Raw genomic sequence first — 144,179 nt, forward strand, 5'->3', positions numbered from 1 at the left:
AATAGACTTGTAGACCAATGATACAGAATATAGGACACAGAGACAAACCCACAGAAATACAGTTATCTCATACTAGACGAAGGTGCTAAAAACATACATTGGAGAAAAAATTAGCCTCTTCAACAAATGGTGCTGGAAAAACTGGAAATCCATACACAGCAAAATGAAATTAAGCCCCTGTCTCTCATCATGCATAAAACTCAACTCAAAGTGGATTCAGGACCTAGGAATTAGACCAGAGACCCTACACCTAATAGAAGAAAAAGTAGAGTCAAATCTTTATCATGTCAGATTAGGCTCCAACTTCCTTAACAAGACTCCTAAAGCGTAAGAAATAAAACCAAGGATCAATAAATGGGAAGGATTCAAACTGAAAAGCTTCTTCTCAGCAAAAGAAACAATCAGTGAGTTGAATAGAGAGCCTACAGAATGGGAACAAATTCTTACCACACACGTATCAGAACACTAATAGCCAGGATATATAAAGAACTTAAAAAACTTAACACCAAAAAACTAAATAACCCAATCAATAAATGGGCTAAGGAACTGAACAGACACTTCTGTGACATTTTGGTGGCTGAAGTCAGACTGCAGTTCACTGAAAAATAATATGGCCTCTGGAGTATTGAGTACAGGTTATACCTATATGCAGCTTGAAAGAGAAGGGAAGATGATATTGAATTTTATTGAGAAGAAGATATGAAATTTTAAAAAGGGGTTTGGGGTATAGTTAAATAGTAGAGTGCTTGCCTATAGCACATGAGGCCCTGAGTTCCTGGGTTCTCTTTCTAGTACTGTTCAAAAACAGCCAAGATCAAAGATGTCTGTATGTTTCATGTGTATGATAATTTTAGGAAATTGAACAAGTTTATAGCCTAAAAGAGAATCCAAAGAGACAGGAAAGAGTAATTCAAAGAGGAGTTCTTGAAAAGGTAGGAAGAAGAAAATTGAGGGGAATTATCTTAGAATAGAATCAGCTCTTTCTCTGAAACAGCAGAGATGGGGGACAGTTATGTTGCTAGAGAGGAGTTGAGAAAATTGACTTGATGGTTTCTAGTTTGATTGGGCAGGAAGAGGGGAGGTGGTATCCCAGGATCATCTACTGAGTGGAACTGCATGTGTGCAAGTGTCTTAGGGCTGGGTATGTGTATGTCTGTGCTTAATTAAAAAAAAAAAAAAAAAAAAAAAGGTGTTCCACAATGGAATCTTACTCAGCATTAAAAGAGAATAAAATTATGGCATTTTCAGGTAAATGGATGGAGTTGGATAATATCATGCTAAGTGAAGTAAGCTAATCCCAAAAAATCAAAGGCCGAATGTTCTCTCTGATAAGTGGATGCTGATCCATAATGTGGTGGGGGGGGCATGGGAAAATAGATAAACTGCGACTGGGCAAAGGGGAGAAAGGGAAGGGGAGAGGGTATGGGGGCAGGAAAGATGGTGGAATGAGATGGACATCTTTACCTTACTAGGTAAAATGTATGACTTGCACATATGGTGTGATGCTACATCGTGTACAACCAGGGAAATAAAAAGTTGTGCTGCAATTGTTACAGTGAATCAAAATGCATTCTGCTGTCATACATACCTAACCAGAATAAATAAATAAGTAAAATTTTTTAAAATTAAAGGAAAAAAAGAAGAGTGTTCCAGGGCTGTAGCTCAGTGATATAGCACTTACTAGCATGCGTGAGGCAGCACACACAAAAATAAATAAATAAAATAAAGGTAAAAAGAGAGGGCAGTTTCGGGTAATGTGTTGGTAAGAAGGGGAGTAGGGGTTTCCTGAGGTAAATTAAAATGATTGGTAGAAGCCTGGAGCGGAGCCGCATGCCTGTAATCCCAGTGGCTCAGGAGACTGAGGCAGGAGGATTGTGAGTTCACAGCCAGCCTCAGCAAAAGTGAGGTGCTAAGCAATACAGTGAAACCTTGTCTCTAAATAAAGTACAAAATAAGTCTGGGGATGTGGCTCAGTGGTCAGGTGCCTCTGAGTTCAATCCCTGGCGGCGGGGGGGAATTGGTAGTAAGCATCCAGAACCAAAAAAAAAAAATTGGGAAGCCCAAATTTATGACTGTCTCAATCTGATAATTGTGAGCCTATCTTCATCATTGGATTTTCAGTCCAGATGTGGAAATGGTGAAGTCTGATTATAAGACTATATTAACAGTATAGGCAAACACGCTAGCAAACAACTGACATTAATGGTAAATTTTGTCATTTGGATCCTACCAGACATATTCTTTAAAGAATCTTATTCATCTGAAACAACCATAGTAGTGTTCGAAGGAGCTCTCCATCAGCATTTTATATTTTACATATTCTAAGCCTATTATGATCTTATATCATAGATGTTATATTTTTAAAGTCCTATAGAGCTTTTCCAAGCCAACCATGATCTTCAGGATAAAGCACTGGTGCTGAGTCTGTGTTAGATGAAGAGACTCTTTTAGAAATCCAGTTAGTGGGCTGGGGCTGTGGCTCAGTGGCAGAGGGCTTGCCTAGCATGTGTGAGGCCCTGGGTCCGATTCTCAGCACCACGTATCAGTAAATAAAATAAAGGTCCATTGACAACTAAAAAAAAAAGAAAAGGAAAGAAAAAGAAACCCAGCTCGTCTAAATCAATGTTTTTCCAACTACACTTTAGTTTTTTTCTTCTGAATCTTCTTAGTGTGCGTTCTTTCTAGAGATCAAATCTCCAATTACTTTACATTTAAAAGCATAATTTATTGTCAACAGTTTTTTTTTTCTTTTTAAGGTACAGCATTTCCTGTGGAAATGAAAAGACAGATAGAAAGACATTTTTCCTAGATAAAAAAAAAATTTTGGTTTCTCTGAAATTGCATTAATAATCATATTGAATTTATTTATGAGAAAACTTATTTACTAAATAGTTAAATTCAAGTTCAGATTTCAATCAGTGTCAATACTGGCTCACTCTTCCTGAACTTTTTGATGTGTTCCCTTATATGTTAAATTTTAAATTTAAAAATCCCAGTAGAATGAAAATATAACTGAACTAAATAGATGTAATAAGTCAGGTCTACAAAGTCTTTAGGTTATACAAATATGCTTCATAATAAGTAAAATAAATAAGATTTTTTAATTTATTTTTTTAAATGTATCTTTTTTTTAGTTGTAGTTGGACACAATACCTTTATTTTATTTATTTTTATGTGGTGCTGAGAACTGAACCCAGTGCCTCACACGTGCGAGATGAGTGCTCTACCACTGAGCCACAACCCCAGCCCATAAAATTTTATTTTTATCTAAGATATACTTATTTACTTTTAAGTTCTCATTAAGCCTTTTAAAACCATATTTTATTTAATCAATTGAAAGAAGAAACAGTTTAATAAAATTATCTGAGGGAAAAAATAAGTTCTAAATTTTTACTATAGTTAGGATCTTTCCAGTTTGTCATTTCTCCTCTGTTGATTTCAGAAATGATGTTTATCTTAAATTTTGATATTATATTATTTCAAACAAGTGGTCTACTTAAGACTCACAAATTCTTGCCAGATCAAACACAAATGGAATGAAATTAACCTGTACTTCATAAGAAAGGACATGGAGTCTAAAAATAAAATTTATATATGCCTCTAGGTACAAAAATAATTTAATATTTACATGAATACATAAAGAGTAATCATGTTTTACCCACAATACTGTGGTATATATTGTCTTCAGATTTTTTGAAACATGCTGAATTCCTTGATTTAAGAATAATTATTTTGAAAATAATAGATACTAGCAAACAAACTGTTTATATAACTAAGGGCTTTTTTTTCTTTTTTAGAAAAGTAGCTATATTTTGAGAAGTTAATAAAATGCAAGGATTTTTGTTTTTATGGAGGGATATTTTTGGAACAAAACAGTACAGATATATAAGACAGCTACTAATGAACATTTTAAGAGATATGTATTTGTTCTTATTTTAGTATTTTATCCTTATTTTAGTATTTTATCCTTAGTATCCTCACATTTGGGGGATATAGCAAGTATTAGTTGGCATCAGTAAGTCATAGTTGTTATGATAATCATAGCTGCCAAAATGACTTCATGGTCATGCTCATTTCCAAAGTGAAAACATTCTTACATAGCACATATTGTATCTCTGTTAAATGAAAGAGTTAATGTATATAATACTTAATTCCTACTATCACAACACAACCAAAATCCATGATGTGTAGAGTATGGCAAACTCCCTGATGCACCATAGTTAAAAAAAGGAAGATATACATGTGATAAAAGTAGCAATACCCAGAGTACTTACCCTCAGAGAATGCTAAATTGAAATTTATATTAAAAAATAAATATGATAGGCAATAAAATTTCTGTGATTGACTGATAGGCATTTCTCAGGAGTTATATGAATAAATTTGAACTCGAGTCAAAGCAGTATTTTAGGACTGACTGATTTCCTATGATAAAATAGCTTTCCTGAGATTTAACTTGAGAATAAATGAAATTTCTAGCAGCTTCATTATAGCAATAAGACAACTTTAAGACAGTGCTTCTTGAAATTATAATCATGTTTGTGAATTTCGAGCAAAGCTCAAGTTCAAAATGCCTCAAGGTCCTGATTATATCTTTTCTTTAAAGTAATTGTAAAGAAAGTTTGTGACTTGAATGTTGTTTTGTGGCCGTAATATATACTTAAAAATAGAATGCCCTGGGTAAAAAAAAATAGTGCCGAATAGGACAAGTACAAAGATTTAAATATTTATAAATCAGATCATTAATACTATCAACCCAGCATGAAGTAGAAGCGGTCAATAGCTGGACGAAATCTACAGTTACTGGCCTTCTACTACTGGCTGGAAAAGTAGAGGGTAACTAATGACATGAAATGCTTATTAGATACAGATTTGATAGTTATACTGCCATATATTAAGAACTGGCACTAAAATGATAAACTGAACCATAGAAAAGAGATTTTGAAGCAATTACTAATCAGGAAAAGATTCTAATAAATCAATCAGCATTAAGGTTGCTCTTCATCAGCTAGATTCATGGTATTGCAAATTATTTACATTTTTAAATGGCTCACCTGGCTTCGCAATGATATTCAAATAATTTCCATAACGTTGCCTGACAAGGACATCTTAGAAAATTGCTTATTTAACTCTGAGATTTTAATGGAACAAGGAGTGTGTGGAGAGAGAAAAAAAAAAAGGGGTGGGGTGGATAGGGAGACTTGCTAAGCCAAATAGAGGAAATTATGAAGAAAAAATGTTAAATAAAAATAGAAATTTAAAAAGTATCTACAAATATTCAGTTCATCAACATAGAGTATATGTAGACATAGGACTATATATTTTCTCTATAATAGTATATCTGTAATTTATATCATTATAGTATAATCAATGATATTCTAAGCCCTTTTTTCATACACGTGGTGAAAATCATACAGATCCCAAGCATGGGTATGTCCTGGCCTTTCTGATTAGCATATCTTCAAACTCCAAAGCAGAACAATAGAAGTTACATCATCAACATCACTTTGGAGGCAGGGAGGGAGAGAGAGAGAGGCTTTTCTATGTTCTTGAAAATTCTCTAAGGTGAAAAGAAACTGTCTAGAGTTCTAAAGTAAGTTCCACAGAGCATTCAGATTCTTTCCCTGTAGTAGAATTTCATTACATTATGCACCTTGCCAGAAATTACTTTCTAAATTACTCTCTGTGCTGAATTGAACAGAGAGTGTGTGTGAGCAAAGAAAGGAAAGTTCTTTAAATGAAAAAAAAAAAAAAAAAAAAAAAGAGCAAAGAGGAGGGGAGGGGGAAGTTCTTCAGCAAAAATTCTTCCATTGGTGTTTAAAGTATCATCTTCTGCTACTGGGCTTTCCCAGGTCTATAAAATGTGACTCAATCCCATCCTCAAGGAACACATCCACAGTCTACTGGAACAGAGGAGACAGACAGAATGTGAATCAGGCAAAAATACAATCTCAATAGATAATCTTATCCATTCTCACTGTTTAAACAATTATCTATATGATATGGCCAAAACACTCCCCAAGTATTCTCTCCATCTCTTTTCTGTGATTCATATATGCTTTCACAACATGTGACAACAATTTGGGGGTGGGGCAGTAGTGGGGATTTAACTCAGGGGCACTTGACTACTGAGCCACATCCCAGCCCTATTCTGTATTTTATTTAGAGACAGGGTCTCGCTTTTGCTGAGGCTGGCTTTGAACTCACGATGTCTCAGACTAAATTAAATAGAAGTGGTGAGAGAGGGCATCCCTGTCTTGTTCCAGATTTTAGCGGGAATGCCTTCAGTTTTTCTCCATTTAGAATGATGCTAGCCTGAGGCTTAGCATATATAGCTTTTACAATGTTGAGGTAAGTTCCTGTTATCCCCAGTTTTTCTAATGTTTTGAACATAAAAGGATGCTGTACTTTGTCGAATGCTTTTTCTGCATCTATTGAGACGATCATATGGTTCTTATCTTTAAGTCTATTGATGTGGTGAATAATATTTATTAATTTCCATATATTGAACCAACCTTGCATCCCAGGGATGAATCTGAGCCTCTGGGATTACAGGTGTTTGCCACCTCGCCTGGCCTTGACAAATTTTTAACTGATGGTGTAACTCAGTAATCTTCGACAGTCTCATACCATATTATAAAAACTACTTTTTCTATTTTTTTCCTAGCACATTAATAACTTACATCTCTGATCAACTGCTCCTTTTCCTTCACATTCTCTTAGTCCAACCCCTAATCCATCTATGAAATATCCCTCTAATTCTCTCCATTTGTGCTTCCTGAGCTCATAGCAGTATCTTTGTCCTACACTTATCAAGAATTTCTCCAAATGATCTCAATTACTCTGGGATCTCTTTCCTGCAGTGCATCTTCATCTGCTCACAAGAAGCCCTATGTAAATATTCATTCTTTCTATTAGTAGACTAAAATCTTCAGCCTGACAGACACAACCTACCAACTTCTTCAGTTTTGTTTCTTGCTACTCTTCACCTGCCATGTGGAACTCTTCATAAGAGCTAAACAAAATGTTGTCATTATTCTACACCTCTGCACAAATCTTTTACTGTACCTTTTCTTGTCTATTGGTACATGCCTACTTACTCTAGTCAAATACCACTTCCTTTCTGATAGCACTAATTATCCTTCATGTGTACTCGTAGCACAATTATATATATATATATATATATATATACATCTCAATTCTAACCATTGTGATATGGTTGTCTTATGATTGCTTTGCTAGACCCTGTTTGGGGCCATTTTTGCAATTTTTGCTTGAACAAATGTGGCAAGTGCAGTGATACAAAGTTTTTATTAGCAGAGTACAAATCAGTAACCACAAGTCAACCCTAGGGATAAATACAAATCAGCAGGCTAGGAAAGATGTAGGAACATTCTAGGCAGAGAGACAAACATGTGCAAAAAGTTATGTTCAGTAATCTGAGTATTTGCTAGTGATAAAGTTGAAAACCATTTGTGCAGGCTAAGGAAAATGGGAGAAGAAAATAGAATTTGATCCCCCAAATGATTAAAAGATGTTGCTAAGGTCTCAGATGAGTTGAGCTAATCTGCAAGGATGTAAGATATTATTCAACTATACTTAGGAACTCCAGTAAAGAATATAGATTTTGATACTGTTTTGGGTTTGGATTTATTGGACAAGTACAGCATAAGCAGACAGGTACAAGAAAAATTATTTTAGTGGGAGTGCCATTCAGATGACCAGTCCTGGTTCCAGAATTTATAGACAAACCATGTTTTCAGGGACACAAGCTCTTTTTCTAAAACCAGATATACTGGGATTGAGAAATTAAAAAGTGTTATTCATAAATTCAGTAAATATTCACTAAGCATTTACTATTTGCCAAGTAACTGTTTTAGCTACTGGAGATGCAGTGAAAGGGGAGCTGGGGGTGGTGGGAGACAAAAGTCCCAAGATGTTTTTTGAAGTTCAAATTTTCAGAGATAAAGCAGTTCTGGAAAACACAAAGTCCATGCATTGCTATGGGAAAGTGTGACAAGAGTAGTAGAGGTCCCGATCTCTTGAGTTTAAAATAAGAAGCTCTAACGACAGCATAGTCCATAAATACAGAAATCACAACCACAACAAGAACTTAATCAGGACATCAAGACTTATATGATTAGGAAAAAAAGTCAAGTGCAAAAGTCTTTCATGAACATGAAAGAATGAGCAGGAGATTGCGAGATTGATAAGCTGAAAATGGGTAGAGGAAGAAATAATTAGATGTGACTATTTCATTGAAATGGTAGTGTTTTTTTTGTTGTTGTTGTTTTTTTCCGAAGTAGAAGTTCCTGAGAAGCAGCCACTGAGAGAAGAGTATGCACTAATTTCTGGTCTCTCTGCAATGCACGTAAAAGAAGAAGGAGGTTTTAATTAAGATCCCAGGGTGAGAAGGGCATTATCTGGACTCTAGGATATAGAAAACTTTGTATATGGGTAAGGAGTGAGGGTGCCATAGGCCTGGTACAAATATCAGGGCGGGAGTGAGAATGGAAAATTTGATTCAGAAAAAAGCACAGAAAAGTATGGAGGTGACCACAAGGCAAAAGATGATAAATGACTTGAGGAAATGACACTATGAACAGTGATGAATGCACTTAGCCTACACAAGTGCTACCAAGAGCACAGTGCAGCAGACAGAGCACTGACTTCCTATGTCTATCTCTAGAACTTAAGGTAAAATTGTAGCTTTGCCACTTAACAGACTCTGTGACTTTGAAAATTGTATAAAGTACTTCACGTAGAGCTTGCATAGCGGTTTTTAAATATTAGCTATTATTATCCATTAATATTAACTATCAATGCTAAAGCCCAAGGAGAATCAGAGGTCTGATTTGTAGATGCTGAAGCTAGTAGCAAGAATATGTTCTCCATGGAAATGAAGACCAATGTATTAAGAAACTCTGGACTGAGATCTCAGTACATTGAATTCAATACCAACAGTGAGGAATCAGAGGCCTGCTGCATAGGCACAGCTGTTGGGGTAATCAGGGCCCTAGCTTTCAGGCCACTGGGTCTCAAACTTTAGTATCCATCAGAGTCATCTAGAGGGCTTATTAAAACAAACAAACAAAAACAAACAACAAAACACCACAAAATCTAGATGGTTGAGGCTGGAGCTTCCTATTTCTAATTCAGCAGATGATGAGTCTCAAGAATATGCACTTATGTCAAATTCTGAGGTAATGCTAATGCTGGCCCAGGGGCTACAATTGAAAGAACCATCAATTTAGGCACTAAATACAGATGCATCCCTGGCAATTTGAAGTCAATAATAAAAGGCCTATTTTGAATGAACAATCAAGTAAATAGTACAAATGCTTGTGATCTCTAGACATCAGAGAAGGTGACTACCGAGAGGACATTTAATAATGATGCTGAAAAAATATTAGAGCTAGAAGAAGAAAGCTTAGTGGAGACACAAAAATCTAACTCCAAGAAAAAAACTGCATATATGTTAGAAAGCAGTCTGGCTAAAACAGATTATAATTATTTCATATACATACACATCCATTATAGGCACAAGTCAAGGTCAAGATTTTAAATGTGGCTGCCCAACTTTTGTCAATAGCAACTAACCCATGCACACTAGAATAAGTAATCCTAACTTTGCTTATTTGTCTCATCACTTGACTCTGAACCTGGGGAAGGCAGGGCAAAGAGGATAAAAAATAAATGTGTCAAAAGAAAATCATGCATATATAGGGAGATACACAATAATGTGTTATTAAAAGTCTGTGGGCTAGGTTGATACAGTGTATTAGTGTTTAAAACACAGATGAACTCTTCTGAAGTATTATACTTATACTACAAATTTAACAAAGCCAGATCACATCCATGGGCAGATACCATAATTGATTTTGGTTATGTCTTTATCACAGCAATTGAACAGTATAAACTTAGCTTCTTGTGCTGAATCTCAAATTTTCAATAAATCGTCAAACAGCTATTGGATCTTTAGCTTTATTTTTTAAGTCCTCAGGATTTCAGATCCTAATATTATGAAAAGCTGATGAATGAAGTAGAGTGTAGTACAAGCATGAAGAACCATGCTTGTGTTCTTACAGAAACTGTTCCACATTTTGACTTCACTACTCTTATCACCTATCATTATTTCCTATCATTACATTAAATTATATCCTTACACTGTCCAACGCCAATGGAAGACAATAATCTACCTTTGAATATTGAAAACCCTCATGTGCTAGTGTATTAGTACATATACATTGTGTTCAGATTCAGACTTTAGTGGAAATGTGAGATGGCAAATGGAACAAATTTTTGCTATTTATTTTGCATTTATAGGGCTATTTATAAACTAATATGGTCTGGGATTTATGCAATAAATATGGAATAAATAAAATGGGAGTTCTTTGATTTGCTTGGCTTGATCAAACCAAACTAATCACAACTAATTTGTTATCTAGGTAACAATTATTTTGAAATGCCAAAATTAGAATCTTTTGTAATTCCTGAACAGGGATTTGACTTACATCAACTCCATACATCATGTCAGGATTGAATGATTAATAAAACAAAGAAAAAAATACTTCAGAGAGAATGATATTGGTAAGGAATCATAGAGTTCTAGGTTAACTACAGGATTCAGTGACGACAAAAAAGCAAATGCTCACACAAACATTTTTGGAAATTCTATTTATCTGTTATAAAGTTCAATACTTCCATAGACATGTTGTCTATCTGATTTCAAATAATTTTCATTAATCTCAATTACCTATAACTTTTATATACAAAATGGTAAGTTGAGTTAGAGATAGCAAAATGAGAGGCACAGATGGTAAAGCATTTAATTTTCGATAAATGGGTTTTATATGTGAACATGAACTCACAAATACATTGAATATACAATTCTACTTGATTTGATATATTATTGTTAACATGTACTTTTACAAGTAATATTTAAGCTTACTATGAGGCTTCAAACTTTTTAAAATTGTAAAACATTTTTTACAAAGGAATTTTTGCTCACTTTTAAATTCGTTTGACTCAAAAAATTTCAGATTTAAAATTTCTATATTACTTAATGGTTCTCAGAATTCACAAGCCTAAAATAGCTTTCAAAGAGCAGCTTATATAACTTAATTTCATCTTAAATCTTTGGCTGTAATTTGCAATCTCTGCCTTGTAATCTCCTGATATGTTGGTTTGTTTTTAAAACCAAAATATATATTTAAACCATATTTAAAACCAGTGTTTTTTAAATTACCATAAAGACAATCCAAAAACACACATGATTGCTCCATGGCTTTGTCTCATCCTTATCATAGAGAAAAGCATGGTTATGGGATTTAAACTCCTGGGGATGAATAATGCAGCCTTATCAGATAAGCATCTTCCTTTTAATGGGTTTCTACAAGATTCTTTTGGAAGTCTTAATTTTGTGTACCTTAAAAGAGAGTACACAGTTTTGCATGCAGTTCTTAGAATGGTTTACACTTTTTTTTTTTAGTTAGCAAAAAAAAAAAAATCAAAAGGAATACTTCAATGAACATGCTAAATTTACCACTGTTCTCTCTTTAAACTCTGTCCATTTTTCTAAATTCAATTTACCAATAATTATGTTTAAAATCCCTACTGGGTATTTGCTCTTTTAGAATACTAAAAACTTTTCAGCATGACCTATATATAACCTGACTTCTTCCTATGCCTCTATTCATTTCTTGCCTAATAATTTATGACTCAGCCATTCTGAAACTTTGGTTTCTCCAGGATGCTACAGTCTTAATTATATGTGTTTTCTCCCCCATACCAACTACTCTGTCTACAATTTATGTCCCTCACCCTTCCCTTAAGCCCAGGTAATTCTTATATAAATAACTCCCAAGAATCCTTTCCTACCTGCCAATGGACCGGCATACTGTAATAATATCTAGTAGTTTCCTCCACAAAATGTATGAAACTATGTAATTTGTTTACTGAACCAAAAATCCTATCACGGGAAGAAATTGTGTCTTAGTGGCTGTTTTATCCCCCCAGTATCTAAGCTAGAACATAGTGGGTAGTATTTTCTAAATAAAGAAAAGATTCTTAAGAGGTTAAAAATTGAAGTTAGTAAATAAAGTTTAAAATTTATTATAAAACTATGATTTAGGTTTCTAGTTAGGAGAAATCCATTTTTATGGGCTATTTAATTTGAAAACATAATACTGATTGTTTTGCACTGACAAAAAAACTTCAGAACTAAACTCTTCCTCTTCTGATGTTCTCTTGCAGTTAATTTTATAAACATGTAAATTAAGACTCAGTTGCTTTCAACAAAGAAATGTCACAATGACATTAATCACTGCTCATGTACACTATTAATGTGGTACAGAATTCTAGAGCACAATGGGCTTTCAGGCAAAAAAAAAAAAATGTGTCCATTCACTCAGAAAAATGTCATAATCATATCATCTTAAAATTGGTCCCAAAAGTGTCTTTTTACCACTATCGACATTTCCAAACTTTGTTTCTACAGTGATAATTTTACAAAGTGTTTGCACAAACTGTCTTGTTTGAAAGTAAGAATAACCCTAAAAGGACATCAATTACCATCAGCTCCAATTTACAGACAACAATTTGAGCTCAGATAACTTAACGGGCCTTAGGCAAGCTATTATGATTAGCAAATGGTGATAGACCAACTTAAATTCCTGTTTTCTGAGTCCAGTGCTGATTATTTTATCATTTCCTGTCTTAATGTGAACTATAGTAGGAGGTCTTTGAATGTAGAATGTCAGTTTTACTATAACACAAGCATTTCCAAAAATTGCCACACTGTGCAAAATCACATCATTAAGAAAACAGAAATTTTTGGGAAAAAAAATGGTCAGGTTAAGGGCACAAAAATCAAAATCTTTATGACACACAAAAAAGAAAATAATATGCTTTACATGTTATATGGTTAAGGAATATATAATTCTATAAATATGACCCTTCATTTTTAAAAAGACCTGACGTATACCTGAGGGTGACAGGAAGGTTGCTGCTTGAATTACTACAAAGCATTGGAGGGAGGGTTCTCTAAAAGTAGGTGGAAAAGTTGGTAACACTTGAGGCAGATGAATGTCGTCAACACATATACAACTGAAGTTGACAGAACTGAGGTGCACAGGGGTGCACTCTGTATATTTCTACATATTGCAGTTCAGTTGGGTCCAGTTTTGTTTTTATCTACATCTCCTCATTTAGAAACTGAAATGTGGGTAAATATGAAATTTACATCAGGCTTAATTGTTCCGTAATAAGTTGGAAAAAATTCACATTTTTGAAGTGTTATAGAAAACTGTACCATGGTCCTATTTATTTCTGCATTTCCTACCAGGCACACAGCAAATGTCTAATAAATGCCTTGAAGTTGTAAACAAGCCCAATTTAGAGCTAGGAATATAGTTCAGTTGGTAGAGTGTTTGCCTTGCATGCACAAGGCCATGGATTCAATCCCCAGCACCACCAAAAACAGAAAATTATCTAAAAACAAGCCCAATTTAGTTTTTAGGGGGAAAAAAGTATACTTTCATAAATAAAATGCCCCAAATTTCCCCCCAAGTAGGAAAAATATCCTCCATGGAACAGAACTATATACTTCACATATATCTTCATATACAAACATAGAAAGTGGGTATTTCCATCTTGTGAGAAAAGGCTTGTAAAGATCTGATAGCTACTAAGGAGAAAAATAAGGTAGAAGTCCATGTTTAGTCTCATGTCAGTGCTTATGCTTTTTCCAGAAAATGTCACATATTTAGTTGTAACGTTTTACTTTAGAAAATTCCAGACTCTGGGAAGGGTTGAGACAACTATAGCAATGTTAGTATGCTCTCTCTGCAGCTAATTTCTAGGAACTGTGCTTATGTAAATTAAAATCACCTCTTGGGATTCTGCTCATCTTTAAGATCTTTAACTACAACTGTTTGACCAACTTCTTTCCATTAAAATTGAGTATACTAGTAATAAAATTCATGAATGCTTCACATTTCCAGAAAATTCTGAACTGTTACAATCCCAGAGATAAAAATAAAAAAGCAAAAAATGTTAAAAAAAATTTTTTTAAGGTGAACCCGACAAAAATATAGCAAAACACCTGATTATTACATACATATTATGTACTATAATTTGTCAATGCATTAACCAGAAATTAAAAGGAATAATAAAATTGGTTGGTTATGATTACAAAAATTTCATAGGAGCACAAAATTTAATTGCAAAGAGATGATAGAAAAATATGAATAAAAAGCATAAAATGGACAGCTAAAGCAGCAACAAAGTTTAGACATAGCAATGGAGGTGGTGAGCAGGAAACAGCAAGACATAATAGAGAAAATTGCTAGCCCCAAGAATATTTTTAAAGACTGTGCTAAAGGTATTGGGAATGGCTTCTGAAGGCATACTATTGCACAGCTAAATCTGTATTTATTGCAAAATATCTCAGAGAGAGAAGATCAGTCATTACTCTATGAAGCTTAACCATTTCAACTATAAGATGGTGCTATCCAATTGGAGTAGTGTTAAGTGAAAAGAAAAAAAACTTTATTTGCTAAAATGACCCAAGGGCATCTTATTATACCACATAATATAATAAATGAATCAGAGCTTAAGAGTGTTAATTTGTAGTCATTTTAAAAAGTCAATTCACATGGGAATTCCTTTCCTGTTAGGCTGAATTTGATCTTTAAGACAACAAAACAAAAAAAATCTCACACACAGACCCCCAAAATGATTCTGATTATTAACTATTTACCTATCAACTTGTACATAACAGTGGTTTCAATTTATGTGTACTAACAGCAGGCCTCTTACTTATTTTCAACAGTTTAATCCATTGAACACTGGAACCCCAGGGACCTGTGTCACTATAAATATGTTGGTAAATATTCATTTGACCTCTCTAGAACCATTTGCTTAAAATAGATAACACTAAGAAAAAAGGACTCCAGATATCTAGTTAACAATACATATCTTTAAGTAACTTAAGATTACCAGTGAAATATAACAATTTTTGGTGTTGGGGGTGGGGGAACTTACACTGCAAGAAGCAGTGCCAAGTTTGAAAGAAACTTAAGCATCCAAATACACCCCCTGCCAATCTTGTTCTAATGTAGATCAGAGATTGAGTTTCTAATAAGCCCCCAGATGATACTAATTGCTCCTTTTTGAATAGTAAGGTTCTAAGATTTGAAGAACATGTTAGAAAACTAGACTAGTCCATTATTTTATTAGAATAGACTATGGCCAAGAATAAAACATTATGGAGAAAAAAATGCCACAAAATTTCATGATAAATGTCTGGAAGAAATACTACCGAAGACAAGTGAATGGAGGAAATCAGAATGCTGTTGGTAACTAAAGCTGAGTGATAGGGGTAAGTTATATTCTTCTGTTTTTTGGTGTAATCGAAAGCTCTCATAAAAAAAAAATAAATATCTTTGATGCCAAAATCCTACACAACACTAACACCAGGTTAAGGGGATGACAACAGAGATGCAAAATGCTCTTTCTGTCCAATGACATGGGAGAGACAAAGAAAGGAAAGGACTGAAGGCAAAAAGTTGCAAGAAGTTGTGGGGAGTGGGGTGAGGGCACAGGTGAGGGTGATGTAAAGTCAGAAAAGGTATGGTTGTCTGTAAGGAACTTACACGTAACTCCAGCTTTTAAAATACTACCTCCTTATTTACTTCATACATCTTTAAAAGAACCCTGAGACTCAATATTTATTGAAAAGGATTTAAAAACCTCCTTAAAAAAATCAGTTACATCATGAGGTTTGATGAGATTATCAGTTACCTACACATCTTAACTTTAACAAAGTATAAGATAATAAAATACTATACTTAACAGCATAAGTATTAAAGTATTTGCAGTATTTTTGTTAACTAGACAGATGAAAAATTTGGACTATAGAGTATAGGATAAATTTCCCCTTGAAAAGCAACCACTGAACAGTAAAATACTAAATTCAAGGTAATTACCTCCAAGGTAAGAATGAGGTAGGGATCAAGATCAGAAAAAAATGAATATGGAATTTTGATTCAATCTGAAATGTTAGCGTCATATACCTTTAAATATGGAAAATGTTAGGTAGTGAAATAGGTATGAGTTTTTAAAAAATTTTCTACACATGTGAAGACTTCATTTTGTCCTTTGAGTAACTAACTGATACTATTAACTATGAAATTTGTACTAGCAAAATCTTAAACTGAAAATAATAATTTAAGGGGAATGTATTCAGAATAATAAACAACTATAAAGTTAAGATTGTGATGACTAGTGAATATATTCTAAAATTGTTTAAAATTTTCCTGAATTCTTGCCAATAATCTAGAAAATATTTAGCTAAAATTGAAACCTATGTATATTCAATTTCACCAAATATATCTATACTCTCCTTCAACTGAATGAAAGCAACATGTTTTCAGATTTTAGCTTTTTAATATAAAGTAGCCAGAAGTCCTCAGCTACACAAGAAAAAAAAAATTTCTTCCTAAGTCTTTCAAATTTCAGAAATTTTAAAGGCTTAGACATATAAAATTCCATTTTTATCCGGAGTCTATAATTAAATAAAAATCCACATTTTATTATTTAACTAACAAACATTTTAAACAGAAAAATAAGGCTAAATCCAAGGATGCTCTCTTCATTTGGCCTTGGAATGCACTACAAAACTGTACTCCGCATCTTTTTGCTTTACCAGAGTAAAATTTAAATAATTTAAAAACATTTAGTAAATATTTCTTTATAACAAGAAGAGATTTACTAGGATATTTATTGTGGATAACTAGCTTACCTTAGGGCAAATCTGGCAGGCCAGGAACTTTGACATAACCTTTTCATTTAAAACAGCATCCCTGCACTTATCCTATTTGGACCTCACAACAGAGCAGAGTTTATTGTCTCCCTTTTACAAATAAAGAAACTGAGGCTTAGAAAAGTGACTTGTCCTCTCCCTATAAACTACATGACACAACTAGAATTATACCAACAAATTAAGCTAATTACCATAACTTTTATTAACTATAAATTTTTAAGCTAAAATGCCTCAAGTATTAGTATCATTCCTAGGGCAACTTATAGGATGGTTTGGTTCCTGATAAAGCAAGAGTTTTCCATTCTTAGTCAGTTTTCAAATGCTAAAACGGGCTAAATATAAACTATATGACTCTATTCCTTAAGCAGATGCTTTGAAACACTTCTAAAAGCTCTATTAACAAAGCAGCTTGATACTAAGAATACTTCAAAATTAGCTAATTCACATAAGGACTGAGCAGTCATAACAACAAAGCATATACCTAACATTACCTAACATTATATAATTTAGTATATGCCAAGGTTTGGGGTAATATAATTTAATGTACTAAACTGAAAGTATTCTAGAATGTTGAAACTCCCACTTCACTGATGTGGGGCTTTGAAACTAAGATTGGATGTGAGCATAAGAGACTGTAATACCTGATAGGTCCAGAGGTGGGAGAAACTTTGTTTTCCTATCAACCCTTAACAAGGAGACACTGAGAACTCTTCCACAAGGAACTAACTGAACAGGGGATAAAATCTACTTTCAGGTATCATAACCACAACACAATACTGAGAAAAACTCCACTTAAGTTTTAAATATTATTCATTAATTGTATATGGTATTGGTTTTTGATAGACTTCAGACATATTTGATATTGCTAGATTGTATTTTAAGAAAAAAGGAGATCACCTAGCTTCCAAATCACCCACAAATTGTTGACTCTAATATAAAACTATTTTTACTTACTATCTTCTTTGTTGAGGGTTGACTTAAATTTTTGTATTTAGTATATTTGCTCCTTCATTTTTTTATCATTCTAATGTATAAAATTTGCATGATTGAGATATTTTATAAGAATAAACTTAATAAAAATGTATAATTCTAAAATTATTTGACACTGATATACCTGTTTATAAAGTGACCAAAAATGTTTTGAGTAATATAAATAGCACCCTAATTGCAGCTGAATAAAAAGTGAAAGTAGTAACTAACACCTGCACTTGTTCAATGTAAATTACACATTTTTAAATACCTGAATGTATCTTTCTTCTCACATACAGTGAAAGCAGATAACATGCTACTCTTTGTCAAGTACTCTTTGTTAAAAATTACAAGCTATTCTAAGATTAGTTAGAAATCTTTAGCAGACATAGAAGATGAAAGATGAAACTGCAGCGAGAGAGCATGGCAAATCCAAAAGATCTATTTAGTGCATAAATCTACTGGAAAAACAACAACAACAACAACAAAAGAGATAGAAAGAATTAACAAGCTACAATAGAAGTTATGTCTTTAAAGCAGTAGATTATAATCAGGGTGGGAAATGTTTAATATGTGTCCTCCTGAAAAGTATTTACCATCTTTTACATGGAAAAAAAAAAAAAACAGCTGGTATATTTTCACAGCATCTAGATTTATTTATGGTTTAAAGCCATAGAATTGTAGTATTATTACTCCTTTCCCACCCTGGCAGAGAATAAACATGAATTCAGAAGCACAGTGGAGTGAAAACAAAGAAGAAAAGAGAGAAAAGGCAGCAGAGAAAGACAGAAAAGGTGAATACAGAGCTACAGAAGTGTTTATTGAGCATGCTACAGAGGTAAGCAGAGTACACACAAAATGAAATTAAACAACCATCAAACCTCCCAACTTTGTTAGAAAATTAATTTTTAATTGTGCCGCTTTCAAACTATACTGAATTTTACATTTCTAAAGATGTAAAAACTCAACTAATAGAAAATATACATGACCATTCTGTCTACATAGATAACAGAATCTATGAATCTTGAAACTAAGTACATCAATTTCAAAAAGTATTGGTCATTTAACAGAATCAACAATTCAGATTGACAAGAACTGTTCAAATTAATTTGACCTGTAGATTCTGAGCCATGTTTTTATTAAAGTCAGATCTATTCCTAAATACAAAATATTTTGAAGATTTATTAAAACTCAATATTACAATGCAAGGTAAATTAAGACTAAAGGCACATAAACTTTGGTCCCACCTGGTTGTCAGTTTTAAAAAACTGCCACAAAATTAATCTTCCTGCAAATTTTCGCAGTACACTTTCTTTGTCTTTGAAAAATACATGCACCAGTTCCTGAACTAGCTAGACCAGTCTGCACATGCTCAGAAATCCACAACCATATTCCAAATCTTAATTACAAACTAAGGATGGCAATATATATTTAAATGCACGTAAGTCATGTCAACTTCAAAAACATCTACGAAAAATATTCAGCCACAAACAAGACATTACTTAGTGCTGACATTTATATGATACGTCCCACAAGAGTGTGTACAAAAAGGTTAAGATTCCACAATGCTTTCCACATAGGGCTCAAACTTACAGAAATCACTTTGTTGTCTTAAGAAATTAATACTCTGCATCTTGTTAATTTTAACTAATGCCTACATTCATAACTGAATCTAGACCAGAATTGTGATAAAAAAGGCCAATGTTTTTTTAAAAAGCAATAAAGCCTAAAGTAGTAAAAACTAAAAATGCTGCTTTATTCATTCAATATCAAGAATCTTATTTGATTAAATAGAAAGAAATGTGATAAGCCAATAATTCAAAATAAGTTCCAAGCAGGAGAAACAAAAACTTAACCTTTTTACACACCCCTGCCTAAACATATTTTAATTCCCATATAACAATGTGCCCTAGACAACCAATTCCTTTTTTCTAGTAAATGCACAATAGCAACACTAGTTTTCCTTTTTAAGGCACGTATGTCAACTAAGTTGAAAAAAAAAAGCAAAATTAAACTAAAATTTTAAACAGACAATAAAAATGGCTTCCCTATAGAACAGATGAAATACAGCAGTTAATAACTCTGCCTTTACATATGCCATTTCATTTTATAACCAAGGAATGATAACAGCATGAAAAAAAAGAAAAAAGAAAAAATGAAAAAAAAAATCAAACTCTGGTCCCCACTTTTCTGAACAGTCAATAGGTGATGACACTGAACAATGTGATTCACCCCCAATCTTCATCTCCCCTTTAAATTGTTGACTTGGAGAAAGACACTCTCAGATGATGGTTTTCACCAAGGTTATAATTATGAAGATCAATCAAGGCCTGAATAGCTTCTTCCACTGTTGCCATCTGAAGAAGAGCCATTTTGTGATCTCTTCTGAAACGAAATTATGAAATTAGATACCTCATAAAAAGTCAGAATACTTAAATTCTGCCCATTCCAGATAAAAATTTCTAAAAGCAGACTAAAAACTACTTGAAAAAAATTTTTACTTCTATCAAGTCACTAATTTAAAAACAAGGAAGCTTGCTTACTGAAAAAACTTAAATGCCTTCACAGTGCCCCCAGTGTTAGCAAACAGTGTTCGTAGATCCTCTTCTGCTACTGAAGGACTAGAAAAATTAAATGGGGGAAAAAAGTGTTAAAAACATTAATAATACATTCGATGTTTTATTAAAACAATATGTACATCCTTAATAAACGCTGGCTTAAATACTTACGGGATATTAGATAGGTGAAGGGTTGCAGAAGGAGGAAATATATTCTGAAAATTTTTCGATCCAGGTTTCTTAAAACGATGCAATGGGGAATTACCAAAATCTTTTGTTAGCCCTTGATCATCAAGTCCCTCTCGAGGTAGTTGTACAGTCTGATGTTTAGAGAGAGTAACACGAATAATTTTTCCATACATTTTCTGTCCATTAAGATGATTCATGGCTAAAAAAAAAAGTATTCCTATTAAAAAAACAATTTCAAAGTTCAAAATGAAAACAATTCTAAATTTAAAATAATAATTTACAACTATTTTCTTATTGTTTTAAAATAAACATATATTTACCATAGCTACCAGTGATTAAGACAAATTCCGTTTTAATCTCTACTAGACAAGACACTTTGCCAAAAAAAAAAGTTTCTTTCACAGAACAAATATCAAGATTATAAATATTTATCTTCCTCAAGAATCCTGCTGATGCTTGCTAGGAGTAGTGGTGTAGCCTATAATCTCAGAAACTCAGGATGCTTAGGAGGATTATGAGTTCAAGGCTAGTCTTGGCAACTTAGTAAGACTCTACCTCCAAAAAACAAAACAAAACAAAACAAAACAAAAAACAAAAAACAAAACAAAAAAACCCCCCAAACAAACCCCAAAATGCAAAAAATAAAACCACCACCACCAAAGAAACAAACTAACCAAAAGAACTGAGGATATATCACAGTGTCACTGGGTTCAATACCCACTACCCACCAATATCTTGATGATAAATTACATTTTTAGCCTCCCAAGAAAGAAATTTAGTAGCCATTCTTGACTTTTTGTTCCTTCTGCTATCCTAATTACTAAATCCTTTACTAAGGTCTTTCCCCCCACCTCTTTGGTACCAGGGACCACTGAGACAGGGTCTTACTTAGTTTCTTAGAGCCTTGTTAAGTTGCTGAGGCTAGCTCTGAGCTTGCAATCCTCCTGCCTCAGCTGCCTGAGCCACTAAGATTACAGGCATGTGCCACCATGCCTGGCTACTATGATATTCTTTCTCCAATTATCTCTCAAATTCATGTTCTATCCACTTTCTACTTTATACTGCCATTTAAACTTCATCTCCAATTGCTTTCCTGTTGAATATCTCTCTACTTTTCTCCAATTCATTCTATACACAAGGCAGCTAAATGACCTTCACAAATTACAAATGTGATCCCAGCATTATCAGCTTAGGAACAAAATATAAACTCATCCTTTAACATAGCCTGTATCTTTCCCAGTCGGACCCTTATATCTTCTAGCTTCTATGAATAGGTAGTTTTTTAATCTATGCAATTCTAATAACTATAGTGGTACTGGGAATAAAGTAGTAAAAAACCATCACAATCATCATGGAACTTGTGTTATACCTTAATATTACACTCCTTGTACTTTATGCTATAAATACAGAAAACATATATCCTGACACTAAGTGCTAGTTTTTCCTCACCTTTATTCTTGTATACATGCTGTTTTATTTTGTAACAATTTCCTATACTTTTTACTATGCCTCTTAGTCTACTCATTCTTCAAACTCACTTTTCCAAAAAGGGTTTTTCTTCATCCTTCGAAAAGATCCAGAAATTCACTAGATATTCCCCAGGTAGTAGATAGTATCTTGTACCTTTTTTAAAGATCATCATAATTTATAGCAATTACATATATTTTCCTCCTTCAGACTGTAAGGTACACAAAGACAGGACTCTGTCTTACCCTAGCACATAGAAGTATGTGAACACAGAATATTATATTGTTAGGAGTAAGGTAGGTGTGAATGGTGGGAACGTGAGGTTAAAAAGATTAATTTTATAAAATGGGTCCACTGCATTGACCCCCATAAGCTTTATTTTCAAAGAAGAAATTTACTTGCAGCCCTGTCTGCCTTAAGTGGATAGGCTACACCCCATTCCTTAGCAAACTATCTATTATCTGCAGAAGAAATGCAGGCCCGAAATAATGTTGATAAGAGGAACCCACATTACTCTGACAGGGGAGACTTTTGTGACCCTTTTCACAGATTAGATCCAGAAACTCAGGAGATAATTCTTCTTAATCATAAAATCTCTAAGAACTTATGATGAAGATTCTACTTAGAAACTGGTCAGCATGGACCAAGATGACCTAGAGTTGTCATGGCAGTGGGGACCCGAAAAGCTAATGTCATCCTGTTGCCAGTCAGCAGGTGGACCTAAGTGGGACCCTGTAGAAACTTCACTGTGATCCCCAATAAACTGGAAGACAGAAGAAGACCCACTTTCTCCCTTGATAGGGTCCTCCCCTTCCCTTTTCCTATCCCTTCAATAAACTCATGACTATTACTCTGAGCAACAGGTCTAAAATCTTCCTGACTTGATTGCAAGAACTGGGGTTTAAAGGGGGATCATCTTTGTGCTGCCTCAGTTTCCCAGAAGACCTCAACTCTATAACAATATGACTACTTCTTAAGATAGTTGTTGGGTTATTTTTAAAAGAAATGAATTGGTCTGATATTTTTAAAAAGTTATAATTTTTTTAAAATTTAAATTAAAGGTCTGACTATAACCACACTGTATGAATAGCAGAGACAAAGGCAATGAACAAGAGTAGGAAAATGAGATCAGAATCTCTACTCTTTTTGTTTTTAACAATGGGAATCTTATAAAGTCTACTTGCAAAAAATATGGCATAAATAGATAAAGTAACGTGTTTCAGAGAATGGCATTTTTTTTTTCCTCTCTGGTAAGTACCTGGGATTAGGCAGTCAACCACTGAGCCACATCCCCAGCCCCATTTTGTATTTTATTTAGGGACAGGTCTTGAGTTGCTTAGCACGTGGCTAAATTGCTGAGGCTGGCTTTGAACTCACAATCCTCCTCCCTCAGCATCCCGAGCCACTGGGATTACAGGTGTGTGCCACTGCACCTGGCTGAGAATGGCATTATTGACTGAATATAGTTTATTACCTTTCCCTTACAAGTTTGAAGAAGATGTCAGGGAATAATGAAAATTTAAGACAAATTCATAAATAATAGGAGTTTACATAGAGCTTATGAGTTCTCCCTTTATAATTCAAAATAAAATATGTATTGCTGCTCTCATTTTGTTGTTGTTGTTTACAGACACTTGTCTATTTTATTAGTCTTTTCAAAGACAATTTATGGTTTTGCTTTGCTGTCATCTATACTACTAATTTCTAGTCTTTAATTTCTCACTTCCTTGGCACACCCTATTTTTTTGTTTGGAATTTGAGTGTGTTTTATAGGCACTGATGATATAAGCACATATTTTTATTGTCATTTATATCAAGAAAGTAAAATTTATCCTAGCAGCAATGAGAATAAGAAATTATTTATCAATACTTATAGTCCAAAAATTATAAGTCAAAACTTTACTGTCAATATCTGGTAACATTGGGGATAAATGATTTACATATGTAAGTACTAAATGGACTGAAATGTGGCCCCCATTCCCAGTCAATGCATATGTTGAAACCCTAATTTCTAATGACAATCTATACAGGCAGGACCTTTAAGGAAGTTATGAAGGTTAAATGAGGTCATCATGGTGGGGTCCTAATTCAATAGGACTGGTATCCTCACAAGAGAAGGAGAACTCTCATTATGCTTACACAATGAAAAGTCCATGTAAGAACACAGGCAGAGAGCTACAAGCCAAGAGTCTTCAAAATCCAAATCTGCTAGCACCTTGAGATCTGAAACTTCAGTATTTAAAATTCATGAGGAAATAAATTTGTTTAAGCTACAAATCAAATTATTTTGTTCTGTAGCCTAAGCAGACCAATGTAAGTATGATAAAAATTAAAATCTACACATAAAAAAAAAAAAAAAGAGCTGGGGATATAGCTCAGTTGGTAGAGTGCTTGCCTTGCAAGCACAAGGCCCTGGGTTCAATTCCCAGCAGCAGCACCACCACCATCAACAACAACAAATTCAGAAGTTATTTCTTTAAATTTTCCCTCAAATGATTCTCAACCATGATTCGGCATTCTTTATACAAGTGAATTTAATGCCACCCAAACCTCAAACAGTAATTTTAAAAACATGAAATATTTGAGAATGCTATGTTGATTATGAAGCACTGTCAAATGCTACTTTCAAGTGTATATTAAAAAAATGGTAATGACCACCCTCACCAGAATACAGAAGTATACACAAACTGAGGAGGGGGAAACAATATACTAAACACCTATGACATAAATAGCTCTTTTTTATATCTTTCCCTTAAGACAGATATTGTAATTTTAAAACTGGAGAGCCAGATGAATAATTTTATATCTTATATGAAATACCAAAACCACTGCCAAGAAACACTAAGTTCAAACTTAACTGTTTGAAATTCAAACTTTTCTGATTTTAATGACTGAAATTAGTCAAGTGTATCATATTCACCCCCAAGTGTCACACAAATATAACAGCAAAAACACACTATTCCTTACTTCCAAAATAGTAAATTTCAAAAATTAACAATGTGAACACAACCATTCTGAGGCAGCAATGTCCCTGAAACTCAATAAATCCAATTATAAACTAAAAACTTGGTAAAATTTATAGTCAACCAGATTTTGAATATATAGTTGTATTTCGATTTATGTGATTTGTGTGTGAAGTCCAAAAAATGTAATTTAAATTAAAATAAATTATTATCTAAGCAATGATGTACATGTATTTTGACTAAAGTACAATTTAATATTCCCGAAGACACAGGTTTAATATTCCCATTGACAGAGATTTTTCATTTTGTTAAGAACTTGGTAACCCTAAAAGACACATTCCAGGTGACCTTTTCCATTTCTAAGTTTAGCCAAATACAGCTTCTAATACACAGAATAGCCAGAAATAAAAACTACTAAGAAGAATCATCAATATAAAAGTTGCAATTCTTGGGCTGGGGATGTAGCTCAGCGGTAGAATAGTTGTCTACAATGTGCAAGGGTCTGGGTTCAATCCCCAGCTAGCACCACATAAAGAGAGTAGAAGAGTGTTAAATAATTCTTGCAATTTTGGAGCTAAAATATTTTCCCAATAGAACTGCTTGAGAAATGCTAGGAGGAAAACAGAAAAATACAGATATACTCATCATGTACAAATAATCACATTAAAATATGAAAATTAAAATGACATTTTGAGCCGTGGCCATTAAAAAACAAACAAACAACAATAACAACAACAACAATTTCTTACTGATGTAAAGGCATTTAATTTTACTCTGATTCGTAAAATTAAATGTTTTAATTTGTATTTGAAAACATATAAACATGTAGTTTAATCTTACCAAGTTGTGATTGGTTTCCATCAGCCATCTGTATTAGAGCACTGTCTTTCTTATTGTACAAAATCTTCACGCGCTGCACATCTCCATAAACACCTTTTTTGGAGCCACAGAGAGGTAATCCAAAAATGGAATTAATTTTACGTGCAAGGCAGCTAACAACTAATCTTTCTGACATATCAATGAAACATTCAGACATCAACATGATCACTCATTCAATCTCATCATTCTCACAAATGAATAAAGAAGATCAAGATTTTGAACAGTGAATTTTGAAAAGAATAATTTTTGATAAACCCTCAAAGCTATGTGAATGATATTAAATTAAAGACCATGCAAAATAAATCAGCATGCATTAAAACAAATTTTGTGTCTATGGAGAGTTTTAAATAGCAAAGAAAAATAGCAAAAGATTTACTATTCAACTTTAAGCCAAAGTGCTAGCTACAAATAAGAATTAAGGTGAAACAAAAATCAAATCAATAATAAAAGTATAGTGCTAACAATAACATACCGAAGAGGGTAAACAGACTTTGGGGCGTAACCATCTTTAGAAGGAGAGAAGAGCAAGCAGCGTAAGACAAGAAGAGAGAAGAGTCGAGGAAGAGCGGAGATGAACAGATCATCCATAACGAAGGGTGGTTCCCGCAGAATGGTGAGGTGGTCATGGATCATGGTTCAAGGCGGTTAATTGGGGCAAGTTGGTCCGAGGAACATTTGTTCAAGCACAGAAGCATGAACATAGGGAATGGAGACAGGGAATGAAGACAAGGACAAGGAAAATAAAGGATAAGACAGGGAAGGGAATGGGCATTTGGGAAAAGACAAGGAAAGGGAAGGTGAACACACAGGGAAAAGGATGAAATGGGGAAGGGAAACAGCAATGCAGAAGAAAAAAATAAGGAATTGGGGAACAAAAAAAAAATAAAATATAGGTCAGTACATAGGAAATGCAGGAATTTGGTCAGAAAATGGTTGGTTTATGTACTGTACAAGAAAAACTGAGTAAAATGTAGTCATCCAAGACAAATATGGGTAAAGTACATCTATATCAAAGAGTAAATTACAGCATTTCATCTCAACATAGGGAAGGAGAGCATGCATAGGAATTTTAAACTTTGAACTTTAACTGCATAAGCATGGCTGGTTATGAAATGCAGGCAAAGGTCTTAAAATAAAAACAAAGGTACTCTGATTCAAACATTTTAGCATGCAGAACTGTGAATGATAACAGTATTAAATGATAAAATAAGCTTAATGTTCATATTAACAGAGGCCAATTAAAAATGAAAAAGTATTCAAATTAGACATCATAAACTGGTAACACTTAGCTTCCCACATTTCATACCAGCTCTCATAGCAATCAAAATAAAATATACCAGACATAAAATGTACAACTACAGAAAATAACAGCAATTTTATTTAACAAGAAAGGGGTGGGGAATAAAAGTTGAAAATATTTTTAGAAGACAATGACTAATAACTGCAAAGAAAAAATTACTAAGAAAGACTGGAAGAGTGCCTCGTCAAGATCTTTGGAAGAACCTTCAAAGAAAAATGTATTAGAGTAGTTCACATAAAATAAGATTTAAAAAAAATGCAATGACACATAAGCATGAAATGAACAAGCAAATAATTAGAAAAGGCAAAGAGCAAAATTGTTTTACAGTTAAATTTGCAAATTAGATCATATTTGCATTTGAGAACAACAAAAAGATAAAAAGCCAAACTACGGTACTTCACCATATTTTTCTTAGGAAAAATAGGTAGTTAGGTTAAAAATATATACATATATAAAAAGATATGACTGTCTAAGGAAATAAGTATTACCTAAACAAATACATAGATTTTATTCAGAAATAGAAACACAGAAAATATTTTGGCTAATGAATGTACATAAAAAAGAAAGGCAAGTGCAAAATGAAATAAACATGAAAAACTTTCACAAATGAAATGGAGTTAAAGAATAACATTAGAAAATTATTTTACTAACCTCTTCATTTAAATTGCTAACCAACAGGACTGTATTGCCACCAGCTGAGACTCCAGGCATACCCACTCGGCCAGCAGCAGCTGCAGCAGCTGCTGCAGCAGCATTTGGAATAGCCAAAGGACTCAGAGCTCCTGGAACAGCTGCAACAGGAAGCCCTAATTTTAAAATAAAGCATATTTTACGAAACACACACAAGTCGTTTACAAAAACCAATTTAAGCACGATGGCTGCATGGCTTATGGCAGCTGACCGTTCCAAAAGGTTCCTGAAAGTTAATTTTCATGTTTAGCAAAATGGTGTGGTGATATGTAGTAAAGTAACTGATTTCAACATTCTCATTAATTATTAGAACTAGGGTACATACCTGTATTGTTAAAAAAATTAAATATATAACATTCCACCATCCTATGGAAAAGCAAACAAAGTATGAGGAATGTATTTTCAAGTCAGAGACTTGAAAAATTCACTTCCCTGGTTTATAGTGAGAAGTATAAAAAATACCGTTCTCAATATAACACCTATCCTTTTTCTACAAGAGCTACTGCCTTCATAAACTCACACCTGAAATCAGTTTCTGCCTACAACACAAATGTAGTAAGTTCTTTCCTAAAGACAATGTTACCCTAAGCATTTAATTCATCCAAATGACTTAAAAGAAAATCTTAAGCAAACTTGTCTTCATTTCACACTCAAGTAGTTATAATAAATATCAGTTTCTCAAACAAGGCTCTCCCAGTAGAGAGAACAAATTTCATTCTATTATAGACTTTGCTTCCAACCTAATTTCTCTGGTCCTAGTTCCTAATTTCTATGGTCCTAGTTTCTCATCTACTGTCTTTTTTAAAAGTCATCCCTTTTGACTTTTTAAGATTTCCCTTAAGCACCCTTTGAAGAATAGTTTCATCCTTAAATTCTTACATATCAAATTTACAAAAAAAATTATTAATATTATTTTTTACCTCGCCATGATAAAGGGACATTCCAAATGATGTTGACCTCATGACATACCTGGGTGGAACTGGCCCTTAGCACAGTTGTTCCATTAGTTCACCTTTTATTCCTTCTTCTCTTTCCAGACTTCTGTGCATTTCATAAGGATCTGCTGTTACCTTTAGTTCGGAGATCTTATTCAAGTTTTACATCATTTTACAGAAACTAGTACGACCTTTCACTGGCAGTGTGAAGAGTTCTTTGAGATTCACAATTCTTACCTAAGTTTCTGACAAAAATTTTTCCCTCTTGTTATCTCTCAATTCCACCTTTACCCCTCCTAAGTACTCTGTAAGTGGAAAGATTTTTCTCAATTTATACTCTTGCTCTAGATGAGTATATTTTACAGTTTTTGCCCACAGCATTTTTAGAACTCCCTTTCCTTCTTGTTTTCTTCTTTTGACTTTCCTTTCTGTTTTGAAAAATTTCCAACATATATAAGTGAAGAGAGACTAGAATGAATCCCTATGTACCATCTCCCAAGTTTAACAATTTTCATTTCAGGGATGATCTTGTTTCACCTACTCACCTATTTTATTTTTAAAGTAAATCCCAGAGATATGAATCTTATTTTAAAATAGAAAATTCACATTTTTATATTAAAAGTAAAGTCAAGATTTGGATTGTGGGAAAAAATACATAAAAACAGAAAATTCTCATGATTAATATTTACTAATGCACATCAGTCTTCAGTGCTTTTCTGGATCCATGAGTGAGGATCCTTTTAACCAACTACTGTATTATATTACTAAATTCTTCATATTAAATACTATAGTTATTATTAAATTTCACAAGCAGTTTCCACTTAACAATGAATATTTTCATTTTTTGCCAAGATACATATAAAGATACACTTCTAATTCTTAAGTAAACACTCATACTTAGTAATCTTTTTCTTGCATCCTTTTGGAAAGGGACCTCTCCACACTTTTTTTTAAACACTATTTTGGTACTTCAGACAGCTCTGGCCAAATGCACACAGTATTCAACTTAAGTTGACAACACAATTATTTAATAGTAGTGGAAATTCCAGATGTAGTCATTATATTGTCAAATCATTTCTTTGTTTTCCTGCCTTTAATTGGCTCTTAGTAGGAAAAAAAAAGTAACTTAAAATTCAGTTAAATTCTATGGTCTTTATGAGATCCAAAGTTGATAGCAAAAAAAATCAAAAAACAAAACCACCAACTGCAATACATGGCATGCAAAAAAAAAAAAAAAAGTTCAGTATCAAATCTCAAATTCTCTCTGCCTCACATGTGTGAGGCAAGTGCTCTACCTATAACCCCTTTCCTACGATAAAAAAAAAAAAAATCTATTTCATTTTGGACAGACATGACATGATTCACAGGGTCCACTAACCCAGAAAAACTTAACTGAAGAATTAATTAGACAGATGGGTACCCAAATTAAAATAACTTGTAAATTCCTAGAATTTTCTTGACTCTTGACTCATACTATTTCCTATTTATTTAAAATACTCTATCTCCTGTTTATTTACTAGAATTGTTTTGAACTTTGTATCCCACAGTGAAGAAGTTTTGAAACTTTTCTTTGTCAGAAGCCCTTCTACACTTTTAAAAATTACTGAGGATCACAAAGAGCTTTTGTTTATTGGGGTTATATCTAGTGACACCTATCATAATAGAAATTAAAAATTAAAACCAAGAACTTCTTTTTAAAGATCACACATCCTATTGACCTTCAGGGTAATACAGAATATTCCACCATGAGCAAGAAAATAAAAGTGAAAAATGCCAGATACATTTTGTACTATGAAAATAGTTTTGACTTAGTGGACCCTATGAGAAGGCATCAGGGACTTCCAAGGATCTCTAGATAACGTTTTGCAAATATTGGTATACTTGGCATGGTGCTTTGTATAAAAGAATTCCTAAAAAACATACAAACAAATTTTTAAAATGAATTTAACTCACTTCAAAGAAAAGAAAATGCTGTAATACATGACATTTTTTAAAATGTTAAAGTACATACTTAAATTATACATTACTGGCACTTGCAAAATTTATAGTTCTAAGTCACCAATTACTCTTTCTTCCTTGTTGACTTTTCAAAAAAAAATCACAAATACATAAAACATACAAAATTCTATAAAAATTCACCATCTAAACATATAATTTTTGTGAAAAACTGATACATTTCTATCATGTCAATCAAATTAAATAATCTAAGTAGAGATTATTTAATTTACCAATAAATTCAAATATGGTAGAAACTTGTTTAAAAAACACTTAATATTTAAAAAATAATTTCTTAAAATGTGTTTTTGTCTTGCGATATGGGTTGTTATAATGGAGATAACTTGGTGGTATAGTATTATTTAGAATATCAAGTCTTAACATGACAAAATTATTATTGGGATTAAAAGAATTAATAATTAAAATGAATTTAACATGGCAAGTAGGAACCCCTCTTTTTTAGTATGGAAGACATAAAAGATTAAAAAAAACAAAAACATTCTTGCCAAAAGGAAAAAAAATGCAGAAAAGCTGTATTCTAATAAATGATAATGTTCTTTAGCAAAAAGACTGGCAACTATCCAATAAAGAAAAGCTGAGACTCAACAGATGCAATTTACTTCCCTCTAATAAGGAGGTAATAAAAATCTTAACCAAAAAGTGGAATTAAGCTGGGACACTCCCACTGTTGTTACAAACGCTAATTCATAGTCCCCCACTTTTTTCTTTATTACCTTTCTTGCCCACCATGCTACTACGTAAGGTGATCTGTTACATCAAAGGATCTTTCTATATTTCAAACAGCCTGTACTAGAGTGTTCTTAAGAGACAAGGGGCAGTTACCATCTGCTTTTTTCCCCCAGCATCTGCTCTTAATGCCAGGAATATGGTTTTTTTCCTTATTATTTCCTTCTCGGAGTTGGTAACTTAGAAGAAAACACACACTACTTTTATAAAGTTTTAAATCACTAGGGTAGTTTAAAATTTTACTGGACTTTTAAAGCCTCTGAGGATAAGTAATATACTCTTCTCTGAAAAATTACTATTAATCAGATAAATAAAATACATTATACTTAATCTAAATTATGTTTGTTGCAATGAAAATATAAAAACCAACTAGAAGGTAATCCCAGCAACTCAGTCCAAGGCCAACATTGTCAACTTAGTGAGTCCCTGTCTAAATTTTTTTAAAAAGTGCTGGGAATCACTCAGTGGTAGAAGACTCCTGAATTTAATCCCCAGTACTGGGGATGGGGGATATAAAAACCTACAAAATACTTCATGATGTTCTATTCTTATTATAATAAATTCTGCAAAGAATTCCGCACTGTATTTTTCATGTAAATGTGAACGTCTAAGTATAACATAATAATTTTACCATTTTCACTTTGTCAAAGCTGTATAAAACATCATACACGTACACACACAGAGGCTGGCTCCCAATATAGTATTTTTAGTTATAAAAATCATAATTGCAATGATTTGCATTTGTAGCTAAGTATTAATCCATTTTCTGTTACTAATCAAGTACCTAGATACTTACATTTTTTTAGTTCAGTTTTGGAAGTTGAAAGTCACATATCAGGCAAGCTCCATCTGTCTGGCCTCTGGTTATAGCTCCCCTGGCCGTGTTATAACATGGTGAATGGCATTAAGATGAGAGTGCATGCAAGGAGATATCACATGGCAAGATACTAATGAAGCCAAAAGTCAGCAACTGGGAAGTAGCCAGTCCATGGTTCAACTCTTAAGAATCAGAGTACCATAAGAACTACATCAATTCCTTCAGAGGGCAATACCTTCACTGACACAACAACCTCCACTAATCTCTTTCTCTTAAAGGTCACACCACCTGTTAACATTCCCATCACTGGGGACCAAATTTCCAACACACAAACCCTTGGTGGACAAATCATATCCAACCATCACTAAGGCAGAAGGTATGCTGGAAAAAACCCCTATTTACATATATTGATGATGAGAGATCAAAATGCCTGTTTTACTCCCAAGACTGTTATAAGGACAAAATAACATTGAAGAACTTTTTTTGTAAATTGCCACATGCTGAAGAAAAAAGTACCACAGGGATCTTTTCCACATAAAATGATCTTCATTAGCTAGGCCACCTAGATATTCTGAGTGACGTAAAAATTTATAAAGTTTTCATGTTAGTTCTGACATTGTATCATTACTAACCTTTCTTCCACTCAAAACTGATGATAGGGGTTGGTAGAGCAACTCAGTGGTAGAGCAACTGCCTAGTATGTGTAAGGCACTGGGTTCAATTCTCAGCACCTCATGTAAATAAATAAATTAAATAGAGATCCATTGGCAACTAAAAATAAAATTATAAACTGATGATAGCCACACAGTCATACATTGGACAGAAGGGATATAATTTAGCTCTCCCTCTTTCTTTCAAGTCATATTTCACTGAAACACATAAGCATCCTAAGTCTAACATGTTAAGTAAAGAATTAAATGAGTTTTACTAATTTATTTCAAACCATTGACAATTTTTAATTGTGATTTCTAATTAACTTTATTTGAAAGTATTATATTTACAGAAAAATTAAAGACATTATAAAGTTTCTACAGAATTTGAGCACCAAATTTTCCCTTAAAACATCATAGATTGGCATGGAATAGTTGGTACAATTAATCAGCCAATATATATTTACTGAAGTCTACACTTCATTCACATTTCTTTACTTTACACCTAATATTCTTCTAGTTTTTCTAAAATTCCATATCATATTTTGTTGTTTCCTTAAGCAACTCTTAACTAATAAATGTTTACCCTGTGATTTTTAAAGATGAAGAATTTTATTTTTAATCCTTGCACTTGCCATTCTAAAACTTCCATCCAAAGTTAATTACATAATTTCTTTTAATCATTCTTCGCTTCCCTGATCAAGACATCTGGTAGTTAATAATCTTTATTACTTCTGTCCAGAACACGCTGGTGGTGGAACTCCAAAAGCCCCATCTAACTCTTTAAGTATGGAGTCCTGGATATGAAAGGCAATTCTTATGACATTTCATGCATTGGAAGTAAAAATTTGTTTTTTAAAAAATGATAATTTTGATTATTTCCTGAAACAATCCATTCCTCATTTTCCACAACCTTCCCATCAATACCTATTTTGTTCTCTGAAATCCACTCTCTTTTCTATCATTACTAACTATATTTTGCATTACAAGTTTACTTTGTAATTCAAAATACAGTAAAATTTGTCATAATGGAAAAACTTCAATAATGCCTCAAAATCAATTTATCTCCCTAAACCTTTCCCCAAAGGGAAGAAAAAGAATGCTTTATTCATCAACATTACCACCCAATATTACTTTCACAACTGCTATTCTATAATCATCAATAAGATAACTTTGTCTATATAAACATGATAAAAAAAATCCCACTAAGACTCACAATGGTCCTTAAGAGTATCTCTTATTTTCTAATCCTCAAAATTTCTACTGTATTTTTGATCCAATCTAATAAAATAAATTCAAGGACTTAAGTTAGCTTCAGAAACAAATACTGGCTATCATGTTGCAAGCATCATTACAAGCCAAGCACTGTGCAAAATTCTTTGCACATATTAACACATTTAATTCCCACAACAACCGTAGATGACAGGGATTATGATCCTATCTATTATAAATGTGAAAGTTGAGATAATGAAGGCAAACCAGATTATGAACTCTGGAAAGTTGAAACTGAAGCCTATAATTATGCATACTGCCTCGCTAGAAACATTTCCCTTTGGGTAACACTTAATTCCGAAACTACCAACCCATTTCTCCTTCCTTTCTGTGGCATATTTCTTCATACAATACTAGGTACTTTTTAAGAATCATATTTATATCCTTACTTTCTTGCAATTTGATACCCACTCTTGTCGATAATTTTATGATAATTACTGGATTAAATAGTTACTTCTAATTTTAATCATATTTGTTTGAGCCTTCAATATCATACCTGTGGCCTCTGAATTCATAACCTCACAGAACTCTTTTAAGTTCTAGACAAAATTTCATATGGTCTGGTGGAGTTCTCTACATTTCATAAATAATCATATCGAATGCCATATGGTGTTACTTTTATATTTAATGTTGCCCATATTTATAGCAACATTGTTTTCTCATTTCCTATTTCTACTTTAGATTCACAATTATATCTTACTTAGATCAACAATCTCTGATCTAGTAATCCCAGTCTCATTTTCAACTAACAGCCTGGAATCACTGTTGGTGTATTAAAACTGAACTGATCAGTTTTACTTTACTCAACTGCTTAAAAACAGCTGATGATTATTCACAGCAAAAGTTCTTAACCAATTTTTTCATCAGTTACTCCTCTGATCTGGTGAAGACCAAATACCTTAGACTTAGTATATGCTGTCATGAGATGTTCACAGATATGCTGAAGCTCTCATCATTTGATCTTTAAAGACACTAGTAATTCCAGTATAAAATTCACATTCCTTGGATAACATTGTTTCTAAGATCTTGTCCCACATAATTCTTTGTAGCATCACTACTTTTCACATTTTTCCAATTATCCTATGCATCACTCATAACATTTGCCAGTCCTAAAATATGACCTTTACTGTTACATATGATGTGTTTCTGACCCATAAAACCCTCACAATTTCTCCTTTCGATGGAAAAAACACTCATTGTGTTCTAATACCATACTTGTACTATGTATTATTTCAGTTTGCCTCTGCTACACTCATTTAATGCTTTCACTAGAATGCAAATTTTGAAAACAGAAGCATTATTATTATTCTGTGTCCCTGCAGTACCTAGAAGTGTTCAAATAGTGTAATGAATGAATTATCCAGGATGTCAATGAGAAGCAGAATCCTTCTAGAAATATGAAATATACATGGCAATTACTTAAGAAGGGCATGAGAAAATCTGGAAAAGTGGGGAAAACAGGAAGGGTATTCACGGAAAGAGCAGGGAAACAATGCCTCTTCTAAATTAAAAATAAGACCAACAAGTGAAATAAATAAAAAGGATTAGAAATAAAAGGTTAAAAAAATCTCAGGGGGAAAAAAATCAAGAATGTCATCCAAATAAAATGTCCTATCTGTATCTTATAATTTTGTGGAGTATCTTTAGAGTTGATAGCAGAAACAGCAGTAATTTACTTCTTTAGAATTTTTTTCTTTGTTTTAGCCATCCCATATAAAATTATCAACCCTTAAAGACAAATTTCTTCAAAATAAAATCTACAATCTGATTGTATTTAAAACTATCTTCTGTATCCAAGGGCTAAAGTTGATTATCTCAGAATTCAAGGTATTTGACGTTAAAGTACTAAGTGTAGGGTGAATATAAGAGAGGATTTTCAAATATCTGACAAGACTGTCATGGGCAAAGTAAAGGAAGGTAGATACAAGATTAATAGAAGAAATTTCTTAAAACTACAGCTGAGAACAATATAATAAGTAACACAATGACTTAGTTTAAGAAAGATCATTAAGGGCTGGGGTTGTTCAGTGGTAGAGCACCTGCCTAGCACATGTAAAGCACTGGATTTGATTCTTAGCACCACATAAAAATAAATAAAATAAAGGTATTGTGCTCCATCTACAACTAAAAATAAAATTTAAAAAATCTGAGAATCTAAAAAATAAAAAACTAAAAGAAAGAAGATTAAGAACTTCATGAAAAAATTCTACGTGGGATAGTCAAAAGAATGCTTATGAATAACATTTTTGTCATATAGTAATGGCATATTATTCAGAACATGGTCAATAAGTAAGACCGAATTGATGTAATAACTTTAATCTTCTACTGTTTACATTATGGCTGCAGTCCATAATACTTCGTAAGTACTCAACTACCCCACTTCTTAGAAACTGGTATATACGTATCCTCATGACTCTTTTCATTGGGGTTTCCTTTTAGGAAAGTACTTAATTGCCTACATCACATTAGTTAACTGAAAATAGCCTTAACTAAAATTTATGAAAATACCAACCAGTATTTCCATTCTTTCTAAGCTCTGAAGCTACTGAAAGGTTCAGTTAAAAAAAAAATTAGCAACAGAATCATTGATGAATAGTGAAACTCTTGCATAGCCTCAAATTTATTAATATCTAAAAGACAACAATGAACCTTATTTCCTTAAAATATATAAGCTTTACCTATATCCATTTCAAAAGCATATATGGTACTATTACCTAACTGCTACATTCTAGCATTTGTAGTTCTAGCATTTGTCTAGCATTATAGTTCTTCTTCTCATTCTTCCAAAATGAGGAAATATAAAAGCACACATACAACAATGTTCAACAAAAAGGTGTTTTTCTGTACATCTTATAGAATCATATTCAAAATGACTAAATATGCACAGACTACACATATACACCTATATGGGAAAAAAAAAACATCTAAAGGATGTTAACTCTTTTACTGAATAATTCAGTCATAGATGGAGGCTATTTTCTTTTCATAATTAGCTGTTAAGAAATAACCTACTAGTGTTTACTAAGAAAATTTCATACTTTCTGGTTTTTATTTAATGGGAATGAATTTCTTTGAGAAACCTGTCTAAATTTTAATTAACTCTGTTTAGTCCTTTATCCTCTTCCCTTCCATTTATGGGCAGCTGAGGTAGGATAATTACATACAATAATAATAAAATTTTAAAATAATAAATGAAAAAATAAAATTGTTCACTTCTAGGCTAAGATCACCATCTCAACCACTCTAGGGCTACCAGAAACTGGGAACAATGAACAGATTATGAAATTTAAAGCAGACATGGGAAAGAATCAATGCTTTACCCATCATAAACTGTTTTAAATATTTAACCAAAAATAAAAGCTGGACATAATTTGTTCCATTTGAAATTAGCAGGTAAATAGTTATAGCTTATGAAGGAGAGTTCTATTTTATATTTTCAATTAATCTAGAAAGAATACATATAGTAGAGCGAAAAATCTTCACACCTGCTTTTTGGTATAATAAATTAAGGCAGAAACCATTAGTGAACACTAAAAACACCAGCAGAAAAAATAATGAAAGGATCAATGTGGCTAACAGAAACTACAATATTTGTTTTTCTTTGGGGGTGGGGGTGGGAGTGGGTTGAATCCAGGGGCACTTAACCACTAAGCTACATCCCCAGCTCTTTTTACTTATTTTTAAAAATTTTGAGACAGGGTCTAACTAGGTTTCTGAGGCTGGCTTTGAACTTGCAATTCTCTTGCCTGGGCCTCCTGAGTAGCTGAGATTACAAGTGTGTACCTGCCACACCCAGTACCACAACCAATCTTAATGCATCACTAAAATTGCTAAAAGTGGGTAACCAGCTGTTATATGCAACTTACTGAGACAAATATGATGAACCACAAACACCATTTTTGCTAGAATTTTTACCAGAATCTGAATGTAACAGTTTTTGGAGCTAACTCCCAGTTTACCCACTTCAGCAAACAGAGAAACAAATTAACATGATACTACAAAGAAACAGACCAATTTAAACTATGGAACTTCCAGAACAGTAACTAAGTTATTTCATTAAATCAATGGATCTGAGTTGGAAGCAGAAGACTTAAAAACAGAAAATTTTAATATGGCTAGGTATATGGTAATATTAAGAAGTCATCTGTCAATTTTGTTAAGTGTAATGATCATATTATGACTAAAAAAATGAAAAACTTTTTTCTATAGCAGTAATTTGCAACTCTCACTACACAGGAAAAGTCTTGGGATCTTAAAAATACTAATGTCCTGGACCAATGCCTCCCAGTGATTCTCAGTGTGTGGGGCAGGGCCTAGTGATCTTAATATGCAGCAAAAGTTTGATTAACACTAATTAAGGGCTATTTACTTTAATTTAAAAAGGTTTACTTTATCTCTTTACAACTGTCATCAGATCGCCAACAAAAGTTTTCTTTATCTTTAAGACTATATGATAATAATGGCTATTATTTTATTTAAAGTACACAGAAAATGCTAAAGGAAATATTCTTTTGATGTTTTATATACCCTAATTTTTAAATATAGACAACACGATCATGAAAAATTACTTCTGGCAATTTTCCTAAAAGTGATCCACCCCCTAATAAATTAACTACACTTTTTAACATAACAAAATGATCATTATAACGATGTCTTAATTTATAATCTCAAGGACTTTTGACCACCTTGTTCTTTGAAACAGAATATGTGAATGACTAATAGTCTGCCAGATTTGTGATTATGCATTTAGATGTCAGATTTCTAACTAATTATAAAGCACTGTCTCCATTCTTTGGATAAATTACATTTTCTGAGTTACTGTGATCCTAGCACTAAAGAAAAAACTAAAACTAGGTATAAATAGTAGCCTTAAGAAATAACTGTTTAAAATAAAATTTGTAATACTGATTTGAAAGTAAAGAAATACAGTCAAGAGGCTAGAAACACACACATACACACAGTGAATCTGCTTCTGAATATTTAACAAGAGTTATCAATTTATATTTGTGTCTGCAAATGGACAATTTTCTGTTGATATGAAGTATTTAAGGAGATACCAAACAATGAACGTAAATCCTTAATACACTTTGTAAGAACTACATCATATTCTAACAGGAAGAGTCCAGACAACTCATTCAGGAATTGTAAATATCAAATAAGTATCTAAAATTTGCAAACTTGGGCTGGGGGTTTACCTCAGTAGTAGAGTGCTCACCTAGCATATGTTAGGTGGTTCTGGGTTTGAGCCTCAGCACAAAAAAGAAACAAACTAGTTCATAATACAAATTAAACAGATACTTTCCTATCAAATTAATATAATATGGAAACAGAATAACCATTCATTTTGGCTTAAATTAATACTGTCCTTCTGGGAAGAACTTTCCAACACCATCAATAGATTTTAACAGTTTCTTTGACTCAATAGTTCTTGTTCTAAAAATCCAATCTAAGGAAATAATTTGGAGGGCAAAAAGTCCCATAGAGGTTGTTTTAGTAAAGTACAAAAGTAGACTAATTTACTTTCAAAAGTATGACAATTCAATACAATAATGTATAGATATAAAATTTTTATTTTGTTAAAGTTCTAATTAAAATTACAATTTCTAAAAAACACAAAACTACAACTACAGTATGACTTCAATTTTCTATAAAAAAGTATTTTCACAGGTAATATCAAAATATGAGGGATTATATCTTATAAACATCAATACTAAAGAGTCTATGATTTGATTTTTAAAGTACAATCACTTACTTTCAAAGCAATTTGAGAATGCTTACAATAAAAACTCCTGTTATAAAAAGATACAAAACCATTAAAATAGGCAAAACATGAAGGTATTTAGGAAAGGTGAATTCACCATGTTTTCACCACCAAATGTTTTCCTTTTTCTTATCATACAGAAATGCCAAAACAAATTATGCTATTAAAAAAATTCAACATAGGACTGGAAGACACTAGACAAATTTATTAAGAACTAAGCAACGGGGCTCAGTGGCAGAGCACATGCGTACAATATTCAAGACCTTGCGTTCCAAAATAAAAAAAGTAAAAAACAAAACAATAATAACAGCAACAACAAAAAAAGAACTAAGCAACTTAGCTCAATGGTAGAGTGTCTGCATGATATACTTAAGGCCCTGGGTTTGATCCAAGGCACTGTGTGCAAAACAAAAAACCTGAGACACTTACTTGCATTTAATGCAAAAACGTAATACACTAAAAAAATGAATATGAGCATGAAGTATGAAGTAAGATAGAAGGTAAATTGTGCTAGGGTTTTGTTATCTTCTATAAAAAAATATGTATTATTTCTTTAAAAATTCCACCCTAGATCACAGGGGTGGGGGGTGGGGGTTGATGAATTCCCTAGGAGAACAATCAGGTAACTTCTAAATACAACTTACTCAAAAACCAAACACATCCAGCATAACCAAATGGGCAAACACATAGATTCTTAAGAGTCCAAGGAAATGATTACTATGGTTCATGCTTAATGCTAGATGGGAGTTTCTTGGTATTTTATCCTTAAATTGTTTCTTTAATGAGTTGCACATGAATTTTTAAAATTTTCAGAAACCACAAAATCTTAGTGCTAACATCTCCTTTATTTGACTATTGTAAGGATTCAATAATATAGCTGCCAAGTGCCTGGCAGAATGCCTAAGACCTAGAAACTACTAAGTAAATGTTGATTCTATTTTCTTCTATAAGTTAATATAAATTATATCAGTAGAATTTAATAACAGATAGTAAGAATTAAAAACAAGAGTCACGTATCATTCACTGTCGTCTCAATCTTGACCTTGTCTTTAAAAACTGTATACTCCAAAATAGTCATGTTATTAACTTGCAAGCCCAACTGAAGGCTTCAATTCAACTAGGCCCATATAGCAAGAGATATTCTGTATGGAAAGAGTGTTAGCAACCTAAAGTTTCTATTACAGCCATGATAAATACTGTGGCCTATGCCAGACACATCAGAAAACTGCAAGGGTCATTTGTTTGAAGTCATCAGAATCACCTTCAAATATCAACTGCCCATTTGCACACTAGTTTCTCATTTCACATACGTAACATTTATGCATACATACTTACAAATGTACAGCATTATTATTACAGCTCCATAGCAAATAAATATTTCCAAAAATCACTTCATTATAAGATTCTTTAAAATGACTTTGTAAAATGATGGACATAAACTAAACTCAAGAGTCAGTATGTCAACCAAAAATCTTGGATTGCATATGGAGGAAAAAAAAAGTGATTTAAAGTAATGTTACAAATACCAAAACAATCAATTTTCCAAACAGCTAACATTCCATCTGAGCTGTAAACCACTATGTTCATCTTACTTACAAAAATAGCATTTTCCCTTATTTTTTTCTTCAACCTCATCAACTATCAGTTGCATATTTTCATACTGCAGTAGATGGCTTAAATCCATGGTAGACAAGATAAAATGAAAATAAGAGAAAATGCAAATAGCAAAATATATTTTAAAAATCATCATTTTTAAAATATGCTTCAAAAAACCTATACACCTACTCTAGTTACATGCTTTGTTTATTACCACATCACTGTTTCTATGCAGCACTAAAGTAAAACAATGTTTCCCTAAAGAATAGGAACAAGGGTCTTAGGCCTAGACTTAGATACAGAAAGTATGATATCAAATTTGAAGCATAAACATATTATTAAAACTCTATGATATTTTTTAATAAAACTTTTCTACTTTTGTTTTGGGAGAACAAACTATCCCTATATTAAACAAATAAAGAATACTTTTTCTAACAGCATTCATATGCCTTCTCATGTAAGAAAAACAATAGGTCATGAAACCTGACATAATTTGTTAAAAGTCCAAAATGAGGGATTCATTATACTTACTGGAATTTAAGAGGCACTGTCCCATTTAGCAAATGGGAGAAAGTGGAAGAGACAATAAAAATCATACCTAAAAGAGATGTTTCCTTGGCAAATGCTGCAGCAATAGCTGGGTCCAAGGCAGGCTGCCCATCTCCAGATGGAAGATCAGGTCGAGTATAATCCCTACTTTTATCATTGTTGTATTTTACATTCAAATTCACAAGTTTGGAAAAATCAATCCTTAGTGTACAGCAAGCATTATAAATATTCTGACCATCTAGGGCCTGTAAAAGTGAATAAAACACATCAGTGATCTTTAATAACATTTGCAAATTAGCAAAACAGGAAAAAGATGCAAATTTCAAACATCATACTGTGCTGTTCTCACTGTAAATGTATTAATTTCCACCAAGCACTATTTTCTTTAAATAGAATATTTTCACTAGAATACACATGTCCTGTAACAGAAAGAGTAAACATCTACAGCTGCTTAAGTACATAAATCTTTAATTCATTCACATATTCTCATTCTCTCAAAAAACAAATCTTTCCTTAATACACAAGATTGAGTTCTATATGATTGTATTTGCCAAGTTAAAAACCTAAAAACTAGTTCAACAGAAATTCATCCATTATAAACCAATGGTGAAAATTCATCTTAAAGGGACTTTATACACGTTAGCATTTAAACTCCATTTGGGTTAAGGCACCTACCATCACATAAAAGTAGAAGCCACATGTCAATTTTACCAGTCATTATAATATAAATTAATCCAATACCCTGCTATAAAAGCAAACACTGAAAATTTACTCATGTAGTATTCATATAAAGAAAATATCAATCAAATAAATTCTAGAATGTATATTTCCATACAATATGTAAAAAATAAAATAAATGAATAACAAATTACTCTCAGGTTACTAGTTCAATAATATCAAAGAGAAAATGAGATCTTGTAAGATTTAGCTTCGAGTCATCTAGATTAATGTTAAAAGTAAAGTACTGACAAAAATTTACTGAATTCAAACAAAGTCTTTTGAGAGCTATTTCCAAGCAACATGGAATTATACTACCAAATTGTCAACAATAATTTTGCCAAGTGTTAGGAAGTCTTCTAGAAACTTTTGACATTTTCCTTGTAAACTTTTAGAAAAATCTTTACGTAGGTGGAAATTACACAATCATACCTAAGGTGTAAGAGTTGGGGAAAAACACAAACAAGAACTAAATTAAAACTGTCTGCACAGAGAAAAATAAGGATGCTTGTACACAGCAATCCAGGAATTTTCAGTAGCTAGCTGAAGTAATCATAAACAAAGTAGAAAGAAAAATCAAGTTAAAAAAAAATATGCAATCTCATTTCAAGCTCACATATTTACAATATCCAGGAAAGAATAGCACACAAGTAAGTCCTGTGGTTTAGCGACAGGAAATTCAGTTATCTTGCTGTAGCAAAGACTTTTGATAATAAAAGCAAGATACTCTGCAATAAGATCTTTCAAATGTACCAACTCACAATGACAGCTTTGACAATAAAAAGAAACTATCAGGAACAAAATTTCATAGTGAATTTAAAATTTGATTAAAACATGGTCATCAAAATGCAAGAAAGGTGTTAAGACACAGAATGCATTTGAAACAGCACAATGAAACACTGCATGTAGATTAAAAATATGAAAAGTCCCAATAACATTTCCATTTTGTTTCAGTGTTTACTATTTATTTGTCTAACTTATTTTTATGAGAATGATTCTTGGGGGAATTTAACAAATATTCAGGGAAACCTTAAGCTCCAAATTGTTTAACTATCTTACTAGTTTTTAGCAAGTCAGGAAAAAAAATCAAAATCAAGAATATTAGGCTTATAACACTGATAAAATACTTAAGACCTTTTATTTACCAACATAAAATTCTAACAGATTATGCAGGAGGAGATCCCTAAATATTCTAAAACCATGGGTTTCATAATAAACCCTTCATTAATATGAATGTGGAATACATAAATAGTAAATGCTAAAAAGGTGAAATAGAATTAAACAGATGTCAAAGAGAATGTTTGTCTTAAAAAGTAGGAAAAGATAATTCCATTAGGTCTCTCAAAAAATTTAAATGAATGATATGCTTTTACTTCTGTAAACATTTCACTCTATTTTTAACTATTAGTAACCGAGGATATGTTCTCCAAAAGGAATAAATAGTTTAAAAGAATCCAGAAGTATACTAAAATGAACAAATGCATTACCTCTTTCAGTTAGGAATACTATTAAAGATATTCCTAACTGAAAGAGGTAATGCTCATGAAAAGCTGATTCTCATAACAAAAACAAACAAAAAAAGTCATTTCCTACTCATGTGTACTACAATTTAGCCACATAAAGTCCAAGAGAAAAGGAAACTATATCATGTCTCACTATTTCAAAAAACTGGGCTATTTTTTATGTATTAATTTTATTCCTCAAAAACATAAAAGCTAGCCAGGCATAGTGGTTCACACCTTTAATCCCAGTGTGGCTTGGGAAGCTGAAGCAGGACAATGGCAAGTTCAAAGCCAACCTCAGCAACTTAGTGAGGTGCTAAGCAACTCAGTGAGACCCTGTCTCTAAATAAATATAAAATAGGGCTGGGAGTGTGGCTCTGTGGTCAAAAATCCCTGAGTTCAATCCCCAGTACCAAAAAACAAACAAACAAACCATGATAGTTGCACTTTTTAAAGTCAAAGAAGCTGTATGTGGTGGTGCACACATTATCCCAGCAACTCAGGTGGTTGAAGCAGGAGGATCACAAGTTGGAGGTACTCAGGATCTTACCAAGACCTTGTCTAAAAATAAAAATTAAAAATTCTTAAAAAGAACTGAGGGTATAGCTCAGTTGTAAGCGCCCCTGGGTTCAATGCCTGGTACCAAAAAAAAAAAAAAAAAACAAACAACTGGCAAACCATACACTTACTGATCTAAGATCAGTGAACCCAATAAAGGTAAAACAGCAAATCATATTAGGTTGCATTTCAGTCAACTTGCTGAAAAAACAAATCAAGACAAATAGAATGTTTTTGATCAGAAGAACAAATCACATGCAGGAGAACAATTATCTATGAATGATAATAGGACATTCAGAAAGAAAGGAATTAAAAGTCAAGAAAACATCTTCAAAATACTTAAAAGGAAAATGGGGCAGAGTTTCTTAAAATATGTTATATTCAAGATCCTTCTACCTCAGCTTCCAGAGCCTCTGGGATTACAGTTGTGCACACGATCAGTTTCTTTTTGATAACTGGATTGTTAGTATGGCTTTTGATTACCAACTTAAATGTCAATGTTCAATAAATGTAACAGATACGAAACTGACATGGTATCCACCTTAATGTATAATCTGACAGAAAATACACAGACACTTAACAAATAATTATAAAAATCTAATCCAGGTGATAAAGAAGAACTTTCTGAGACAAGACTTCTAACCTGATACTTGAAAGAGGAAGATGAGCAGAAGTTAAGCATAAGGAGATAAAAAAGCACTAGTAGCAAATGAAATAGCAACTTGTAAACCTAAAGGATCCGAAAAAACAGCATATGCAAGCAACTTAAAGTTCAATAGAGCCAAAGAGATGGGAGATAAGACAGGAGAAGCAAGTTAAGGAATGATTTATAATCTCATAAGTTATGTTAATGACTTTAGACTTTATCCTAAAGGACAAAAGTCAATCACTAAAAGGCACTGAGAATAGAAGAAATAAAATTTTGAGACTATTCTCAGTACTCTGTGGAAAAATAATGGGTGTAGGGGAAGATGTCAAAGTGGTGAGTTTAGTCAAAAGACCAATAAGCAGAGATTTCTGAGAGGATGGCTAAGACCAGGGCTACTCAAAAAAAAGTCCATGAACCAGCAGCCCAAGCCACTCTGCATGAAGATAAGAAACTGTGTTATAATTTACATCAACATCAATAGTCGGCATACTGTAGCTAGAAGTATGCTGCTTTGTACTTAGGCAAAAGCCCCTAAAAGCCTCAGATATCAGTTCTCTGAAAAATACCTGTTTAGGTAACAGGAGAGCTGGAGACAATTGATCAGATTCAAACAGAAATTTAGGAGCTAGAATCAATATTTGGTGCTAGACTGGAAGAAAGAAGAATAATTCTGTTTTCTGGATTGCTGAAGAGACTCAATTTGGTACCTTATGCTGTGACATAGGAAATGCAAGAAGCAGAAGCTGAATATACTCATTTGAAAGGGTCCAATGGTCTACTGCATTCTTGGACTGGAGTCACTGAGAAAAGGTCTGAGCTAGAGAAAATGATATGGTATGCATAACCAAGAATGAGCTGTGAGAATAGATAAGGCTTTCAAGTCAGAAGGATGTAACAAGAAATACCCAAAGAGGATAAATCTAGGTGAGAAGTATTGAGAGACCAGTAGAGAAAATGTTAAAGACAGTGGTCTACTGTGTCAAATGTTACCCTCATTTAATACTGAATAATACGATAGGGATTTAGGTACTCTTAATGATCACTGGTGATACTCAGAAGACTAATTTGGGTAAACAGGGCTGAAATAAAATTACACTAGAAAAATAAAGAGGATATTCAAGTTGTAGACAGCAAAGACAGCTTATTAAAGAAGTCTAGTTATAAATCAAAAGGGAGAGGAGAAGCAGGGTGATAGTCGGAAAGGTATCTAGAATTATAGATGGAGAGTTACCTGAAGTTGGGGTAAATTTAAAATAGAAGAGGTTTGAACCTACTGGATAAAAGTAGCCAATACAGAGAAAATAAAAGGGAAAGAAGAGATGACAGTGCCAAGTGTCTTAGGAGGCAGTAGATTATGGGATCTGTTTTTTACTGATCTTAGGTAAAGAAATATCTATACCTTTTATTCAAAGAGAAAGATTGGTGCACATATAGATTTTTAAAAAATTAATTAATGGAGTTTCCATCAGATGCTTTTCTACAAATAAGTAAGAGTGAGTAAAGACACAGTTGAAGGGGAAATTTCTATCTGATATGGTCACTGTGAAAGACAACATTCTTCTTGAAGGAAAGAGATTTTTCAAGCAAGAATAGGTCTCTTTGTAGATGATGCTCATGAGTTTAACTGATAACAATTATCAGATAATACAATATTCAATGTTCTTTGAGTACAGCCTTGATGCAGCTATGAAGAATGTGCAGAAGTGAAGTTATCAAAAATTTTACCAAGAAGTCTAGATCATATAACAATGGGGCAAGAAAGCTTAGAAAATAAAGATGTTTTCCCTTCTTAAGTGCCATGGTAGTTCAATTACCAGAATATAGAATACATACTTAACAACATACTCACCTCCTCTCTTAGAATTAATTATAATTTTAGATCTTTGTAGAGAAGATATAAGTGAGTGAAGATAAACATACACAAACACCTGTGGTTTAATGCTTCTTATCAGCACACCAAAGACTGGTTAAATGAAAATCTCAAACACATAACATAATTGAGGCACTCTTTTTTCATGAAATTAAATGTAACTACAGATTACTTCAGACAAGATGCACACATATTTTTCCTGTAAGAATTACAGCCCAATGCACTAAAACTTCTAATCAAATCCTATTTCACTGTTTCTTTTGTTTGTTTTTCTTTTTATTGTTAGTTGTTCAAAACATTACAAAGCTCTTGACATATCATATTTCATACATTTGATTCAAGTGGATTATGAACTCCCATTTTTACCCCGTATACAGATTGCAGAATCACATCGGTTACACATCCACGTTTTTACATACTGTCATACTAGTGTCTGTTGTATTCTGCTGCCCTTCCTATCCCCTTCTTCACTGTTTCTTTACCAAATACTTTTCCTCTAGGATCAGAAGAGAATGGCAAATAAAATATTCCACATCAAAAAAATGTACACCATTTTAAAATATAATTAAAGTTGCAAAAAATGCTGTTAAAACCATGGCTTCTACATTGTCTCCTAATAAAAACATAACACTGATTTTGGTAACTCGATGTATAGAAAATATTATATTTTTTTATATACAATATACAATGTTGGGGGCGGGGTCAGTGCATGTCAAGAACCATTATTTTTGGGGAAAAAAGAATGATCATAGTTAACCTATGCCTTAAAAGGAAAGCACAGTAAGATGAGTTCACATAACCTGGGAACCACTGAGCGAGTAGCAACATATTGAATAAAAAGACTATCTGAAAAATGTCTACCTTACAGATTGTGTGTATTATAAGCAATTCACCTTTTTTATAAAAAAAATGATCTTGGCATCATTCTGTAATAAAGGAAGGGGAAAAAACCCTATTCTCTTTAAAACAGAGATTAATGGTGAGAAAAAAATGAGATAAGAGTACTTGGTAAACTATTATAATTATGCTATTATTAGTAGTACAGAGTTTCTGCTACCTAAAGCAACTCCCCAAATGAAACTGAGGATGAAAATACAATGAAGCAAAAGTCAAACATGGTCTGAGTTCCAAATAAATAATCTTGATCAAGAGAAGCACTGTAATACTAGAAACCATAATTAGTTTAAAAATAAGGGAAAGAAAGAAAATGAGCTAAGACAAAGGTATATAAAGATTTAATGGTTTCATAATGTATTTTTAATGGTTTAATTAATGGAATAATAATAATGAGAAAATATGGCACAGAAAGTTAAACAGACAATAAAATAGAATTAAGTAAGATACATGAAAAAGAAGATTTAGCCATTTGGAAGCAAAATATACTAGCATGGTAGTTTTCAATGGCAGGGAACATGCAGAAATTTATTTCTATTAGTAAATCTCTTCCCCTCCATATCTAACAATGCCAAACAAACAAACAAAAAAAAAGATATGAATTAAAGAGCAGAATCTATTTAAGAAATCTGTTTTTATTAAAAAAGGAAATCATTAAAAGAATATTAAGATATAATCTTAAATCAAAACTTATCACAGCATTTGAACTACATTTACATTATATATTTAATCCAAACTATCTCAAAATTACTTTGAAACTCCCATTGGAAACTACAAAAAATCTTGATAAAGGTGTGCATGCACAATACACTCCTATCTTCTCAATAGCACAAAACTTTGCACTTAAAAATGTAATAAAAAAAATTTTAAAAAGTGTAAAATAATTCAAGTCTATATAACTACAGTCATGATTATCTTTAAAATATACATTTTTATAATTATTAAGGTATCCTAAATTATGTTAATATTTTTACTATCTATAATGCTATATGCATTATTAAGTTACATAAGGATCAATATATTATGTTATATATGCATAGGTATATATCACAAATATTGATTTATAACACTATACATAGGTACATTATATATATATATAAAGCATATACATATTTTATGTATATGTAAATAATAAATATACATAGGGGTACATTATATATATAATATATACATATTTTATATATATATAAATAAATGAAAAAATACCACTAACTCAAAAGAAGCTCTAGACTTACTAGTTTTGCTTGTTGAGCATTTACTGGATCACCATACTGGAGCAAAGCTTGAAACTGGTTGTTTTTTGTAAATGTGATTATCTTCAATACAGCACCAAACTTCGAAAATATCTGTTAAAACATTAAAAGCAAAACATTTCTTCTCTACTATATTACTATTTCTTCTCTTTGTAGATAAGTATGTAAATTAAACTTACTTGGTGAAGAACATCAAGTGTTACAGGGTAGTACATATTGTCAATAATTATTCTAAGTACTGGACTCTGGGCTGGAGTCACTGCGCTCTCACTAACTGTGGTGCCACTAAGAGGAGTGTTTGCTGTCTGGACAGCTGTCACAGCCTGAAGCACTGCTTGTGCACGCTGAAAATGTAAAAAGAAAGTAGTTTTAAAAAGACGCCTATCATTTTCACTCATACTTTGTTACATGTTATACTATGGTCTGTCTGTAATTCACATATTCTACTGGTATTATTTTAAAAATGTTACTTAGGTTTTGGCACCAACATTGGACAAACAATCAAAAATAGGCAATATAACAGGATGTGATCTGATTTATATATACATATATAAACCAGAAATGGTTAACAAAAACTTTTCTTTAGGAAACAATAAAGCTTTAATCTAACATTATTCATTCCATAAAATAGGTACACAGCAAATCTCAACAAGAAAACTACTGGATTATTCAAAAAATTTGTTCTAACTCATAGAATATTATAAGACTCTGAGCTTTAAGTGTGAAAGATTAACATAAAAGTGAAAAAATACAGTAGTTTTAGGAAATCTGTCAAACAAATGTTCAATGCATTAAAAAAACCGTATATTATCACTAATATACCTTTTTCTATTACTCTGACAGATTTCTGATAAGAAAATAATTTCTTCCTACCTTATCCAATGTTAGAAAACACACACCAAAGTAAATAATTATTACACATAACAATGACAAATCTCTTTACATTAATTTATGGTTTGAAAAATCTACATTTGCAGATAAATCAGAATATAAACATACTACAGTGATAGATGAAATGGAAGGAGAACACAAAAGAATTAGGACATCAATAGGAATAAATAAGAATGTTCACTAATAAAAATAAGTAAGAATCCCTGAAATACTACCAGGGATCATGTTGCTTGAGACTTAAGAAGTACCAAATCTCATCTAGACAAACCTCATCATTTAAATTAAATAATGAACTGTGAACTTATATATATTAGCTCAAGTAACTCAATTAAAACCTGTTTTTTTGAGACATGGTGAATATTTATAATAGACACCCTAATGCTACTATGGAAAATATATTTTAAAAGGTTTCTAGAGTACTTAATTTTTCTAATTATTTTAAGTAGTTCACTGCAATATTATTTTCCTCTTTAGTGATCATGTTCTTAACATATAACGAGCACAAAATACCACAACTTAGAAAAGCACTAACATATACTGTTACAAATAATGAAATGCTTTTTAAAAAATAGGAATCAAATGCTCATAATATACAATTGAACTAAAATAAAAGGTGAAGTTTCTCTTGCGACTCACAAGTCTGTTTTCCCTTATCATCCCAATACCAAAATGATCTTGGGTATTACTCCAGAGATGGCTATCTACATATATAGACATATATGCATGCAACTATTTCATACTTTTTTCCTAATATTATTCATTGTTCTCCATCTTCCTTTTTTAGCCTAACAACTGTGTTCTCTTCTATCAGTAACAAATGACTTATTAGATGTTTATTTTTCTATTCATGCAATTAAGATGGCTAATCTAGATTTAAATGAACTTATCAAAACACTACATATACACAGAAACTAGGTGTGGTGGCACATGCCTATAATCCCAGCAACACAGAAGGCTGAGCAAGAGGTTTCCAAGTTTGAGACTTACCTTAGGAACTTAGAGACTCTGTCTTGAAATTAAAAATTAAAAGGGCTGAGGATATAGCTCAGTGGGAAAGTACCCCTTGCTCCAGTTCCCAGTAGTGGAGGGGGGAAAAATCATATACAGAGACAAGGACACTAATCCTACGAATGGTGCTCAATAAAATATCACAAACTGCACATCTCTGTAAAATAATTACCCCTATTTTTAAAAAAGGACATTATTAATGCTCTAGAAGTCCAACTCATGCCTGGTCACAGTTATATAAATGGAATAATACCATATATATTCTGTTTTCATCTGGCCTCTTTCAATAAACATTATTTTATGATAAACACCTATGTTTTGCAGGTACCAATAGCTTATCATTCTTATTGCCACACAGTATTCCAAAGAATAAATACACCAAAATTTATTCTATTGTTGCTGGATACTTAGATCACTTCCACCTTTGGGGTATTATATATAGTTATATGAACTTTCTTGAATGAGTCTTTTGTTTCACATATATAATAGGTTCTCTCAAATACATAACTAGGATTAGATTTACTAAGTCAAAGACATGCCTATGTCCAACTTTAGTGGGTACTCCAGGTTTTCTATCAATTTATATTCCACCTCTTGTATATTAGCTTCTCTACATTAACACCAATCACTTGATAATACATATTTTAAAAATTTTAGCCAATCTGGCATGTTTATGGTAGTATCTTACTGTGATTTTAATCTGCATTAAAAGCCCTCAAACCCAATCCACTATTTGTGGATCAGGGACAGCTTTCTAAAAAAAGAAACAGCTAGATTTAACAACTGGCCATGTAAAGTATGGAGTGAAAAATTGGTGCAAAGGCAAGCAGAGCACAATATTCCATGTATAGTTGAGAGCACAGTGGTAGTAAAGACTAAAATGAAGAGAAACCATGTCATGTTAGAGGACCTATCATTACTTTCAAGACAGAAGTATAGGAAAACAGATGGCCACAAGACAAAAAATATATATAGTAGTCACCTTGGAATAGATCTTTATTCATGAGAAGGACCTGCTGCAGGGGAATAACTTAGTTGGGCTTGTGTGCTTTAGAAAGATATGGACTTGGTTGTACTAGAAAAAAAAATTCAAGGAGGAAAAGAAAGTAGATTGGTAAAGAAACTGTTGTAATATAGCCAAGAGACAATAGTGTCTGAGCAATATATGTAGCAGGAGAGATGGCAAAAACTACCATATTTTACGGCCCAATTGTTGCCACTATAACCTTTGCATACTTGTTGCATGGTATAACTGTTGATCACTCTGATTAAAACGTAAATAGAGCAGCAATGTATTCACCAGTGGCATATGGATGTGCATTTGTCTTCTTGCGCACTGTGAGCCACAAGCCCAGAATTCTCAATGCACACACGTTGTCAGTATATTCTGAAAGCTGACTTGTGTGGTTTGTTTACAATGCTGCACTACTAACAGTAAATAAATTTTATATAAGTGGCATTGAGAACAGCATATCAGATAATGAAACCAATCAGCAGTGCAGAATCTTCAGACACAAGAGATTAAATTTCGTTAAGTACATACTTTGCAACACTGTAGTAAATTTTATCAAGTGTAATATTTAGACTGTAATGCACAAATCAGTAACAACTATGTGTTAACTTTCTTTTTCCCATGTTGGAAAAATGTTTGCTAAACTATCACAAAGAAATGATGTGCACCAGTTTGGACATATAATCATGAATACTGCATACACCCTAATCTTGCAAAGCCAGTTTAGTAATAGATAATTCTGAAGTAATACTGGCACAATTTTAAAAAGGTTTCACCTAATCGTCACACCCCTCTCTTATGCGAAAATAATTTGGCATAAAATCGGCAATGATTATGCAGTGAAATACAGTAGGTAGAAAATTAATAATGAACTGATAGGGTTTGGTAATTAATGAAGGATTGTAGGAGAATTTATGGTTAAAATATATTTCATTTTGTCTCTCTTCTATTAGGAAGCTCTAATTCCTGTAAGTGTATAGCAAATGAAACAAATGCAATCACTAAAGGCAAAGAAGGTCATCATTAGCTGAAAATTAAATTCCCCAGAAAAGGAAAAAGGAATGGAACCAAAAGGAACAGAAGACAGAGTAAAAACATAGCAATGAATGGATGACAATTACAGAAATCAGATTAAAACCAGACAGGTTTGCAGGAGAAGGGAAGAGAGTGAATACAAAAGGATTAATGGAACATCTAGCCAATGTACAAACAGCTAAACTCCTCTTTCCTCCTTTGACAGCCCCTACAACTGAAAAACAAAAATAATAACACACCCTCCCTTAAAGTCATCAGAAGTTCTAAAGGAAGTTTTGTTGGCTCAGATTAAATGCCTCTTTAGCACTAATGGTGGTGGGGATGGGGGAACCAGCTTAGTATTCAACTCCTCATTACTTTACCCTATGGGGAAAACAAAATCTATGCATTCTGAAATATGAACAAACAAAAGGTTTAGAGGAGAGTGAGAACAAAATAAACAGCTAACACTGAACAAGAAAGACAATTCAGTGTATACTAAGGTTTTTAAAAAATATTGTAATTGAAATTCTCAAAGAATAAGTCCTAAGATGCGACAACTACAATATAAAAAAGATTGAAGGACATTTAAAATTAAAACTATGACTTCAAAACAGTTTTTTTTTTCCCCACTCCCCTGAACAGAAGGAACTTTGCATTCTTTGTTCAGTCTAAAATAACTCTGACTGGAATAAGTGGCTTACTCCTTAACCACTTTGTAATTCAGTATTCCAATGTTCCTTCTCAATAGGCTTTCAGTGGTCATCCTATTTTAAATTACAATTTCCTCTCTCCCACATACATCCTTCTACAGACTCTTTATTTTTATTCTTTGTTCATTGCTTTCTTTCAATTTTTTTTTTTTTTTTAAAGCAAGAATGTGGTGCTGGTGGTATAACTAAGGGGTAGATAGACAGCTTGGCTAGCATGTGCAAGGTCCTAAATATGATACCCAGCACAGCAAACATAAAATAAAATAAAAATGTGTTCACAAATTATTTTAATAAAAATACTAATAAATTAGGATAATTAATTCCATTTTCAGAGCATATTAAATGAAATAAAACAGACACAGAGACACAAATACCACATGATCTTACTTAAATGTAGACTCTGAAAAAACAATTCACAAATGTAGAGCCAACAGTGCTACCAAGACAGCAATGGTATGGGAGGGTGTGAGGAGGTTCGTCTAAGGATACAAAGTCTCAGAAGGAACAGGTTCTGGTGATCTACTGTACAGCTTGAAAACTACAGTTAATAATAACATATTTTATGTTTCAGAATAGCTAAAAGAATGAATTTTAAATGTTTTCAGCACAAAAAAATGGAAAATATTTGAGATGGTAGATAAGTTAGTCTGATTTGATCATCCTAAAATGTATACATGTATCGAATCTCACATTATACTCCATAAACACTACATAATTATTATTTATCAATTTAAAATAAATAGTAAAAACAAATGTAAAAACTAAGTTAAAAAAATAAAGAACAGATATTCTTTTTGGTATATTTCGTGGTATTTTAGAAGTTCACTTCATCAGAAGGAATTAAGAGTTTATTTTGAAAATTAAACCAACAAAAACAGCTAAAATATTAGCCCTTTTAGGCAAAAACATTACAAGCTTATTTTTTGAAAACTATCAAGGGGATCTCAGGTCACTTTTTACAAAGTGATAAAAATTTATCAGGAATTATTTCCTGTTAAATTTTCAATAAAATAAGATATAGTGTATATTACTATATTTATATTACTCAACACAAAGGTATAATTGGCTGAAAAATATTTAAAAAGAAAGTTTTTACAGCAATCCTACATATATAGCATACAAACACATTTGTATGCTATTTTTGAACATAATTTTAAATAACATTTTCTGTACCATATTTTTATAAAACCAATAATACATTCATATATTTTTTCTTCTTAGGTTTTATATTCTAGGAAAATTATTAACACATCTTCAAAGGAATTTTTTCTATAAGAAATGAAGGTCTACTATAAAGAATCAAATTACCAAAGGCACTGAACATCCAACTTAAAATCTAAGCGGCAGTACAATTTATGCTAATAGTAAGTTCTATATCATAAACAGAACATTTGTATCTACACAAAATTTTAACTTGCAACAAGAAAAAAAAAAAACAAAACAAACTTCTAACCAGGGCATTAGAGGAATTTAAATAAGAATATGATATTTAATACTTAGGAATATTATGCATAAAAACACCTTAAAAATAATAAGAAAATGCCTACGGAAATATCTTCTGCATGGCTATAGATTTTATCTTCTTAAACATCTTCTGCATGGCTATACATTTTATCTTCTTTTACTTATGAGATTCTTAATACATTTGAAGCCATTTTATTTATGTACCCACATATACTCACTTGGTTTAATGTATTATCTGTCTTTAGTTCTTTGTGATTGGAGTACTGGATATAAATTGGTTGGTTCCGAAGATGAGGTGTCACAGCAGAATAGTAATTAACCATAGTAATAGCTGCTTCCTCTGTTGCCAGTTCCAAAAATGCCTGATAATTTAAATAGCAAAAAATAATATATATATATATATATATATATATATATATAATACTATGAATTAAACTCAAATAAATAATGAATTATAATTCAAATATCTATGCAATCTAAAATATAACCTTGATGTTAATTTACATGCTCTAAGAAGAAAAATTAGAAGTGTCTTACTGAAGTTTCAGTATACAATTAAAGCTAACCTAAGAAAGCATTTGCATACACTCTGCTGCTGCATTCTACTTTCCATAGCTCACAAATCTATTTCTATCAATTAAAAACTAAATAAAATATAAACATTTTCCAGCATCAGAATTCTAATGCTCCTAACCTAGAAAATATAGGAGGTCTCAAAGTAATTAAATATTGAAGGTTAGATTAATATCAGCTATAGACAGGAGAATATTAATTTTATAAATTCATCTAAATAGTATTTAGAAATTTTAAGACAAGATTTCCTATTTATTATACCTGACCCCTAATGCTGTTACACATGCTAAATGAAGAATATCCAGATTTAATGACTAATTTCCGTTAAATGCTACCAGATAAATATTTTCATTGGATAAACTTAAGGTTAAAACGCTACCAGCATCCCTACTGATTTCTGAAATCACAAAGAAAAAAATACAATACAAGAAATACAATAAAAGAAATACTTCATTTGTATTTGCCACAACGTCATTCTGACTCTTCCTCAAAACCAAAGTGATAAAATGAGTTCAAAAGATAAAATCTGAAAATTGCTGTGACTCATTCATTTTTGCTATCTAGCAGTAGTTTCCCATATGCAACTACCAGGAAAAGTTAGAGGAATACATTTAAAATATTTTTTTTCAGAAAACTAATCCTTTTACTAAGTGACAGTTAATCAAAATTATAACAATATAATGAAATAAAAATTTGAACTGTAGGGCCACTGTTAAGTAAACTAGTTTGCTGAATAGTTTGTGGTTTTACATTTCATAAACCTTGAAAGAAATATACCTGGTTTTTTCCTTTCAGCATAAGGATGTTGGTTACCTTACCAAAAGGTAAGCCTAAAGCAATAACTTCAGTTTCTGTCACTTCACCAGGTAATTTTCGAATATGAAGTACACGAGAAGGAGCACCATCCATTTTATCTTCTCCTTTAAATTTCTTACTATCATTACCATTGGCTGAAAAATATTTAAAAACACAGTCTTTACACTTAAGCGATTCCTAAAATTTCAAAAATTGGGCTTTCAATAAAATGGAGAAAACCATATCCATCAATTATTATTAAATAAAATTACGTTAGCCATTAAGTTATGATTGCTATTAAGTAATATTTCTGATATACATAGTAATACAGTGATTAGCCAAAATATAAAAATGCAATTTCATAAAGAATCCATACAATAACTAAAAAACAATTACTGCAATTTAGTCATCCTTTTGCAGACCAACACAAATATATCAGGTCCCCCTTATCTGAATACATTCCCAGATTCCCAGTGTATGTCTGAAATCATGGATAATACCAAATTCTACATATATCATTGTTTTTTTTCCTATGCATACTAACCTATGATTAAATTTCATTTATAAATTAGACATGATAAGAGATAAAAGAAAACAATTGTAACAAACTGAAATGAAAGTCTGAACTTTAGGGCCAAGTAAATTGTTACTAGAACACAAACACTGGGTACCTAGACAATCTTATGTCCAAGATGGCTACTAAGTGTCGGGATTAGCTCATACAATGTAGATACACTGAACAAAGGGATGATTCACATTTTGGGGGAGTAGGACAAGAGATATCATCACAGAACTCAGAATAGTACAACACTAATAACCTATGAATTTTTTATTTCTGGAATTTTCTATTCAATATTTTCAGCTGAGGCTGAAGCCGGTAAATAAAGCTATAGAAAGCAAAACTCTGCATGGGGTACTGATAAATGTGAAAAAAAAATGGAAAAAATTGGGTTAATAAAAATCAGGAAGTTCATAATTTTACCTGAGAAATTATACATTGTTAAACTTAGAAAATGTTCTACTAAACAATAGGATGAAAGGAGAGAATAAAATAAAAATGATTATGTAATCAATCCATACCATGAGACTCTCCTAATTTGTTATTATCACCATACAATCTATGTATTTAAATATTTTGTGACTATTAATATCAACATACTGTAAATTACTCATGAACTCAAATATCAACATACTATAAATCACTCATGAACTCAGTAACTAAACTTTAAAGTAAACTAATATTTCAATCAATAAATTATTTCCTTGCCTTCATTTTAAAGCTCACAAAAAGTAAAAATCTCTAATTAAGATGCCTATAAAATAGGCAAGGTTTTATGCAGAATCATCTGAAAAGATGTGCACTTTACCCACTAAACCAGATCAATCATTAATCATCTTCTAGGTACTCAAGAATAATTGACATTTGAGACTCTAACCAAAATTAGGACACAAACCCCTAGCTTTTTTTTTTTTTTTTTTTTTTGTATTCCGCATTGAACCCAGGATCATTTGCCACATCCCTGGCCCTTTTTATTTTTTGAGAAACTGTCTCCATTCAGAAACATACATGCATACTCTATTTTGTATCAAATTTTATGTATTTCATCAAACTCCCCCCAAACTTGCAATACCATCTAAAATAATATAATGTACATTCAGAAGTTATCAATAAAATTCTGAGATTACCTTGATCTGTCCTCAAAATTCATTTACATACTAATTCTTCAAACATTTGCTGAGTATAAAAATATGTTTAGAACTGCTTTAAGCTATGGAAATACAGCTGTATAAAAGATGAATACAATTCCTATAAAAGGAGAGGTAGACTAACTAGTACATAAACCAAGTAATTTCTTGTGTAATAATAAATGCTATAAATCAACTAAAACAGAGTGATATGATTAAAAGTGATTTATCTGAGGACTGGTAGAGGATGGTAGGAATGACTTTATTGTATGACCACAGAAAGTATCTCTATGAGATAAGATGTGAACTCATTATATGTCAAGCTATACTTAAAGCCATCATTTTACTAAGAGTTTCACCTAGGCATATATACTTGAATGGCTGGCCAATGTATTTAATAATTACCCTATGCTGCCTTTGTACAGGAAAAGTAGTGAGCTCAGGTTTCTGAATATATTATTCTGAAAATCTTGGCTTGCTAGCTCTTCTACACTCCAGAAATATGAGCAACTAAAGGAAGCTATTCACACCTCCTTTCATTACTCAGGAAGATTTGTGCACACACAGGCTCCCCAACTTTCTATTTTATATCATTTTATCTAACAAATTATCATTAGGTCTGTGTAAGTTAAAGCAGGGAATTGAAACACAGGTATCTTAAAACATATACTTAGCACATACACATATTCCTCTGATGTAGGACTAAGGCCTTTTCCTGATAAAACAGTCTCAAGAATAGAAAATCTGTAGTTTATTCTTCTTCACTAGTTTGAAGAGCAAGGGCAAATACTTCATAAGCTGAACCCCAAGAGTTATGGTTTCAGGATACTCAAACCAGCAAATTTCAGTTTCGCTTACTTTTGTGTGTCCTTTTCCTTCTGAGAGTAAGTCAAGGGGAGAAAACTAACAATAAAGATTCTACCTATCGTTATTCCTATAAGGAAAAAAGGCTTTTTCTTTCAAATGATTTTCAGAATATAATCCCCACAATACAAAAGCCTGCCTAAATCTACTAAGAGAATAATTTATTGCTTTGGATTTGTGTTGCACATTTTCTGGACAGTGGCAGCAGATGAAGGTAGAATACTATTGACAAAGAATAAGATAAAAATCTTGGTTTCTTGGAAAAAATATAGAAAGATGCGATTGTCCTTTACATCAATAATAACATTCAAAAAGTTAACAGGTTGTGCAATTTAAAACTCTTAAGATTGCTGTTATTATGACCCATCAATCCTATTTATAGGTAAAAGCTAGTTAAATGCTCAATTACTAAAATGGGTACTAAGTGGTAAAGACAGATGTAGTAGAAAAAGTATTAAAAACCAGAGTATGGGTTCTATGGCCTATGTTCTAACTACTATGCTACAAGATAATCCCAAAGACAAATTTCACATTACAGATGATGACCTAAAAAGGTCTTTCCCTTTTTTCCCAAAAACCAAGCCAGCTATCAGGTAGTCATCAAAATTTACTCTCTCTTCCCACTATCTGATATTCTCAGTTAACAGTATCAAGAGAGTAACCACCTAGCATTCATATGTTGGTGCTATGAAAGTCTTTGTTTTAAGTAACTTTTACTGTAACAATGTGAAAATGGGAAATGAGAATTCTTAATAAAAAGGCAAAAGAAAATGCAGGGCCTAAGCTTATGAAACATCTACATCTACCCTATGAGAGAGAAAGAATTAGGTCTGTCTGGACTTCAGATCTATGATTCCTTAGAAACACAGAATAATTTAGACTTCTACGCATGATCCTTTCTCTTCCATTCTGGTAAACCCAGAATAGTTTGGAAAGTAAAATTTTATATTCAATTAACAAAGAATATAGTAATGCTTTTACTCATGCATATAAGTTGGAGATACAAAGTAATAACATTTTCCATATACTACTCAGTTATTTTAAAGACTCAAGCTTAAGGAGGATATTTACGGACTCCTCAAATGAACATCTTTGCCCTTGTCAGTCCATCACTAGTTTCTGGACTGACCTTTGTTATCCACTGGCTTTTACCTTCAGTTTCAATCAACTGGTACTGCCAAGAATTTAAATCACCACACCCATTAGTGACCAAGGAACTGTTAAACTCTCTCTTCCTTACTGAGTCTCTCTTCTCATAGCACCTCTTAATAATTTCTACTTCTCATTTTCTTACTTCCCTAACTCATTTCATATCTGCTTAGAACTTCTTGCCGAATATCCCAAAGATTGTTGTGGTTTTCAAAACTATTAGTACCAAGGTCTTCCTATTTTTACCTACTTATTATAAATACTTTCACACTTAATCTTCAAAAATTATCTTCTCATTTAATTTGTATATCTATTATTTTAGCCTCACTCACCAACATGCTTTCAACTGCACAAAAATATAAAATAAAACACTTCAAAACTTTACTTCATCTGTACTTTTTTCTAGAAAAGGTATTTCAAAACATATTTCCTACATATACACTTCTTAGGTTACAACAAATAAATTTTGATGATTTTCATTTTCATCCAATCAAAAATAAACCCTTTTATATCTTCTTTCTTCCATGGATTGTTTGAAATTATGTAATTTCTAAATATTTGGTACTTTTATTAACTTTTTCATTTCTAATTTAATTCCACGATAATCAGCAACTATATAAGCTTTTTCAATAATTTGAACTTTATTGTTACCTTATGATCCAATATATGTTTTATTGTGGTGAATATACTTGAAAAAATATTTTGCAGTTACTGTGTATAGTTTTATAAATGTGAGTTATGTAAAGCATTGTTCAAATTCTCTCTACTGTGTCTTTTTATTTAGGCAAGGCATATCTAATTGTTATCAACTACTATGAAGAATGCTCAAGCATCTAAGATTGTGGATTTCTTAGTTTCTCTTTCTAGTTTTTGAAGTTCTGTTATTACTGGCATACAAATTCGGGAATGTTAGGATTTTTGATAAACTGAAACTTTAAGCAGTATGAAATGTTATTTTTATACTTAGTGATGCTCCCTGATCTGAATTTCATTGTCTCACGTTAATAAAAACACAACTTTCTTGTGTTATTTGCAAGGAATATAACTTTCCTTATTATTAGCCTATGTCCTTGCATTTCAACCTGTCTCTAGACAGCATAGTTATGTCTTGTTTTTTAGTCTAGTCTGACAATCTCTGCTTTTTAATTAGACTGCTTATACTAGTATTATCCAAGAAGTGTAATGCAACACACAAAAGTAATTTTTAAGACTTCAGTTTTTAAGGCAATTTTAAGATTCACAGCAAAATCAAAAAGGCAAAACCTTTAACAACCTCAACTTTCTTACCATTGTGGTGCATTTGTTACCAGTGATAGGCCTACACTGACACATCATAATCACACAAAGCCCACAGTGGAGTTTAGAGTTCACTCTCAGGGTCATACGTTCTTTTCTTTCTTTTTTATAAATATTTTTTACTTGTTGATGGACCTTTATTTTATTCATTTATTTACATGTGGTGCTGAGAATTAAACCCAGTACCTCACACATGTGAGGCAAGTGCTCTATCACTGAGCCACAACCCCAGCCCCCCTCCCCCATAAATCTTGATTCTGGACAAATGCATGGCATGCCACCATCATCTAAGTATCAAATATTTTCATCACTGTCTTAAAAATGCTCTCTGTTCTTCACCTATCCCCCCACCAAATCTGAAACCCAACTACTGTTCTTTTCTTAATATTTCCATAGATTCACCTTTTCCGGAATGTCATATAGTTAGAATTACATGGTATGCAGACTTTTCATATTAGTTTCTTTCACTTGGTAATATGTACTTAAGGTTTCTCCATGTCTTTTTTAACCTGTATGTAAGTTTTTAATCAATGTCTCCTTGATTTTCCAAAAATGTAACAAAAACTTGTTGGACATGGATAAATAGAGATATGGTTGCATTTTCTCCACAGCTTTTCATGGCTTGATAGCCTATTTCCTTTTAGCACTGAATATGATTCCACTGTCTGAATGTACCATACTTTTTATCCATTTACCTAATTAAAGATATCTCAGTTGGTTTCACATTTTGACAATTATAAACATCAGTGTGCAGATTTCAATTTCTTGAATAAATATCAGGGGCATAATCTTTACATGGTATGGTAAAGGTATGTTCAGTTTTGTAAAAGATCACAAAATTTTCCAAATTACTCCACTAGGCATTTCTACCAGTAATGACGGTTCCTGTTGGCCAAATCATCACCAACATCTGGTGCTGTCAATATTCTGAACTTTAGCCATTCTAATAAGTATGTATATATTTAAAGTGTATAACGTGACAAATTTTCACATACATATGGATCCATGCATAGCATCCGTATGTAACAACAGAATATAGCTGGCTCTCTGGATCAAAAGTTCCTCATCTAATGATTAAATCAACTGTGATTTAAAATAAGTGAAAAATTTGAGAAAATTCTGAAAAACAAAAGCTTGAATTTGCTATGCACTGATAACTCTACTATATCCACACAAAAGAAATAATGTATTAATGAATTGATATTATTAATTTGGACATAACTTAAACATACAGGAAGATGTGTGTAGGTTATATACAAATACTCTGACAGGATTTGAGAATTCTTGGATTTTGGTATGGGGTGTCTATAACTAATCTCACAGACACCAAGATATGACTGTGTATATATCTATCACTCCCAAGTTTCCTTGTGTCCCCTTGCCACCCTATTCCTACCACCTTTACCATCCTCAATACTTCTTGCAAACACCAATTTGCTTTAGTTTAAATCTCGTAGAATTTCAAATTAATATAATCACACAGGATGATTTTCTCCCATATTTCCCACGATGTAATTTGGAAACTCACCCTACTGTTACAATCAATAACTCACTCAACATGGTTGAGCAATTTTCCATAGTATGAAACAACACATAATGCCAGAACAACAACCCATCTATCCATCCTCTGCTGATGGACAATTGTATAGTTTTAGTTTGGGGTTATTACAAATGAAGCTGCTACGAACATTCACATACAAGTTTTGTAATGAACATATATCTTCATCATTTTTCTTAGGTAAATGCCTAGCAAACAGAAGGATCACAGAGAAAGTAATAATATTTAACTTTTTAAGAAACTGACAAATTGTTATCCAAAATAGTTCTATAATTTTAAACTTGTATCAACTTTATGAGTGTCATAGTTCCTCCACATTCTTTCCAACATTTGGTAAGGTCAGTCTTTTTAAAGTTTAGTCATTCTCACAGGTATATAATGTTATCTGACTGTAGCTTTAATCTACATTTATCTAAAGAGTAATAAGATATTGTGCATGAGTTTATGTCTCAACATATTATCTTTCTGCTGAACTACCTGTTCAAATATTTTGGCCAACTGGTTAAAATAGTCACATTATTGAGTTTACTTACTCTGAATTTACATATACATTCTGGATATAAGTCCTTTGTCAACTACTTCTTTGTAGAGATGTACTGCCACCTGATGGCTTATCTTTTCATTCTCTTACTGTCTTTTGGGGCTGGGGCTATAGCTCAGTAGCAGAACACTTGCCTAGCACGTGTGCAGCACTGGGTTTGATCCTTAGTAACACATATAAACAAACAAAATAAAGGCATGCTGTTCATCTACAACTACAAAAAAAAAAATTAATACAGTGTCTTTTGGGCTGGGGTCATGGCTAAGTGGTAGAGCATTTGCCTCACATGTGTGAGGCACTGGGTATGATTCTCAGCACCACATATAAATAAATGAGTAAAATAAAGGTCCATAAACAACTAAAAAAAATTTTTTTTAAAAAAATATCTTTTGAAGAACAGAAATGTTTAATTTTGATGTCGAGATCCATTTGTTTTTTTAATAGACTGTGCTTTTAGAGTCATGTCTAAGAAATTTCTGCTGAACCTTAAATCACATCTTCTATTTTTCATACAGCAGTTTTATTTTAGGTATTACATTTAGGTCATGGTCCATCTGAAGCTAACTTTCATATGAACTGGAAGATACAGATCCAGTTAGGGTTTTTTGTTGTTGTTGTTTTTTTTTTTTTTTTGCATATGGCGCTACCCAATTTTTTCAGCACTCAAATAAACTGTTTCTCTACTGAATTGACTTTGCACTTTTATCAAAAATCACTTGATAGGCAGTCAATGTTCCAATTTTTTCACTATAGCTTTTCGCTATCTATACTTCTTTTGTTATTTTTAAGAGACAGTACATGGAATTTCAACAAAATTGAGACGAGTTTTGTTTTCTAACATCTTTACCATTACCAATACTCCTCTCTACCTTCCTGCAGCTCTACAATGTCGCACAGTCTAAAGATGTGAGCTGTTATTTTAGTACAGGTGTTGATTTCCTGTTAAATGTCTTTTTCCTAGCTGTTTATAAGAGGTATTCTTTATGATTAGTTTTTAATATTACAATAATTAGTTTTCAATATTATGTATCTAAGCATACATCTACATGTGAGGTTTACTGAGTTTCTTAGAACTATGTTGTTGATATTTCTTCTAATATTTTACAAGTTTTTGGTCATTCTAGTTCCATGCACACATATATAAAATATACTTTTTATAGAATACATTTTTTGCCCCATTTTCTGAACACAATATACACACGTATATGCAAAAGACACATTTTTTTTTTTTGGCCTATTTTATCTGTTCATTCTCTGGAATTCCAATTATATAAATGTTAAGACTGCTTGAATGTCCCACAGGTATATTTTGTCTTCTTTGGGTGAACACTGAATGAATTATATCCATCAGAATTCAAGTTCCAACCTTTCTTCTGTTGTCTCCATTCTATTAATCCTAACCAGTAAATTCTCTAGTTTTCCATTAGACATTTTTTTGTATGCTTTCTTTATAGTTCTCAACACATTACTCCATCTGTTCATTCATTATGTCAAATTTTTCCTTTATAGTTTGAAAATATTTAGAGTCCTTGTCTGCTAATTCTAATAATTAGGTCATTATAAGAATCTGCTCCTATTGAATGTTTCTTCTCTGGTTTATGGGTTTTGCTTTTCTGCTTTTTCACAACTTGTATTTTTGGGGGTGGGGGTGGGGCAGTACCGGGGATTGAACTCTGGAGCACCTGACTACTGAGTCACATCCCCAGTCCTATTTTTTGTATTTTATTTAGAGACAGAGTTTCACTGAGTTGCTTAGCTCACTGAGGTTCGCTCTGAATTTGCCATCCTCCTGCCTCTGCCTCCTGAGTCGCTAGGATGACAGGCGTGTGCCACCACACTCAAGTACAACTTGTATTTTTGATGGCATCCTACCAATGAACAACAGTTGTAAGCCTGAATCTAGTTGTCTTCCACTGCTGTTTTATTTTGGCAGGCAATTAAATTACTAATGAATCCCTTCACATCCTGTCAGGTTAGACTTTCAAGTTTCTTTGATGCGTGGCACTTCCTAGAATATGAGTCTCTTATGTCATGGGCTTTCTGTATTCTAAAGTGGGTGCTTAAGATACTCTGCAAGGTATCTGCATTCTAACTTTCCAAAACTCCAATGTTTCTGAGCACTGTTCAACCTACAGAATCACCATGTAGCTGCCAGGACTAGAACAGGCAATTTCTGATAGACTTAGCGAAGTCTCAGCCCGCACATATGAAACCTAGTCAATATCCAAAATTATAAATGAAGTGAACTCCTACACCAAATTCTGCCCACTGCCCAATACTTAAACCTCTTAACAATTTCTTTTCTTCAGAACCCTTTCCCACAAATCTCAGATGTTTGAGCTCCTCTAAATTCCAATCTCAGTCTCTTCAGTGAGACCTCTATGCTATACTCAGGCTCTATTTCCCTGTGCTAAAGCAGAAAGGTACTCCAAAGTTGAAAGTTAAGAGATTCTCCTCATGTGTATCCTTTCACTCAAGATAGTGATCTTGTACTTCTGTTCATCAATTCCAGACAGCAGCTGTCCTAAGTGTTTTATTCTGTTACACAGCTTTTGGTTTGGGGGGTATACTGGAAAAAAAGAGGCCAAGGCTGCTATCATTTACTCTCTCATGATCCTGAATATTAACTTTTAAAACATTCAAACAGAGGGGTTGGGGTTGTGGCTCAGTGGTAGAGCAGTTGCCTGGCATGTGTGAGGGTCTGGGTCCAAATCTCTGCATATAAATAAATTAAATAAAGGTCCACTGACAACTAAAACAAATAAATAAAAAACATTCAAACAGTATTATGTATTGTGTCAAAAAAAAGACAAAGCAAGAGTTACAATTAAGACTTGATTTTCAATTATCTGCACATGACACTTTGGTTAACAAAACCATGGCCTTGTGATTTTGCTGTGTAATCGCTGCACAGAAAAATTAGTAAAAATATGTATTGACAAATTCATCTTCATACTACTATATCTATATTTGAATCAGTATTTCACTATAACTTTTAGTAACCTGAACTGTCAGGAATGGGCATGTATGTCAAGGTATACATATATACAGGCTACCTGAAGGAAATTAAAATGTTACTGCATAATGTAATTAGTTCCTCAAGAAACTAATTCAGGAAAGAATACAGAAAAAAAAAAAAAAACAACTTTGCTTTTAGGTATACAAAGTGAGATATAGGGCTATAGAATAAATTCATTCAATAATAGATTAAAAATTTGGTCTTTTAGCCATAAAACTAAGGTCTCAAGTTTATTTACAGATGGACATTAAAAAACAATATTATTTCAGATATACAGAATTCAGGAAAAACAAATACTAAGTAAATCATGTTAAATTTCCAACTAAATAACCTAAGGAAAATCAATTCAAACAATTAAAATATTGGCACAGCAAATAAAAAAGGATGATGCCACAAAAAGAAAATGATGTACCTTAATTGCTTGGTCTTTACTTATACTTTAGGCTTTAGGATTCATGGAATAAAGAAGAAATACTTCAAAACAGATGACACAAACAAAAAAAAATAAAAAAACAAGAAGAATATAAAAGGGGCATCTGAGATTATAACAGGAAAGAGGAATGGTTATACTTTGATGGTTTAAAAAAAAAGCAATCAAGAACCAGGGGCAGTGACAATGTCTTTAGTCCCAGCTATTCAGGAGTCTGAGAAGCTGAGGCAGGACGGAGGATCACTGAAGGCTACTGCGTTCTAGGATAACATGGGCAACATAACAAGACCTCATCTCAATAAATAATAAATAAATAATCAAGGATTTCAAGGTAATCTCAACACATTGAAATGATAAACGATGTAATAATGTCTGGGATGATAGAAAGGTCAATTCCCTAATCTAATTACACACAGTACATATTTAAATTACTATATGTAAATTTAAATTTTAAAAAAATTTTAAAAATGAAATCATGATATAATCAAAAACAATAAATTTATTTAAGACTTTAGGTATGACTATGTGGTAGAATGCTTGCCTAGCGTGTGCAAGGACTTACGTTTAAGTTCCAAGACCACAGGGAAAAAGGAGACTTAATTTTTAAAAAAAGACTTAAAGTTACTTGCCCATAAAGTCACCAACTTCAGAATTTCTGACTTGAAACATAAATACTCTAATAAAATTTTCTCTAAAACATTTCAATAAGGCATTTAAAAATTAAAAGAACATAAATACTCCAATAAAATTTCTTTAAAATGTTTTAACACGGCATTTAAAAATAAAGACTAAGAGTACAGAGTAAATTTTAGTTTTAACATTCTACTCCATAAAATAGTAAATGACAGGCTTATTAAGAGAATAACAGTTACCTGTAACAACCATGCCACTCATATTAGAGTTTGGACTACTCAGAACACTGCCTGAGAGTAGTTCGTCAGATCCTCTCTATAAAAACAACAAAAAAAAAATTAACATAAGACATCTTTAAATTTTAAAATATTAATAAGAAAATATCACTTACCTGCAATTCTTCAAATATTCACTTTAAAAATATTACAAATATTACACTATGGCAATAGTTAAAAATTTTTAATCCCTTTTAAAAAATTAAAAATTAACTTCATCCCTCTATTCACACATCTATTCTTCTGAACATAATCTTCAATAGCAAAATAAACACTTATGTATAAACATCATGACTAAAACACTGAAAACAAAAGCAAAATCTTTGAAATAAGAAATTTCTTTCTGTGAAAATTAAAAAGAAACTGAATCATGTCCTTAAATCCTTTAATGAAAAGGTTATACATTTTTATGTTCAGAAACTGCCAGCAATGTTTTAACTATTTTGAAAATCCTTGCATTTACAGAAACATGCATGAACAGAATATTTAAAATAGTTAAATCAACTGTTGTGCCTATTTTAAGTATGTGTATATTACACACAAGGGTATTAATAATAACTAAATACTGGCTGATTTAAATAATCAGCATAAAGAAGCTGAATGGTACCATGATAATGAAAAAAAATGTTTAAAAGATAATTTATTAAAGCATTTTAAAAAGTTCAAAAAGAAAATCAAACTAACCCAGAAATTTCTGCAAATTTGTATTTAAACTCATAAGCTGTATCAGGATATAAAAATGTTAAAAAAAAATACTTAGGTCATGTTTCTTAAATGTTTTCAAAACCTTCTCATAGCCTCAAATTGCTCATAAAAAGACAAGTAGGAGAAAAATAAAAATATGATTTCAGGCCACATTAATGCCATATTTATACCAACTCTAATTTCTAATCAAGGTATGGAAGATCTGTCATGGTATAGTTATAGTTAGTATCTACAAGAACATGATGAGCAGAAATAGAAAGGATAGAAATTTTCAAAGTATGGTCCCTAAGACCAGCAGTAGACTCAGAAGCTTCCTGGCAATGTGTATTTCCCAAGTCTAATCCAGACCTACTAAATAAACTCTGAGGGTGGGACCCAGCAACCCAAATATAACAAAATCTCTAGGTGTTTCTGCTACAAAGATAAAAATATTTTATAAGCATATATTCATATTGAACATATTCATATTGTAATAAAATATGGTTATATTACCCAAAATTTTAAAATGTTACATATATTTCTTTGTTTTATTTCTTTATGCTGCCTGGTTTACCCAAAATTTTAAAATGCTGCCTATATTTCTTTATATTTGCATGACAAGTATTCAACATAGTGTTAAAAAAAATCAACTCTGGACCTTAGGTTCCACTTATTAATATGTAATTCTGTTAATCATGCTAAGCCTTAAATTCTTCATTTACAACATGTACATCAGAGCCCTTAGAATTAAATATGATAATACACACACAGTGATTACCAGACAAAGTGCCTGACCCCCATCAGTAGTGTTCACTGCAACATTCCCAAGAATCAACCATAGACAAGGTCCACACAGATAATGCTATGGTTTGGATAACTGTCCCGCTAAGGCCCTTGTGGTAAAGACTTGGTCCCAGCCTATGGCACTATTAGAAGGTGGCTGAACCTTTAGAAGATGGGGACTAACGAGAGGTATTCTGGTCATTATGAACATGCCCTTGAAGGGGATACCAGGACTCCAGATTCTTTTTCTTCCTCTCATTCAATTTCCAGTCATGAGATGAATGGACCAATACCACTGTGTACTCCTGCTATGATATACTGTATCACCGCAGACCCAAACCAAGGGGATCAATTGGTCATGTTCTGAAATGTCTAAAACTGCAAGCCAAAATAAATCTTTTATTTTTAAGTTGATTTACCTCAGGCATTTGTTACACAGTTATCAGAAAGTTGAAAAATACAAATAGTGAAGAAATATTATCATTAAAACCTGGTATATATTTCAGTACCCCTTATTTGAGGGAAGGGGAGTGTTCCAATACCTCCAGTGGATGTCTGAAATCTCAGGCAGTACTGAACCCTGCAATATATTATGATTTTTCCTATTTGTGCTACAGCACTGCCACATGGTACCAGTTAGTCTGTCCTTACAAGCTTTATGCTCTAGTGCTTCCTTTGCATCACTACTCTTGCACTGTGAAGCCATTATTAAGTAAAATAAGAGTTACTTGAACCCAAGCACTGTGATGCCACAACAGTCCATCTGATATCTGTCATCTAAGCTGGTTACTAAGGGGCGAAGGGGTAAGCAATATATACAATGAGGATAGGCTAGACAAAGGGATGATTCATGTTCCCAGGCAAGATGAAGCAGCATGAGATTTTATCACACTGCTCAGAATAGCACACAATTTAAAACTGATGGATTATTTCTGGAATATTCATTTAATATTTTCAAACTGAGGCTAACTGAAGGTAAATGAAACTACACAGAAAGTGAAACCATGGATAAAGGAGAATAAATGTATTTTAGAAAGGCCTTTTTTCTTGGGTCAAATAAATAAAAACATGTTAACCGTAAACAAAGAAAGGGTGGCCTCCAACCATAGGAAGTATCTTACACAGAGCAAATAAAGTCAGCCCTTCCATTAATCAACGAAACTGCAGATCAGTTTTTGTTTTGTTTTGTTTTTGGTACCAGGGATTAAACCTAGGGCTTGTAACTACTGAGCCACATCATTAGACCTTTTTTAAAATTATTTGTAATTTTGAGACAGGGTCTTGCTTTGTTGCTTAGGGCCTCACTGGGATTATAGGTTGCTTACAGAGAGCCCAGTGTCACCAGATATTCTTTATTAAAAAAAAAAAAAAAAAAAATTCTGCAGAGACCCATAGTACTTTCCTCGCTGTATTGTTCTTTAACTGTTGTGAATGAAAACATTCCAACCTAGTGCATCACAAGTAATTCTGGAAGATGATGGGTTCAGGAAATCTTAAAGTCTATGGGAGTAAAGAAAGCTTATAATTCTAACTTATGGTATGCAGAATGCTCTTCTTCTTCCTTTCTGCAATGAATCTTTATGCCTGACAAAGTCTTTTTAACTTTTTAAAAATTGTGTGTGGTCATTTCTCTTCATTAAAGGATTTCATACCTGCTGTTAAGACAATACATTTAATAGGCATCATAACTGAATCAGAAGAATAAATATCAAATTATTTGCAATTTTGAGAACTTATAAATTTAGAGTATTTTTAAAAATTATATTTTCATTAAAAAGCAATTATGTTTGCCTTTCCACTGAGTCAAAGGGTTTACTACCATTATGCTCAAAAGAAGTGATGTGCAATATTGGCAAACATTAACATTATCACACTGATGGAAAATTTTACATAAAATTTCTCAGCCTAGTTGTTTACCTTGGAATATACATAAAATTTATAAAATGGTAATGAGTGGTAGCTATTCCATTTAGTAGAACAAATGAAATTAGTACTAAACTCGGAATAAAAAATATCTACTAAGAATATGTAACTCTTGAAAATTTTTAATTCATCTAAGAAAAAAGTCAATTGATTTTAGATTCAACTAAAAAAAATAAATGTTAAGATTGGCAATAAATGTCTTGACAAAGAAACGTAATCTTCCTGTGTAATATCAATGACCATTTAAAAAAAAAGTAAAAATTTAAAAAAATTAGCATCCCACAGAAACAATTAGGAGAATGTTCACAGAAGAAAAAAATCCATTGGTCAATTAGAAGGTTTTTTAAAAGGTAATTTCATAACTAGACACAGAATAGAGACTATTTGGTATTAATTTCAATGACAAAAACTTGATTTTTCTTCTCGTGGTTACTGGACATTTTTGTTCATACTAATAGCTCAATTCAACTACCATCTACCACTCCCAAGTATTAGAGCCATCAGGCTGCAAGAAAGCAAGCTAAAAACTGTAGGTTGAAGCTTGTAAGAGTCCCTGGGCTGTGCCAGAATTCAGAACTGAGATCTGGCCAAAAGCTTTCTCTTCTGGAGATGACTACCTGGGGAATAATGGCAGAAAGACATGGATAGAGGACAGAAATATCAAGTTCCTGAGGCAACTAGATTTTCAGAGAAGGAAGGTCCATGTTCAAGCAAGTATATGTGTTCTCAAACAGGGCAAAGAAATGAATAGGTAGGAGTATGCTACACTATCAGAGACAAGGGAAGAAGTAACTCAAGGGAAGAAGTAACTACTAAAAAGTAACTTTTAAAGCTGATTAAGAACAACAACAAAGAGAGGGACTGCCAGGGAGAATAACCAAAAGGGGAAAAAAAGCACAATTAATACATCATCAGAACAAGCACCCAAAAACAAAAGCTTGGAGATGAAAGAAATTTGCTCTGGTGTATAACATTATGGAGTAGATTGCTCTCTTCCTACATCAGATCTTTTCTCATGAAAGAAATGTCTTGCTACATTCTGCTATTTTGTAGCTTATCCTTTATCCTAAGATATATATACATATACACATACACATACACATAATGTGTGTGGGGTGGATAGAGGTTGCACTCTGGATTCTGGATTTTAAGTTAATTGCCCAACTATGGGGCGGGGCAGAGGTGAGGAATGGATCCCTACCCAATATGCAAACAAAAGATAATTTGAGTACCAAATGTAAAAAGAGAAGCTTCAAAAAATTTAGAATATATCTTTAGAAGCTCTTTGTAAAGACTTTCAAACAGAAAGGAAGCAAACATAAAAGGAAATACTAATAAATTCTTCCATAAAGTAGCCACAAAAATCTCTATTAAGAAACTGTATGAGCCCAGTGTGGTGTCACACACCTGTAATCCCAGCAGCTAGTGGAGATGAGACAGGAGCATCCCAAGTTCAAAGCCAGCCTCAGCAACTCAGCAAGACCCTAAGCAACTCAGCAAGACCCTAAGCAACTCAGCAAGGCCCTAAGCACCTCAACAAGATCCTGTCTCAATATAAGAAGTAAAAAAGGACTGGGGATGTAGCTCATAAGTTAATAACCTCTGGGGTTCAAAAAAAGAAACCATATGGTAAAAATAATAATTAAAAAATACCCTAAAAACTGTAATTAAGGATTGTATGGTATTGTAAAATATATATTTGGTCTTGCATACAAACTCCTAAAATCCTTGGAATCTCCAAAATTATTTCACTGATTGCTGGCAGCCTCTGGTAACTTGGGGGTGGTGGTTAACAACTGAAGAAAATTAAGGCAGGATTAGAAGGCTGGACTTTCTGTCTCGTCCTACAATGTTCAGGGAGGGGAGAGGTGATGTTAGTTAAATTCATTACTAATGGTCAAAGATATAACCAATTGTGCCTATATAAAGAAGACTACATAAAACTCTGAAGGGTAGGGTTCACAAACCTTCCAAATAGCTGAACATGTAGAGGTTCCTGGAGGGTGGTACACCCAGAGAGGTCACACAATCCCAATACCCCTTCTCTCGTAACTGGCCTTACACATTACTTCATTCTATTCTTTGTAAAATCCTTTATAAGCCAGTAAATGTGTTTCTCTGAGTCCTTGCTATAAAATTTACTGAACCTGAGGAAGGGATTGTGGTAACTTCAATTTATAGCCATTCATCAGCAACACAAGTTAAACAACCTGGGGCTTGTGACTGGGATTTGAAATTGGGGGAAGTCTTGAGGACTAAGCCTTCAAACTATGGGATAGGAAGCTCTCTCCAGGTAAATGTGTCAGAATTAGAGGACACCTAGCTGGTATCTGCTGCTCTCAAATTAACTGCTTGCTTGTTGGTGGGAAGAAATCTCCTTAATTTTTTGGGGGGGAGGGTCACAGAAAGTCTTCTTGTTGAAAGTTGTGGGGTATGTGTAAGAAAGAGGAAAAGCAGTTTGTTTTTCCCAGCAAAATTGTTTTAAGTTTCTATCTTATCAACAGACGACATTCAGACAAACAGAAAAAAATATCTAAGAATTAGGATCATATAGTTTTTTTTAGAATTCTAAGGGAACCTGTGACATACTAATAAAATTAGTAACTTCACCAAGACAGTATAAGCAAATGACAAGGCTAGCTAGCTGCAAACTGGGAAAAAATATTAGCAACACACACAATCAACAATCAGTAGCCACAATGTATTCTTTAAAATATATAAAATTAAATACAAAATTTTATTGAGTAAAAGATACATAGGCATCTCATACAATTTCATAAAAGAAACACTAATGACCATAAAATGAAAAACATGTATACCTGTTTAATAATTAGGGAAATACAAAGACCAAAGATTTAACATACCACAGTGTCAAAAATCAAGAAATTAAATACTTAACCAACAGGTGGTAACAATTTTAAACAGTAAGAACACATAAGAACACATGCAGGGCTGGGGTTGTAGCTCAATGGTAGAGCACTTGCCTAGCGTGTGTAAAGCACTAGGTTCGAGTCTCAGGACCACATATAAATAAATAAAGGCCCATCAACAACTAATAAAATATTTTTTAAAAAAGAACACATGCACTACTGGTGAGGCATAAGTTAGAATAATGTATGGGAAAATAATCTAGTAATATCTTATCAAATTTACCGTACTCTACCCCCTAGCAATATATATCCTTAGATATTTACTCTCGAAAGCTTTAATATAAATGAACTAGAAAACAAACACAAAAAGGTTCAGAGCAACATTGTTCTTAAAGTCAAAAACCTTAACCCAAACATTTACCAACTGAAATATCCAGAAAAAGAGAGAAATTATTTTTACCAAGAGTTGTTCCCAGCAATGGGTATTATACAAATACACACAAAAATATGGCTATTAAAATCCTTATTTAATTAAAACACATCATAAAACATTACATGGGTATATTATTTTCATAAAATTAAAAAAAAATACTCCTTCAGTATAAGGGGGGCTGGTTTTAGAATTCCTAGGGATAACAAAAACTGCATGATCACTAAGTCTCCTGTATAAAATAGTTTATATTTGCATATAAACTAGGAACATCCTTCACCATATTTTAAATCATCTAAATTACTTACAATGCCTAATACAATGTAAATGGTATGTAAATAGCTGTTACATTGCATTGTTTAGGGAATAGTAAGAAAAGGAAGTCTGCCCATAGTACAGAAGCAATGGTTTTCACAAATAGTTTCATTCTGAGGTTGACTGGATGCAGAACCCATGGATTGGGAGAGCTGAAGCGTATTTCTCTCTCTCTCTCTCTCTCTCTCTCTCTCACACACACACACACACACACACAAAGGCCATAATGGAAAGAGGAAGAAAAAAATTTGCAGTAGTACATATCTGTGTCAGGGTAAGGAGAGGGATAAAAAAAGGAGCACATGGATATGTATAACAATACTGGTAACATTCAAGCTGTTTTTTTTTTAAGTGGCATATTCATGTTGTTAATAATATTCTCATAAATAAATCTTGAATAATAAAAGATTCTAGAGAGAAAATAACAAATTAGGACAGGGTGACAATATATTTTATCACCCGAAATGGGACACTTCAATGAAAGAAAATATAAACAATAAGAAATCTAAGCAAGAAAGAGTAACAAACAAACAAAACACTTAAATAAGACCCTCAAATAAAACATCACATGTGTGTTATATTACTCACATTTATCAAAATTTAATAAGTATGAATGAAGGCCTCACTATCAGATATAAATAGTGGAAGAATTTAATTAAACTACAATCAGAATGGAAGATTAATATAACATACAAATTATTTTATAAGCAATGTAAACAAAAAACAGCGAGAATAAGAGTAATAAACTTAAGACACTAAGTATATAAAAATGACTTAATTTTTACTGAACCAGGGAAGACTACATGACATCTCCCACAAGTAAAGCCACCCCTAAATGTGCTTTCTCTTTCTAATCTTCACTGACCAAGATATGAGACCTAAAAAACTCATTAAAAAATTTTGTCTCATATTTTGGCCATCTCTCCAATACCAAGCAAAGCTTTTAAAAATACATACACTGCATTTTTAAAATATAGACATACACAGGAAGAAAACATGGACCATGATTTTCTGGTCAGATAACTCCATTGATGTTAAAAACAAAAATTCTTTTTTAAATTTTCAAACTTTTTAACTTAGGAAATTCAAATTTTAAAAAAATAGAAAATATCAAGTGAAAGTTTTCCCCTACTTCAAAATCAACTATCCATAAATTTTCTATAATTCTTTCTCTAAAAAATTCAGACAAAAAGAAATCAAAAACAGATCACATCACACAAGCTGACTAGCATTGTTCTCTTTTAAAACAAACAAAAAAATCAGCACATGAAAATCTACTTTATTCTCTCAACAGCGGAACAATATTTTACTAATACATGCACATACATATATTATTTTTGGGGGGAGGTGGATGAACCCAGGGGCACTTAACCATGGAGCCAAACCCCCAGACCCCTTTATTTATTTTGAGACAGAATCACACTAAATTGCTTGGGGTCTTGCTAAATTGCTAAAGCTAGCTTTGAACTTGGGATCCTCCTGCCTCAGTCTGCTGAGCTGCTGGGATTACAGGCGGGCGCCACCATGCCCAGCTAATACTCTACTAATATTGCTATGCCAGTCTTGAAAATCACATATTGCAGTATATTTTGGTAACTCATTTTATTTAAATGTCCATAAAAATCACAAAAGTGGGTCATATATAATGAATACCTCAGCAAAATCCATCATATTGGGTCAAATACAGCATGTTTAATCAAATTAAATTTTGAAATAACTTTTTTTAATAACTGGATCAAAAAGGGAATCTAAACTTCAAATTCAGAATTATAAAACCTGAAACAGAAATGGCAAACCAGTTACAGAAAAGGGGTTAACAGAAATAAGACAAGTTCTCAGTACAGGAAGTAGAAATTATGCTTAGACTGAAAATCTTGCTTACAGTAAGACAAATCCAAAGTAATACTACATTTAGGTGCCATTTCACTTACTGGAATGGAAAAACTCCAAACTTTTGACAATATACTCTGTTGGGCAAGTTATGGGAAACAGCCACGCATACTTTTCATATAACAAAATACAACTCTATACTAAAAGAAATTCAGCAATATCTAGCAATATTACATTTGTATTTAACACTGACCCAGCAATTTCACATCTAGGAGCTATTCTGAAAAAAACATTCTGGCTTTTTTTTTTTTCTTTAATATACTGGAAGAGTATATATACATAAAGCTATTCACTATAACATAATCTGTAATATTAAAAGACTGGAGGAAAACACCCAAATATCTATTTGTCTACAAAGCTATGAAACAATCTAAAGAAAAAAAATTTTTTCCACATATAACATGGAGTGATCTCCAGGATGTATTTACCATTAAATTTAAAAGTCAAAATATAAAACATTGTATACTATGCTACCTTTTATCTACTGCATAAAGAAGGAAGGAAAAAGTTCACATTTGTTTACAGTATCAAAAAAGTGATAAACGAAAAACTGATTAAAACAAATACCTAAAAGTGGAGAGAAAAAAACAAAGCAGACTAGATAAGAGTGTTTGGCTAGACTTCTCTCAATGTAAGTAATATTAGTTTTGATTTTGGAAATACAGTTAAAAGTGGGGAAAAAATTCCTAAAAATTAAAACCAACTGGTGGTAAAACCACAAAGAGAATTATTTCAATAAACTTTACCATTCTATGATTGTCCTATACATTCTCTGTGGAATATACTCAAAAAGACAAAAATAATTACAAAAAATTACATTCAATAATGTTAATGAAATACTGATGTTGCTCAGAAAGGAAAAAAAAAAAAATGCTATCTTTGTCCACTGAAAGGGTCCTAAGCATTAACATCTAAAAGCAATTCACACCCTGGCAGGCACATTATTGTGGTTTCTAAGGACCATCTTCCATTCATAGGAACCAGGATTTTTTAAAGAAATCAGTGACTGATTACAGATTAGGAGCAAGAAATGCTACTTCAAGCAAGTATCAAAATATTTGGTATTATAAGCTCTACCTGGCTCAAAATGAAATAATTTAAGTATTTTAAAGAATGATGACTGCAATAGAGTGGAAAATTTTACATGTTAAAAGAGTATAAACTCACCAGGAAAAAATACTTTTTAAGTCAAAAATCTATCCTGCTTTTCTTATAAAAAGGGTATTTCAATGTGACCAACTAGTTCATGGACAAAGTTTTTAATGGCGGAATTCTATCTAGTATTTAGAGAGAAAAGAATTTCATCATTTTTGACAGGTGAAGTGGCTTGCAGGCTAAGGCAGGATTCAAAGTTTGAGGCCAGTCTCAGCAACTTAGGTCCTAAGCAACTTCCTGAGGCTCTGTCTTAAAATAAAATATAAAAGGATAACGAGAACACCCTACATTGGATGCCTCAAGCTTACAGAAACTCAACCTACTGATGAATGTCAACGTCACAAAGATAACCAGACATTCTGTTCTGTTCCTCTTGTAGGAACAACAACAGGAATTACATAAAGCACATCTACAAAATATTCCTGCTAAAAATTATACCTGTATCTGACCAACGTTCATCTAACTATAAATTTACAGGAAATGCAAAGGATATGAAGAACATGTGACATGAAACAAGGTAAAATCAGAAAAATTCAGAAAATTGAAATTGTCCAGATGACCCAATTTCTCTAACAATAATAATAAATAAATAAATAAATAAGCAAAGAAAAGAGGAGGGGTAAGGTAAAGTCATTTACTGATTAAGACATTTCAGACATTAACCAAATGAACATATTAACTTTCCTTGGTTCCTGATATGAAAGGGGGAAAAAGTATTTTGAATACTGTTGGCGATTAGATGATATTAAAGAAATTATTCTACATTTTACCAGGAATTGTACTGGCATCAATATCACCATTAAGAGAGAGTATATGTGGAAGATATGTACTCAGTATCTGGGGATGATAAGAAATGATCTGAGATATGCTTTAACATTCTCTCCAACAAAAAAGAAAAAGAAGTGTATTACAACATTCCCTCTTTTTTTGAAACATATTACAGCATTTATAATGAAACTTAAAAAAATAAAAGACTCTCAAAGTCAAAATTTATTGCCAAAACTATCAATATATTATTCTTTCAAAACTATCAATAGATTATTCTTTTATTGCATTTTTAACAAGAACATAAAAAGAGTTCAAGATCAATTTAATGTGAACAAAACTATTGGTCTATTTGTGTAGCTAAACTGTAATAGCATTCTTAATTTAGTTTTAGACATACTACATTAGGAAATAAGGTGGTTAAGTAATATTTTTACTTTAAAGCAGTTATGTATCACTAGTTATCACAAGATATTTTTGAGCAGCTATTCTTTTTTGTATAACTATTGTAGCAAAATTTAGATACAATAATATCAAACCATTATGCATCTAACAATCAGTTCTAATAGTCACCCATAAATTTTCTCCTCCTGTTACTGTGACAAATTCCAGATATCCATATTGTTTCATATTTCAGTGGATATCCTTAAAAGATAAGAACTCTTTCTATAATACTATTAGGCAACCAAAAATCTTAATAATTATTTACAATTATCAAATATCAAATTTGTGTAAAAATTTCTTACTTCTTATAAAAGTCATAGTATTTTTACAGGGTATTTTAGTTGGGGAGAGGATTAGAATCTAATGCAAAACACTGGACTGGCCAATTTTGTCTCTTCAATACCTTTCAACTTACAAGTTCTTTCTCCACTCTTCCCCCATTTTTCCATTACTTTTTATTTGTTGCAAAGAACTGGTTTTCGGTTTTAAAGATTTGCTCACAGAGAGTATTCTGATGATGTAGTTTAACATAGTATCCCAATAAATTCAGTTGGATCTAAAAACTTGATCACACTCTTCGTTTTTGTTTTTGATAATACTACTTTATAAGGGGTAGTGCGTTTTGACACTATAAAACTTGGTATCTGATGTTAAATGTGCAATGTTTATTCCCAAGAACATTTTTTGTATTTCTGCTTCACCTTATTTATGCTAAGCATGATTTTGTGCAAAAAAAAAAAAAAAAAATGTTCATCAGTATTCTTTTTTCCATATTTTTTAAGTGTTAATATTCATCCCCCCAAAAGAAAACCAAAGGCAAATTATTCAACTCACTATTCAATGGCTGTAAATTTATGACAGCCTACAGGCACAACATGTTTTGATCTCTACTCCCTCCCCTATTTCAACCTATCTACAAGGTACAGGTCATAGCCTAATAAATGAAACTTCCTCTAATACTCTCAACCAAAAGTAATCTCTTACTATGGCTGTAGGGCACTTACTTAAAACCCTGGGTATTTATCTCTCCAACTAGAGGAGGTCCTCCTAAAAGAGAGAGTCTCTTTTGGATCTCCAATAAAAGGAATATAGTGCAACACAATTAGTATTTACCTTCCTATTGATAAATGGTTCACAGATTATATTCATATTGAAGTCCAGACACTTCTAGAGTCATTAAATAGAATAAACTATTCAAATAGCACAATAAATACTGGAGGAACAATAAACTTAAGGTGTCTGCCCTCAAGGAACATATATTCTAGCTCCAATTTTTTTTAAATAAACTAGTTACTAACACAGTGCTGTCATTTAGTAGACACTTTACTAATATTCATATACTGAAATTTTAATAAAAATAATTAGCACGAATTATGGAGCATTTAAGAAAAGCATTTTAAGAAAAATCTAAATCTAAAAAAAAACCAAACAACAAAGTTTTGAAAACCATATCTATTATAAAAAAGCAGTTATATTCAACTATTATAAAAAATCATGTTAAATATTATTTAATATTATTATTATTATTCAGTATTACTTAGCTGCAAGTATCTAAGCAAACCAATACAACTTAAATTGCAAGTTGAGCAATTTAAAATCAGTGCTTTCAAAATACTAGTAAAAACCCAACTTATTTTAAGAAATAGGTATACTTCATTAGTTATCCAATTACAACATTTTGATTTAGTCAACTTATTAAAGAACTGCTTCAAATTTCACCATACTTAAAATCTTTCTCTAAAAAGTCAACACTTGATTATACTGAGTAGCCATAAAGCAAAGAAATTTTTTAAATTCTTAGAAAATTTAAATGAATGAAAAATATATACATATCAAAATTTGAGGAATGCTATGAAAGCACTATCTAAAAGTATACAGCACTGAACCCCAACATTAGAAAAGATATCATGACAATGACATTAGCTTCAAAGTTAAAATTAAGTAGAAAAAACAGCAAAAACATAAAACAAAAAATAGAAACAGAAATCAATAAAATAGGAAACAACAACAACAACAAAAAAAAACCAATGAAACCAACAGCTGATCTTTTGGAGAAGATTAATAAAAACCAATAAACTTCTATAAAGACTGATAAGGGGGGAAAAAGCCTACTAAATAATCACTAATAGGAATGAGAATGTTGATATCACTACAGATTCAAAAGGCATCCAATCATATATTCAATTCTACACAAAATAAAAAACAAATCTAGGCAAATAATCATTCAGCAACTTAGAGGAAATGGACTAATTATATACACAATTTACCAAAGCTCACCCAAGAAAAACTAGGTAACCTGAAGAGCTCTGAATACATAATTTTAAAATTTACCCACAAAGAAGCCCATGTAGCTTCACTTTCACATTACTAAAAATGGTATTATTCCTTTCTTAACATTTCACAGGCATGGTTAAGAAAGATAAGAAAGAAAGAATACAAAGTGGAGCATTCACCCTAATACGATGAACAAGGTAAAGTGAGTAAATGCCCACTCTCATTGCTTTTTTTGAACACTGTACAAGCCATCATAAGGGAAAAAGGAGACAGGAACACCCAGATAGGAAAGGGAGAAAACTGTCTACCAACAATTGGATGTAAATAGTCTATACAGAACATCCAACAAAATGTACATAAAAGGCTAGGGTTGTGGCTCAGTGGTAGAGTACTTGCCTAGCACCTGAGGCACTGGGTTCGATCCTCAGCACCACATAAAGATAAATAAGTAAAACAAAGGTATTGTGTCCACCCTCAACTAAAAAAATTATTTTTAATCTATCAGATCAATGATATTAGTTTAGCAAGGTGTTGGATACAAGAGCATCATGCAAAAATCATTTGTGTATCTAAACACTAGCACCAAACACCTGGAAGTTGCATTTTTTTTTTTTTTTAGAAAGAGAGATAATTTTTAATATTTATTTCTTAGTTTTCGGCGGACACAACATCTCTGTTTGTATGTGGTGCTGAGGATCGAACCCGGGCCGCACGCATGCCAGGCGGCACGCTACCGCTTGAGCCACATCCCCAGCCCTGGAAGTTGCATTTTTAAAAACATCATTTATAACAACATCAAAAGATATGAAATATTTAAGGATGACTCTAACAAAAGACGTAGAAATCCTGCAAACTCAAAACTAAAAACAATACTGAATTATAAATATTATGTAAACAAAGAGGTTACAAAGGACGAAACCTTAAGATGTCAATTTTCTCTGAACTGCTCTACAAATTCAACTCAAATTCAGTAAAATCTCAGCATATTTTCTGTGATCCAGAAGAGCCAAAACAACTTTCAAAAGGAACAAAGTTGGAGGACCAAGACTACCTGATTTCAAGTCTCAATACATAGCTAGCGATTAAGACAACGTTTTTGGCATCTGGATAGACAAAAATGGGTCAATGAAAAAGAGCAGAGTACAGAAATAGAATCACACATACATAGATAATTGATTTTTGACAAAGCTACAAAGCCAATTCAATGGAGAAAAAATGTCTTTTCAACAACTTGCAACAGAAAAACTGGATGTGCACATCCAAATCCAAAAACTTGACCCATACTTTGTACTATATTCAAAAAATTAACTCAAATTATCAGTTTTAAACCAAAATATAAAATATCCGTTAGTAAATAAAGTATTTCTTTAAGTTAGGTAAAGATTTGACTGATAGATGGACAAAGTAGTGCACACCTGTAATCCCAGTGGCTTGGGAGGCTGAGGAAGGAGGATCCTCCAAGTACAAAGTAAGCCTCAACAACTTAGTGAGGTCCTAAGCAACTTAGCAAGACCCAGTCTCAAAATAAAAAATAAAGAGCTGTGATATGGCTCAGTGGTTAAGTGTCCTCTGGATTCAATCTACAGTACAAAAAAGAAAAAAGGATGACTGATTCGTGACAGCAAAAAAGCACTGTCCATAAAATAAACTAGTAAACTGAATGGAATTCGTCAGTTAGTAACTGCTGCTCTTCAAAATACGTTTAGAGAATGAGAAGTAGCAGAAAATGTTTGTGAACCATATTAATTGATAAAGGACTTTCATCTAGAATAAAGGCTTCTCAAAACTCATAAAATAAATAATCAAAATTTTAAAAGTTGGGCAAAAGATTTAAACAGACACTTCACAGAAGATCATAATAGCCGACGAAAAGATGTTCAACATCATACTATGGAATACAAACTAAACTGTAACTATCACTTCACAGACATTAGAATATCTATGATCAAAAAATACAGATAATAACAGGCATTGGAAAAGATATAGAGAAACTGGAAATCTCATACCCTACAGATGGCACTATAAAATGGTACAACCACCATGGAAAACAGTATACATTTTCTTAAAGATATGCCTATCATATGATCTATTCATTTTGATTACGGGCTCCAATGTGGGGGAAGCATATAGTCACACAAAGACATGCAGGAAAGCTTACAACTTTATTAGTAGTTCCAAACTTGAAACACAAATGTCCACTCAGAAATTAATCAATAGCAGAGGTGCATGCCTGCAATCCTAGCCACACAGCAGGCTGAGGCAGAAGGGTCCCCAATTTGAGGCCAGACTGGACAACTAAGCAAGAACCTATCCCAAAATAAAAAGGGGTAGAGATGTAGGTGATGTCCCTTAGTAGTAGAGCATCCCTGGGTTCAAGCCCAAGTACCGCCAAAAAAAAAAAAAAAAGTTAAATAAATAAACTGCCATATAGCCATACAGGATGCCACTAAGCAACAGAAAAAAACGGACTACTGATACACAAGTAAATCTCAAATTATTTATGATGTGTGGAATAGTCACACACATAAAAAAAAGATACATATTACATGATTCCATTTATTTACGTCCAGAAACTGCAAACTACAGTGACAGCAAAATAGTGGCTATTTGGGAGAAGAAAGGAAGAAGGGAGGATTAAGAAGGGGCAAGATGGTATTTCTGGGCAAGATATTTCTCAAAGCAATAGATACTATCTTGCTGATTTGACATATACATGTGAAAGCATTATACACTGTAGATATGGGTTGGTTTATGTTAAATTACATCTCAATAAAGTTATTTTTTTTAAAGGCAATATGTGGACCATCTGGGTATACAAAGATAGCCATAGTAATATATAAATCAATAATTTCAGGAAAAAAAAATAATTACCTAATGAAAGAAAAGAACTCAATCAGGAAGAAATGTTTCACTTGACATTTTTAAAAAATAAGCACGTGTTACTTTCTTTAAAATAACTTTTTTAGGGCTGGAACTATAGCTTGGTAGCAGAGTGCTTGCCTCACACCCATGAGGCACTAGGTTCAATCCTTAGCACCACATAAAAATAAATAATAAAGGTATGCTGTCCATCTACAACTACCAAAAAATTTTTTTTAAATAACTTTTTTTTAAAGAAACCTAATTGTACAGTCTGACATCAAAGCAAAAAGTCTTTTAACCATAATCCTAGAAAACTAACTTTAGTTATTCCAACTTTCATATAAAACTGTTTTCTAAATTGGTAGTAACTATTTTTATATTATTTTGTAATGTTTCCTCCTCAAATCACTAACATAAAAAACTGACATAACCAATACATCATATATGGACATCCTATTCCAAATATCACTTTTTTCTTCCTTTTCATTCTAGGTCTTGTCTATAATTTTCTTCTCTTTCACTTATGATGAAAAACTCATACTTGTATTAATTTATTTTTTTACAAAAGAAACTTGTGTCATTTATTATCTTACAAAATTCACATTAGAAATTTAGTTGAATATTAACTCCAACAACTACATTTTGAACTCTTTGAGTTATTCCCTATTTTAAATCCCATAACTTTCAATTTTGAAAAAATCATTACCCAAATTAAATATGCAAGTTCATTATTTCTCCCCCAGTCTATATAATATGAACTCAAGAAATAAGCCTAAATATTAAGGTATGGACAAATATCTAGTTCACTGAAAAACAAGAGCAACATCTGCAAAAATATTTTAAAGAATTATCACACTGGACTGGGGCTGTAGCTCAGTGGCAGAGTTAAAAGTTGCCTAGCACATGTGAGGCACTGGGTTTGATCTTCAGCAACACATAAAAATAAATAAATTAAAGACATGCTGTCCATTTACAACTACAAAAAAAAAAAAAAAAAATCACACTGTTGTGGATGCAATTCTAAGAATTCCAAAAAACATAATAAACAGTCAGTTTCAAAGGACTAAACAGCATTCCCAAGACTATTCACACTGGCAAGGGCAGTGATTGAAGGGGTAGGGGGAATCTCATTATTGTGCCAGGCTTGGGAAAATAAAGTTAAAAAACAAGGATTAAGCTAGGGGAACATCTCAGTAGTAAGAACACTAGTGTGTACAAGGCCCTGGGTTCAATCCCCAAGACCAAAGGAAAAATAAATAAATAAAAGAGAAGAATCATGCCCTAACAGGTTTAGAAACAAAAACAAAAACAAAAACACCAAGACATTTGAAAGTCTAATTACTGAAAGAATAAAAAGACCTAACCATTAGTACCAAAGCATAAAAGATGAGTATTATTTTTAGCCAAAAAGTGAGGAAGGTCAATTTCCTTTAATAGACAAATTTAAATGTGACTCAAATTTAAAGCTAATTGCCTAAAACACTTTCTTTTTAAGGGTCAGGACAACTCATTTCTAGTGTGTCTTACTATTGATAAAAAATATTTTCATAAGACAAAAGAAAGTTTGTATTCTTACAAACTTCCAGTTCAAGAAAAGCATATGGTTATTTATTAAGATTAACGAACTTTATGGTGGTTGATTATTCATACAATCTGACTTTACAAATTAATTTTTTAGCTGTATCTTAGTTTTCAAAGCTAAATGAAATTCTCCATTAATTGCAATAATAGTAGATCCAAAAATCCTCTATTTTTCAAGTTAGTTTCAAACAATCTTCTCCTACCTTCACACCAACAGCAACCTCAGTGACAATTCTGTAAGAAAAAAATAAATAATTTCAACTTCTTATTATTCTTCTAATGATCATCATTTGACTCTCAAACTTTTCAGAGTAATTCATCATTCATAATTCCTCACTGATGGTCAATGAAACTTCTTTATAATATTATTAATCTGTTATCTACAAATAACTTTCAAACATAAGACACACTTCAGTAAACATAAGGTATTTCTTAACAACACTTTTAATAGCAAAGATAAAAATCCAAAAAAAACCACTATAATGTCAGTCCTATATTAATAATTTAACACTTAAAACTTTTAGTATACTAGGTAGAATCTGGGAATTGTAAAACATGAATTCCAGCACAAGTTTTGCCATCAATTTCCCATGTTGATTGGGGGAGAGGGGGGCGAATACTGTACTTCTTTGCATCTGTCTGATCTGGAAAATCATCTTTAAAATAACTTCTTGGATGATTTAAGCTCTAGGGCCTGTTAGCTCTCATGATTTTCATTTAGTATCTTTAAAAACATGAAACTCTAAACACTTACACTTAACCAAAATAAATTAAGATTTTTACTTTTGACTCTTCAGACACTGTCACTGATTTTGTACCTGCTAATTGACACTGGTTTTTCACAGCCAAAGGGGCTGTGGACTGCTATATTTTTGCCTTAAACTGTGCCCCCCCTTTTAACAATGAATTAAACTGAGTCATTTCAGACGTGGAGCCTTATTAAGTACCAGAGAGACAGTGGTCCATATCATTTCCCAAAGCCCGCCCGTTTCTCACCTCTCACCATTCTATCTTCACTCTTAGGCTCTCAAAGATGCAGCGCGGTTCTAGCTTTTGGTAGTTTCTGTTTTTTCCGCAAACTAGCCAAAGTAGCTAAAAAGGTGGCCCAATGTTGACTACCTGCTCTTGTTTCTGCCATGGCTGTTGGCCTTTGCCCATGTGACTGATGTCGACCTCAAACACTTCGGGGGTTTTTTTGCATGATTTAATTTCTAGGCCCTTTTGCCAAGCCTTGAATGTTCTTAGGCCCCACAAAAAGGCATTTTTTTTAATGCCTCCTGCCCCCGCTCCCAGACTCGGATGAAAACAAAGGAGTATGACATCTGCCCTCCCCCTCCGCCGCACGCCCTCCCCCCTTCCCCAGCGGCTCCCACTCGGCTTTCCCCGGAGCTCCCGCCACCGGCATCTCTCCCGGCCAGGGCGGGCGAGGCCGGGGAGGCCGGGGATGGCTAGGTCCACGGCGAGTGCCTCTCGAATCCCCATGAATCCCGCACCACGGACCCGTCTCTGCCCACGCCGTTAGCTCCTACGGGAGCCCCTAGCCCAGGGCTCGGGTCCCGGGGTACCGATCGAAATGGCTCCTAGAGGGGGCAGGGGCGGGTGCGACGTCCCGGGGTTCCCTCCCCATCCCCCGCCGCCACGCCGGTGCCCGCCCCCCTCCCCGGGGCCGCCCCCCCCGCCGTCGCCCCCATGCTTCCCCTGCCTCCGAGCCCGCTTTCTTCCCATTTTCTCGACCAGAGCCCGCCGGGGGAAGCAAGGGGAGGGGTGTGTGCGATGGGGCGGGGGTTGGGTAACGGCAGCCCAGCCCTGGGAGGGGCCGCCCGAGGGTTTCTCCCCGACCCCGGACACCGGCCGAAGGACGGTCCAACTCCTCTCTCGCACACATCTTTTCACCGACCCCATTACATACCCGTCCATTGCCGAACCGGACAAAGCTTCGCTCACAAGAACCGAGCCACGCAGCCAGCGAGCCACACAAGCGGCGAGAAAATGGCGGCCAGAGCCCGACGGAAATTGCCGAAGGTGCCGGAGCGCACCGGGCAGCGCGCGGCAGCGGCAGCGGCGGAAAGAGCCGAGCGCGCCGGCGCCCCGCCGCTGGAGACGAGCGGCCCGGCGCGGGGACAAGGGGGAGTGGGCGCCGCAGCCGTCGCCTCCTTCACGACGCCGAGCGCCGGGCTCCCTCCGCCCACCGGGACCTGGCCTGCTGCTGCTGCTGCTGCTGCTGCTGCTGCTGCTGCTGCTGCTCCTGCGGGGCTTAGCGTCTTGGCTTCTTCCCTGGGCGGTATGAACCGGCCACCTCCCGGCCCTCGATACCATCTGCCCTAGGATGGCCCTGGGCTGCAAGACTACCTCCAATGTTTCCTCTGATCCCAGTTCCAGCTGGGCTACCCCCTACCTTTGCGGGCCAACGGGAAAATATGTTGTCGCTTGCCTCCTATGCCATCTTTTATTGACAGACTCTCTTCATTCTCTGAAACAAAAATTCACTCCACTGAACCAAGACCATTGTTTAGTAAAAGCAATACTTCGAAAGCAAGTAACTCATTAGAAGCTGTTACTTGCAAAACTGGCATCAATCACATCAAGTGATTCTCATTTCAGTTGATAATTAGCGTGCACCTGTGGAAAATGATCACAGTGTCCTGAGTAGAAAACACAGGTTGAGCCAAGTCTTAGTGTTTGTATAAAAATGCCACCAACCGTTAGGGTCTAACGTTTGGGGGTGTAAACGGGAAAGTAGGGATGAAAGTAGGGACAAATGAGTCTTCATTCACTTTTGGTTAGAGAGGATAGAAACATTGTTTTCCATGTGTCTCACACTCTCAATCTTATTTTTAATTATACATACTTATTATGTATGGTATATACAACATACGTATTACACACAACTACCGGTGACTGAATCCAGGGCAACTTCACCACTGTGCTACTTCCCTAGCTTTTTTTAACGACTTAGCCCTTGCTAAGTTGCCTTGGTTGACTTGGACCTTGCAATCTTCCTGCTTCAGCCTCCAGATTTGCAGGATGGTCTCAAATTTTAATTGTAAAAGGCACAGTGGGCAATTTCATTTAACATACTATTATCAGACAACCAACAGAGTTTGAAAAGGCACCCATATTTGGAAAATTTGGTCAATGGTGACTCCTTTGCCAGCCGTCTTCTCTCACCATTCACTCCAACTCCCAACACACACCAGCCATCTTGGGGAATAACAAATATTACCTACATTTCACCAATTAATGTAAATACTCACTCTAGGTTTTCCCATATCTCCTTCAAGAAAACCTCATGTCATTTACTAACTGGAATTTCGTTCACTATATTAAGTAAATGGTAATTTCTGTATTATTTTTATTACTACTTAGTAATAATAATAATAATACTATTACTATTTAAATAGGACAGAGCCTTATAGAGCATCTTATCCAAATACCAGGAACTGGTCATGGCGCAGTTCATTCCTGTAGTCTCACCTACCAGAGATTTTGAGCAGGAAGATCACTCAAGCCCAGGAGTTCCGGGCAACTTAGACTCTGCTTCAAAACAGAAACAAAATTATTGTCATAGAACTCTTCAGAAAACTCGAATGTTTAAATAGTCTTGATTTCATTAAGGAATTTTCATTTCTAAACAAAATAAAATTTAATTCCTTAGGAATTAATCTTATTTATTAGAATTATTTTTAATTTATTAGAATTTATTATTTAATTAATTTCTTAATTTCTTAGAATTTAATTTCTTCAATCTTCCCCTCCTTAATCATTGACTTATGATTAAGGACCTATTATCAGTGCGATTCATAATCACTTTTCATACATTTGTGGTTTTATACATGCATTTTCACTTAACAATTAAATACATATGCTCCCAAGGGACAAGACCTATCACATTAGTTCTCTAGTTCCCCACATTGGCTCAATCAATATTGATTAATTTGTTCTTGCTTTATATTGCCAAAGACAAACTCTTCCATGAGGGGGTACAGAATTTCTTTTTCTTCCTAATAAAGTACAAGATGGCAAATAAACAATAGTCAATAGGCTTAATTATTTAAGCAAACATTTTCTAGAAAGGATTTAAGGTAGTTTACAAGTTGAGCTAACATAAAGTACTAGTTAAAAAAATGAACTAAGAATTAAGACAAAACAAACATGAATCAGGAATGAGGCTAATACAGCAACATGCAGCAGTATTATCCCTTCCCTCTCTTATCCAAGGTTTCATTTTTGATGGTTAACAAACATCTTGAAATTTTAAGTGGAAAATTTAGAAATAAACAATTTATAAGTTTTAAATTGTGCCCATTCCGAGTAAGGGATGATGAAATCTCTACCATGCCTCTGTCTCACCTAGGATGTGAATCATCCCTTTGTTCAAAGTATACAAGTTATACATTCTACCCTCCAACAATCACTTAGCAATTGTTTCTGTAATCAATTTGATCATCATGTAATCTCAGTTCTTTTGTATTTGAGTAATACTTGTTTTATTCAATAATGACCCCCAAATCCAAGAGTAGTAAAGCTGGCAATTCAGATGCCAAAGAGAAGCCAAAAAGTCCTTCTTTGAATAAAAAAGATGAAAGTATAGTTGAGGTATTTTGAGAGAGATACAACATTTATATAACTTTCATGTTGTGACCAATGTTCTTTTAAAAATATTGCTGTTAATCTCTTATTGTGCCTAATATGTAGGCTAAATTTTAACATAGGTGTGGGTGTACCAGGAGAAACAACACATAGAGAGGTTGGTACCATCTACAGTTTCAGGCATTTGCTGAGGGTCTTGGAACACATTCCCTATGGATAGGGGCACTACAAAAACTGGTTAATTAAATCCTGGATTCACGTTTGAGATCTTTCATTTAGTGGCTATGTCACGTTCTTTAACCTCCATAGGAAAAAGTATCCTTACTGAAAATGGGGTTAAAAATAAGTTCTTTAACCTAGATGGTTTCAAGGTCTACATGACTTAATGTATGTAAAGCACCTTCCAAAGCTCAATGACTGGCCACAGTAATTACTTAATATAGGATGCTATCATCATTCTTATTATTTTGTTATTGCTATTACTCTTCAGCTGGAGAAGGAATGAGCCACAAATTTGGTTCTTAGATTTTAACAGCCAGTAATATTCATATAAATAAATCTATATAAAGATTTTCACAAAGGTTAAACATGTCACTAAAGTAATTAGATTGGCTGGTATCTAGAGGAATAAATATGGGGAAATGTCATAGATAAATTTCTGAAGTCCCATTTGAATCTAAATTTGTATGATTTTATGAGTTAACCATGGGGTAGATTATTAATCTCAACATTAGCAGATGGCCAACCTTTTTTAATAGATGACAAGATTATATTAGTGTTTATGGATTCCTAACAAAATAAGGCAATAAAAAGTGAAGTGCTTAAGCAATATTATTTTCATACCCATATCTTTTTTCAGTACAATGATTTGTTCTTTCCCATCTGAATGGTAAATGTTTTGACCTTTTACAGAGATTTACACTTATGTGAACAATGATTAAATCTAAATTTCAGTTTATGCTAAGCCAAATGAAGTCTAATATTGAGGCAGTAAAAATAGGAAATGGGATCATGTTCATAATGCTCTAATTTAATTCCTAGCCCCGCCTCTTGTCTGCTTATAGTACTAAATATATCTCTTTTTTCATGAGTCAGTTTCTTCTTATGAGTAGAGGGAATAATAACAGGGTCAATTAAATAATGTCTTATTTTCAAATAGGTGGTATAAGTTCAAAATTGAGAAAAACAAATTTAAAAAATATAAATGTGTACAAAATATCCTGAAAAAGTAAAAATGTAGAGACAGAAAGTAAATTAAGTGATTGCCTAGGACTTGGAGTGGGAGTGGAAATAAAAGTAAATTTACACAAAGATTTTTTTTTATAGGATGATGTAAATGACCCAAACCTAGATTCTAGTGAAGTTATGTAACTTAAATATATTCAAATTCATTGAATTAAGCACATAATATTTGTGAATTTTAAAGTATATAAATTATATATTAATAAAGTTGTTACAAAAAGGAAAGGCATATGCTTTGTACTCCTGCCCTCCAACAATTGAGTTTCTTATTCCAGAAGTAATCCATTTTATCAGCTTGCTTTTGGAGATATTCTACCACTTATATAGTTCATAAACATATTTATTCTTTTCATTAAAAAGTGTTCACTGCTATGCACACTGTTCTGCAGTGTATTTTGTAATCTTGAAATAAGTATCTTGGAGATTTTTCCTTATCTGTATATTTAGAACTACCCTATTTTTTAATATATGGTTGCATAATATTCCTCTGAGTTAGTCAGTCAGAATTTGTTTAACTAGATGATATTAATGGAAATTTAGGTTGCCTCCAATCTTGTTTTTTACAAATAATTTTGTAATGAATAATCTCATTTCTAAGTCATTTCCCACTTAAAGATCTGCTGGATAAATACTATAAACAAAATTACTAGGTAAAATACATTTAAATTTTAAAAAAGGTTATCAAACACAGGATCCAAGAAAATCTGAGATCCAACATGTAGGAGAGGAAAAGGAAATTAGATGTTGGTAAAAGAAGCCCTATGCCAAGAGCCATATAGCAGGCCCTGTGTTCCAATGGAATGTGGGACTAGAGGGCTCCATGAAAGATATCTTCAGGAAAAACATAACATACAGATTAAAAAAAAAAAAACACTAAATATATTGAGCAGAGGTTTATAGGGCTATTGGTAAGCTTAGGAAAAGCATTAATTAAAAATATTTAGATTTTTTTAAAAAAATAATAACTCTAGAACAAATAAAAAGTAGTTGGAAATATTGTCATAATCATAGTCATACCTGTGATTCAGTTGTTTAAAAGCTATATCTTTATAATAATATAACCACTAAATATTAATAAAATTAAGATTGTGAATCTTTAAGTAGGATAGAAGGGAAGTATGAATGTGTGTATATGTATGTGAAATGGGGTTATACATTTTTATCTTCCAGAGTAGGAAGTCAGCAGATAGGGTCTATAATTGATAGATGAAAAGATAGCAGATGAACCTATTATTCAGTAGCCTGAGAATCAAAGGAGAATTAAAAGTGGTTGCTTCTGGGACATGAGACTTGTGGATGAGAAAGAATGAGATAGAAGAGTGTAGTCTGGGATTTTATTTCATGATAAATCTTGCAGAATTCTTTACTTTTTAAACTGTGCATGTTTTCCTTTGATAAAAATAAATTTTACATTAAAAAAGAGATGGGATTAGATGGCAGGGAGCAAAGGACATTTTTAGCACAAACATCGCCTCTTTTGTATTCAGCAATAGTGACTGCTTATCTACATGTTTACTGAAAAAAGCTCAGCATAACTGGCTGTCCTTTCTATACTGCACACATAATGAAGATTATTCTTGGAGGAGAACACAATAGTTTTGAGTAGATCAGCAGTTTTTTAGAATGATCATACATAAAGACTTATAGTGGGGAAAGAATGAGAAAAGTAAAGAGACACAGAAAAGTAAAAGATGGAGGGAAAGGTTAATACAAAGGAAACAACATCATTTTGCTTCATAATATTAAACATTGTGAAATAAAAATATTACAAAAATCCATATCATAATGTCTATGGCTTTATGCAAATAGCCATATAAGTGAAAACTAAGGACATGTGATTTGTAAACAAAAATACTGCGATTTCAGTCACTATATAAGTTTAAACACATACCTGGCATGAGTAACTCTTCCAAGCTAAGTTCTTTGACAACTTTAGAAATAAAGGAACCACATAACAAATGGAAGCCATTAGCCTTTTGAAAGTCTTTGAATATATTGGAGTCTTCAAAGAAGTTCAAATCCTTAGCAATGGCAATGATGAACTGAGAAATGAGATATGAAATAGTTCTGATTTGGTTGTCTCTTGTTTTGTAATAGATGTCTCTGTTCAAAACATCAATAGATTCACTTCAATATATGATCTCCTCATCTTCTATATCCATTTTCAACTACAGAAATAAAATATCCTTTTAAGACAGAAGGGAATGTGATTTTGTTCTTATTTAATATTTACAATAAAATATGCTTAACAAATTTTGCAAATGATGGATAACATACTGAGAAGATAGAATCAGCAGTCAAAATGCTATTAAAAAGGAATATAAATATAAAGACTCATTTAGTTTAAAAACTTCAGCAGCAAAAATACCCTACAAGTAAGGAGATGCTTGCCTTGGTTGCAGTCCCTGTGAAGAAGTCATGAGCAACCGATCCAAAACAAAATACTAGACTTTGTCAATGATATTAAAATATTTATTTAAAGATACCATAGGCCCACTGAGCTCTATTCAAATTTTACCCACTGAGTATGTTGAGTTAGAATAACAGTTAGGAAAATAATAATACTAGGGACAATTGTGGAGGGTATTGTGATTGGCAGCTTAATGTTCATTCTATTCTTCCCTTGTTGAGTAGCCATGGGATTTGAGTAGGTATGACCCTCTTTCCCCCCTCCCTGAGGGGACTAATTAATGTAATCTTTTGCCTTCTATCACAATAATTTCTGGTAATATAGACCTAAAGTCAATCAAAGCTTGGCACTCCATTGAATCCAGGGACTGGTTCAAAGGTGAGTCAATAAGTATGGAATTTATGTTTGTAATTTATGTTTGTGGATGGGCACAAAGGTATTTAATGGATGCATGTAGCGCTGAGCAATGCTTGTGTCTACACTAAATACAAAAGAAGCTTACCTAAATCTAAAACCTACAGAAAGACTGACAGAAATCTTGAATCTGAACAGTCTATTAACAGAAACCAGGGAGATCCTTATAAAATATAAGATCACGTCACTTCTCTGCTCAGAATCCTGAAATGAAACATGATTTCATTCTGAGTAAAAGCTAAGATTCTTATAAAGTTTATAAGCTCAACATCATCTGGTCTTCGGTCCTCTCTCTGACCTTGTCCTTAACAACTCTCCTCTTCACTCATTCCTCACCAAAGTACTGACCTACCTTAGTGTTCCTAAAGCATGTCATATACTGTCTCGTCTTAGGGCCCTTGCTTAAGATGTTTCTTTGGTCTTCCCTTAAGTATTCCCTGCCTCCACCTATATCATTCCTTCATTTTTAAGTCTTTGGTCAAATCTCCCATTCTCAGTGCAATGTACTCAGATCACACTATTAATACGGCCCCTTTGATACCTCCCTAACAAGCTCAGTCCCTCTTTCCATGTTCTACTCTTTGATCAAAACACATATCATATTCTAACATACTATTTAATTTTATTTTGCATTTATCCGTCTCCCTCCAATGGAATGTAAACTCTAGAATGACAGTTTATTTAGTCCCTGAAATATTTCAAATGCCTCGTACAAACGCCTGGCATAGAGTACATGTTCCCTAAATATGTGTGGAAGGATGAATGAGTAGCCAGGCTGCTAGATTATATACCTTCTGAAGACTGAATCTGATGTGAGCTAAGGTCATTCCTCATTGCTTTATACATTTTTAGTAGGAATACCTTTTCTAAACAATTGAAAACAAACTAACTACTAAAATAATGAAAGATAAGTCATTCATATCAAAGAAAGAATATTTGAAGGAGTTGGAGATATTTACCTTGGGGAAAACCAGTGAACATGTTAGTTATCTTCAAATAAATAAAGGGCTGTCATATAAAAAGAGGAATTAGGCATATTATTTTTTGTTCTACAAAGCAGAATGAATTAAAGTTACAGAGAGGCCAATTTCAGCTCAGCATAAGAATGAAGCTTCTAACAATAACACTGCCTCACAATGGAATGAGCTGCCTCCTCTTTAGTCAGATCTCTATTATGAGTGTGGAAGCAGAGGCTGAATGCATGTGTTAGAGAAGGGATTCCTGCACTGGGAATGGATTGAACTTGGTGATTTTTTTTTTTTTTTTTTTTTTGAGAGGGGTCCCTTTTTGCTCTAGAATTTGTTATGAAGTATTTTGATGTGGGCACTTATGGGATATCTGTTTATCCCACGAACGAAATCCTCTTTCTCTATGATTTATCTCTTTCCTAATTCCTTGACCCTCTTCACATGGATGGGCTTTTGGCCACCCTATTTGTGTTGTGTGGAAGAAATCCCTTTGGCCATAGCTGATTAGATCAGGAATAGGCAGCTTATCAAAGAGTGCCAGTCAGTTTCTTCCACTAACAAATTTAGAGAGGAGAAAAGACTCCAGTGGTCTTCTTAGGGGATTAGAAAGGTAACATATTAACACAGAAGTAATGGACAGCCATTTTCCACCATGTGAAGCAGATGGGAGACACTTGGCTGAAAGAAGGAGTAAAAAGATAAAGCTGATACAAAAAGAGAATAAAACTAAGTGGCAGAGACTGAAGAGACAGGGACTGAATGTCTAGCTACCTACTATGGGTTCCCAGATCATAATCCCAGTCTCTCCTAAGGCCCAATGGCATTCTTCTCCTTGAATTTCTCTGCTTTTTCTTTTGTCCCTGTCCCTCTCCCTCCTCTTTCCCTCCTCTTTCTCTTAAGCTGGTCATTTCTGTTACTTGCAACCTAAGAGTCATGACCAATAATCATCATATTTTAATTATAACCTTGGTTTATATATGTTTAAAATCTGGATAAATTAAGTTTTCTATCAATAATGTAAAGAGGGTAAAAATAAAATTTTCTGTATGCACCAATGGCATATACTAAATTAATTGAAAAAAATAAGTCTTATGACACTTTTTACAATGACATTTTCGCTTTGCCATCATTACAATTATATTAGTTTCTTTTTTTAATATTCATTTTTTAGTTGTAGTTGGACACAATACCTTTGTTTTATTTATTTATTTTTATCTGGTGCTGGGAAACAAACCCAGGGCCTCACACATGCTGGTTGAGCGCTCTACTGCTGAGCCACAACCCCAGCTCACAATTATATTAGTTTCTAATACAAACTTCTAAAAATATTATGCTATAGCTCTATGATGCTGAGTATTTTGGGACTTCACACATGTACTATATATTTCTATTTGGGTACCTTAAAGCCACTATTATGTCCCACTCACTTTGGAAGGTTATTAGTATTTTTTATTCCTGGCCTTTCTCTAATTCTTTTGTTCTTTTAGGTTTAGGTGCTGGTATTATTGTGAGTTTGATAAAACAGGTTTTTGGATCAAAGTGAAATTCTAATCATTTTTATAAAGCAGGAATTGCAATAAGTTCCAGGATGGGTGTGTAAGTCAGCTTTTCATTGTTGTGACCAAAGTACCCAACAAGAACAAGTTAAAAGATGAAAAGTTTATTTTGGCTGATGGTTTCAGAGGGTTAGTCTATGGTGGCCCAACTTCTTTGCTCTGGGCCAAAGACATCATGGAGGAAGGGCAAGGTGGAGGAGCACTGCTCACTTTATGGCTGCCAGGAAGCAGAGAAAGAAGAGGAACGGGCTACAGGGAACATGAATCCTTTCAGGGCATGTCCCCCAGTGACCCACCTCCTCTATGCCCCACCTGCCCACAGTTACCACCAGTCAGTTCATTCAAAGTAGGATGGACTGATTAGGTCACAGCTCTCATAATCTAATAATTTCACATCTGAATATTTCTGCATTAACACAGGAGCATTTGGGAGACATCTCATAGCCAAAACATAACAATGGGGAAGAAGGGATTTTTGATCGAACCATTTGCTAATTATAAGAAATAGTGCCAGGTGCAGTGGCGCACACCTGTAATCCCAGCAGCTTGGGAGGCTGAGACAGGAGGATCTTGAGTTCAAAGTCAGCCTCAGCAAAAGAGAGGCACTAAACAACTTAGTGAGACCCTGTCTCTAAATAAAATATAAATAGAGCAGGGGATGTGGCTCAGTGGTTGAATGCCCCTGAGTTCAATCCCCAGTACCCTCCCCCCAGAAGTAATAACAACAAATGTTACTTCAAGTGCTGCGGTGTGGGGAGAATTAAGAATACACAAAGAAACTACTATGTGGAAAAATAACAAGTCCATATAGGAAAAGTGTAACACAGTGAGAATTGCATGCTGTTTTTCAGTAAGGAAATTAGGGAAGGCTATTCTGTTAAGGCGGCATCTAAGCCAAGGAAAAGGATAATTTAAAAAGCAGTATATAAAGATTGTAAATTGAAAAAATTTAGGTAGGTTTTTCTGGGATCACAAAGAAGAAACAACAACTTTAACTGTCTTCAACCTCAAGTAACTTGACTTCTGATGCAGAGAAGAGACAAGTAAATCAATGATTATAATTCAGTTGAGCATCAGGATATCCAGGAGAAACCCCAAAGAGAGTTTCTATGTAATTTTTTCATGATGTGAATTGAAAGTTAGTATTTTGGTCCATTTTTTCTGTTATTATAACAGAGTATCACATTCTGAGTAATTTATAAAGAAATTTGTTTCTTTAGTTCTGGAGTCTGGGAAGTCCAATATCTAGCCAACATCTAGTGAGGGCCTTCCTTACCAGATACAAGCTCTATCACTCTTTTCTTATGAAACCATCAACCTCGATAATGGGAGCCCCACCTTCATGACCTGAAAGGCCCCAACTCCAAATACCATGAACACATGAATTTGGGGATTGTTGCCAACCTGTGAATTTTGATATGGGTATATATACCACTACTGCGAAGTGGCAGAACTTTAAAGAGTTGTGGCCAAGTAAAAAGAAGTTAGGTTAGGTCATGGTTAGGTCATGCATGACCCTTGTTCTTTCCCCAATATCTCCTTCCTAATCATTCCACTCAAACATACATATATATATCTCCATAGCAGTTATGGATATGTGATCAACTTTTTTGAGTGACTGAAGCTTCAGCTGTCAAGTTGTCAGTAGGTGCATGGGGGTAAAAAAACAGAGAAAACCACATGTGCAAAGATAGGAAGCCACAAAAGTGAATAGAGTGCTTAGAACCAGTAAAAGAGGTAAACTAATAATATTGAGGATTTCAGTGTAAGGAATGGAGAATGAAGAAGAATCTTATCTTGAAATATCTGAATTTGCCATGTAATGAATTTAAACCTTGTCTTAAATAATGTAATAGGGAGTTATTGCAAGACTTTAAGGAGCAGAAGGACATGAGGTATATGAGATATTTATGTAGAAATTCAAAGTAAGCATTTGAGATTTTAACCTTTCTAAAGTTACAAGACTATTTTATAAAACAGTTGGCCACTGAGACACGATATCTTAGAAGAAGAGAACAATGAATATATAGTTTCTATTTAATATTAACAAGAATAAATGATAAGTAAGTTCTAAGATATTTAGGTTAGTTGCTCTCTAACAATGCTTATAATGACTTGGGAATTATCTTTATTTGGAAGCTTCTGAAGTCCAATAGTATATTTTCCCACTGAGATTCACATGAATAATATAATAATTTTATATAATATAAATATAATGTATTATACCATTTTGATATTAAAAATAAACAGAGCTTATTTATATCTCATCAATGATATCCCTTTCTCACATTTTCCATGAATACAGAGAGATTTGTTGGATTTTGGCACAACAGAAAGACCTTGTCCCATTGGTCACATGGCTATAGTAAAATAGAAGATATGGGACTGGCTTCTCTGATGTTGTATGTGGTTTGGAATGCAAAATGACCAATTATGGTATATTTTAAGATAAATTTTTAATGATTTATAATTTTTAAGTTGTCCTTAGATCTTAATTTATTCATGTCAATATAGGCACATCTTCTGACTTTCCTTCCCTAAAAAAAGGAAGAGGAGGAAAGAATACGATAAACAAAAAGAGAAAGAGAGAAGGAGGAGGAGGAGGAGAATCAGAAGGAGAAATAGAAAATACATTCATATTTTATTAACTTCACAATATTCAGATAATTTAGAAGTTAAACTCAAAATAAGTTAATCTTTGCCAAAGTAATTTTTTGCTCACAAGACAGTACAGTTTACTTGTAAGCCGTATGTTTAAAATAAAGTAGATCGTAAATTACTTTTTCTATGCACCTTCAACACCTTCAAGTGATTCAGAAGTAAAGGATTTACATACAATTGATATGCTAATTATAATTAATTTATGAGTAATTATTATCTATCCATTAAATCAGTCCCCTCAGGACTTCTATTAGTCAAAATGCTGTTAGCTTTTAGTTAGAGTTTGAGTTCCTTGATACTTGGTTGCCGCAGTCTCTTGGCTGGGCACAAATCACGAGTCTCCACACAGCTTGTAGATTCAAACAGCAATTCTTTATTCCCGAACTCACACCGGCCGTCTACAAACACGCTCTGGGGGAATCCACGTTCTCTGCCCAAATCCACACTCTGCCCTAATCCACTCTCTCCCAAATCCACTCCGCATGGGCTTCTGTCTCCCAAAATATACTGTCTGACCCTAAGCACTCAAGAGGAACTCAGCAGCAGGATACGCCCTATTCCAAAAGAGGAACACCCTAATCTCCTATTATACTAAACCGCCCTATTCTAAAGGGGAAACACCCTACTCTCCTATTATGCTAAACTGCCCTATTCTAAAGGGGGAACACCCTAAACACGGATCCTGCCCTGGTCCTTGAGCAAGGTCACCTTTCAGAAGTCCTTCCACTAGACAGCATGGGAGTAAGCTGGCAAGGAATTTGTCATACCTACTTGGCTGATGGCTCCCAGCACTTGGTAGCTGCATGAATAAAGTGAAATTGTGAAACATATTCTGCCTTTTATCTTTGTCAGATAAACTTGGACATGCTCCCTTTCCTCCTCGGTGACTGCTATACTTTGGATCTGGAGCCCCAAAGGCTCATGTGTTGAAAGATTGGTCACCAGGGTCATGCTACTGAGAAGTGGTAGGACTTTAAAGAGTTGTGGTCAAGTAAAAAGAAGTTAGGTCATGCATGACCTTTGTTCTTCCCCCAACATCTCCTTCCTAATCATTCCAGTCAAGGAATTTTGCTTCACTCTCCACTCTCTACAGTGATATTCTGCCTTCCCATGGGCCCAAATCAATAGAGTCAAAGGACTGTGAACTGAAACCTCTGAAACTCTGAGCTAAAAAAAAAAAAAAAAAAAAAAAAAAAAAAAATTCCTCCTTTTAAGCTGTTTATTCCTTGTATTTTGTCACAGCAACAAATGGATGATTAACACAGTGAGTATCTCATGTGTTTGGTGCCTCTTCATTTAGGACCCGATGGCACGATATCTGCTGACAATATCCATCCACAGAGGCAACAGAATACTTTTTGAAGATATAATTGCCTACAAAAGCATGTTTTCAATCTCCTGCTTTCTTTCAGTCTCCTCCCAAATCAAAGGAAATCTAAACCTTGCCCAGTACATTTTCCTATATGATTGTTATAATAGCCCTGCTACGCTGACATCCTCAGCACAGATTTGATATGACTGTTGGTTAATCCAATATTAGCCTCAATAGTGACCAATCTGACAAACTTTCCAAACAATATCCTGGACCAGCCAGAAGAGATCTGAAAGCCAGCATTTACCGTTAGGAACAGATGACTGCCGGTTTGGGCATGGGGTTGTTATTAAGGTGACTTCATTTGTAGCCCAGCCACACAATTGTACAATAGTTACTAAACACATATGTTTCTCGTTATTCTGTTTTTCTCAGAAAATTTTCATGAGCTATCATAGTGCTCTGATGTTTGAAAATGTCATGCCCTTGTTATAGGAAAATGACAGTACTGAGCTGGGCTTTGAGTTGTTTATTTGGATGCAGCGAAAGGTCAGAGATCCAGTCACTCTTTCTTTTCAGTTCCTCTTATAAAAGATGTTCATGAGAGGAATGCCTCAGAACAGAGTTTATCAATGGAATGCCTCCCATGTATAAGGCACAGCCAGGCAGTCAGGAGACATAGAGGGCCTGGCTTGAATCTTTGTCCTTGAAAATTTGTAGTAGGCATCTTCCTGACACTTGGTAAACTGGGTGTACAATATGGATGTCTCAATCCTCCGGATCCATTCTGCCTTCAGTTCCTGTATCTGTGTATACTACATATGAACACCTGGCACTAAGCCCTATGTGAAATTTCATCCTTGTCTAGTTTACATGATAAATTAATTCCCAACAAGTATTCATGAAGTTATTCTCACATTCTTAGGGGTGACAATGAAGAGTTTTCCTGTGCAGGGGTCAGATTTCTGAGATCTCTTTCTGCTCCTCTCTTTCTTATTTTTGTAATCTCTTTCTTCTTGGTTGAACATTTTAGTGAGACACCCCTTTGTGAGTCTTTAACCTCAATTCCAAATGACTCTAAATGAGACCGTACATTGTTCTTCTCCAAAGAAACTGGTAAATACAACCCCCATTATGGGTATATTGGAGAGAAGTTTTAAAATAAAGGGAACCTTTTCTTTTGGTTTTGATTTTACAAGTGCTGGGGAAAATACAGGCTCAGGTCACCTCAAGGAAGATTTTTGGCTGCTACTCAGAGACATTCTGATATCCCATCCTCCCTACACAGCCCAATAAAACCTCCAATCAGAGCTCCAATCTATCATCTTCCCTTTCCTGTACTTGAGAAGTTGTATGTGGCTAGTGAAAAATCTCCCAGTCTTAGGGATGCTATATTTCCAAACCTGAGTGGGATCCTTGGCTTCTCCTCTTAATCCTTTGATTTACACTTAGACTCCTTTCTCTCAACTACTATTCTAAATCTTCACACATCTTGTCAACTCTTTACCCATGACTTTTCATTGAGAAAAATAAAGCCATGAAACACAAACTTTCTTAGCTTGCCAATCTCTTACCTTTTAAATAATTTATATGAACAATTTATACTCCTTTCTTCTGGTCTTGAGGATGACAAGTACATCTTTCAGTTCCTTGTGTTATATCACCCATGTCCTTATTCCATCAATTATTCCCTCTTGCCTGTCATTATCCTTCATTTAGGGACAGGCTGCATCTCTTAATTACTGCAGTAACCTTTTGCCTCTTGTAATTGCTGTTCTTTTCTCTATTAACTCCACATTCTGCTCTATGTAAAACACAAAACTGGGACAAAACCTTAAAATCCTTTACTGACTTTCCTTCATGGCAGGGTGAAGCCCAATCTTGTAACATGGTGTACAGACTCTTCCTAACATGGTGCCTCATTACCGGGTCCTCCAAGACTTCCACTTTATGTTTCAGCCAACAGAATGCCCCCAGTTTCTGTACCCACCATACCATTTCTTGATTTAGGGCCCTTCTTTATGTCTGATTAAGATCTTCCTAACTTTGCCACACTATGCTATGCCGTCGCATCATACATATATGCCTTTTGCCTAATTAATTTCTGCTTACTTTACTGGAGTCAGTTAATGTGCCACTTTTATGTAAAAATCTTTCCCTTTGTGCTGCAAAAATATCCATCTGCTCTCTTTCACCTATACTCATCTATTATTTTCTAATTATTCCTTTAAACCTATGCTTCCCCCATCTCACTGTCACATACACCTTGTAGTTCCTTGAAAGTAGAAACTACATTTTATCATATTGATAAAACCATTTTAAAATTGTACTAAAATAGTGAAATATGCTTAATCAGGTTCCTCATAAACATTAATAATTTTCTCTGGATGCCTTGTCTTTGGAGTTGATAGTTTATTGGCAGGTAGGTTTTTTGTTTCTTGGTTTATTTGTCTGCTTTGCTTTTTGTTTTCTGGTAACAATGAATCCATGGGAATATGCTCACCTCACACATGTTGAAATACGAAATGTGAATTTCATAGTTATAAAGTTTCAACCTTATTGTAAGCAGAACTCTTAATTTTTATTGTGAAATATCTCAAACCTACAGGACATAAGTGTTCATAAATAGTTCAAAGAATATTAATTAAATTTATATTACCTAGGTTAAGAAATAATGGCCACAAGTGAATCCCTGTCAGCTGTGAAGTTCACCACAATCTGGGCATTTGGCCCAGTTGGAGTGAGGATGAGGTACTTCAGCAATAAGAAAAATAATGGCCTGAGGGACCAGGTAGCTCTACTTTCTTTGTTTTCCTGATTTCTATCTCTGACTCTGAAACTGAAAGCACTTCTACATGGTGAAATCTGGATTCTCAGCTAGTAGAGCTGCAGTGGATGGAGGGGAAGCAGAAACTATGTTCAAGACAAGTTGACCACAACCACAAATTTGGCCTGGGTGATGAGCCCAGCCTAACTCCAGCTTAAGATTGGAAGCCATCTCATCACAAAGTCACGAAAAGTTAATTTCTGTTTTATTATAAATTACTGCGATTTCTAAACTTGTTTGGAATTTCTGTCCATGCCTTCTATTCACCCATGCCTGGCTTTCCCTGACCAGATAACAACCCTCTCTAAAACCTGAGTGGTGCCTCATAAATTCTGATGTTGGGATCTGAATTTACTCTCTACCTTGAAACATCATGCCAGGTAGGTCATTAACCTACTATCTACCTTTGTATTATGCTTGTCAAAACCCTGTTATCTTTAAGTTCTCAAGACACTCCTGTTTACAAATTTTTGTCCTCTAAAACCTCATTCCTGGAAAGCTGGGGTGCTGGTCTCTAACCCATGTTAGAAGAGACAGCCGCTGATCAGCTCTCCTTGTGTACACAAATACAAGCTTGCTTTAATTTGATTTAAAATTGGAGTTGGTGGTCTTTTCTTTGCGTCAGGATTCAATACTGGGCACTGTGAGAAATCTATTTTCTCCAATGTGCGCTCTGTCCTTAGTCATTAAAGAGTAAATCAAACCTGATTACCCTCTGCATATTAAAACATAAAGACATTAGAAAACTTGACAAAATTTAAAGAAACAACTGTTTTCGTACATTGGACAACAAGCACTGCAGGACAGAGAAAAATTGAGGTGATGCCTGGGATCTTTCCAGCTTTGCACCTGAAGGCATTTTCAGGATCATGGTGAGGAAAGAGTTAAACAAAGCAGAGAAGGGGTGACAGATACCAGAATTAGGGGAAGCCTAGTCACCTGACATTTGAAGTGCTGAGAACTGGAAGGGAGAGAGAGCAGAGAAGTACTCCAAACACCTGCAAGAATTACCTCTGAGTCTGTTGTGGAATAGCAAGCTGCACATGCAATGATTTAGGAGCTCAGAACAGAAAAATTCCCATCACTCACACACGACTAAAAGATATTTTATTTTCAACAAGCCCTAGCATAGAGTCCTCTTGAACTCCCTGAATATTTAATAGAGAAAGATCACACCTTAATAGTAGAGTTAAATTAGTCCTAGTGTTAAGATTGCTGTTGATCAAACTCTGACCAAACTGCAGAAGCAATCTTGAAAGATTCAAACTGATTCAAAATAAATTAAATGCTGACCCAACAAACTTTCATTTTTTAAAAGATGAGAAGGCAGGGAATGTAGCTGAGTAGTAGAGCCCAAACTTAGAATGTTTTAGGACCTAAGTTCAATCCCCAGCACCAAAAATAAAAACAACCCCCCTACAAACATACACACAAAACTTTCCCTATCCTGAACTCAATATAAAGTTGCAAGACATAAAACATTCCAAAAAGTAATCAATCAATAGAAACATGCTCAGAAATTATAGAGATGGTGAATTTTAATGGATACTTTGAAGCAGATATTAATATGCTAAAGAATTTAAATAAAAAACATAATAAAAGTAGGAATACAAGATATAAAAGATTATTATACTGTTATACTACATACTATTATGTAATATACATAACTATTTTTTTAAGTAGGATGAAATTTCTTGAGCTGAGAAAGGCAATATTTGAAATGAAAAATTTCCTGGGTGGTCTTAGTGAAGTTTAGACACTGCAGAAAAAGAATCATCTAAACTTCACTAAATTTAATGAAACTATAAATCCGCAGATCCCAAAACTCAACTAACATCAAGCATGATAAACACACACACAAAAACATGTGAAGCCACATTGTAATAAAATTGCTGAAAACAAGTGATAAAGAGAAAAATCTTAAAAAGCAGCCAAAGGAACTAAAGATAAGAATGACCACAGACTTCTCATAAGGGAGGGGAAAAAAAGCAATCCAGATGATATATTAACCAGAATTGTATATTCAAAGAAAATATCTTTCAAAAATTAAAAAAAAATACATTATTATTTTTTTTTCTGTAAAAATTTATCAGCACATCTGCACTAAAAGAAATATTCTTCCAGAAAATTATACTGGATGAGAAATTGAATCTTCAAAAAGAAATGAAGAGCACTGGAAAAGCAAACATACAGGCATATTTAAAAACATTTTTTTTTCATTTTCCAAAGCAAATTGGGCAGAGGGGTTGAAGGGGAAGGGAGGGGGCATGGGGTTATAAATGATGGTGGAAGGTGATGATCATTACTATCCAAAGTACATGTATGAAGACACGAATTGGTATGAATGTACTATGGATACAACCAGAGATATGAAAAATTGTGCTCTATATATGTAATAAGAATTGTAATGCATTCTGCTGTCCTTTATAAATAAAAAAAATTACATACAAAAACCCCAAAAATGGAATGAGGGAATATTTTCTGAGAAGGAGAAATGGTTTAAGGAAGGAACAGAGAAGCTGTGAGGGTGGAAATGAAGTTGAGAAAGTCACTTGCAGGCCTTGGAGCTGGAATTCCCTTTGACTTCATCATGAGCATGGGGCATAGGATAACACGGAAACTTTAAAAGTGAGTCACAATTGATTTATTTTGACTTTGTAATTTTAGAGTGTTTTGTGTCACTTCCTTTGGAGAGGATCTGTGTTATTTTAAATAAATTGCTCCAGGAATCAAAAACAAACAAACAAACAAACACCCAAAACCAACAACATATTTTTTCATGTCCCTTTAATTTCAAAGAAAAACTGTTTTCTATTGTCATAGTGAAAAAAACTATATAGCATGTGTAGAAATAAATGTATGACAACAGTAGCATAAGTAAGGGAGTATAAGGGCACAAAGGAAACAGAAATGTCAAGGTTCTTATAAGGGGGAATGTTATACTATTTAAAGGGAAGTTATAATTAGCCACCACCGTAATGATGGAATTATAGCCAAAAAGTTAAAGAAATATACAATGGTGTTATTAAAAAGACCAATTAATCAGTTGGTTGCATGGTGCACACCTGTAATCCTACTGACTCAGGAGGCTGAGACAATAGGATTGCAAGTCTGAAGCCAGCTTAAGCTACTTAGTGAGACTCTGTCTCAAAATAAAAAAATAAAAGGCCTGGGGAGGTATCTCATTGGTAAAGTACAGCTGAATTCAATCCCAATGCCAAATAATAATAATAACTAAAAACTCAACTAATTTAAAAGAAGGCAAGAAAATAAAAAAACAAGTGTGTGAAGAAGTAGATGTGATAATTAAGAAAAATAAAGCAGATTAGCAGATTTAAACCCAATTTTATCAACAATTATATTAAATATTAATGTCTAAACAGTCCAAATAAAAGACAATATGATCAGCTCGAATAAAAAGCAGAACCTACTCTATGCTGTCCACCAGAAATACTCTTTATACAAACAAACAGGTAAGCTCAGAATGAAAAGTGAAGGAAGTATTAACATTGATTGAAGTGCCATTAAAATAAGATTTTATCTTTTAAGATCAATTTTATATTCCATGTAAAATTGCTTTTTAAAGTTGCAATGAAACAATAAAAACTATAATTAATAAGTCATAGTTAAATGACATTCTCATTTTGTAAGCAAATTATCATTCATACAAATAGGAGATTATTTTTCTCTTTTTTCCTAGAATTCAAGTGATACTAATATCAGGCTTTATATTTGCATACCACATCGTTGAGAAAGAAAAAGAGAATTTCTTCCCCCAATCATTGAATGAAAGTTCTGTGTTTTGCTCTGATTCAATCAACTAAGGTCATGTGCCCATCCACAAACTATTCCCTGTAACCAAAAGATTCCCATATGCTTCTGTGACTACACAGAAATGTGAGTGAGATTGTTCTTACTGAAAATTAATTAACATTGTGAAGCCATGCAATATTTTCTGGAGAGAACAGCAATGCCTAATATACAGTTAATAACAATGATGACAATAAAAATAAATAAATAAACAAACAAACAAACAAATAAATAAGAAAAAGGAAAACACTTAAGAGTTAAATTTGAGTTAGCAATGAAAAATTTTACTTATAATTAACTGTGGTTTTTCCAGTGGGAAAATACTTTAAAGCTTGCTATTTCAGGCAAGACTCTTATTTACAAATAACAGAAAATTCAACTTGAATACTGAAAATGAAAACATTGGCTCCTGAAACAGGTAGGTACAGGAAGGTCAGGTAGAGTTGTATTCAGGAATTCAAAAATTTTCCAGGAGTACTCAGTCTTCCTATTTGTCAGCTTTGCTCTCTTATGAATTGTCCCTATTCACTGGGAGGCCCTTTGTCTGAGTCAGCTTTCTGTTACTATGACAAAATATCTGAGAAAAACAAAGGAAGAAAAATTTATTTGGGGTCCTGGTTTCAATTTGGGGTCATTTGGCCCAATTGCTGGGTACCCTTGGTGAGGCTGAACATCATGGTGGGGAGTATGTGGTAAAGCAGAGCTGCTTATTTATGGCAGCTGGGAAGCAGGAGGAGAGGGGGAGGGAGAGGGAAAGAAAGAGCTTTAAAGAGCAAGCACAATCTTGGTAACCCACTTCCTCCAACTAGGCCTCACCTTCCAAAGTTTCCACCACTTCCAGAAAGGGCTACACACTGGCAACCAAACATTAGCACTTGGCCTGTAGGGAACATTTCAAATGCAACCATAAGATTCCTCAAACTCCTGGGCTTACAGCCCTTTAGTTTAGCAACCCCACACCAACGATTCCTTTTTTAAAAATAAGCTCCAAGGAAGAATCCCAAACTGATTTTGATTTGGCCAAGTTTGGATCACACTTTCACTACTGAGCTAATCACTGTTAAGGTGGGTAGGAAGGGTGGATTAGGTAGACTGGCCAGCACTAGGTAAGCTATACACCTAGTTGTTTCTGGGAGAGAAATAGAGGCAAAGGTTGGAAAAATAAAAGAAGCTGCTATTTGTGTCTAGCCAACTTATTCCTTATTTATTTCAACAACAAACATTTATTCAGAGCCTAAAATAGATCTGGATTTGTATTTGGCCTGAATTCATATTAGGGAATTGAGGAGAAACATGAGGGAACACAGGTAGTCCTCACGCAGTACATAGCATAGCATGGAGGAGATCCTCTAAGCAATCACCATAAGAAGTGCTGACAAGGTACAGTGAGTCATAGTCTATTCATCCTATTCATCTTGCAGAGGAACAGAGGAGACTTTAGAATTTGCCTGCACATTCACAAGTGAAAAAAGAAAGAAAACGGACAACTATTATCTTCCTCTGATCTCTCAAATTTAGCATTTTGCCCTTTGAAGCCCAAACCTGAATTACTTGATATTTACATTGATTAGTTCCTTAGCAACCATCTCAGTTATAGGGAAGAATGGTGCAAAATTGTTTTAACAGAACCTGGAAATTAAACAAACCTCAGCTACATAAATATATTATTACATAAACATATTTCAAAATATCTTTAAAAGTTTTACTGTGGAATTAAATGTACAATCATCAAATATCACTTTAAAATAACCAATGATGTTTCAATGAGCATAAATTTTTCCAAATGATAAACATTCAACTCAGCAATATTTACTGTAATTGTTTACTAAATGTATTGCAATGGGTTTTCACCCCAGCACATAACAATAGTTAGGAAAAAAGCTTTGGAAGGGACCTATGTTCGGAAGGAATGTTAAAGTTCAGGAAATTTGTCAAAGCCAGAAGACTCAGGAGTTTATTGAAGGTTTTTTGTTCATGATAAGCTCCTCAGCCCAGAAATTGAAAAAGCTGGGATGTCCACAGGGCACAACACTCAGGGACAGAAAAAGGGAACAAGTTTGTTGAATGATTCTATTGCAGGTAATGTGGCCTTCCAGCCCCACCTGTTTCTTAGAGGGGATGGAAAACTGTCAGACTGTACACAGGCAGGAGGAAGAATCACAACTGCAAAGTGCTGCAAAGTGCTGGAATTGAGGTAAAGCTTCAAAGGGCCAAGCATGGTGGCATTCACCTATAATCCCAGGTACTCGGTAGGCTGAGGCAGGAGGCTCCCAGATTCAAATCCAGTCTGGGCAATTTAGGAATAACTTGACTTGAAATTAAAAAAATAAAAAATGAACTGGCAATAGAGCTGAGAGGTAAAGTGCTCCTGGCTTCATTCCCCACTACTCACCCTACCCCACACACAAAAGGAAAGAAAAGAAAAAGAAAACAGAAGGTATATGAGGCTTTCAAGGAGTCCTTATGCTAGTATTCTTAAGATGCTGTAATAAAAACACATTGGTATAGCCTTAAAAGGGAATAAAATGCTGACAAATATAATGTATATTAAAAATATTAAGCTAAGTGAAATAATTTTTATACAAAAAGGACAAATATTATGTGATTCTACTTGTATGATATAAATAGGACAAGTGACAGAAAAAGCAAGTAGTGTGTGGTAACTGAGTCCTGGTGGGATAATGGGAGGGGACAATGAATGGGGTTATTTTTGAATGGGTGCTGAGTTTGAGTTTGCTATGGTGAAGAAGTCTGGAAATGAACTGCAGTGATGGCAGCAAAGCATTATGGATGCACTAAATGCTAATGAATTGAACACTTAAAACTAATTAAAGTGGCAAATTTTGTTATACATATTTTGCCACAATATTAAAAAAAAGCATATAAGCACATATAACCATTTACTCATTCAACATTAGTGAACATCTTTGATTAGGATGACATAAAATATAGGACACTCAGTGAGATTTGAATTTCAGATAAACAATAAATATTTTAGGGTAATTATGTCCCATACAGTATTGGGGGGCATACCTATAAACAATTGTAGTTTTTATGAGATGGAATGCATTTATATCAGAAAAGTTATGCATTGTTTCTTTGAAATTCAAATTTCACTGAGAATATTGTAGCATTATTTGTCATGTATGACATCTTTACCTTCGTGCAGCTCTAAGGACAGAAATATAATGAGATGCAGATATATCCTGGTCCTTGAGGTTTTTTCTTGGATTATGGTCATGTTGTGTTAGTCAGCTTTACATTGCTGTGACAAAAATACTCAACAAGCCAACTTACAGGAGGAAAAGTTCATTTGGGGCTTACAATTTCAGAGGTTCAGTCCATGGTCAACGGAATCCATCACTTTGGGCCTGAGGTAAAGCAGAACATCATGGTGGCATGATGGAGTGGAAGAAAGCTGCTCACCTCATCGCAGCCAGGAAGCAGAGAGAGGGAGAAAAAAATGGGAAGGGGCTGAGGAAAGATGAACCCCCAGTAGCCTACCTCCTCCAGCCATGACTCACCTGCCTACAGATACTACCCTATTAATCCATTCAAACTAGGATGCACTGGTTGGGTTACCGTTTCCCTACTCTAATCATTTTATATCTGAATATTCATGCATTAACAGGAGCATTTGGGGGATACCTCATGTCTGAACCATGACAGTTGTATTAGTAATACAGATTTTCTCTCCCTATATAAATTCTTAAACATGAGAGTGATATAGTTTCAAAAGCAGTCTCTGAGTTATAATTTTTAAATGACTAAGAAAAATGCTAATATTCAGAAACAGAAAAAGGACTATGAATTTTGATTCCAAATTTTAAGTGTTGGTATAGAGGTGCAATAGGATATTTTATTAATTCTTTTAATTTGAAATAACAAGAGGAAAGAAGTTTCTGTACCTTATTTTTTTAATGAGAAAACATCCCTATTCGGGACTGTAGTTATGATGTTTTGCCCTCTGCTACTATTTTAAAACTTACAAAGTAATTTTCACATATATCTCTATATTTATATCTATCTATATTTTTAATTTTTAATTTTCAAGTAATAAACATCATGCTTTACAGTTGGTATCATAGAATATCACTAATCTCTCCACCAATTATAATTTGTTCCTCATAACTGAGTTAATTTTCCTGGTGCATAACTCAGATATTGTTACTTCCTTGTCCAAAAATCTTCAGTGGACTCCCCTGTACTTCAGAATTATACTTGAAATCTTTGGCTTGGATGTCAAGTCCTCTATAGTTCACCCCTTTCCTCACTTTATTTGGTTTTCCTACTCTCATCTCACTTCTTTAGTGAACCCTGTCTTTCATATAGTGAGGTCTTTTGTCCTTCAACACGTTTTCATCTTTTGACCCCTTTGTTAAAAATGTGTCTATTCTCTTAGCCCTTTCTCTCTTTGAACTCTTTTTCATCATTTAACATGGTGGCTTCAAAATGATTTTTGTTTGGTTTTGTTTTACTGAGACCCACTGTGAGAAATATATTTTGCATTGCAGCCTGACACATGCATATACATAAATTAAAGATAAAACAAAATTTTAAAGAATACATACTTCCTCTTACTTGTTTTTACTTGTGTGATATTCCTATGTTCTTTTTCTTTGTAAAGTATTGTATTCTCTACAATTCTATTTCATTAAAAAAAAAAAAAAAAAACAGTGCCGGTCTCATCCCATCAAATTATTTCTTGTCCCAATTATGGACCTTGTAACTCTTATAAGGGATTTTCACTAGCAATGTGCTATGTTATAACCTTATGTTATAGTTATTGATGTGCATTTTAGGTTCTTCGTAAGATTACAAATTCTTCAAGTAGTGCTAGCATTTTATTTTGAATCCTATTTATTTATTTATTGTGGTGCTGGGGATAGAATTGAGTCCTATTTAGTATCTAGGACACAACAGAGTCTCATCAGAAGTTAATCAAATGAAAGAAACCTGATATTAGTCCATATAGTCTTCATTCAAACTATCCTGAAAAATTTCTACCTCTTTTCTTTGGTTGTGTCTGATTTAGAGATATGATTATGCAAATATTCTTGGAGGTGTTCTCTATTACCTGTTAACAACTTATGATGCTCTTACATATGATGCCAATTCTTAGAAAAATCCCTATGTTCTGTTACATTTGTACATTGGTTACTTATATGAGTTAGTAATCTTCTAAGTATTTCTGAATCTGATGTGATGCAGGCAGGGGCTGGGAAATCTAATTCTAGTTTTATAGAATATAGAAGAAGCCCTGACATAGTAGCAGCCTTAATCTCTCTTACTAGAACAACATAATTAATGATATAGTAATAAAGGGAGAAAATAAAAAGCAAAGCAAATCATTTGAAGAGACAGTAACTTTTTTTTCAGAAAAGAGGCATTCAGTATTGTGAAACCATTCAAAGGGGGAAATCCTTTAAATATTGTTTTTTAAAGAACTTCAAAGAGGATACCCAAGTCATACAACTGTTTTTTAACATGAAAATCTTCAAAGAATACATTTCCCATGCAATGCTTAAAATTCTCAAAGGGGGCTCCTTCTGGAGTAAAACTCTTTGAAGGTGAAATCTCTTCAATCATACAAGTTTTTTCAAAGAAAAAATCTTTTCCAAATTTTCTTTAAGCCAGGGACATTTTTAAGGAGGAATTATCTCAGAAATAAAAAGCTGCCTTTTTGGTAACATGTGCATTTTTTGATTTCTCCAAGTAAAATCCTTAAAAATAATGAAAAAAAATCCAGTAATGCATATTACACTTAAGTTTGGCAACAGAAAGAAAATATTTGTTAGTGCTGCCCACAACACATTTCATGCTAATGTTGTAAAAAATATGAATGCCTTCACTTAAGGTTGTTAAATATATATATTTAATTAAAATAAAGAAAAAAAATTTTTTCTAGGATTCTCTTTTTGGTACAAAAAGAAAGAATGAACTTATATATGGCTCAACTTAATTTCTGGGTTTTATACTTAACCTCTGATGAGATCTCACGGGCAGTTTTTCTTCAACAGTCTGTGTTAACACTAATTTTGACAGGTTACTTTGACATCTAAAGAGAAAAACTGCTAGACATACGAGGTCAGATTCATTTTCCTCAGAGCCCAATATTCTGTTACTGGTACTAAGAAATATGCCTTGTGGCTGGGTTATTCAGTCATTTATTTAAATGATCACTTAACAGATATTTATTACCATTATTATGTGCCAAGTACCATACCATGTGCCATTCCCCATGACATCATTATAACAAACTTGGATATATGCCCACCAAATAGTCTGCTTCTCTTTTCTCTAGCAGCTGCAGGGATCAGTAACTAAAGGAACAAAACAGGAGATGTTTTCACCCAACTTTTTAATTTAGAACTTGATCCCCTCACTTCAGTCTAGGTTCACAACCTACCTTCGTATATCTAGAATACATATTTGATTGTTTTGGTAAACAAAAGACTATTTACAAGAATTTCTAAAATTAATGCAACCAAACCCTGGCATAAGTTTTGATATGCGTGGCATGTGATATAAAGTGCACATATTGCTTTGTAAAATAATACTATCGTTTGAAATATTAAGCAAATGAACAAGTACAGATCACCTTTGTGTGTACTTCCCAAAGATTTTATAACCTTACTTTAATCATAGCACAGAAGACATACCCAAATTAATGGATATTTTAGAAAGTAGCCAAATACCATAAATCTTCAAAAGTGTTTCTCAGTCAAAATCAAGAAAAACAAGACTGAGAAACTCACAAGTTAGAGGAGACTAACAAGACCTTATAATTAAATGTAACATGTTATCCTGGGTTGGATTCTGGAACAAAAAAAATTTATTTTAAAAGGATATTCATGGAAAAATTGATGAAATTTAGATGTAGTTTATAACTTATAGTATTGTTCTAATGTTAATTTCATAGTTTTGATAAATCTATCGTGGTTATACAAGATGTCAACACTTGGGGAAACTGGTGAAGAGTACTCGGAAACTCTCTATACTGTCTTTAAAACTCTTCTGTGAATCTAAAATTATTCCCTAATGGTATAAAAAACATATTGCATAATAGTGCCACAGGTATAGTTCAAGCAGCAAATCAAGGTGACACTTCAATCCTGAGGTCTGGAAAGTGTTGTCCTATGTCATGCACGGTCTTGAGAATTCCATTAGCTTCTGTGTGGATCCCATGGAAAAACATGAATGACATTCTCATTCTTGTCCTGGAACCTCATAGGTGGCCAGAAGAGTTTTCAGGACACTTGATAAAAAAAGCCACATATGTGTGACCCAAAGATAGGTAGTTACCAAGGTACTCTTTGGATTGGAAGGAAACTGGTTTTCTCTATTAGCTATAATTCTAAAAAATTAACTAATTCAACAAGTATTCACTAAAGCCAAGGACATCTCAGTAAAAAGTAAAATCCTTAAAAATAATGAAAAAAATCCAATAATGCATATTACACTTAAGTTTGGCAACAGAAAGAAAATATTTTTTTTAGAGAGAGAGAGAGAGAGAGAGAGAGAGAGAGAATTTTTAATATTTATTTTTTAGTTTTTGGTGGACACAACATCTTTGTTTGTATGTGGTGCTGAGGATCGAACCTGGGCCCCATGCATGCCAGGCGAGCATGCTGCCGCTTGAGCCACATCCCCAGCCCAAAGAAAATATTTGTTAGTGCTGCCCACAACACATTTCATGCTAATGTTGTAAAAATATTAATGCCTTCACTTAAGGTTGTTAAATATGTATATTTAATTAAAATAAAGAAAATATTTTTTTTTCTAGGATCCTCCTTTTGGTGCAAAAAGAAAGAATGAACTTATATATGGCTCAGTTTAACTTCTGAGTTTTATACTTAACCTCTGATGAGATCTCACTGGCAGATACTGGATTTATGAAGGTCACTTCAACACAGTTGTAGCTCCTGAAACTCTCACATTCTCCTTGGGAAGGAAGTCTATTTGTCATATACATAGTTATTTTGTGAGTACTTACTCTGTGCAAGGCACAATTCTTGGTACTTGGGATAAGACAATGAACAAAATCTGCAAAAACCATGTGTTCCTGAGGAGTTTATAGTCTATCAGGAATGGTTTTAGGGAGACAATCTTTCACATTGAGGGAAATAAATTAGTAAAGTATGGGTCTTTTTTATTTAAACTGAGGATTTATCTTTGCCAGTAGCCTTTGGAAGGGAGTGTTAACTGGTCTACATTATAACTCCTCTTCAAAAGCTGTAGTTCCATTATTCTAACTTCTCCTCCTACATGGTCAAGCAAAGATGTTGAAATGGGTAGGCACAATGTGACAGTGTTATTATTATAATATCTCCAAAGACAATCCTGTTGGGATGTAGAAACTCAGTTTCCGTATTAAGGGAAACTGTGATGTGACTGAAGCCTGGGAACTTGTGACCTCAGAGGGTCTTTGCAGTAGCTTCCTCCAATACCAACTGGCCTCTCCATTTATTCACATCTTTCAAAATTCTCTGCAACATTTTATTCTTTTTCTGGTATGTCTTACAGTAGTGTCCCTTGATAGCTCATACTAAGAGATTTTTATTCTTTGATGTTCTCGCTTTTTTGTGTGTAATGATTTCAAATAATGTTTTCTCTATTTTGTCAACCAATTCATAATATTTATTTATTATGATTTTTATGTTATGTTTTAATGTTTTACAATTCATAGAACTTATTACTCTTCTCTTGCAGGCATCCTTTCAAAATTACTTTCATGTTTATAAAAAGAAAATAATAATAAGATCACTTATGAAAACTTCCTGATATAAAACTATATACTTAAAAAAGAAATGCTATGTTAGATAAACAAAATGCATCTAAATGGTTGCTGCCAGATAAGTGAAGGTTAAGTTGGAGTAGACTCCAGTTTTTGAAATTAACTAACAGATAAGCATATATTTAGACTTATAAAATATTACTTTCTTTGGCAAAAAAGATCTTACATTGAAGAGTTTAATTTTCTTTCATGCTTACTAAAACCGAGTAATGCTAAATAATCTTTTAACATAAAATTTGTTCTAAATTTCACAAATAAACAATGACACACCATTAAGACATCCTGAACCATACTTTAAATCTGCTAAAAGATTATTCTTAGGTTCTAAGACATAATGGAAAATCTCTTGGATCTGGTTGACTGACCTTCATGTTTAATAACCTGAATTCACTTTTAGAAGCCTTAAAATGCGGGAACAACAACAGGCTAAATAAGAAGTAGGCCATCTTCCTCTTGATGTTTCCCTCTTTCTCTTTTTCAGCAACTTTCACTCTTTCCCACCCAGGAGCCTAGAATCTCATGCAAGCCTAGTTGAATAGCTATTTTAGGCTCACCTTGTTCTGCTGTCCTTCCAGTCCTAATAAGGTTCCAAACTGTTAAGTTGAACTTATATGTATAGTATCTATAGGTATATTTATATGTATATATGATATTGTTATGGTATAAATATGAGGTGTCTCCAAAAGGCTCTGTGTGAGACAATGCAAGAAAGTTCAGAGGTGAAATGACTGGTTTATGAAAGCTTTAATTAATTAATCAGTGTATTTATATAATTGGGTGGTAGCTGAAGGCAGGTAGGGTGTGGTGGGATGAGGTGAATCACTGGGGGCATGTCCTTGGGTTTATATTCTGTGCTTGTGAGGGAAGCGCTCTTTCTCTCTCTCTCTCTCTCTCTCTCTCTCTCTCTCTCTCTCTCTCTCTCTTTCTCTCTGTCTCTCTGTTTTCTGAAGCAATGTCCTTCCATCATGATATTCTGTCTCACCTCTGGCTTAGAACAATGAAGTTGGCCATCTATGGACTGAGACTTCTGAAACTTTGAGTGCCAGATAAACTTTTCCTCCTCTAAAGTTGTTCTTATCAGATCTTTTGGTCATAGTGGTATAAAAGTTGACTAAGACAAATATAAGTTAAACACACATACACACACATATATATGTGTGTGTATGTTATAAATGTTAGTATTAATTATATTTATGTAAATCATTAATACTAACATTTATAACTATACTGAATAGAATAAGAATTCTACAAAGATCTACAGTGATCCTTCAACTCTAGAGAAGATTTTAAAAAGAAATAAGCAAAATTTCAACTCAGTTGAATTATTCAATTATGTTCTTTAGATTGGTTTGAAAAACACATTAAAGTGGGATTGGAAGTGGAAGAAATTTATTGAGGAAAAGATCTGTGAAAGGAAAAGGGAAAGAAGCCAAAGAAAATGAAAAGAGTACTCAGTGTGAGATGTGGATCTGGTATCTGTGAGGGAGAGGTGGAGAGAAGGGTCGATAGGAACCATCAGGATGATGCCCAGTTTTCAGAAAGTTTTCATCAGACCAACAGAGATCTTGGGTCAAAGCCACTCATTTAGGCAGTGTACTCAGCTTGTCCCTCCCATAGTAACTCACTTAGAGAGTAGAATTTAGGTCAGTCTCCACACAGCCAGTTATTGGAGTATGGCCTGGGCATGATCAAGCAGGGTAAATCCAGAATGACACTGGTAGCCTGGGCTGTTGGTGACTTTTGCTCTTTATAGCAAAAGATCTGAGCAGCACATTTCCATGATCACACCAGCAAAAATATTCCACAGACTATTTTAAAAATAAAGATATTATGTATTTATTTATATGTCTATGAAAATGTATAAGTTATAGAAAATTCTATTTTGTAGTGCTCCCATGTAAATGCCTCTCACTAACAGGACTTTAAATGTATTCCTGACGTATACACTAATGTTAAATCAATAATTTAAACCAGAGTGATAGTGGGGAAAGAGGATTCAAGAAATACCTCCAGGACAAATTCATCTTGAAAATTTGTATTTAACTTTATGGGAATTTCTGTGCTTTCTATTTTACCATGTGGTCTTTCCTGTTTTTGAGTTGAAATTTTTGTGAAATAAAGAAAAATGAGCCATATTTATCTTTTATATAAATTGACTTTATAGAATCTAGTCATTGAATCATTAAAGAAAGATTTATTGACTACTTACTATGTGCCATTTGTTCTACTTTACTTATTCATGCATTAATTTTACCAATTGTCCCTGGTTGTGGAAGACATGGACCAACCTGAATTAGCTGAGTCCAAATTATGTTTTTTTCCGTACATTTTTTATTGTTTTTTTATGTGCATTAAAGTTGTACATAATGATGGGATTTGTTGTTACATATTTGAACATGCAAACAATATACAATATAACATAATTTGGTTAGTCTCACTCCCCAGCACTTCCCCTCTCCATCTCCATCTGTCACATCTTGGGACCTTTCTTCTACTGATCTCTCTTTGATTTTCATAAGATCCATCCCCACTCCCCCCCACCCCTTTTCCTCTCTAGCTTCCAAATATGAGAGAAAACATGCAACTTTCAACCTTCTGAGTTTGACTTATTTTGCTTAACATACTGATCTCTAGTTACATTCATTTTCATACAAAGGACAATTTTCTTTTTCTTCAAGCCTGAATAAAACTCCATTCTATATATTTATTACAAAGAAAAAGAAAAATGATTCTCAATGAAAAATGAAGGAAGAGTTTCCTGGGGGTAGTCAAAGAATGGATGGTCACTGTCTTTGCCTGACACTGTCTTTCTTTCCATTTCTTCGCAGAGTTACGTACTGACAGGTGAGAGCAAGGGGGGCAGTGTTTACCTTTTCTTCTTTTTGTGTTGCTCTCTGAGCTGTCCATTGGAGTGACCTAAGATTGAAGATGGTTCAAACAGATCCCCAGCTTCCCTTCTCACCAGTATGAGGTAGGATGGGATGGGAAGTGCTGACAGTGGGAATTTTGTCTGCGCAGACCAGATCTAGCACTCCTAGGGAGGGGCTGCTGCAGAGTTCTAGGAGCAGAGCTCAGGCCAAGGGGTTAAGGTCTAGTCAGGCCTCAGGGGCTTTGTTGGGTGGTGTCTGCTCTAGAGAGATAAGATCAACTCAACCCTGGAGCATGGCATTTGCAGATTTTTATCAGGAGTCTGGATCTCAGAAGCCTCTCAAGAATTCTACTTTTAGCATGCATGGTGAAAGGAGACCCTCATCTTTATTCAAAATATATGTATGAAGATGTGAATTTGGTGTCAACATACTTTATATATAATCAGAGATATGATAAATTATTGTATAATGGTATATTAAGAATTGTAATGCAAAGTAAATAAATAAATAACAAAAAAACAAAGGAAAACTTTCTTGAGCATAGTTTCCTCCCCCCTCCCCCGCCAAAAAAGACTTCTACTTGTAGATTAGGGGAGCCAATCCCCCTATGGATGCCCTTTAGCATACTCTTCCCATGTTTATTCCCTGAGTATATTCATATTTGCCTGTTCAGATTCCTGACCAGCTTCAGCTGGTCACGTGAGTTTACAGACTCAAAGGAGATGCAAGCTGAGCTCTCCTTTACTTTTCCAACTTGAATTACCTTGGATAAAATTTCTGGGCCTATTTCACTCCCATTCTTTGAGGTACACTCTAGGCAACACGGTGGGTGCTAGTTGGGACAGCATGGCAGGGTTAGCTATTTTAGCTTCAGATAGAGCAGATCTCAAAGTAAGGAAAGTCGTCAGAGACAAATAAGGGCCTTACAAAATGATAAAAAAGACAATTTTTCAAAAAGACATGATCTTTAATGTGTATGCGCCTAACAAACAAGTGTCAAACTGTGTGAGGCAAAAAACTGATAGAACTTCAAGGAGCAGTAGGGGATCCACTATCACAGTTAGAGATACTCAAAGACAGCAGGCAGAAAATCATTAAGGACAAAGTTGAACTGAACAATACCATTTAAACTAGGTAGAACTGATATACAGCATATAGTAGAATACACATTCTTCTCACGCTCACATTGAACATTCACCAAGATAGACCATAGTCTGTGCCATAAAAGACACCTTAACATATTTAAAAATATAGAAATTATACAATGTTGGCATTCATATAAGATAATTAAACTAGAAATGAATAATAGAAACATTCCTGGAAAATCTCAAAGTAGTTTGAGGTTAAACACAATACTAAATATTATGAGTGAAAGAAGAAATCTCAAGAGAAACTAAAACATATTTTGAATTAATTGAAAACAAAAATGCAACTCTTTAATCCGGAGGCATAGTTCAGTGGCAGAGTGCTTATGTAGAATGCATGAGGCCCTCAGTTCCATACTCAGGAGTGTTAACAAAACAAAATAAACAAATTTAAAAAATGCAACATATGAAGATTTCTGCAATGCAGTGAAAATAGTGGTTGAACTGAAATTTATAACATTAAATGCATATAAGAGGAAAGAAGATTTAAAATTGATAATCCAAATTTCCACCTTAAGAAACCAGAAAAAGAAGAGCAAATTCAATTTAATTTAAGGAGACAAAAGAAAAGAAATAAAGCTTAGAGTGGAAATAAATTAAATTGAAAATGGGAAATTGGAAGGAAAAAAAAGCCAATGGAATCAAAAGCTAGATCTTTGAAAAAAACCCAAATCAACAATCCTTTAAATAGTAGGTAATATAAAAGGCGATTGAACAAAAATTACTGATATTAGAAATAAATGGGGAGACATCATTAGAAATTTCCATGGACATTAAAAGAATTTTTTAAAAAATGAAATGCTATCAACATCTCTATGCCTCCAACTTTGAGAACTTAGAGGAAATGACTAATTCTGTGAAAAACACAATCTACCAAAACTTTGAAAGAAAGTAATAGAACATCTAAATAGGCCTCTGTCTATTAAAGAAACTGAATCAACAATAAATATCTTTCCAAACAGAGAGTATCAGATCCGAATGTGGTCCCTGCTAAATTCTACTAAACATTTAAGGAAGAAAATATACAATTCTTTATAATCTTTTTCAGAGTATTGAAACAGAGGGAATGTTTCCTAACTCATTCTATGAGGTCAGCATTATTCTAATATCAAAACTAGAAAAAGAACTTTAAGAAAAGAACACTGAAAGCCAATATCTTTTAAGAACATAGATGCACAAATCCTCAACAAAAATCAGCAAATTGAATTCAACAATGTATCAAAGCAATTATACATCACATCCAAGTAGGATTTATCCCAGATATGCAAGGCTGCTTCGACAATCAAAATAAATTAATATATTCATCAAATCAACAGCTAAAAAGGAAAATGACTTGATCATATCAATAGATATAGGAAACATATTTGACAAATTAGAACACAAATTCATGATGAAAATATCAGTAAACTAGGAATATAGTGGAAATTACTCCACTTGATGAGGAATGACTACAAATACCCTAAAGAAGATATTGTATGTAACTGAAATACTTGATGCTCTCCCACTAAAATCATATTTTAGGTAGGTAAGTACCCACTAACTCTGTTATTGCACTAAAAGTTCTAGCTAGTAAAATTAAGCAAGAAAATAAATGAAAGATATGCTTACTAGAAAGGAAGATATGTAATTGTGTTGTTTAATATTAAGTTTACATGATTGTTTATGTAGTAAAATATAAAAACTCCTAGGACTAATAAGAAATTATAGCAAGATAACAGAATAACAGGCTAATCTACAAAATTCAAATGCTTTTCTATATACTCACAGTGAAATGGTTAAGTATAATCTTACAAAATATGTACAAGATCTACATGAGAAAACTATAAAACTCTGATTAACAAAATCAAAGAAGAACTAAATGAATGAAGAGATATTCCATGTTCATGAATAGGAAGATCCAATATGGAAGGTCCCAATTTATGATAGATCAACTTTCAATTTTTTAACTTTAGAATGGTGCAAACTGATGAACATTAACTAGAACTCCTACTTTACATTTTAAATTTTGTTCTTTTTCTAGGCTAATGAAATACTGTATGATACTTTCTCATTATGCTGGGCAGTGGCAGTGAACTGCAGCTCCCAGTCAACCCTGTGATGACAAGGGTAAAGAATCAATAGTGTACAGTACATTGTGTTGCTAAGCTATGATATAGGTAGGTTAGTTATGTATAATGCATTTTCAACTTACAATGTGTTTATTGGTACCTATCCCTTTGTAATTTGAAGAGCATCTGTGTCAATGTGTCAGTTCTTTATAATTTGATCTATATATTCAATGCATTGTCAAAATCCAGTAGTTATTTTGTGTATACTGACAAATTGATTCTAAAGTGTTTTTTGTTGTTGTTTTGTTTTTGCTAATGGAGATTGAACTTAGGGGCACTCAACCACTAAGTGACATCCCCAGCTCTATTTTGTAGTTTATTTAGAGACCAGGTCTCACTGAATTTCATAGTGCCTCACATTTGCTGAGGCTGGCTTTGAACTCGCAATTCTCCTGTCTCAGCCTCCCAAGCTGCTGGAATTACAGGCATGCACCGCCATACCTAGCTTGTTTTTTGTTTTTGTAATGACAAAAGGTATAGAATAGCTACCAAAATATTGAAGGAGAGGAAAAAATTGGAAAACTGATGTTGTCATCAAGAATTACCAGAAAGCTAATTGTAATCAAGACAGTATGGTGTTGGTTAAACAAACAAAAAACAACAACAGATGAGAACAATGAAACGTAATAGAGGTAGCAGAAACAGACACCCATTTATATGGTCAACAAATCTTTGACAAAGGATCAAAGACAATACAATGGAACTAAGATTGTTTTTTTGATAAATAGTATTGGAACAACTGCATATCCACAGGCAAAAAATAAATCTGAACACAGACCTTATTACCTTCACAAATTAACCTGAAAATGGATCATTGACCTAAATGCAAAAGAATAAAACTACCAGATGACGTTATATATTATACTTTTACGACCTTGGGTATATCAATGACTTTTTAAGTATGACTCAAACCAAAACCTATGAAATAATCAACAAGAAGGAATTCATTAAAATTAAAATCTTATGCTCTGTGAAAGAAGATGAGTCACAGACTGGGAGAAAAGCTAACACAAAAAGTAAAGCAGTATGGAGATTCCTTAGAAAACTTGGCATGGAACCAACATTTGACCCAGCTATCTCATTCCTTGGTCTATACCTAAAGGACTTAAAATCAGCATACTATAGTAATGCATCATTGGTTCACAGCAGCACAATTTACAATAGCTAAACTGTGGAACCAACCTAGATGCCTTTCCATAGATGAATGGATAAAGAAACGGTGATATATATATATACACAAAGGAATATTACTCAGCATTAAAAGAGAATAAAATTATAGCATCTGTAAGTGAATGAATGGATTTTGTAGAATAGCATGCTGAGTGAAGTAAGCTAATCCCCCCAAACCAAAGGCCGAATGTTTTCTCTGATAAGTGGATGCTGATCCATAACAGGGAGTGGGGAGGCTTAGGAAAAATGGAGGAACTTTGGGTAAAGGGGAGAGAGGGTAGGGAAGGTTCATGGGGGCAGGAAAGATGGTGGATGAGATGGACATTATTACCCTAGGTACATGTATGACTGCACATATAGTGTGTTGCTATATCATGTACAACCATAGAAATGTAAAGTTGTGCTGCAATTGTGTACAATGAATCAAAATGCATTCTGCTGTCATATATATCTAATTTAAATAAATAAATTAATTTTAAAAAGTATCTCATAAAAGACTACTATCCAATGTATACCAAGAGCTCTTAAAACCCAACAATCACAAAACAAACAACTTGAAAAACAAATACATGTCTGAAAAGATACTGCACATTATATATCACGAGGGAAATGCAAATTATATAAAAAAAGATACCACTAAATTTCTCTTAGAATTGCCCACATCTGAAAAGTTGACAGTACCAAATGTTGGGGAGGATATGGAACAACAGAAGTCTTCATTCTTTACTAGTGGGAATGCAAAATGACAGTTGTTTCTAACAAAACTGAATATGCTCTTAGCATATTATTCAGCAAGTATGCTCCTTGTTATTTATCCAAAGGAACTGAAAACTTATATCCACACAAAAATCTACACATAGATGTTTATGGTAGCTTCATTTATAATTGACAAATCTTGCAAATCATGATGTTCTTCAGTAGGTGAATGGAAAAATAAACTGTAGTACATCCAGACAAAAGAGTATTATTCAGTAGTAAATGGAAATGAGTTACCAAGTCATGAAATGATATGGAGGAAACTTAAATGCATATTACAAAATAAAAAAAATCTGAAAAGCCTAGATATTATATGATGCCAACTATATGGCACTATGGAAAAGGCAAAACCATGGTGATAGTAAAAAAAAAAAAAAATCAGTGGTTGTTAGGGTTTGTGGGTGGGAGGAGATATCAGTGGGTAGAGCACAGAGTAATTTTAGGGCAGTGAAAATATTCTGTATTTTATATCTATCTATCTATTTTTTTCCATATATTTGTCCTAACCCAGTGTGTACAACACCAAGGGGGAACCCTAAAGCAAACTACGGACTTTGGGTGATTATGATGTATCAGTTTTAAGTTCACCTGTTGAGGCCAATCCACCATTTGGGTGGGATGTTGATAATAGGGGAAGCTATGCATGAATTGCAGGAGGAGGTATTTGGGAAATTTTTATGTCTACCTCAGTTTTATAGTGAACTTAAAACTGTTCTAAAACACAAAATCCTAAAAAATAAATACAAATTCTAATATTTTCCCTTTTAGTAAAAGTAAAAGAAAATAAGATTAGTTACCATCTGATAATTGTGGGGGTTTAGAATTTCTATAAGTTTTATTTCCCATATTAAGAGAATTTGCAAATATGTACTAAGAAATTATTTTTGGGAAAACCAGGGTGACTTTAAAACTTTCACTAGATTATACTTTGTTAAACGTGCCAGTTTGTTTTTAATATTCTAGATGATATTGCTACTCAGTAGAACAAACTGAGTATTTCCAGTTAGTGCTATACATATTCAAATGCACACAAATAGTGAATAAACCATTTCCTAGAATAAATAGAATGTATATATGAATGTGTATGTTGAGATGATGGACACATGATAATCTTCATTTTTGAGGATAATTTTTCATGCATTTTTTTAGTGTCTGCTTATAGTGAGTAACAGATTATGGGTAGGTTATAATTGCTTTATTAGCTTAGTGTTACCGGTAGCTTAACATGTAAGCCTTTTAGGGGCTCTTTTTTATATTTGATAAATAAATACAGGTAAAGTCCGTGGTTGAGATAATCATTTCCTAAAATATTTTTCTGGATGAAATCAGCCATAGTCAATAGAAATGATTTTCATCTACGTGTCTGTGGTGGCTTTGATTATATTTGATTATATTTTAGCAAATATTTATTCTCTTTTCCTTCCTCTGTGGTAAAAGGATGTTCTTGGTCTTATTAACGTTGAGATCAGACCAAGACATTAAGAGGCAGCATGTGTTTTCACCCATCACTGCAGAAACTTCCAAATTTCACCATGAGAAACATTTTTTTTTTTTTTTTCCTAGATGGCTGCTGCCCCCAATGGCTTGAGCTCCTAACTTGCACTAGAAAGCTGAGCCACTCACTATACCAGGTCCACAACTTGAAGAAGTTGTCTCAGCTGACCTGCAGACCTGTACACAAAATAATAATAATGATAATGATGATGAGACTTATTATTGAATACCACTAAAATATTTTTATTGTGCTGCAAAAATTAATAAGCATTTGTTTAAATATATTTTTCATCTTTGTTTATCAGAAATTCATTGTCCTTTAGTTTAAGTAAGGAATAGTCATCAATCACATTAGAAATTAATTTACACAGCTCACACACTTCATTCTTTTAAGACTGCGTGCTTTTAATTTGTAATAACAATTTAATATTTTTCAGCCTGATGATGTGAGGAATAATTAACTTCTCTGATCAATATTATAGCCATGGTGTTACCTTGGTACCAAGAATTTCATAATTTTCATGTCTATTTATTTAGTTTTTGTAAAATTTGATTGTTCTGTGGGTTTCATGATGTCTCTAAATAACATGGTACACCATTACTTTTTTAATTTAGACAATTTGATCAAATCTGTGTTGCAAATTTCAAGTGACCACAGTTAGACTACCACCATATTCTTTGTCACATTTCCTCCCCGCTCCATTTACTATATTAATCACTCTAGTGGTTATTGTTATAATTTTAAATATTAATATTCTTTTAATTCATTCATTAGCTATAATTTTTATTCACTAACTTTAGAATCTTCTGGTAACTTTCATACCCTATGAAAAATTAGCTTCATTATTTATCCCTCCTTGTCTTCATGTTGTCTTTCAATTTCTGTCATTTCTTGTTATTTCTTTCACATGACAAGGAGTTGGATTATTATGTAACTGTACTCAAGCATTTTGTGCATTTGGACGGTAGGATGACTCTAACTACTCCTCATGGAGTAGTTGGAAGAATTAAATGAATTTAAGCATTTAAAGCACTTATAACAGTATCTGGAACCTGGCAAGTACTATGCATGTGTTAACTCTAGATTACTATTGGCAGATCTATATCCAGTTTTCTTCCTTGTACTTAATAACTGATTTCTTGCTTTGTGTAAATAATCATGGATGACAGATAAACAAAACTTTAATTTAATTTAGGGAAATGAGGGTGGAGGAGCAGCAATGTGGAGATGTTCATGTTGGAAGGAACAGGCAGGATTCATGTATGGTATTTTCCTTGAGTGGAATCACCATCTTTTATCCAAAATTGTCATAAAGCTCCATATTTACCCTAGTCTCTGCTTTCCCTTTCTTTCGGATACAGATACATTAAGAATTCTAGAGGTTTCCAAGAGAAGTACTCACTTTACACAGTAACTGTCTGATTTTAGTTATGGAAACAAAAATGGTGAAAATCATTTTTTACGGAGCACTAAAATGAAAGGATCCACTATCAAGTATTCTATAGATGATTGTTTTATGAATAATTTTACTTCCCCTTAAAGTTTTTTCTATTCCACATACTTTTCATGTACACTTCTAGGAGGAATTAACTTTCACCTGGTTTAAGCTCTTTCCTGTGCATATTATGTGTTGTGACATCCTTGGCAATGTATTCACTCTACTAGCTACTGTTTAAGATGCTAAGGAAACAGGAATTAAAAAAAAAAGTCTCCCACCATAATCTACCAACTTGCCACAAATCAGTAAAGCCAATCAATCATGGCCTGGAACCCTCAAAATTTTGAGCAAAAATAAACCTTTTCTTTTTATAAGTTGCTTATGCAAGGTATTTTGTATAGTAACATAAACTAACGAAAATACTACTACCCTTAATGCCAATGCGCTAAAAGTATTATGATTTCCACTTTGAACATCTTGGATAAAGTACACGGTCATCTGGACTTCTTTTAGCTGTTACACGAGGGGAACTAAAACACACCAGAGCAAGGAGAAGTCAATTGAGTTCAGGTAGGGAGCTACGAACAGGCATGAATTAGGGCAGTGTTTTTCCCTGAGCCAGCTGCTGCTGTGTTGGGCTTCATTGTCGCTGCTGTCTCACTATGAAGAAACACTCTGAAATTGATCCCTGTGTGGAGCCATCACTAGGAGTGTGTTTTTGACAAGCACAGGACTAAGAAGCAGCAGAACCACCAGCCACCCACCTTGCAATCTGGCTCCACATCTAATTCCTCTAATCAGATTTCTTGGCAGTAATAGACAGGACCAACGTCAGGGACAAGCTGCAGCAACAGAAGTAGTAATACCCAGAGCAGAGACAAATTTCACAGATTATCTATTATTAGTAAAGTACTTTGAGAATAACAGATGACAGGCAGTCTGAGTTCAAATAATTCTATTAGAAGTAAGATTTTAAATGTATATATGCATGAGGGATTCGGAAGGGAAAGGAAGTGGATTCTAAGATCATGAATTCTATACTTTGGGGAAATTTGACACCGTCATCACTTGCTGGTACGTACTGGAAATATTCAAGTGGTTGGACAATTATTTTAGCAGCTGACAAGTTATGGGACTTAATACATAATAGGTGGATGATGGCTTGTTATTGCTTTAATTTAGTGGAACAAACAAAAGAAAATTTAGGGTTGTCATTGTGACATTCAGAGATTTCCCCACCCTTTAAAATTGTTGCCTTTTTTTCTCCACAGACACTATTTTATTAAGTTTTGCTTTAAATTTAAATTTTTTTTTTTAATGCAGATCACGATTGACCCCCACAAGAACAGTAAAGCATTTCTAAGGGAGTAGGCATGTCATTACAAACAGCCGTCGCCCAAGCCAACCGTGGCCGTCATTTTCTTCACTGTCACTGAATTTGTGATGTATATCTTTAGGTTCCCAATAGAAAATTACTAAGATTCTCATTTTAACAATAGCTAAAGAACTAGTGGCATGGGGTAGTTTGAAGAAAAAGATGTCTTTTTGAAAAGTAACACAGAGAACACAGAGCCAAAATAGCCATGTTGAAAATGTGCATTGCATTAAAGTCAGTTTTGAAACTTTCGTATAATGCTCTATTCTTACACGATATCTCTCTTCCGAGTTTCCCAGATTGTTCTACATACATACATTACTTAAGTCTCAGTGTCCTTGTGAGAAAAGTCTTATGTTAATATCCATTCTTATAGTGGAGAGAAAAGTTGGAGAAGAAAAGCAACCAGGATGACAAAGTGAGTTAGTGATATAACACAATTAGAGTTCACAGCTTCTGAGAACATTTATAGGCATTTAAAAATATGGGTTCCTGTGGAGTGCATGAAGGAGAAGGTAGCTCTAGGGACCTTTTAGGAAGTTAATTGATCTGGAATGTTTTTGATGAGATAAATTTAACTTCTTTCAACTTTATAATTCATCATGAAATTAGAAACCTAGATCATGATGGGCTGATAGTTGGTCCAAAATAGAGAGTTAGACAATTAGAATATATGTTTAACTTTTTACTCAATAATAATTTTTCTTTCTTTCTTTCTTTTTTTTTTTTTTTTTGGTACTGGGGATTCAACCCAGGGGTCCTTTATCACTGAGCCACATCATCAGTCCTTTTTATTTTCTTAATTAAAGACAGAGTCTCACCAAATTGCTTAGGGACTCACTAAAGTGCTGAGGCTGGCTTTGAACTCAAGATCCTCCTGCCTCAGCTTCCGAGCCACTGGGATTACCAGCATGCACCACCACACCTAGCAATAATACTTTACTGAAATGATTCATGAAGTCTTTAACAAAGTATAATGTGCACCAGAAACTAGTTCGTGATCAGTCACCATTATAACTTTCATAATCCAGTAAATGTATTTTCATATACAATTTTTTTTCTTATAAAATATTCACTAGACTTATTTTATATGAGCTAGATCTTACAGTTCACACAAAATATTGCGGCTTACTCTTAAAAATTACAAGTCAGATTGTTGTACATCCATTTAGAACTCAGCAGAATTGTCATATGCCCTGGGTGTTTTCTCTCAGAAAGAAAAACAATCTAATAAACCAATTTATCTTAAAAGTATTGTAATGATGTTATACTTCCCCCCACTCCCATCTGTGGAATTTACCCTTTTGAAAGAAAACGAGCCTGAAAAGGACATTTACATAAGTTTTGCCCTTTGTGGGGAGGATGATATGGGGTAAGTAGTAATTCAGTTAGGCTCATATTTAAAAGATCTTGGTTTTCACAGCAGAATGTCTCTGAGAAGAAAGCCGAGAAGTTACTGGCTGGTTATTTAGATTCGGGTAATGCAAATGGGAAGAAGAGTAAAGAATAAGAGAGGTGCCTTAAAAATTTGCTCAAGCCCTGTCTCAAGCACTTTGGCACCTGTGTAGATGGCTGGGAAATAAATGGAAGCATTTTTTCAACCCTGAGTTTCTGCCAAAAGGAAAAGGATTACTCTTTTGATGGGAATAATTTAGACTCACAACAACCAAGAAGTGGACCAGAAAACAGAAATGGGTTTTTAAGATGAAAGCCATTCATGCATTCAAAAAACTGTTCATTCAACACTAACTATGTGCCAGACACTAAGCTAGACTCTAGCAGTTGAGTGGAGAATAAGTCAGACCCTCTCCTTAGGCTCTCTAGGTGGGCTATAAGTCCTATACACCCCATGTATAGCAGGTGCTCAAAAAAAAAAAAAAAAAAAAGAGTAATTAATAAATTTAAAATGTGACTATCCCACTATGATAAAATACTAGATATTATTAATAAGATTTATATTAAATGAATTAATTATAATATAATCAACACTTTAAGTTTAAAAACATCTATAATTGTGGAATCATGGTTTATGTACAGATATTTAAATTGGATTTGAAAGTTATTGAAATTAAAAGATATTAAGACAGAATTCAGATATTGGAGGCATAAACCTTAAGTAGAAACAAAGTTATTCATAATAATTTCAAGGATGCATAAAGAAATAAACTAGGACAAAGGAGAGAACTAGACCTTGGAGTATATTATTGCCATACTGTATTGTCTCACTGAAAACAAAGAAAGAAGCAAAACAAATAATTGAAGTATTTCTTTCTTTAATATTTTAATATCCTACTTTAATTTACAAAAGCATATTTGTTATTAAAATGTGTTTGTGTTCTATTGAAATGTGGCAGAAATATAAAATATTTGGGTTTAATTTTTGCTTGTGTCTTTATAGGAAAAAAAATAGGAAGGGAAAAGATGCTAAAAATGAAGTATTGGAGAGAAAAAAGAATGAGCAGGTCATCTTTGATTCATTCTAATTTCTATACATAGTATATTGTTGAAAATTCCTTTGGAGTACATTTTAAAGTAAATTAATTGCTTTAAATTCCTCAGGTAAAGAAGAAAAGAGAGAAAATATTGGTTATTTTCTTTTTTAGTCTGTGGCCTAATACTCTCACGTAGTATAAAAAAAAATCAATAATATTTTCTCTCTTTAAAAATTATTACATACGTGTTTTTGTGGAGGCAGGGAAACATCTGGATTTTTTCCCCCTCTCCCTGCAGCATCCTCATCAACACCCTGGGAAGATAAGATTGAGTGCACATTGACTTTGATGTTGAGAAATAAGCACTTAGAATGCCTGTTAACGTATTGTCATCATATTTGGTTCAGTTTCCCTCCTGTCTTCCATTTCTTAATGTGCTTATTTTTCTCTTGTTCTATTTTTCATTTTTTTTCTATTCACTCTGCACATTTCTGGCTCTATAGTAGGATCCTTAAGAAATTAGATATCTGCACAATGTTTATCTTTTGAGAGTTTCATAGTGCCTTAAGGACCGTAGTCAAAATCATAATAAAATGTGACAGATATATAGATTTAAATACAGATATAGATAGGGGTGTCCATTTATGAATAAAGTTCCTTAAACTTTGAAAAAAAATTTCTGATTTAGCTTTCAATGGAATGGGTAACATATTTATTTAATGTGTTTCTTCTGTTATAAAGACTAGAAAGTTAAAATGCTTGAGTACCTGAGCATGGTTGCAGGCTGGGTAGGCTAGGACACAATTTTGATTAAAAAAAATAATAATGTAAGTGAAGATTTTGAGGTAAGGGAAGGCCCAGAGGAGAAACCCTCTGAAAAGGTGGCACATGACTTTTCTTTCCGCCTAGAAAGATGTGAGGTGGGGAGGCAAGGTAGTTATTTTGTAAATATGAGAATAGCCCCATGTTAAGCACACATGATAGAAAGACAGAATGAGCCTGGGTCTTTAATGGTATTGCAGAAATATAATAATTTCCTAACTCAGAATTTATGGTTATATAAGAAAAATAAACTTCTATTGGCTTAATCCACTCCTGGGAATGTTTCCTTTTTATTTTAGCTGAATGCATTTGATCTAGAATTAAACAGCCCTTAGATGGATTTGCTCTTCAGTTCTCAGGTTGGGAAGAGAGTCGAGCAAAATGATTCATCCTTTCTGGTTGTTCCTAGGAAGTGGGAAGAGGGGGGAAAAAAGAGTTTAGAGACAGGCTGCCCAGAACATCTTTGTTTTAGGGAGCAGAGCTTTGAAAAAGAAAATTGGGTGAAAAAGCACACACCATGGGATGAACTAGGCGAGAACTGGAGGATGAGAAGAATGAAAAGGATATTGCAAATGAGCATCAAGTATGCTCTGGCTGTGGAGAAGCTGGCAGGCTGAGTTTGCTTTACTTTGCAGTTTTGAAGGTTATCTTAGATGTTCAAAGCCCTTCGTCCTGGACTGACTCCACAATGTGTATCTGAGACATGGAGGGGTTACCCGGGATAGAAGAAGTGTCAGGAAACTGTCCCAAGACAGAAGGGATCACTTTTAGGTTCCTGATAAAAAAGATGAGATTTTTGTCTTTCAGGACTTTCCTATTTTTTTGGTCCTAGAGGAGCACATGGCATGTAATAGACACACAAAAGACATTAGCTTCATTTTTTGTCACATACTAGGTTATTCTTATGTCCCCAGGTGAAGTTGGTATAAAACAAGGCAATCATGTTACACAACTGGGGAGGGTGCCACCTGTGTGTACCGTGACAGCCTGTGAATAAGGGGTATTGTGCCCTCATAGTAACAGGACCCATCCCTAAGAATTTTCTTGCATCTGGTTTACATATTTATGTTACCTTCTTTGCAGGTGTTTCCATTGCTTCCTTGTTCACCCCTTCACTTATTCATTCTTCAATCTAATTCCCTGAACACTTTCTAAGTGCCTTCTATGTGCCAGCATTAGGCTATGCATTAACACCTCATTCTATTTTATAATGGCATTAGACTTATGAGTATGTATCACTGCTTTAATTTTACTGAAGAAGTATCTGAAACACAGGGAAGCAAAATTAATTATTCAGGATCTCATAGAAAATGGGGAAATGAAGCCAGGTATAGTGTCTCATGCCTGTAATCCCAGCTACTTGGGAGAATGAGGCAAAATGAATGTAAATCCAAGGCCAGCCTTAGCAATTTAGTGAGACCCTGTCTCAAAAAATAAAAAAGGGCTGGGGGTTTAACTCAGTGGTAGAGCTCCCCTGGGTTGAATCCTTAGTACTGGAAAATAAATAAATAAATGAAAAAGGGGTAGAGAAGAGAGAGAGAAAGAGAGAGAGAGAGAGAGAGAGAGAGAGAGAGAGAGAGAGAGGAGAAAGAGAGAAAGGGAGGAGGTTGATTTAGAATTTAAATCCACATGTGATTCAATCCCAAATGCAAACTCTTTCCGTTATGAAAACTATTTCTCCTTTCAAGATTTCAAAACTCAGACCATATTCATTTAAAGTAAACACAGGGCATAACATAGTGTTACAGAATCTCTATGTGGAGTGAGGTGGGAGGGAAGGAAGGAATAACTATTAGAACCAACCACATGTTTTACTGAAAGGCTAAGCATCTCGTGATCAGAAGGACTTGCGGAGTTACTCTTTACAAAGGGCTACAACTTACCAAGGGCTAATCCTGTTGTAGCTGAGGCAGCCTTTTAACTTACTGGTAGTTAGATTTACCGAACCTTGAAATGTGAGATGAAAAAAGCTTGGATAACTGGTGGCAGTTAAAATGTCCCAAATGTCTGTTGGTAAGATAATGGATCATTACACTATGGAAATATTTATACAGTGTGATTTCATGCAGTACTGAAAACAAATGACCTACAATTATATGCAACAACATGGATGTAGCCTTGAAATAAAACATTGCTTGAACCAAGTAAATAATAGAAGACTGTCTACAGTAGGTTACCATTTTTACAAATTTCCAAACCAAAAAAATCAATCAGTATATTGTTTACACCTAAATAAAGTTGTGATTAAAAACCATGAGGGGAAAAAAAATCAAAGGAAGGAGAAACAAAAGGTTCAAATTACTGGTTATATCTTAGGAGATGGGAGACCAAGAAGGGACACAAAGGTAGATGCAATGTTATTGGTAACACTTTTAAGTTGAGGGGTAAGTTTGTAAATGTTCTATTTATTGCATGTCCTAAATAATTCATATTACACATATTCTTATGTGTGTATTAAATATTAATCAATAAAAAAAGGTAGAACAGAAACCTATTGACTAACTTATCCTCCTTTGCTACCATGGGCATTCGAAGTTACTAAATAGAGATATTGCTCTTCCTTTCTCTAGCAGACTGCCAGTCATGGAGGTCTCAAAGGAAGATTTTATTTTAAGTTTTATATTTAATCTGGTTGAGGATAGTAGAAAGAATGTCAGAGATAAATTCTAGGAAAAGAAATTGTGTTATGTGTAGACGTGTGTACGTGTGTGTACACAATTCTTCTTCCTCTGGAAGCAAAATGATTGGATAAAAGTGTCTTTTGTGGGAGAGAGAAGTACAACTCTAGTTCCAATCAATCTGGTATGCTAATACCAAACAAATAAGCAAGGGCAGTAAATCTTGCTTTTTATCAAGTTCACCCTGCTTCAGGCTGGAGAATAGCCATTGTGCAGGTCTGACCAGGAGTATTCCTCACCACTACAATTAGGAACTCTCATGGCTCATCCGAGAGTAAAGCATAACTTACGAGTTAAGTGTATTTCATCACTAGAATGTTTCCACAGAAGCCTAGTATCTTGCACAATCAGTGTTTTCCTTAAACTAGTAGACTTTTGCCTATAGTGAAATCTAACTCTAGTCTACTACATGAAAAATCCATTTTACAATCAATTTAAATAGCAAAATCATTTTGATGTTTTGTTTTTGTAATAGCTACCAAAAAGAAGGACCAAGCATGTTATGCGTTTTTTTTAAAATATCAGAATCTCCATTATTTAAGCTGCATATAACTTTTGAAACGACAGGGCTTTCAGGGATGAAAGAGCACACAGCATTGTGCTCTTTATATGCTCTGGAAGGTGGCAAACAAGCGTTTCTTGGTCTCATAATACTAGTTTCTTTCCTTTATGCCTCAAGCTAGTCTTTGGGATGCTACACATCAAAACACAGCTTTTCTTCATTCATTTTAATGGGTAGCAAGGAGTTTGGAATTTTTAGGTTCAGAAACTGATACAGTCTCACTTTGACCTTTCTCAGTATGCTAAATGCCCTCCAGTTCTCTGCACTGGAGTGTGGCGAGCAGAGCTGAATTCTCATCAATCTCATGAAGGAAGGCAATACATCTGATCTACTGAATAGTTTCAAGCCACTGGTTCAATAATTCAAAATATGTAGTTGCAGTCCATTTGCTGCAATGGTGGCTGCATTGGTGTCTATAATCTACTGCATTGAATATTCATCCAAGAACTGATCCTTACTTCTATATTACAAATATCCATTTTTCTTGTCATTGACTTAATCTTTAATTTATAAGAAGGATGCAGAATTTTAGCAAATGCTTTTCTGGAAAAAAGAAAGTGGAAAGTGGTCTAGAGAGATTAAAATCTTAGCTTCTATTGCAACTCTGGAGTAGTTTACTTTTTTTTTTTTTTTTTTTAAGCTAGGAAAAGCATTTAAAATCATGCACCAAGGCCAATTGTATTTCCAAAACTTAAGGAAATTTGTAAACAACTTCACATGAATGAAGATACTACAACAATGACCCCAGAGTATTTCCCATTGCAAAAGGACTTCTTGAATTTTGGTTAGAGAAGAATTATAGAATAATTTAAAGCCTCAACTTACCCAATGACATTTATAAGAAGTTTATACTTAGAAAGTAAGGTAAGTGTGGGAGAGCTGAGGATACAGCTCAGTTGTACAGTATGTGTCTGGCCTAGGGTTCAGTTCCCAGCATCAAGCAAACCAACCAACAAAACCAAAAAAAACTTTAAATTCCAACGTAGTTCAACTATTTACATAAAATGACAACAAAAGCAGCAACTTTAACTCAAAATTGTAATCTGAAACTTTAGCCTCACTAAATGAAATTCAATGATTAGTCAAGCTTGTCACTGAACTTTTCCTGATAAGTCTATTTTTTTGTGAGTCTATTTTCCTAAATTCATCTCCAATGGCAGCCTCTAGCATAAGCTTCAAATCTTCTCACTCCCTTCTTTGATTTTCAAAGCACTTCCCAGGCCCTAATTTCTCCCACAAGTCTCTAGTTCCCCCTTCCCTGTTTTTGAAAATTGTTTTTAGAGAGAAATCTGGGTAAACCACTGAAAAAATCTAGGTCCTTTACAGATCTGTTGTACTATGGACTTAAATGTTTTAAGTTTTAGATGTCTAGGTTTTAACTGTTCCTGTCTTTTCTTAAGCAGTATAGATACTCATGAAGACCTGAAGCAGCAGGTGAAAGGAACTTTACATTCCAGTAACATCATACATTTTTTTTTTAAAAAATCTATTTTGAAATAACTTAAGACTGACAAGAAGTTGTAAAAATAGCACAAAGATTTCCTGTGCATTCTTCACCCAGCTTTCTCCAATAACATGTTGCATAACCATACTAAATTGTCAAACCAGGAAATTGTTATCGGTATGATGTTATTAAAAGAAAAATAGAGCGCTAGTTCAGATTTCAACTTTTACATGCTCTTTGTTTTTCTTTTCTTTGTGTGTGTGTGTGTGTGTGTGTGTGTGTGTGTGTGCATAGTCTTATAAAAATTTTTTTCACATGCATAGATTAACATATAGAATCACCTTTACAATAAGGATTCACTACTGTTCTATCAGTATAAAGAAAGTATCTCATGTTGACTGCTTTAGTTAGCTTTGTGTCACTGTGACTAAAATACCTGATAAGAACAACTTAGAGAAGGCTCATGGTTTCAAAAGTATCAGTCTATGGATGGCTTACTGCAATGCTGTAGGTCCAGTGGAGGAAAGAGAGTGAGGAGAGTGTCTGCAGGGAAGATGCCCCCTTCTAGGGACACCCACAGTGATCCACCTCCTCCAGTCACACCCCAACTGCTTACAGTTAATGAAAAACCAGCCTCTATCTCAGAGCAAAGCCTGTCCAAGGAAGGGACATGACCTTAGTCCTTGGAAAGACCCACAGAGCCCTCCTAAGCACATTCCCACCCTTCTGAGTTGTTTATCTACAAATATCAGGAGAGATCTGCTGCGCCAAGTGTCCCTGACTCAGTCAGGCTAGGTGGGGATCCATAGCAGCCCCCTAGCAGCCACCAATCAGCATGAGACAGGGAAATACCTGGGATGCCAGATGACCCTCCCAGCAGTTTATGGTGGTTGATAACAAGTTGGGAAACCATGTAGTTCAGCACGAACACCTCTCTTGGCTTTAACCAATCAGTTCAAATGAATACCCCTTTTGTACTGACCAATCACCCCTACCCAACTTGTTCCCGCCAGTGAATGTGTTAATCATGTTTTAGAGTTGTTATTTGATTTTCCCGCGGTGTGTGATGATTTGCTATGATGTATGTGAAGTCCCTGCCCTCTCCAAAAAATGTATAAAACTGCTGCAAACCCTGGGCTCGGGGCCTCTCAGCGTCACCAGTTGCTGTGTGTGTGCGCGGAGGACTGAGCTAGCTCGCAATAAACACCTCTTTGTTGCTTACAGCGATCTTGGGTCTCTGGTGGTCTTTGGGGGTTCCGAATTCGAGCATAACATTAACACCCAGTCAGTCCATCCAAACTAGAATGAACTCATTAAGTTATAGCTCTCATAATGTAATCATTGTTATCTGTGACTATTCTTGCATTAACAGGAATTTTTGAGGGAAATATCATATTCAAACCATAATACTGACCCTTTATTGTTCTACTTTCTCCCTAATGCTAACTTTTGACACCTACTGACTTGTTTGCTCTTTGTCACTCTGATTTTGTAGTATGTAATTTTTTTGAGACTGACTTCTTTTACTCAGCACAATGCTCTTGAGATCCATCTATTGTATTAATAGTTTGTTTCTCATTGCTAAATAGTTTCCATTGTATGAGCACTATCTGTTCACCCACAGAAGGATATTTGAGTTGTTTCCAGTTAGAGATATTACAAACAAATACGAATATTTGCATACAAGTTTTTGGTGTGATGTAGCATTTCATTTCTCTATGAAAAATATCCAAGAGTATAGTTGTTGGGTGTTTATCCCCACATTTTTTAACTGGTACATTGTAGTTGTACATAATGGTGGGATATGTTGTTGCATATTTGTGCATGCACATAATATAACAATATAATTTGGCCAATACATTTGCTGGGTTTTATGTTGAGCACATATATGACTATACAAGAAACTACTCAACTGGTTTTCCAGAGTAGTTGTGCCATTTTACATTTTCCTTTCAGTGGATAAGAGATCCAGTGACTCTACATCCTTGTTAGTCCTTGGCATTATCAAGAGTTTTCATGTTAGTCATTCTGATAGATGTGTGGTGGGAGGTCCAGTGACTTTAATTTGCATTTCTCTAAAGGATAATGGTCTTGAATGTCTTTTCACGTGCTTATCTTTCATTTGCACATCCTCTTTGTTGAATTGTTTGTCCTAATCTTTTGTCCATTTTCTAACTGAATTCTCTCCTTTCACTGTTGTGTTTAAAGAGTTCTTTATATTTTGGCCACACAAATCCTTTGCCAGTTATGTGATTTGCAAATATTTTATCCTAGTTACTGGTTTATCTTTTCATCATCCTAACAGGGTCATGGATAGGGCAAAAGTTTTAAAATTTGATGACATCTAGTTTATTGATTTTTTTTTTCTTTCAGTGTCATATCTCAAAACTTCATCTAATCTGAGATCACAAATACTTTCTCCTGTTTCCTTCTAAAGGTTTTGTGGTTTTTTGTTTGTTTGTTTGTTTTCTATTTAGCTTTATTATCTATTTTGAATTAAAAGTTCTATGAAAAAGTGAATTATTTTTGTGTGCGGGGGGGGGGGTGGGGGGTTTGGGGGGGGAAGAGCTCACTAGGTAGCTTTGTCACACATAACTGTATTCATATTCAGTTCTGAAGTTAGTCTTTGGTAATCTGTGTTCTGACTTGTGCATCTGGGGGTTCATTCTCTTTAAATAATCCATCTAAGTCACTTATATAATACCTAGTATAGTACATAATACACAAGTCCTCTCCTATTCTTCCTTCCCTTACACTACTTGTTCATCATTCAAAAATTAAAGTATCTAATGGTGATTAGTATTGAGACAAGCAGATGATGAACCCCCAAACTTGGGATTTTAAAGCAGAAAATTGAGGTCTGATTTATCTTATTTTATTTTTTGTACTGGGGATTGAACCCAAGGGTGCTTTAGCACTGAGCTGTTCTCCAAACCTTTTACATTTTTAAAAAAATATTTATTTTTTAGGTGTAGATGGACACAACACAATACCTTTATTTTTATGTGGTGCTGAGGATCGAACCCTGGTTCCGCCCGTGCTAGGCGAGTGCTCTACCGCTGAGCCACAATCCCAGCCCCTTTTTCATTTTTTATTTTGAAACAGTGTCTTGCTAAATTGCTGAGGCTGGTTTGGAACTTGCTATCCTCCTGCCTCAGCCTCCTAAATCACTGGGATTGCAGATGTGCACCATGGCATGGCCCCAGATCTGGTTTTCTAAAACAGCTTTTTCTGTTTGACACGTCAAAATCCACTTGCAAAGCCCAAGTGGAGCCATTCCAATAGAAAACCTAGAGACTGGACTGGCTCCCAGAAATCCTCTTGCACTGGACAAGTAAAGAGTCAGACTAAGGAGACAAGGTTTATAATTTTCTCAGGATCTTTTGTTCTTTCATTCTTTCTTTTCTGATGGTCTAGCTATGTTAACATCAGAACAGTTTTTTTTTTCTTGAAAAACTGAATATTAATTATCTGTTCCCCAATTCAGAGATAGTTATTTGTATGTTCAAGATTATGCCACAGTGGTGGGGCTGTGGCTCAGTGGCAGAGCATTTACTTAGCATGGATGAGCCACTGGGTTCAGTCCTTCACACTGCATTCAAAAATAAGCAAATAAAATAAAGGCATGCTGTCCATGTACAACTACAACAAAAAAATTTTTTTTAAAAAAAGATGTGCCACAGTGAATATAACTATAAAACATCTATGCCTTCTAATTAGTCATTAGAGTTAAAACTGTATTTAAGGGTGAAATTTTTGAAAATATGCTTCAGTGTAAATATAAATTTATGTGGGAAAATGTTAAGCAAAATTTAAAAATCAAAACTAGCAACAAAATGGTTGTGATTTTTTTCTATGTTTAGACCATTTTGGTCACAAAATGTCAAAACACTCAGTCTGGTAAAGAAGAAAATAGAAAATATTGTAAAATTCAATATTTTCGCTACTTTAAACAATAAAACAAATAGATGAAAACCACGTGTAAGTAGCAAGATGATGGCTATATGTGTCTGTGCACACGTGCACACACACAAACACAGAATGACAGAGAGGATTTTTATTAAGTATTTCATATTGAACAAATATGACTTAATACATTGGTGCAGGCCTGGGAAATATTTAAGTAAGGATTCTTAAATTAATATTTCTACTTAAAAGGCTTAAAAGAAAATTCAAATTACATGGAAATATATTTGCAAAAGAACAATCCAGGACATTTAAAAATGCTGGAAAAATTATGATATTTGTTGCATAGCAGTGATGTTTTTAATAAAAAAATAAATTTTTAGATTAACTAGTTCAGACAAAAGCTATAGTACTAGCTATACATGAGAACTAAAATAAATTTTTTTTCTAGCCAATAATATTAATAGCAAACATTTCTGTGGGTATTTGGTAAAAGGATCATTATATTCCAGGTAAAGTTCACAGTTTCTGAAATAAAATATAGGATCGTAACTTGCAAACACAATACTGGTACCACTGTTTTAGTTCAGCACTTTGCACCTAGCACAGTGTTACAAGCAATCATGCATTTAATAAGTGGTGTTTGACAATACTTAGAAATGACAATATCACCTTTTTGACTGCATTCCCACACACTTATAAAAAGCTTTAGAGCTCGAGGAAAGCTTTCTTACATTTTGTCTCCATTGATCCTCATCACACCATTCAGAGGCAGCCGGAATAGGAATTATTATCCTCATTTTAAATTACAGAGACTGGTGTGATTGCATTTATATTTGTAGGGTGTTGGGGAAGCTCTACACTACTCAACTCCTGCTTGTGATGAAGCTAACCAGGAAAGCTTCATTATGCAATAACACCAGAGAACAAAAGACCAGCTGACTTTGGGGGTTATTTAAATTCCACTAAGCAATAGGTGGATAAAGGTCAAAGATTTTTTTATCCTTCTTAGATATGCATACATTTAAAATATTTATATATTTATAATGTTTATATAATATATAACATGGAATGTACAGTTATATAATATGAAATATAATTTATATTCTTAATATGATTTACATATGTAGTATATAGTATATTATACATATAATGTTTCTGTTGAGTTTTTTGAGGACAAGAGAGTTAATCTTTTGGATATGAGCTACATTATGAACCAAAATGATGGATATGCTTATTAGATACAATGGATATTGTCTTATTGCATTCAAATTTAATTCAGTTTTAGAACACATCTTTCCTAGGCATAGGAGTTTTAAAATAAAAGCATTGTCAACTCTTTTGGCAATTAAACAAAAGCATTTAGAAAATTGATGTAAAAATTTAATTTTCAGTGTTTGCAAAATATGTATTCTTTCATGACATGTCTGGATTTGAAGCATCATCATTTGCATTTTCTGCACTTAATATGTGATTGTGGGAGACTCTTACCTTGGGTCTAGAGGGAATTCGTGCTAGTTAAGAGAAAGTAAAGCATTTTACTGTATAATGTGAATGACCCGTAACTCACAGCTGCCCAAGGCTGATATTTAATTTACATAACAGACACTTTGGCATTTTCTCAATATTTTCAGGAGAAAATTTCATATAAAATACTTAAATTTCATACTCAGAACATTTGGTATGCAGTGTATATCTGCTATTGTCTGAACTGACTATAAAAAATAAACAAAATAAAACCAATTCTTATGATTTATAGTCTGTTAAAAACACACACACAGGCGATACCGTTTTGTGACTGTGCAGTGAATTTTAAGATAACTAAAGGAGAGTGCTCTAATGTATATGGAATTGGACTAAGAAAAGATCTTTATTCTAATTCCAGCACTATATGGTGTAATTGTAAAATATGGCACTAGAAAAATTGATTCCTATTAATTCTCATTAAAAAGTAATTGATGGGGGGAAGTTTTATGTTATGGCTTAGAAGGTGATTTGAGATAATTCATGGATTTCAATCATCCTGTACTATCTTTGTTATTATAGAAAATGATCTCTAACATTATCTACATGTACATTATATTTGTTTCTTTGACAGTTAATTTAACCGATAGCAGAGGTGTGTTTAACTTATTATTCATAGTATAATGAAGTGTGTGGGAGAAAGGGAAAGAAGGAGAGAAAAGGGGAACAAGAAAGCAGCTAATTGTTACCACTGCTTACCATAAGCTGGGCACTTTTCACCTCATAATTAATGAAACCCTCACAAGAGCCTAGCAAGGGAGCCATTTTTCCCAACAATTTTTACAAAAGGAATCTAAAACCTAGAGATAGGGGACTATAGTTTGGATTTGTAGGTCCCTCACAGGCTCCTGTGTTAAAGCCTTGATCTTCAGCTTGGTGATATTGGAAAGTGGTGGAATCTTTACAGATGGGGCCTAGGTCTTAGGACCTAGAGAGGGGACTGTGAACATTGATTTGTTCCTCCTCCATGCCAAGCCATGAGGCGAATGGTTTTCCTCTGTACATGTGCTCTCATTGTGCTATTCTCTTCTACCACCAGCCCAAAGCAATAGGATCAATTAATCAAGGCATGATACCTCCCAAACTATGAGCCAAATAAACCTTTCCTCTCTTTAAGCTGATTATCTCAGATTTTGTTATAGTAATGGAAAGTAACACACAGGGCAACATGGTCATGTGAACTCTGCTGTGGTGCAGAATATCACATTTAAAGAGAGCTCTAAATTTAGTTTATTGCTTTGCTGTTGCATCTTAAAATTCTTAATGAGTTTTGAACAAGTGGCCCTGTGGTTTTTTTTTTTTTTTCCTTTACAGGTGCAACAAATTATGTAGCTGGTCCTGCCTGGATAAGTTAAGCCCTTTCCTCAA

At 33.7% G+C, this 144,179-nt stretch overlaps 1 protein-coding gene and 1 non-coding gene across 5 annotated transcripts; one reads left to right on the plus strand and one right to left on the minus strand.

Moving 5' to 3' along the window:
- Positions 1-18,679: 18,679 nt before the first annotated feature.
- On the minus strand, positions 18,680-88,473 carry Ptbp2 (polypyrimidine tract binding protein 2). Of its 4 annotated transcripts, none has more exons than XM_076863444.1 (14): positions 88,409-88,473; positions 86,703-86,733; positions 68,488-68,563; positions 57,055-57,227; positions 55,923-56,066; positions 49,782-49,946; positions 49,585-49,695; positions 42,209-42,404; positions 27,799-27,938; positions 26,320-26,353; positions 25,809-25,901; positions 20,521-20,737; positions 20,335-20,412; positions 18,680-20,173 (listed from the first exon to the last, which is right to left on the minus strand). In XM_076863444.1, the coding sequence occupies exons 1-14, from the start codon at positions 88,414-88,416 to the stop codon at positions 20,044-20,046; spliced, it is 1,596 nt and encodes a 531-aa protein (XP_076719559.1). In that variant the 5' UTR covers positions 88,417-88,473; the 3' UTR covers positions 18,680-20,043. The 4 variants fall into 4 exon arrangements, with proteins under 4 accessions (XP_076719559.1, XP_076719558.1, XP_076719557.1 ...); XM_076863443.1 differs by having other exon boundaries at positions 18,680-20,176; XM_076863442.1 differs by having other exon boundaries at positions 27,799-27,953.
- On the plus strand, positions 24,367-24,442 carry Trnaa-ugc (transfer RNA alanine (anticodon UGC)). Its single transcript has one exon. It is a non-coding gene; the product is annotated as a tRNA-Ala (tRNA).
- Positions 88,474-144,179: the final 55,706 nt, after the last annotated feature.

This window comes from Callospermophilus lateralis, chromosome 7 (assembly GCF_048772815.1).
Source record: "Callospermophilus lateralis isolate mCalLat2 chromosome 7, mCalLat2.hap1, whole genome shotgun sequence".
Lineage (NCBI taxonomy): Eukaryota > Metazoa > Chordata > Mammalia > Rodentia > Sciuridae > Callospermophilus > Callospermophilus lateralis.

What these genes read in the sequence shown, in the direction of transcription:
- Ptbp2 (XM_076863441.1), bottom strand. An exon ending in GAGTGGCATGGTTGTTACAG is followed by an intron (nt 57,228 to 68,487) that starts GTAACTGTTATT and finishes AATATTTTTCAG; the next exon opens with CCAATGGTAATGATAGTAAG. An exon ending in CTTCACCTATCTAATATCCC is followed by an intron (nt 20,413 to 20,520) that starts GTAAGTATTTAA and finishes TAATTTTTCTAG; the next exon opens with TCCTTCAGTAGCAGAAGAGG.